Source organism: Bidens hawaiensis, unplaced genomic scaffold (genome assembly GCF_021521415.1).
Source record: "Bidens hawaiensis isolate Kalapana, Puna unplaced genomic scaffold, B.hawaiensis_p1.1 tig00031508_1, whole genome shotgun sequence".
Taxonomy (NCBI): Eukaryota; Viridiplantae; Streptophyta; class Magnoliopsida; order Asterales; family Asteraceae; genus Bidens; species Bidens hawaiensis.
In genome coordinates this window covers 9,502-153,680 of record NW_027495324.1, presented here as the reverse complement: position 1 = coordinate 153,680, position 144,179 = coordinate 9,502, and the positions used below count along the sequence as shown (strand labels likewise).

At 38.7% G+C, this 144,179-nt stretch overlaps 6 protein-coding genes, 2 non-coding genes and 1 pseudogene across 9 annotated transcripts; 3 read left to right on the top strand and 6 right to left on the bottom strand.

Moving 5' to 3' along the window:
- Positions 1–44,566: 44,566 nt before the first annotated feature.
- LOC143582251 (11-beta-hydroxysteroid dehydrogenase A-like) lies at positions 44,567–46,870 on the bottom strand. Its single transcript, XM_077064862.1, has 6 exons — positions 46,585–46,870; positions 45,661–45,853; positions 45,498–45,583; positions 45,200–45,331; positions 44,942–45,106; positions 44,567–44,857 (listed from the first exon to the last, which is right to left on the bottom strand). The coding sequence occupies exons 1-6, from the start codon at positions 46,765–46,767 to the stop codon at positions 44,567–44,569; spliced, it is 1,050 nt and encodes a 349-aa protein (XP_076920977.1). The 5' UTR covers positions 46,768–46,870.
- A 5,975-nt stretch (positions 46,871–52,845) lies between these two features.
- LOC143582243 (heavy metal-associated isoprenylated plant protein 7-like) lies at positions 52,846–55,135 on the bottom strand. The gene is made up of 5 exons (XM_077064855.1): positions 55,009–55,135; positions 54,401–54,602; positions 54,141–54,331; positions 53,958–54,048; positions 52,846–53,603 (listed from the first exon to the last, which is right to left on the bottom strand). The coding sequence occupies exons 1-5, from the start codon at positions 55,015–55,017 to the stop codon at positions 53,077–53,079; spliced, it is 1,020 nt and encodes a 339-aa protein (XP_076920970.1). The 5' UTR covers positions 55,018–55,135; the 3' UTR covers positions 52,846–53,076.
- An 18,979-nt stretch (positions 55,136–74,114) lies between these two features.
- Positions 74,115–76,798, top strand: LOC143582250 (UDP-arabinopyranose mutase 1-like). Its single transcript, XM_077064861.1, has 3 exons — positions 74,115–74,784; positions 75,590–75,840; positions 76,076–76,798. Exons 1-3 carry the CDS (start codon positions 74,461–74,463, stop codon positions 76,596–76,598), a joined length of 1,098 nt encoding a protein of 365 aa, XP_076920976.1. The 5' UTR covers positions 74,115–74,460; the 3' UTR covers positions 76,599–76,798.
- Positions 76,799–80,101: 3,303 nt separating this feature from the next.
- Positions 80,102–82,608, bottom strand: LOC143582242 (gamma carbonic anhydrase-like 2, mitochondrial). The gene is made up of 2 exons (XM_077064854.1): positions 82,148–82,608; positions 80,102–80,637 (listed from the first exon to the last, which is right to left on the bottom strand). The coding sequence occupies exons 1-2, from the start codon at positions 82,542–82,544 to the stop codon at positions 80,261–80,263; spliced, it is 774 nt and encodes a 257-aa protein (XP_076920969.1). The 5' UTR covers positions 82,545–82,608; the 3' UTR covers positions 80,102–80,260.
- Positions 82,609–97,946: 15,338 nt separating this feature from the next.
- LOC143582240 (CBS domain-containing protein CBSCBSPB5-like) lies at positions 97,947–101,014 on the top strand. Its single transcript, XM_077064852.1, has 13 exons — positions 97,947–98,120; positions 98,714–98,846; positions 98,933–99,103; positions 99,183–99,261; positions 99,361–99,474; positions 99,578–99,644; positions 99,709–99,814; positions 99,901–99,959; positions 100,047–100,156; positions 100,221–100,354; positions 100,445–100,530; positions 100,608–100,697; positions 100,808–101,014. Exons 1-13 carry the CDS (start codon positions 98,046–98,048, stop codon positions 100,991–100,993), a joined length of 1,410 nt encoding a protein of 469 aa, XP_076920967.1. The 5' UTR covers positions 97,947–98,045; the 3' UTR covers positions 100,994–101,014.
- A 1,117-nt stretch (positions 101,015–102,131) lies between these two features.
- LOC143582241 (mediator of RNA polymerase II transcription subunit 30-like) lies at positions 102,132–103,591 on the bottom strand. The gene is made up of 3 exons (XM_077064853.1): positions 103,245–103,591; positions 102,496–102,579; positions 102,132–102,395 (listed from the first exon to the last, which is right to left on the bottom strand). Exons 1-3 carry the CDS (start codon positions 103,569–103,571, stop codon positions 102,297–102,299), a joined length of 510 nt encoding a protein of 169 aa, XP_076920968.1. The 5' UTR covers positions 103,572–103,591; the 3' UTR covers positions 102,132–102,296.
- A 3,713-nt stretch (positions 103,592–107,304) lies between these two features.
- On the bottom strand, positions 107,305–107,386 carry TRNAS-CGA (transfer RNA serine (anticodon CGA)). The gene has a single exon. It is a non-coding gene; the product is annotated as a tRNA-Ser (tRNA).
- Positions 107,387–108,056: 670 nt separating this feature from the next.
- Positions 108,057–108,138, bottom strand: TRNAS-UGA (transfer RNA serine (anticodon UGA)). The gene has a single exon. It is a non-coding gene; the product is annotated as a tRNA-Ser (tRNA).
- A 17,075-nt stretch (positions 108,139–125,213) lies between these two features.
- On the top strand, positions 125,214–127,234 carry LOC143582249 (shikimate O-hydroxycinnamoyltransferase-like; annotated as a pseudogene). Its single transcript, XR_013143946.1, has 2 exons — positions 125,214–125,832; positions 126,292–127,234. The product of XR_013143946.1 is annotated as a shikimate O-hydroxycinnamoyltransferase-like (transcript).
- Positions 127,235–144,179: the final 16,945 nt, after the last annotated feature.

Below are 144,179 nucleotides of genomic sequence, written 5' to 3'. Positions count from 1 at the left end.
CGGGCCTCAAGTCGCGCCTGGACTTCAACCTCGAGGGCCTTGAATGCCTTCTCCTTCTCGGCTGCGGCAGCGGCTAACTGCCGGTTCTCCTCCCGAAGAGCCCGCGCTTCAGATACATCTTTGGCGCGAGCTGCTTTTAACTTGTCGTTTTCACGACAAAGCAGCTCGACGCGGGGCTGCGTTCGGGCCTGGAGAACCCGAAGCTCATTGGTTAGCCTACCCTCTTGGTAGCTAGCCATGGCTTCCCCCAACGCACCATGAGGAGCAGCGTGGCGAGCCCAGTCCACGCACTCCACAGGGGTGCGAAGGGTTGTTCCTCGGCGTATGTTCCATCTTGGAACATACACTTCATTGGAATCCGACACTGCAAAAGAAACAAAGGCAGTTAGGAAAAGATGACAAAATATACAAAGAAAAAAGAACCCTACGTACCTGTAGGGTCAATAACAGGCCGATAGCCGCCAAACCCATCACCTGAACCTAAAGGAAATCCATCCAACAGGTCAGGCAGACGGGAAGGTGGCGTAGATCGGCGGGGAGCCCGGCGCGTACCTGATGGTCCGGCCGTCGGTGCCGGTGGCGCAGGTATAGTGGCAGCCGCCGTGGTAGCCATTGTTGGCGCCGTCTCCTCAGCAACAGTAACCGCCGGCTCCGTGAAAGATGCTGTAAAAATTGCACTCACGGCCGGCGGAGACACCTTCTCAGCTGGAACAGCCTCAGGAAGGCTGGAACCAGCGGAAGCAAGCGTAGACGCCTGGGTCGACGCCTCGGGAAGGCTGACCGAGCCTACCGTCATTGGCGGGGGAATACTTACTCCAACTCCACCCTGGAATGCGTCAACATCCACACCTGCACAAGCAAAAGTGTTAGAAAAATTTATTTGAAACAACAAATCTAGACAAGAATTATGGGGGTACTTACGGGGTTTCTTGAGCTTGAACGCACGGACGAGCGGGGGCGAACCCGATGGAGCCGGCCTCTTGACACCGGTAACCGTCGTCGTCGCTGCCTCCCCGGAGGTAACACCTGCAGCCTCCGGAGCGGTGGTCTCCTCACCACCGGGCTTCCCCGCCACCTCTGCATTATCTGACTCCGAGTCAGATAGGACTACCGGGTCGGCCGTAGAGGCCACCTTCTCCTTGCCTTTCCCGACGGCAGCCTTTTTCTTCCGCACCAGTGGAGGACCTTCTGCGGATTCCTCAGAAGAAGAAATGTCATGAACTCCAGCAGCAGGCACAGCATTGAGAGGTTCAGGGTAGAAGATAGGCTTACCTGGCCGTCGGTGGCTCAGGATCTCTTGGCCTGGCGGGTAAACCTCCACGAACCGACCCGCAGTCTGCTCTAAGATGGGCAACTCGTTCTCGTCCAGAGCACGAGTACCCATCCGCGCAGGACCATCTTCCTCCCGCGGATTCAGGAGCGACTGAAGATCGTTACCCTCTGAAATCAACAAGAAAGTTAGAAAAAATCGTAGTCAGCAAAAAAGAAACAAGACATACCATAAGGGGTAGAGTTCGAACCATATTCAAGGACGATCGGAACCTTATCCGCATTCGCCGCCTTCCACACCCGGCTCATCCCCAGCATCACCATCGCCGACTCCGGAAAACGGAAAACCGGGGACTGGACCCGGGATATCTTCGCGAACCATTCCGCCTCCTCGTAGTTGATGGCGGGAAGGTTCGGAAGCGGCTGGCCATTCTTGAACTTCATGGCAATGGGGATGGCTCGAGCGGATATAAAGAAGAACTCTCTTCTCCATGAGCGAAGACTCCGCTCGGTGGTACAAATCTTTAAACCCTTGATACGGGTTGTAAGAGTGTACCACCCTTGGATGCACCTCCAAGTATAGAAGGTCATCAGGCGGTCAACAAGGGGCTCAAGGCCCAGTATCCGGCACACCCACTCAAAGTGCCGGACCTTGGCAATGGCCATGGGGTGCACCTCTGTCAGGTGCACACCGTGCCTCTCTAGGACACGGTACACAAACTTTGTCAACGGAAACCTAAGGTTCCCGTAGACAAAGAATGCAGCATAAACCCCGATCTTGCCACTAGGGGCATCGTACACAGTATGGTGGGGCTCAGGAAACTCAGGCTCGAGAGACTCGAGCATGAACTTCCTGACGATATACTGGTACAGCTCGACAGGAAGATAACACTGGCATTCGCCAGCAGTCTTCTGATCATCAGCATCGTGAGAAGACATGGTGGAAGAAAGAAGAGATTTCAGAGCAATGCTTTACTGAAAAAGAGAAATTCGCCGGAAATTACTGGAAAAGAAGAGATGAAAGTGGAAAGTGTGAATTGCAAATAACCTTCTCCCCCTTTATATAGCAATCGCAATTAATGCGATGAATTTAATACGGAAGAGAGAGAAATCAAAGGTGCAATGAAACTATGACGCGTGGCAAAAGCAAACTGGCAACAGCTGTCAAAAAGGACGTGTGCCAGAGATTTCGCGGCTACGCGCCCGAAATCCCGTGCCCACGCGCCTGAAAAAGCAACTGGAATGACCACATAATGTCATGTCGCCATAACTTCTGGCACGTCCTGACACAGTCAGAAGAAACCGTCGCACGACGTTTGAGGTATTGGGTTGTTATCCATCCAACTCTTCAAATTTCAAAATTTAAAAATTTGAAGACTAAGGTTCAAAAAAGTAAGCGGGAAAATACCCCTTACCTTGGCAAACAAGTAACCATAAGCCGGGTGTGGGTACAGTGTAAAGGCAAAACCCTTCACATACCTAACACCCGCAGGGAATTGAAGCCAAAATATTTGGCAACCAAGTAACCATAAGACGGGTGCGGGTACAGTGTAAAGGCAAAACCCTTCACATACCTAGCACCCGCAGGGAATGGACGCCAGGAATACCTTGGAAGTAAAGTAACCGTAAGACGGACGCAGGTACAGTGTAAAGGCAAAACCCTTCACATACCTAGCACCCGCTGAGAATTGAAACCAGGAAGGATCTTCTGGGCAATGCTTGTGAAAACGGAAATAATATCCCCGCATTGCGGGAACATCGAGTACTACGTTGTTTGAGGCTCCAAGATGGAATTGGTGGTTTAAACATAATTGATCACTATGTTCAAAAACTACCAGAACCACAGGGAGAATCCGCACAACTAAGACTCAATGCTCCTGACTTGCGAGGAGGTTACAGACCTACCCGCATCATACCCAAAGACCAAGCAGGAAACTCGGGAATTTCTGCAAGTGACAAGGACTTCCGCGGGAAGAACCCCCATGGAAAACCTTACAAAAACCCCTTTTCAAAACCCTTTGCTTAAGTCCAAAAATTCACCTCACTTTATTAGACATTCGTGAGAAGAACATTGGACTGGGGGGACTTGAAGAGGTAGGTCCCAGCAGGGCTCAGTTGGTCCCGCATGACTCACCTTGAACAGGGATGTCTGCGCAAAGACCATCTACTCCCGCAGGACCCACCATGCTCAGAGAAGCCTACGCGCAGTATGCAAGCTGCATACGCAGGGAAAAGCCTCCCAATGGTAAAGTAACCCGCCTGTTCCCGCAGTTGCGGATACAAGCCATCAGGGAAGGCTACCCGCACAGCATAGCTACACGCATAAGGCTTAACACTTACAAATATTCAGTGTCACCTGAAAGAATGAGCAAAGGCGGGAGGGGGAAAACTCCCGCCAAAATGGGCCAGTCCGTATGATGGAGGATCTTTTGCGTGATACCTGACGAGGTAAAGACAAAAGATCTGACCAAGAATGCGACAGCTCACTGACAGCAGCGTGGCAGACAGCACGCCACAGCACTGTGACCAATAGCCGCCGCCTGCCCACCAACTCCTGCCAGACCACGTGCCTAGCCTGCAGTTGGTAGAAGACGAAGAGTGCACGGCACGCCTGCTCTGTGTCAGCCGCTACCTATCCACCACTCACAGGTAGGGCACGTGCATAGGTTACAGTTGGTAGCGTGTTGGGCCGGCTAAACCCCTTGGAAACCCACCTTCGGCTATAAAAGACAGCAAATGGTATTATCATTTCATCATCTACTATCTCGTATAACTTACTTGATAACTGCTCTAATAGTATTCATATACTTTTATATTCAAAGAGCAATATAGACTGATTCTCACGCCGGAGGGTGGTCACAAGGAGGAACCCCCCCCCTTCTCAGTGACGAGCTTACGGTGTCTGTTTTGCAGGTTCCCTGAAGTACAACTTACTCTGCTGGACCTAACCTTCGTGGGAAACATTACTTAGCCCCCAGATTACCTATAATCTGCCCGGGGTCACTTAGTGTTTCTTCAGTTGATTTAGATAAAAGTGTCAACTTGAAAAGAGTCAAGACTTTCGAAACATGAAGACATTGGAACAATTAAACTATGTTTAGTGGTTTAACTAGTTGTTTAGTTAAAATGACACATAGACATCATGTGAACAAAATTTAATTCACAAAAACTCATTTTAAATAAAGTGTAATGGTTTTAATAATCGCAATTATTACTCAATCATTTTTTTATTAAGTAATAACTTATTATTCAATAAACAAATTAATTCACTGAAGCTAATTTTTTAAAAGTGTAGCAGTTTTAATAATTGTAATTATTACTCAATCGTTTTTTATTTAGTTAATATTATATTATTTAATATAAAATAATCAAATAATAAAACCACAGGATAAATTACTAAAATATTTTATTGAAAAGAAAGCTACAAGCGCATATAAATTTTATTAAAAAACATGATACTAGAAATAAAAAGAAAAAAATGACAAAGGATATTTGAAATAATAAACACATACCCAAAACTTTTGGTGTTTTGAACATTCTCTACGCAAATAAATAAACATAATAATAATATACCAAAATGTATAGAACTTTTTAAAAAAAATATCTATAAGCGGATCCTCATATGCGTCGAGCTAAGCTCATATGAAGAAACACTAACCGGACCCCTGACAGATTACTGGTAACCTGGGGGTTGGATAGCTGTTTCCCACGAGGGGTTAGACCCTTGGAAGATGGTTCTTCTGATAACCTGCAAAACAGACACCGTGAGCTCGTCACTGAGAAGGGGGGGTTCCTCCTTGTGACCACCCTCCGGCGTGAGAATCAGACTAGATTGCTCTTTAAATATAAAAGTATATTAAGAGATTGCTAGAGCAGATATCAGGTATATTCTGATGATATAAGATAATGTAATGTAATAATGTGTTGAGATGATCATACCATTTGGGGTATTTATAGCCGAAGGTAGGTTTCCAATGAGGTATGGCCGGCTGCTACAGTGTTCCTGTTCATCAACAGTAGCCTACGCACGTGCCCTGCTGGTAGTTGGTGGGTAGGCAGCGGCTGATAGTGACCAGGCCTGCTGTGTACTATTCCCTTTCCACCAACTGCCGGCTACGCACGTGGTATGACAGTAGTTGGTGAGTAGGCAGCGGCTAATAGTGATACAGTACAGGAGCATGCTGCTCGCCATACTGTATCAGTGAGCTGTCGCATCTCTGATCAGATCTTTCGCCCATACCTCGTCAGGTACAGTAAAAGATCCTTCAGTATACGGACTGGCTTATTTGGGCGGGAGTATTCCCCCTCCCGCCTCTGTGCGGGATTGCTCCCGGCTTGGCTCATTCCTTCAGGTGACACTGAATGATCGAGAGCTAAGTGCCTTGTGCGTGTAGCCATGCTGCGCGGGTGGCCTTCCCTAATGGCTTGTATCCGAGGCTGCGGGGACAGGCGGAGTCCTTCACCATTGGGAGGCATTTCCTGCGGGACCAGCTTGCGTACTGCGCGTAAGGACGTCACGTCTCTGAGCATGGTTGGTTCTGCGGATCCAGTTGGTCTCTGCGCAGACTTCCCTGTTTAAGGTGAGTCTTGCGGGTCCAACTGGGCTCTGCTGGGACCTACCTCTTCACTCATACTAACATTAATTCTTCGTAACTCGTCCACCATTCGAGACTTTTTACAATCGTCACTTCTTTTATTTTTTTCATGTTTATTCTTATAAGAAGTTGGTATTGTTTGTCCAGCTGAAGGTTGTGGTTAGGTATGGAGCATCGATTGAGATGAGAAGTTGGGTCTTGGGTATGCATTGAGAAGATAAGAAGTCGGGTCTTGGTTGTGGGGTTATGGGTAGAGGTCTCGGTTGTGGGGTTAGGCGTGGAGGTCGGTACACGATTTCGTTCGTGCTATTAAGTAGTACGGGTGGTTGGGATCATTCGTCTCACGTATGTTTACGCGTGTTTGGGCGAAAGCATTATCATGGTGATAGTTTGGTTGTTTGGGTTCATGATTGCAAGAGAGAGATGTAGAGAATATATTGGGTATTTTTTGGGGTAATGAAAATAGTTAAAACTATCCATCTATACAATGCAAAAATTATAATTTAACTTTTGTATTCTTGATTTTGGATTTCAAATATTCTTGAGTTTAAAATTTTATTTTCTTTGTATTCCACCAGTTTGAATAGAAATGTGGAAATGACGAAGAAATTTTATTTAACCAATATCACAATTATTTGTAATGATTTTGGCTATGACTTGGCAACCAACTCGTCATTTTGGAGCCCCATTCTTACACCACTACGTCTAGTCTTGATATTATGTGGATTTTTGTCTATCAAACTATTCAACACTACAACTTTATGAGGCTAAGTACTATGGGATTTAAATTACATAAGGCTTATTTAACTCTACCCAATTATGACTGCGTGTTAGTCGTACAACAATCAAAACATAATATAATTTCTTAATTAATGGATTAAGTTATTTTGACAAATAAATTTTAAAAACCTACTTTATGAACCCGTATGTCGTCTATTTATGCTTTCTAAACTTGCTACCTTCTCTCCGCACAAATCTACTATTCACTTTACTACATGTCACACACAAAGAAAACAATAAAAAATGAAACTCGACGAGCAAAAAGTAAATACCTAGTTACAAAAAGAACAATGGTCCCAACGATAAATTGATAATGACGAAAGATAAACAATAAAATGGTTTAAGCTTATAATAGTGTTAAAATAAAAAACAAGACATGTATAACAATGAATAACAACAGCAAAAATATCAGTGACAACAATTAGATTTTTGGGAAAATTTCAAACAAATAATTTCAACTAAATAATTCAATTTCTTATTTTACTATGTTCAACTTTATATACCCCTCTATCCATAGAGTACATTGAATGTTCAAAAATAACTATAACAAAGTTTCTCATATTCGTATTAAATGCTACTATATGAGGAATGTTTTTATGTTGTGCCAACGATTTAACAACTAACTTTGTATCTCAAAAATGTTTCAGCTTATGCTCCTACCTATTGTCTGGATATACCAAGAAAGATGTACGGTCTAATGAGACAACTATGAAATATTTACTCATGAGTGGGACAAGCTTTTCTGTTCTGGTCCATGGTTACATAATCTATAACATAATTTGAATATCAGAATTTCAAGTTAGCTTACGTTCTTCCCTTGCTCTTAATTCGATGTTGATCTTCTTTTCGATTTGATGCTTGAAGGATGCTTTAAATTAACAAAGATCTTCTATGTAAGGGGCGGATGTAGCTTTAAGGCAGGGGTAGCGCCCACTACCCTTTAACTTTTATGACGAAGTGGATTTTTTAATTTGTTTATGTATTACGTTACCAGTGAAATTATATTACGCTACGCGTCGAAAAAAATTTCAAAGTCCAGGATAATAAGAAGCTTACTATTCAACCCAAATTAAAAATAAAATAAACAAGCCCACCAATCACTTTCTACCTCTTCTCCCTTCCGGCGATTTGTGGGAAGCACTCCCCCCTCCAAAGCGCCAAAATTACCCCATGGGGCGGTGTTTCCGGCGCTTTAGGGCCCCTTGAGGGTGAGAAGCGCTCCACTACGTATGGTTTAAGCTATAGCAACCTGATAATTGCGACTTATATCTAATAAAATTTCTCTTTAGAAAAACATATCGATGATTAATATATCTTTTATAATTAAATTTATAGAGATAGTTTCAAACTTATATTGAGCAGTAATAAACAAATATAAATACTGTTAAACAATAGGGACAAAAATTCTATAACATTGCAAATAAATAAAAGTATCTGATTCATTATTATAGGGCAATCACTTTTACCCGAAACCAGACTCGAGAAAACCTAAACTCGAACCCAAAATAATCCGACCCGAAAACCTAAACACGTGAAAAGGCCAACCCGAACCGAAGTAGGTTGAGTCTATTCTTGGGTCTGATTTTTAGGTTTCGGGCCAACCCGAATAAAGTCATAAACTATTTATTTAAAAATATATTATTATTATTATTATTATTATTATTATTATTGTTTATATAATTTTCTATTTATGATTTATAACGACCTTCATCGAAGAATATATTACTTTACCGGGTTATGTATATTTATCACTTGATTATTTTTGTAAATAATAAAGAAGAATATGTTCTTCTAGTTTTCGTTTTGTATATTTTCTTTACTTTTCTTAGATACCCGAAGCCTTATTAACCCAATATGAAAAAACTGTGAGAGATTTGAGTTGGGTTTCGAGTCTAAAATTAAAACTTTAAAAACCCGAATAACCGAATCTGAAAATTCCGAAACCTGAAAAACACACCCAAAGGGGTTGTATACCTTTGTTTGTTTGTTTGTATATATTTATACTAGCTTCAGAACTCGTGTGATGCACGGAAAACTGAGAAGAAATACAATTAAACTTAAAAATTAAATGATTAAATTAGAAAAAAAAAACTTATATTTTATCAAAATTAAATAGTTTAATAAGTTCATATTGTAACATTTCGGATTTTCATTCTCATATTCTTGTAATTAAACCCGACCCATTTAAGGGTTCTGGTCACTCATTTAATAAAACCGACATATTCATTGAGTATTTTTTTTGTCTTAGTTTTATTATTTAATATTTTAAGTATTCAACTTACAAGAACTTGACAATTTCCATCCAAACTCAAACTATAACCCATTCTCGTTCCCATCTATAAACTCCAGGGGCCTAACCTGTAAGTTCTTATATTAAAATAATATATTATAACCTAAACCATCACCTGGTCCGACCAGTCAACCCAAACCCGACCCGGCGCACCCAGCATCTTAAAAATCACCATTTCCCGCTCGTTTTTGACCGATTATCTTAGGAAATTAGCATATTCCATCGAATAAACACGTAACCGACACTCAATTTTAGTAAGCGCGTGTTAATTAGTCCGTATTGTGAGCAATTAATCTTATTAAGCCCGAACAAACCCTAACTCGTGATCTTATATAATCCCCTCGTAATAACTCAATTAAACTTGCAGAAACCACCTCCTCTTCGTCGCGGCCCTTTCCCCCATAACCAATTCAGTTAACACTAGCACCCCGTCACTCAAATCTCTCATCTTCTGGCCGCAACCTGTCGGATCTGTTACACCATCTTACTGGCTGTTTTAATTCGGTTAAGAGGTATGGTTAGAATCGCTATATGTCATAGATCAATAGCCCTAACTTGTTTGATTGAACATGAACCAAATTATCCAATTGAATAATCTAGGGTTCATGTCCTTTTAAACATGTGTTTATATTTTTTTGGACCTGCAATAATTAACAATTGGCCATGATGGCTCTGTTGGTTAGTACTCTGGTTAACACAGGTTAGGTCTCGGGTTCGAACATGACCCAGCTCGGTTTTGGGTTTTGTTTTGTTTTTAGTTCTTTCTTTTATTATTAACTCCATTTAAGGTTTTTGTTCCTTTTAATATTTAATAAATCCCTACACAAATTATCATTTAAATATTATACACCGACACTTTGAGTCGTTTTCCCGTCATCCTAAAACCCGGTTTTCTTTTATTGTTTACAAAATATATTAAGTAATAAATGATATCTTCCTTAAAGCCGAACTTAAATTGTTCATAATCAATCTCCTTTTAAAACTCCATGTTAATTTATATAATATTTATCTTATTTAAAATAATTAATGTTGATTAAATACTAGTGTTAATTAAAACATTAATAAAATACAACGACAATACGATGATGATAATAAGACTAATTACACATTAATAACCTCGTCGAGACCCAAGATCCGTCATATTATTTTATATTTTATATTTAACTCACTTATTCATTAATAATTAGGAATATTTGTCGGTGAACCTCGAGGAGCTTAACCGTTTTCCATCCTAGCCTCTTATTTATTTATCTCGTCCTCGTTTACCGTACTTAATAAGGTAAGTAAATTCACATCTCCCTTTTTTACTGCTTTACAATTTTGGGGGCGTTATGCGTTCACAATTAAATTATTGTTTTCACTACGATTCCACTATATGCGTAATTGAAATTGCTCGATTAGTTGATATGTGCAAATGTGACTATGTGTTTACTTTATGTTGGTTGGTATCCTCATCCTCATCCTCATTAGTATGATCATACATCGTCGAATTAGCTCGTTATCAAAATGATTCGAGTGAAAAGACAACTTTTATTTATTGTTATACTAGTTGTAGTGATTTACAATTATCGCACGGAATTGTCATTGTATTATTATATATACTCAAAATCGTGGTCTACTTGCTCAACTTTATGTTGACAAAATATATATTTTCACGCATGACGCAGCTAGCTTTATTGGATGAATCGAGTATTGGAAGTTAGATGAGACCTTATGTTGCTTGATGAATGAAGAACATTTTCTTTTTGTTTTCAAGTTATTTATTGTAACGTTATTTTTAAGACAATGTTTGTGCTTTTAAAATTGATATATGAATGAATAATTTAGATATTGACACGTGTATTTTACCTAGTGTCTTATGAGCTATGATACAATCAATGTCGCGCCTTGGCATGTTCCGCCGTAGGTTGGGGTGTGACAGATTGGTATCAGAGCCGAAGGCTATAAGATAGGTGGTTAGATGTAACGACCTAGTAGCATGCTTTGGGTCCCTATACATGTTCCTATACGTGCATCCTACTTGTTTAAATTTTTGTACATAGCTTAGCATATTTATATTGTTCATCATATACAATTGTACACAAAAGAACACACCTAATCCGAGGCTATGCCTCATTCTCAAAATTGTTTACAAAACTTTAGGACGATTTTTTTTATCGGGAAAATCCTTAGGAAATCCCACCTTTTTGCTCCCCTCTCCTTGAGAATGATTCGTGGGACGGATATGTAGTAACTGGAAGAGGGACACACTTGTTTACCGAACCCTTGACACCAAGGCTTGCGAGCCTAAGGAAGTGCAATACGCATAAATCTCAATCAACCGCGAGACCTGGTTGCCTTCCTGGAGTGTTCGGTAAGGGTGTGGAACTTATTAGGCCAAAGCATATCACACCAAATGTACCCGAATCTACCACCCTCATTGTATCAACGTGGTCATGTGACGATCACATCCTTAAATTTATAACCGAATTCACGGTGATTTCATGGCTAAACTCGGTTTTTCCGTATTGTGTTTTGTTGATCGGATGGATAAAGTATGTTCAATGGGGTGGTTCCCGAACTACTTCAATCATCTACCGTAACACCCCCTCATATTCGATTTTCGATTGTTTTTGTTTATTTGGTGTTCGATATTTTTCATTTGTTGAAAGGACTCATGGTGGTTCATGAAGCCCTAACCGACAAATGAACCCATGAATTTTAATTCAAGTTATGTTGTTATATTATTTATATTTTTTTTAAAGATGATAAAATGTTATATAATTAAGTCTCATAAGTAATGAAAATTCTCAAACACAATCCCAACCTCAATGCACGATTACTATATTTTGTCAATTAATTATACTTACAACATTCAACGAATCTTACGAATTTTACATTTTTTTACCCCTGCAGTATGTCTTCTCGCCTCATCAATCGTGGCCGTCGCATCGGCAACTCTGGTCGCCACATGTCGTCCCGCATTACTAAGGGCATCGTGGAAGCCCTCCCAACGATCATCTCCCAATTGCAAACTGTGAATGCTTCTTCATCATCCACAAATGCTTACTTCCTTAAACAATTCAAGAGTGCCAACCCGCCCGAATACTTTGGTATCGACGGTGCTACCGTTCTCCTGCAATGGTTCGAAGAAATGGAGAGCATATTTCTCCATTGTGAGTCCCGAGGACAAGAAAACCACTTACGCCTCGAGTATGCTTAAGAAGAATGCCCTCAATTGGTGGAACGATGAGAAGCGCACGCTTGGCGCTGAGGTTACCATGGCCTTGCCATGGGACGACCTCAAGAAACTCATGCTCAAGAAGAAGTGCCCGAAACATGAGCTTCGGAGGTTGGAAGAATAGTTTTGGAACTTGAAACAAGAAAGTGGAAATGACACCGTCTACAACGATCGTTTCCATGAACTAAGTCTTCTCATTCCCCATATGGTCACTCCACTTGAACGTGCAATCGACAAGTACATCTCGGGTTTGCCTATGCAAATTCAAGACTCTGTTCTAAGTCGTGACCCTCAAACCCTCCATGATGCCATCACCTTAGCCGGTACCCTCACCGAGAACCACGTTAAGGCCGGGACCTTGACGCGGAAGAATTCTAAGAAGCCCAATGATAAGCCCACACCTGAGCCCACTAAAGAGTCTAAGCCCGAATCCTATAAGCCCGAGTCCTCCAAGAATAACAACCACAACAACTCATCCCACTACCGCAACAACAAGAGAAAAACCAACTCCCAAAATTACGTGTTAGCCCAACCACAAGCCCAACAAGCCCCTCCAAGCAAAAATCCCTACACCGGCCCACACCCGTTTTGCAACACTTGCCAACGCCACCACCCGACCCAAGCCACATGTCGGGTATGCACCAATTGCCACCGATTTGGCCACCTTACCCAATATTGTCGAGAAGAACCCCGTGTGCAAGCCGCTCCACCGCGGTTCGCACCATCAAACCAACCCAACCGAGCCATCCCTCGTGCTCCAACCATTAACCCCGCTAGGGCTTGCTACAATTGCGGTGACCCAAATCACCTTCGCAACGCGTGTCCTCGACTCGCCCAAGTTAACCAAGCCTATGTTGCACCACAACCTTACTACACCTCCCAAGCCTATCAAGTGAAAGCTTATCAACCCCAAGTACCCCAACTCATGGCTCCTCTACCTCTTCAAGCTCAACCCATGGTCATGCAAGCCTATCAAGCTCCAACCCCTCAAGCTTCAAATTCTCAAATCCAAGCACCTCAAAGAACTCAAGGACAAGCTTTCACCATCAATGCTCATCAAGCCCGAAAATCGATTGATGTGGTGAACGGTATGTTCCCAGTTAATAAGCACCATGCTTCGGTATTATTTGATTCGGGAGCCGATAGAAGCTTTATTTCCTTTGATTTTGAATACATACTTGACGTGCCCGTAGTAAATTATCTAAGCCCTTCACGGTAGAGATAGCAAACGGTAGTTCTATCACTATTGACTCAATCATTCGAAATTGCACGATTACTCTCAATAGGCAAAAGTTCTCTATCGACCTTATCCCTATGCAAATGGGTAGCTTCGATGTTATCGTTGGTATGGATTGGCTCTCTCTCCACCGTGCCGAAATTGTATGTTTCGAGAAACTCATTCGAATCCCTATCGATAGAGGTGTGATTCTAAACGTCCGCGGTGAAGGACCCTTCTCAAAGCTAAACCTCATGTCGTGTCTCGAAGCCCAACGTTACCTACGCAATAAGTATGTCGCCTTTTTAGCCCATGTCATCACAAAATCCGATGAAGAAAAGAAGCTTTCCGACATCCTGATTGTCCGAGACTTCCCTGAAGTCTTTCCTGACGACGTTTCCGAACTCCCTCCCATTCGTCAAGTGGAGTTCCGTATTGATCTTGTACCCGGAGCAAATCCCGTAGCCAAAGCACCATACCATTTTGCACCTTCCGAGATGTAAGAACTCTCTAACCAAATCCAAGAACTCACGGAAAAGGGTTTTATTCGCCCGAGTTCGTCTCCATGGGCCGCACCCGTCTTGTTTGTTAAGAAGAAAGACGACACTCTTCGTATGTGTATCAATTATCGTGAGCTCAACAAGCTTACAATCAAGAATTGTTATCCCCTTCCGCGTATTGATGATCTTTTCGATCAACACCAAGGAGCCGCATGTTTCTCTAAGATTGATCTCCGTTCGGGTTATCACCAACTCCGTGTCCACGAAGATGACATACCCAAGACTGCCTTCCGTACCCGTTATGGCCACTTTGAGTTCCGAATTATGCCTTTTGGGTTGACTAATGCTCCTGCCATTTTCATGGATCTTATGAATCGCGTTTGTAAAGTCGTGATTGTTTTCATCGACGATATCTTGATATACTCTAAATCCGAGACCAAGCACAAAGACCATTTGCGAGCCATTCTTGACTTGTTACGAAAAGAACAACTTTATGCTGAGTTCTCCAAATAATTTTGGCTAAAGCAAGTTCAATTCTTGGGCCACATCGTTAACGACAAGGGAATTCACATTGATCCTGCTAAAATTGAGGGCGTTAAAAATTGAGCGACCCCGTCCTCTCCAACGGAGGTTCGTTCATTTCTTGTTTTAGCGGGGTATTAACGTCGTTTTATCCGCAACTTTTCGAAGATTGCTTCACCCCTTACCGCACTAACCCACAAAGGGAAAGTTTACGAATGGGAATCTGATCAAGAGGAAGCGTTTCAAACTCTTAAGGACATGCTTTGCAATGCTCCAATCCTTGCTCTTCCCGAGGGCAACGACGATTTTGTTGTCTTTTGTGACGCTTCTATTCAAGGTCTTGGTTGTGTTCTTATGCAACGAGACAAGGTCATTGCTTACGCTTTGCGTCAACTCAAGGTGCACGAAAAAAATTACACGACGCACGACCTCGAACTTGGTGCGGTCGTGTTTGCCTTGAAAATTTGGAGACACTACCTTTACGACACGAAATGTTTGGTATTCACCGACCATAAAAGTTTACAACACATTTTCGACCAAAAGGACCTCAATATGAGACAAAGACCATGGGTCGAATTGTTAAGCGATTATGATTGCGAAATTTGCTACCACCCAGGGAAAGCGAATGTCGTGGCCGATGCTCTTAGTCGTAAAAGTCATGTTAAATCCGTATTGCTCCATTGTGTCACCATCCAATCTGAACTCCAATACCGCATCTTCTATGTCACACCCCGACCAAAGGCGGCGGAACATGCCGGGGTGCAACGTGATTGGACAAATGCACAAGACGCTATTTAAAGTGACAATATTTATTCAACTCATTTTAGTTCAACAAATCAACAAACAACACATCTCATTCACACAACCAAGTTAAATACAGGTAGCAAATATATTGTTCGTTTTACTAATATCCTAATAGTCTTGGTAACGTTTTCGTCAAGTCCTCGAGTCAACAATAGTCAAACCTGTAACATTTCATAAAATAAAGTTTGTCAACACAATGGTTGGTGAGCAATTCATAAGTTTGAGCAACAATAGTATATAGTATGAAAAGCCACAAAACTAGTATACAAAACAATAAATAAGAGCTATAAACCTGGATAAAATAGTTATCGCTAAACAAGTTAGCGACACCTAGCTATTGGCAATTAGTCTAGGATTTTATTGACAATTGCTAATAAGCTTACATTAGCACCACCTAACTACAATGGGTTGCCAAGTAGTCTAGGATTTTATAGTTGTCGTTAATTGCATTACGTTAACGACACCTTGCCATTGCTAAATGGTATAGGATTTATAGTTCCACCATCCAAAAGCTGTAAACACATAGGCAAATAAGCATAGAACACCAAATCGAGCAATTATTCAAGTCAAGTATACAATCATGTTTGTGGGTTTAAGACTCAAGTAAATAAAGCATTTAGTTTGATAAGTATGAAATGTCACCCCAAAACGAAAGATGGAAAAAGGGGTATGTAAGTACTCACCTTGAAATAATAAAGTTAACGAGAAATTTAAGGATGCGGTTAAGCGAGCTGACTGGTCAGAAAATAAATAAACCTGAAACTTTGAGGGAATAATATACAAATAAAAACGAGAACGTAGCTGCTGGAAACAGGTCTAACGGATGTCTAGAACTTAAGTTATGAAATAAACAATATTTAAGCGAGCTGGTACTGTTCAGAATCCAAACTGCGAGTCTGGAGTCGGGTTCTGACCACTACACTCAAGATATTATGACGAACATAAAAGTCTTCTGATCCGAAAGCTAGTTCTAACCAGAAGATAGAGTATTCGAATTATTCCAAAATTGACTAAAATGCCCCTTAACGGGCCGGAATCGATTTGACCACCGAAAGCTCCAACTTAACAGATTTTGATTTAAGGCTTACGTTTATCATGTAAAAAATGTACATCTTTTATGTAAACAACTTTACCTAAAAGATGGTGTCGATAAGTTATGTTCGTTATTTATATATTTACGATATATACATACATATATATATATATATATATATATATAGATTAAATTAGTTTAACGAGTCGAGCCGAGAAAACAGGTTATAACGGTGTTCGGTTTTAATACGAAAAAGTTTATTTATATTTAATATTAATTTTTATAAGTTTTATAACCTTTAAAATATTTACAAAAAGAAATAGTCGAATAGCTCGAAACCATAACAAACGAACTCTGATTTAGGCAAATAAGATATCCACGCGATCGTCTCATTGAACTACACTATCTGTACCTGTTTTCGTCACTGGAAAACACCTTTACCGTCGCCGGAAAACCAAACAGTCAGCAGGAAAACTGACCCGACAGCCGGAATACGAACCCTTTCTTGTTTTGCTTATAACTTGGTCATACGAACTCGAAATCAAGCAAATAATATATCCACGCGACCGCGTCGCTGAGAGTTACCGCCCTGAACCAGCGCTGTAGCCTGCATCCACCGAAACTGTTGCCGGAAAAACGAGGGAAAGGGAATGAGAGGGTGCCGGAGGTGATGGGGTTACCGGAGAAGGAGAGTGGTGGTGTCGGAGGTCGGTGGTGGTGCTTTGGGACTCGCCGGAGCCAATTCCGGTCGCCGGAAAACGGCACCGAAAAATAAGAGAAAGAGATGGGGGCTAGGGTTTGGTTTAGGTTTATATATATATATATTAGCGAATTTACCTAAAGGACCCTAGACCTTTATTAATTGTTTAAAACTTGAATGGAATATATGAACTCTTAACAAAAATGACCATTCCAATCCTTACGGTTTGTTAACGATCCTCTAGAAGACAAACTAACGAACTTCACGCTTATCGATCAATACGATATAACTATTTATTAACCAAATGAAATGCTAAAATCGCTTAGTCGGGTTTATAAATACGGATATGGATTCGAATGCAAATACAATTTATTAAAATAAAATGCGAAAAATTGAAATGTTACAGTATCCCCAACTTTTTAGAATTTTCGTCCCGAAATTAAAATAAACTTAAGGAAAAAGTTATTATTAACGAATATTGTCTTTAGCAAGATAATTTCATGAACAAATTTTAAGCAAAAGAATAACGTCAAATCCTAGCATGACTCGAAAAACGCTACAAATGAGAAACATGATAAAGGCACTTATATATAGGATGTACAATCGGCGTATCCCCCATGCCCTTATCATAACTTGCATTTCTACCGTTTTTTTTGCTATCATCCTCGGACCTGAGTTATCGCACACAAGTGTACTTACTATGGCTTCCATACGGGGATTTCGATAATTATGTGTGCACCCATAATTATTTAGATCGTCGTATGGTCCACAGGGTTCGTCCATTGTGTGGCTTAAGAGGCATATTTATATGAAATATTATTTGTTGAATTTTACCAATATTGACAAAACAATATTAACGGTTGAAAATTTCGGGATTGACTTTTTAATAAGTAGGAAAAAGGGAATACTTAAATGAAACATTTAAAATCTTAAAGTATAACCAAGGTTAAAATAACTATTTTGGTTTAAATAAGTGAAGATGTTCGCATAAATAAAAATTCCGGGTAGACAATTACGAGACGAGAATGTTGGGTTTCTATGGAATTTACAAACTTAGTTAACCGATTAACTAGTTATAATATATGCGGAAACGTGATAGACAAACTAAACATATGAACAACCTAGTTTATTCATTTCAAGATTACCAATAATCTATTTACTAGAAACCCGAAGCAAGGATCACATGATACGGGAACAACTAAACTATCAAAGCATATAAACACTTACAATCTTAACCCTTTAAGAGTTTAGTAGGTGGTTGAAGAAGATGATGATGAATGCAAGACTTTCAAAGGAAAACTCTCAAACCGAATATACCCCGAGCCTCCAACACGCACCGAGCTATGCTAGGGAGCTTGAACACGAAAAACCCGAGCCTTTTTTCTTCTTCCTTTTGGCCGTGAGGTTGAGAGAAAGAAAGAAAAAGGTTTTTTTGTTTTTCAAAAGGTTACTTAAAAGATGTAAACACTTGATCATTATTTATCCTCACATGCAAACACCATCACATGGGTTTATACAAGACAACACTCCATCTTTTGCATGTTGACATTTTGACCAAATTGGTGGGGTGTGGGGCCCACCCAAAACCGGCCCCAACATTATTTTTTTTTTTTTTTTTTTATTTTATTTTATATATTTTATACTTTATAAAATATATAAACACCCCATCTTTTATAAACCATTTTATAAAAGAATACATAGTTAAATAATTATTCCAATAATAATTATTTGAATAAATAAATTAACCAATTAATTATTTAATACTTTCAAGTAATTATTCAGAAACCCGTTTTTTCTGAATGTGTCGTGTTCTGTATTTGTCTTATAGATCTTATCTTAACAAATACATAATTGGTGTGTGTCTAACTCGTTATTGGGTATGACCCGACTTGGATCAAACATAACTAGCCACATTAACTTAATTATGTGTCTCGGGCATACGATATTCCAACAATCTCCCACTTGCATGAGACTCATAGGAAGTTAATGCTAATGGTGAATACCGCCTAACAACAGGTCACCACCCCTAGTATGTTTGACTAAGTGCCATTCAATAACATCATCCCCTTCAAGTCCATACTTGATATGATATAGGTAAGTCTTATCATTACATCCCTTTGTTACTAGATGTCCTGTCAAATCGAAGAGACATAGATTGATCATTCTCTCATTGATTTAACTTAACAGGCCTTAGACATCTAAACTCTCAACACATAAGAGGAACAAATCCCATCTTGACTGCATACATCCTTGTTGACATCTCGTATGATATCTGAGCTCTTTCTTTTATGTCATCGTGTTACCGAAAAACAAAGAAGAGAGTCAAGTTATCAGACTTGATGAAAAGTCAGATCCAATATGCATCTCAGGTCAAAGGACACAATGATACTCGCCTTTACTCAAGGATTACTTATGATCAGTTGCACTAACTCCATGCAGTGATCCTCGAGAGCGGATCATGTCCAATATTTGTATCCCACAAATATCTATGAACCTTGGTGGCAAACCTATGCCTTATATTCATCACATGAATATCAACCAATCCGGGTTCATAATAGTCTTACCTTCATACTTGTTCCCACAAGCATGATCGACTACGGACGTTTAGAACAACATAAGTCATTCATGGATTAAACATGCAAAAATAGAACATAACTCATTTAATAATTAAAACTTAATTAATTTCATGAGATACCCATTACATTCGTTCTTAAACAAACACTAAACACGGATTAAATCCACTCACTAGAATACCGAAGTCCTAATGCACAAACATGACCCTCATGCTTTGGCCTATCGAGGAGCTTCGTGAGTGGGTCCGCAATATTTTGATCGGTATGAACTTTATGAATACATATTTTTCTCTTTTCAACTTCATCCCTTATGTAGTTGAATCTGCGCTCAATGTGCCTCGTTTTCTGATGAGCACGAGGCTCCTTGATCTGTGCAATAGCACCCTCATTGTCACAGAATATCTCTAGGGGCTCCTGAATGGAAGAGATAATCCCTAGATCCATGATGAACTTTTTCATCCATGCAGCCTCTTGGGCTGCCATTGAAGCGGCGATGTACTCAGATTCTGTAGTGGATAACGCGACAACATCCTGCTTCGAACTCTTCCAAGAGACAGCGCCTCCATTTAAGATGAAAACATATCCCGACTGTGACCGAGAATCATCTCGGTCAGTTTGGAAACTCGCATCCACGTAACCCTTTACGACGAGTTCCTCCTCACCAGACCCATATATTAAAAACATATCCTTAGTCCTTCTAAGGTATTTTAATATATTCTTGACAGCCATCCAATGACTGTCACCTGGGTTGTGCTGGTATCTACTTGTTATGCTTAAAGCATACGAGACATCCGGTCTAGTGCATATCATTGCATACATAATAGATCCTATTGCCGAAGCATAAGGAACATGCTTCATCCTATCCTGCTCTTCCTTAGAGCTAGGACTTTGGGATGAGCTTAATACGGTTCCTCTAGGAATAGGCACCAAACCTTTCTTAGAGTTTTCCATCCTAAACCTCTTTAGGATTTTATCAATGTACGCACTTTGATTGAGTCCGATCAATTTCCTTTGTCTATCCCTATAGACTTTTATTCCTAAGATATATGTCGCTTCTCCAAGATCCTTAATTGAGAAACGACTACTTAACCACGTTTTAACGTTTTCCATACTTGGTATATCATTTCCAAATAAAAGTATATCATCGACATACAAAATAAGGAAAATGATTATACTCCCACTAGCCCATTTATACACACATGCCTCATCACCGTTTTGGACGAAACCAAACGCTTTGATTTCTTCATTAAAACGATGATTCCACATCCGTGATGCTTGTTTCAATCCGTAGATTGATTTCCTTAACTTACAAACTTTATCAGGATTAGATGGATCGACAAAACCTTCAGGCTGAACCATATGGACATCTTCCTCAAGATATCCATTTAGAAAAGCGGTCTTGACATCCATTTGCCATATCTCATAATCAAAATGAGCTGCAATGGCAAACAATATCCTGATCGACTTAAGCATCGCGACTGGCGAGAAGGTTTCATCATAATCAATCCCTTGAGTTTGCGTGAAACCTTTTGCGACAAGTCGAGCTTTGTAAGTATCTAAATTTCCATGCATATCGGTCTTCTTTTTGAAGACCCACTTACATCCAACCAGTTTGGAGTTAAGTGGACGATCAACCAATTCCCAAACTTGGTTATCGTGCATGGATTGCATCTCGGCGCTCATGGCTTCAAGCCATTTGTCACAATCAGGTTGTGACATAGCATCTTTGTAGGAGATCGGTTCATCCGAATCAATCAAGTAGCAATCATCCACAAGAAATCCATATCTCTTGGGAGGTTGACTAACCCTACTAGATCTGCGAGCAACGTGCGTATGATCAACCATTTGATCATCTTCAACATCCTCGTGTTGAAAGCTAGTATCGACCAACTGTGTATCATCCAGTGATTCTTGAACCTCTTCAAGTTCCACTCTCTTTTCACTAGGTCCTTCCATAAGGAACCTAGTTTCTAAGAAGTATCCTTTGCGTGAAACAAACACTCTTTGTTCACTAGGATCATAGAATATATATCCTATATCATCCTTTGGGTATCCTATGAAGACACACCTGATGGATCGAGCCTCAAGCTTATTTGGGGTGTCACGTTTAACATAAACTATGCATCCCCATATCCTTAAATATGAAAAGGATGGAACCTTTCCATGCCACACTTCATAGGGTATTCGATCCACCTTTTTGGTCGGGGCCATATTCAAAATACGAGCCGCTGTGAGTAGCGCATATCCCCAAAATGATGGCGGTAGTGAGCTTCGTGCCATCATTGATCGAACCATGTCCAACATTGTTCGATTCCTCCTCTCGGATACTCCGTTATGTTGAGGAGTTCCAGGAGGAGTGAGCTGTGAAATAATTCCACAATCTCTAAGATGACTTTGAAAGGTATCACTTAGGTATTCGCCTCCTCTATCGGAGCGGAGTACCTTGATTGTTCGGTTGAGCTGATTTTGCACTTCATTTTGAAATTCTTTGAACATTTCAAAGGCTTCATGTTTGTGTTTCATTAGATAAACATACCCATATCGACTAAAATCGTCGGTAAAGGTAATGAAGTACCTTTCACTATTCCTACTAGTTGGCTTGAAAGGTCCGCATACATCCGTATGTATGATACCTAACAAATCCTTAGCCCTTTCATTTGTACCTTTGAAAGGCTCTTTGGTCATCTTGCCTTGAATACAAGATTCACACTCATCAAACGAACCTAACTCGTTTGTTTTCAAAAGACCATTCTTTTGGAGAGTGTTTATACGATTCTTGTTTATGTGTCCAAGGCGACAATGCCAAATGTAGGAATCACTCAAACCCTTTTTGAGTCTTTTAGTAGAAGTTTGATATAATGAGCTATTTGAGGTATTATCATGAACCAATTCATAAATACCGTTGTTTGGTACAGCTTTAAAATAAAAGATACCATTAGATGACACATGCATTTCCGATCCTACAAATTTAAAGTCAAAGTTACATTGTCTAAGAAGGTGCACAGAAATAATGTTCCTAGTCAAACTAGGAGCATACAAAACATTTTTTAAAACAACTTCCAAACCACTTGGAAGTGATAAAGTGAAGTCTCCTCTAGCGACCACGTGTACTCTTGCACCGTTGCCCATGAAAAGATTCACTTCGCCCTTCTTCAAGTCTTCATTCCTTTTGAACCCCTGCAACCAATTGCAAATATGAGTTCCACATCCGGTATCCAATACCCATGTGTTAGAAGAAATAAGATTTAGCTCAACATTAATCATAAAGACATTACCCGAGGTATGCGCCGCATTCCTCTTGTCTTTTAGCTCTTTTAGGTAGACCGGGCAATTGCGTTTCCAGTGTCCGGTCTCCCCACAACCAAAACAAGGATCATCCTTATGACCCTTTGGTTCCACAACCTTTTGTTTCTTTGCCATAACCGGTGATTTGCCCTTACCCTTAAGATGCATAGGGGGACCCTTCCTTTTAGCTACCTTAGCCTTAAGATTGGGTTGAGATCGATTCTTGGATCTACCTTCATTGATTGCAAACACGGGTAAAACCCTTTTGCCCATGCTCGCCTCGGCTGTTTTAAGCATTGAGTGAAGTTCTCCAATGGTTTTGTCCCACCCGTTCATGTTATAATTTAACACGAAAGTGTCGAACCTTTTCGACAAAGAGTTAAGGATCAAATCCGTTGCTAACTCATTTGAGATGGGACAATTGAGCTTAGTGAGCCGATCAATATAACTTTTCATCTTAAGTACATAAGATGAAACTGGTTGACTATCATCCATTCTACATGCATGTAAGGCTCGAACCGTTTCGAACCTTTCCACTCTCGATTGCTTAAGGAACATTTCCTTAAGTTGAGTAATCATGTCGTACGCATTATGGTTTTCGAAATCCTTTTGGATTTCGGGAACCATAGTCGCCAACATGAGGCATGATACTTGAATGGAATCTTCCGTGAGTTTGACCCAATTCATGTATTCGACCTCAGTTCCCTCTTCCGGTTCTTCGGGGATAGGTGTTTCCAAAACATGATATAATTTTTCTTGTTTTAGAACAATCCTTAAATTTCGGAACCAATCCGAAAAGTTATTGTGGTTAAGACGGTCTTTAGCGAGAATAGATCGGAGAGATACGTTTTGGACGTTAGGGATTATGTTGTCGTCGACGTGTGCGGCCATCTGCAGAATTTTAATTAAGTTCATTTTAGTGTTTTACCTTTTAATTATTAATACCCTTTTTATATATGCAAATATAATTAATAATTAAAATCTAGAATCCAACGATAAACCCGACTCCGGTTAGGTGACCTTTTTCCCATTGTCGGTTTATCAAGGTAGTTATTCATAACAATTGCAAACCCTTTTGCAACTTCTAGAATTTATGGGACCGGTTCGAAATCATATTTCGTGTTGGCATGTTTATCCCATCAACACCTATTAGACCCCATGCTTGGGTGACCCTCTTCACATGGTTCTAATTTAAGTCGTCCTACTTGTATCAACTTGTAATATTAACATACAAACGGTTAGGTGACCTTTTTCCCATTTTATGCCAATATTACCTCAACATGTTAATTTACTCTATGCGGTTAGGTGACCTTTTTCCCACTAAGAGCTTATTAATATGTTAAGTGTTATACAAAAGGATGGTGTTCAACTTATTATCCTTAAATTTAAAAAGGGATTTTTAGTTTTAATAATTCTAGTTGTAAAACTTTAAATCATGTTCTAACATGCATTTAGTAACATGATATTTTGAAACCATTTTCAAAATTCTAATTTATAATAAAGCCATTTTATTATGGGCGTGAGACGGCTAGTTAATAAATCCATTTTATTAAACTATGTGTCACGTAATTACCGATAATTATTAGAACCCGTTTTATGCTTTGTTAATTAATTCTATGTGACGGAGTTGATATCCTAATATCTAACAACCACACAATCAAACAATCAATTAACAAGCATACACAATTATACTAGACACGAGCCACTAAGTTAGACCACACTTGTTAGCCGAAACAAGTGTGTGTCTTAGGTCCGATCCTAAGGGACACATGACACATGGATGTTGTAGCTCCCACTCGATCCCGCATCCAAATGCTTCGAGCATCTTCTTCAACCTTGTTGTGATCCATTGGGCTTGAACTTGGGCCTTAGCTTCCATAAGCTTCCACTTGGGCTCAATTGGTGGGCTTAGGTCCTTTTGGGCTTGAATCCCTTAATGGGCTTGTGAAACCCATTATGACCATACCCGGCCCAATTAGGCCCAAACTTCCAACTTTGCAATCTTCTTTAATTTTACAAAATTAAATGTCCTAATACATTTTTTCTATAAAATAAAGATATTACAAATTACCTATTTATTACATGCCCATATGAATAAATAATTACAAAATAGCCCCTAATTAATTATTACAAACCGATACTTTGAATAATAAATTACAATCACAACCATCAATCACAAACAAAACATCCATTTGGTCTACGGCTCGGTCTAGTACTAACAAACATAACCCGATATGTCATAGGAACCCGTTCCAAAACCCCTTGCCTTTATCGGGCCTAGCCCAACCCATTTGGGCTTGACCCAATACCAAGATTATGGGCTTCGGCCCAATCAAAACTGCATGGGCTCGGCCCAAACAAAATTGCATGGGCTCGGCCCAAATGAAACTTATGGGCCCGGCCCAATATAAAAACCCATGGGCTCGGCCCAAAAATTTTTATAAAACCGGTTAGCCCAATAACCCTTTTTCAAGTGGGCTTCGGCCCAAATTCACCCGAATTGGGCTTCGGCCCATTTGCTCGGTTTTTTTTTTTTTTTTTTTTTTTTTTTGAACTAAGCCAAAAACAATAACAAGATTAAATACAAAAATATCATGCATGTTAATTTTTGTATAAATCTTTCAAGGGGAAAATAAAAAACCGAGAACCCGAAGCTTAGTTTCCCGTATCCCGGCTCTTGATGCCATTTGTTGGGTTTCTATGGAATTTACAAACTTAGTTAACCGATTAACTAGTTATAATATATGCGGAAACGTGATAGACAAACTAAACATATGAACAACCTAGTTTATTCATTTCAAGATTACCAATAATCTATTTACTAGAAACCCGAAGCAAGGATCACATGATACGGGAACAACTAAACTATCAAAGCATATAAACACTTACAATCTTAACCCTTTAAGAGTTTAGTAGGTGGTTGAAGAAGATGATGATGAATGCAAGACTTTCAAAGGAAAACTCTCAAACCGAATATACCCCGAGCCTCCAACACGCACCGAGCTATGCTAGGGAGCTTGAACACGAAAAACCCGAGCCTTTTTTCTTCTTCCTTTTGGCCGTGAGGTTGAGAGAAAGAAAGAAAAAGGTTTTTTTGTTTTTCAAAAGGTTACTTAAAAGATGTAAACACTTGATCATTATTTATCCTCACATGCAAACACCATCACATGGGTTTATACAAGACAACACTCCATCTTTTGCATGTTGACATTTTGACCAAATTGGTGGGGTGTGGGGCCCACCCAAAACCGGCCCCAACATTATTTTTTTTTTTTTTTTTTTTTATTTTATTTTATATATTTTATACTTTATAAAATATATAAACACCCCATCTTTTATAAACCATTTTATAAAAGAATACATAGTTAAATAATTATTCCAATAATAATTATTTGAATAAATAAATTAACCAATTAATTATTTAATACTTTCAAGTAATTATTCAGAAACCCGTTTTTTCTGAATGTGTCGTGTTCTGTATTTGTCTTATAGATCTTATCTTAACAAATACATAATTGGTGTGTGTCTAACTCGTTATTGGGTATGACCCGACTTGGATCAAACATAACTAGCCACATTAACTTAATTATGTGTCTCGGGCATACGATATTCCAACAGAGAATTGAAGTCAGATGTCCTCAGTATGAAGGAATAAGTGAATCATTAAAATCCATGGTTTAAAGTCGGGCCACTAAATTAGTATAAGATCTGATGAGTGAAATTTTACTAATAAGAACTCTGATAGATGTAAGTGTGAAATCCAATAAGTGAAATAAGGATCCAAAGAGTGAAAAATGAGAAGACTGAAAGGTGAGTACATGAGGTCGAGGGAAACAATGTTACAATTAGTAATAGCGTACAATGAGTTTCATATGTGGGCAAACTTGAGGTTATAAGTATTTAGGATAGGATTACTTGAAATGTAACAATATGAGAAATGAGAAATGAGGTGAGTTTCTTTGGGGTGACGCATACGTGTAACCATATAAATAAAATAGTATTTAGTTAACAACCAAAACAATCGATGAAATGTGATAAAACGTGAATATGGCCACTATTGTGAAACCATTTATATAATCGTCATTATAATATCGGTTTCTAATAGCGCCAAAACTTGTAGACAGTCACACATAGGCTGTTAATAGATTAGATGAAATGTTATAGATTAGTGTATAGAATCATGTTTACATAAATGCTCAAACATGAACAACATAGTTATGAAAGTATCATTCAAAAGATAAACGGAAGTATCACACAAATAGGTATTGAATAGTTGAATTTGGTCATGAATAATCAAGACACAAAAATGAAATCTCATGTGCATAATATTGTCATCAAAACATCTCATCAAATGAAAGTAAAATCGCAAAAATTGTGGAACTCGAATTTAATGTTGAAATATGTAAATCGCGTAGAGTATAATAGACTAAAATTGAAAACGAGGTCTTACGTAAGGCCATTTTATTGTTTCTAAGAAATGTACAAAATAACAAGGCATCGGAGTAGCGCGTAGCTAGAGAAACATTTAAATCTTTACCAAATATGAATCTTGTAAGCCAATTTGTTAAGGGAATGTGCATACATAAAGCGGTTGTGATGAAAAGTATTTATAAAATAATGCTTGCGATAATAAGATGTAATAGTTTGTGTAAATCGTTATTGAACAAAAACTTGCGTAACAATATAAAATATTTATAAGCGCGTCCCAAAAGATTTGCAAAGTCATGGTCATTGAGTTTATGCAAGATTGTGAAAAGTTGTAATTTACTATTGAATAAATCTCGAATTCGACATTCAAAATGAAACCTTATATTTATATAGTTATTAAGAGATTTATCACTTTAGGTGACAATATTTAAAACCTTGAAAACACGCAATTAGCCGTTTAATATTTTATTTGAAGACAAATCCTCATAATAGAATTTTTGTTGCCATGACAATCTTAGATTTTTGGAAAGATGTTTTATAAGCTTTGGAAAATTTGTAAAATCGTTAGTCTTGAAAGAGCTTATAATCTATATGTGATTATTTGAACACATGAGATTGTTATAAATACACTAGTTGTTTATACATACATAATTTTTTTTTATTACTATTATTTTTGGAAAATGAAGCCTGCGTGTGTATGGAGAGGTTTCAGGCTTCGAATGATGAATGGTTTGGAAATTTGGTGTAGAGTGAATGTGTTTTCGGTTGGCTTGCGTAGTTGGGTTTTCTTGAGTTGAATCAATGGGGTTTGTTGAGTTTAGGTCTTTTGAGTGGGTTAGGTTTAGATGACTCGTGTGGGTAGCGGTTGGGCTATTTAGGTGCGGTTTTGTTAATTTGAGCTCGAGTTAAGTTGATGGGTTTGATAATTTGATCTTGGCTTAGTTTGGGTTGTTATTTTGATTTCAAACTCTATGATTGGATGAAAGCGGTGTGGCGATATGGTTTTGGTGAATTGACATAGCATGGGTCGAAGAATTTGAGTCATAGTGGGGTAAGCTTTGTTGTATAATTCGTGGGTGTGTTTGTCGGTGTCTGCAAAGTATTTGGATAGTGAATGAGATAGGTTCTTATAGTGAAAGAGTGTCGGTATTTAGGGCTTGTTATTGGGTTGATTTTGTACATCTTGGATTTACATGGGGTTTGGGTAGGCGAGGATATAACGTCGAGGTGTTAGGTTTCATTCATATTGAGGAAAGATTTGAGTGATCGGGAAACTTTGAAGTGGAAGGATAGTTTGATTGAAGGCAGTAGTTTGGGGTGGAATACGGGTGTTTGTGAACTTGTGGTTGTGTTTAGGGAGTTTTGACTAATGATAGGTATTAAATTGGAAATATCATAATCTATAACTAAGGTTTAAATATCCATGAAAATTATGTTAATTAAGATTACAAGTTATTATGTATAATATATAATATTGAGATTTAAGCTCGTGAAACACAACAAGTTTTATTGCTAAAAGTTTTCCACCAAAATGAGGGTTGTTACAATACTTCGGGTCGGCTTAAGTTGTAAAGTAATTTATGAGAAAATTTTGGAAGTAAACCAACCGTGTAACGTAAGTCGTTCTTGAAATGCTTAAAATTTAAATAGTGGGAGATATCATGGAAAAACTAAGGTGATATGATTTGCATTTTATGGTTTATTGTAAAAATAAAACCGATTGTCATGGGGAGTAAAAATTTTTATAACGATTAAAATACAACTTTTTTTTTTTTGCTTATGAGGAAATTAAAATAGGTAGATTAAATGTCATAATTGACTAGGAGGTACCCGTATGAATGATGAATGGAAATTTTCTTGCTAAGTTCGTTATCAAATACCGTGTAATGAAAATATAATGGTAAGTTAAAATGACCGGCGTTGTAACTCGAGAAAATCCCAAGTAAACGATTTGTAAACTTGAATAACAATTTATTTCAGAAGGTAAAGTTATCAGATACTTATTTTGAAAATGTTTTCATGGCTGTAACCACTTATGCACCCGAACTCGTTTAAAAGATTACTAAAATGCCCCTAAGTGAAAGCCCGTACTTTCAGCCAATTTGCAGCAGCCATAAAATTTTTATAAAAGATCCAAATAATTTAAACCTTAAGTCCATGACGAAGGTTGTCGAAAGACGAATTCGTTGATATATAGAACGTCGAAAAACTCATTCGTTTGGACCTCCAAACAGCCATTTTCGTAACAGTGCGCAGACCTGCGTAGCTGTAAATATTTACGTTTTTCTCATATTTCGGAGGTCCAAATCAAAAACTTTTCTGCACGAAAGTTGATCACAACACACTAATTTTATAAACTGGAGATTTTCGGAATTTTTCAGCAACAAAAGATATTTTTAACGATCGCGAACCTATTGGGGCAGATTTGAAAGTTTAACCATATCGAGCCTCAAAGTTTATACAACAGGGGATTTACTTGAAAATTTGAGGTAAAATTTATCGTAAGACCTTTTTAATATGAAATAAGTATTTGGTTTATAAATAATCTAAATAAGATAGATGGCATATTAAAAAATCATTATGAGTAGAGCAAAACATATATATACATGTATTTTTTAACTTATATTGAAGAGATCATAATGAACGAAATTTGTAATAAAAATCATTGTGAAATCAAAATGAGAAAATTGGTGTAAAACTTTACCATACAAAATCAAGATATAAAAGAATTGTTCACGGTAAAAATAACATATATAAGTGAGGTCTTATGATAAGAACTTATAACAAAATACGGAAAATAGTTTAAATTCTTGAAATGTAATAATAACGTTTTAAGATTTAAAGGCGGAAAAATCATGCATGAACCACCATGACTTGATATTCCGACACTAAAAAAAAAACCTTTTTAAAAAAAAAAAACTATGTTGGAGTCTAAACATGTGTCCGAATCACCGTGACTTTTGCATGTTTTCGACTCAAATAACAATGATAACACAATAAATCGAGATACAACGTCATGTCAAAACGCTAGAACACGAAATCACCGTAATTCTATTGTCTTGACACCGAAAAATTTGGATGGCGACCGGAACGCTCGCATTCGACAACTTAAAGTGGTCATCTCATATGAGACAATCTTTAAGGAGATTTGAAACAACGGGATCCAAGTTAAGCTCGTGATCCATAAAACACAATAAAAACTAATGTTTTCGCGGTAAGATAAGGATATCTTACGTTGTTATGAAAATGCATGTATGTGTAAATGTAAAATCTAAACAAAAACAAGGTAAGGATACCTTAGATTATTATGAAAATACAAGTATATATATATATAAATTTTATCAAAGGAAGGTAAGGATACCTTAGTATGTTTCGAGTATTTGTGTATATATACAATTTGATGAAAGTATATAAATAAACAAGTGCATTGAACAATTAAGTAGGGTAAACATGTATAGGCAAACACGTATAAGGACCCTAAAGTAAAGACTATACTAGGTCGTTACGTCTAACCACCTATCTTATAGTCTTGTGGCTATGATACCAATCTGTCACACCCCGACCAAAGGCGGCGGAACATGCCGGGGTGCAACGTGATTGGACAAATGCACAAGACACTATTTAAAGTGACAATATTTATTCAACTCATTTTAGTTCAACAAATCAATAAACAACACATCTCATTCACACAACCAAGTTAAATACATGTAGCAAATATATTGTTCGTTTTACTAATATCCTAATAGTCTTGGTAACGTTTTCGTCAAGTCCTCGAGTCAACAATAGTCAAACCTGTAACATTTCATAAAATAAAGTTTGTCAACACAAAGGTTGGTGAGCAATTCATAAGTTTGAGCAACAATAGTATATAGTATGAAAAGCCACAAAACTAGTATACAAAACAATAAATAAGAGCTATAAACCTGGATAAAATAGTTATCGCTAAACAAGTTAGCGACACCTAGCTATTGGCAATTAGTCTAGGATTTTATTGACAATTGCTAATAAGCTTACATTAGCACCACCTAACTACAAGGGGTTGCCAAGTAGTCTAGGATTTTATAGTTATCGTTAATTGCATTACGTTAACGACACCTTGCCATTGCCAAATGGTATAGGATTTATAGTTCCACCATCCAAAAGTTGTAAACACATAGGCAAATAAACATAGAACACCAAATCGAGCAATTATTCAAGTCAAGTATACAATCACGTTTGTGGATTTGTAAGGCCCCGTTACCGGTAGCCCTACTTTCGTGTTGGATTTACTCATAAACGCAGTTCTAAATATCAGAGTTAATTAAAACATTCGCGGAACATTAAAAACATTCAAACCATTACATTCCATAACCATAATTATGGTCTTATCGAGCATTCATGGTCATTTAAAAACAAAACATAGTCTTTTAAAATAAAACATCATAGCAAAATCTTCAGATGCCAGCTTCGTCCAACTATGCCATGTGTCCTCCTCAAGCTACCTGCCTCATTCTACTCACCTGCGTGCATACTAAAAGTCAGCTACGCTGAGTGAGTTCTAGTTAATCACATAATCATACAATACCTTCTTACATCTCATACTTAACCTCTTAACTTTCTTTCATACACACATAAGTGCATATACTTTCATTCTTACTTCCATACTTTCTTTACATACATAATCACACGTTTTAAAGAGCCTTTCGCCCTATAACCTCACAGATATTATAAGGGTCTGGTCCCTAACATCACAGATATTATAAGGGTCTGGTCCCTAACATCACAAATATTATAAGGGTCTGGTCCCTAACATCACAGATATTATAAGGGTCTGGTCCCTAACATCACAGATATTATAAGGGTCTGGTCCCTAACATCACAGATATTATTAGGGTCTGGTCCCTTTATTTCGTGTAACTGTACCATAACTATTCATACATGCTTTCCTTGACAATACGTGCAATCTCCGAAGAGCGTTCACGTACCATCATCATAACATACATACATTATGCATACATAATATATTCATACATACATCATATCTCTCATCATACTTATCAATCATATCTTAACTACCACCTGACGGTTCATGCAATATCCAAAGATCGTTCACGCACCGTCAAGCAATCATCATACGTAAATCATACAAGGCATACACTTATCACTTAAGATAAGTGTATTCACTATCACATCGAGTATGCACACAGCCCCGAAAACATAACAAGGAAGTTGGGCTAGAAACTCACCTGAATCCTGTTACGCTCTCCGTTAATCGTTATTCCCTTATTGATTTGTGCACGGCTAACTGTATAATATTTACATGTATCAATTAACTACTACTACTCATGTTGTATTTCTATCTTTATATAACCCACAACGAACGGGGGTCCGGGAGCAGCACCCCTGGCAGCGGGGTCTAGGGGCGGCAGCCCCTAGCAGGGTCCAAGGGGCAGAGCCCCTGGCTGGGGTCGAGCTGCCAGGTCAGCTTGGAAAAAATTTATTTCCATTAACTGTCGTAACACATTTTCTATTAACATTTGAATCGTTAATTAATTTGCTACTTAAAAGTTCAAGGGCCTAATTGTAATTAAAACATTCTTTTCTAAGTCTAGGGACTGTTCTGTCATTCTTTCAAAGTTCTGATTCGTTAAGATGCTCTTTAGCGAATTGGTGTTCATTCGTTACTTCTGTCCTTCATAACGAACTGGCTAATCTGTTACCTCATAACGAATTGGCCTTTTTAGCGAATTGGACCCTCATAGCGAACCAGTCCTCATAACGAATCAAACCTTATAACGAACTGGTCGACATACGAATTGGACTTAACGAACTGAAGCTAGTTCTTCAGTCTTTCCTTAACAAATTAGTACACGAATCAAAGCGAATTAGTACACGAATCAAAGCTAGTTCGTTATATTCTCTTAGACGAATCAGCTAGCGAATCGCTTCTAATTCGTCAATTACACCCTGGCGAACTAGGGTTAGGTCAGGGATGTCAGAACATTCCCTGACACCCGTAACCTCGTATTAACTTTTCCGGCGCCGCCATTGCCGGAAGGCCGCCGGAAAAGCGCGAACTCACCGGAAAAACGAGTTTTAACTCGTTTTTCGCCGTTTTTCGTCGTTTTTCGCCCCGTTCGATCCAGATCTGAGCTAGGGTGATCGCTAAGCTCATCATAGGTTCGTTTTATACCCGATTCCACCCGGATCTCGTGATTTAAGCGGTTAAACGGTGTCGGCTCGTCGTTTCGCAACTATATCTAACGGGTTAAGCTCATACAATATAATACTATCATTACCTCAGGTCGGTTCTCGGTTTCCTTCTTGATATCGGTTTAGAGAGAGAGAGAACTAGAGAGAGAATCTTAGTGTGTGTTTTGGATGGTGTAAGGGATATGTGTAAATGAATTAAATGGAGGATTAAGGGTATATATATTTTTGATCATGGGATTAAGCCCATGGTCTTTCCTTCATTCCTCCATAACCCAAGTCCATAACTCATATCCATTTACCCAACACAAGTCCATCTCGTATCCTATTCAACTAAACCGATAACGACCCGTTATAAAATAAACGAACTTTATTTTATTAATATAACCGAAAGTAGGATGTTACACTCAAGTAAATAAAGCATTTAGTTTGATAAGTATGAAATGTCACCCCAAAACGAAAGATGGAAAAAGGGGTATGAAAGTACTCACTTTGAAATAATAAAGTTAACGAGAAATTTAAGGATGCGGTTAAGCGAGCTGACTGGTCAGAAAATAAATAAACCTGAAACTTTGAGGGAATAATATACAAATAAAAACGAGAACGTAGCCGTTGGAAACAGGTCTAACGGATGTCTAGAACTTAAGTTATGAAATAAACAATATTTAAGCGAGCTGGTACTGTTCAGAATCCAAACTGCGAGTCTGGAGTCGGGTTCTGACCACTACACTTAAGATATTATGACGAACATAAAAGTCTTCTGATCTGAAAGCTAGTTCTAACCAGAAGATAGATTATTCGAATTATTCCAAAATTGACTAAAATGCCCCTTAACGGGCCGGGATCGATGGATCGATTTGACCACCGAAAGCTCCAACTTAACAGATTTTGATTTAAGGCTTATGTTTATCATGTGAAAAATGTACATCTTTTATGTAAACAACTTTACCCAAAAGATGGTGTCGGGTGTTTAAATAAGTTATGTTCGTTATTTATATATTTACGATATATACATACATATATATATAGATTAAATTAGTTTAACGAGTCGAGCCGAGAAAACAGGTTATAACGGTGTTCGGTTTTAATACGAAAAAGTTTATTTATATTTAATATTAATTTTTATAAGTTTTATAACCTTTAAAATATTTACAAAAAGAAATAGTCGAATAGCTCGAAACCATAACAAACGAACTCTGATTTAGGCAAATAAGATATCCACGCGATCGTCTCATTGAACTACACTATCTGTACCTGTTTTCGTCACTGGAAAACACCTTTACCGTCACCGGAAAACCAAACAGTTAGCAGGAAAACTGACCCGACAGCCGGAATACGAACCCTTTCTTGTTTTGCTCATAACTTGGTCATACGAACTCGAAATCAAACAAATAATACATCCACGTGACCGCGTCGCTGAGAGTTACCGCCCTGAACCAGCGCTGTAGCCTGCCGCCACCGAAATTGTTGCCGGAAAAACGAGGGAAAGGGAATGAGAGGGTGCCGGAGGTGATGGGGTTACCGAAGAAGGAGAGTGGTGGTGTCTGAGGTCGGTGGTGGTGCTTTGGGACTCGCCGGAGCCAATTCCAGTCGCCGGAAAACGGCACCGGAAAATAAGAGAAAGAGATGGGGGCTAGGGTTTGGTTTAGGTTTATATATATATATATATTAGCGAATTTACCTAAAGGACCCTAGACCTTTATTAATTGTTTAAAACTTGAATGGAATATATGAACTCTTAACAAAAATGACCATTCCAATCCTTACGGTTTGTTAACGATCCTCTAGAAGACAAACTAACGAACTTCACGCTTATCGATCAGTACGATATAACTATTTATTAACCAAATGAAATGCTAAAATCGCTTAGTTGGGTTTATAAATACGGATATGGATTCGAATGAAAATACAATTTATTAAAATAAAATGCGAAAAATCGAAATGTTACATTCTACGCACAACACGTCTCCGTCACCGAGGGTAACTTACACGACGAGATGTCGTGTAGGGCCGAACTCCAACTTGAAACCAAACGTAATGGCTTACTCTATTATTTGGACCGTTTATGGGTTCCCGATCGTGACGCTCTTCGCATGTTCATCCTCGATGAAGCTCATAAGTCACGATACTCTATCCATCCCAGTGCGGATAAAATGTATGCCGATCTTCGTACCATGTTTTGGTGGCCGGGAATGAAGAAAGATATTGCGGTGTATGTATCTAAATGCCTCACTTGTTCTAAGGTTAAAGCCGAGCATCAAAAGCCGTTTGTTGAGACGGGAAGACGGGAGAGTGTTGAGATGGAAACAAACAGTGTTCACTAGCTTCTCTCTCAAACTCTCCCTTCCTAGAGCTGCTTTAGAGCGAAGAGGTTTGCTCGAGCAACCTCCGATCCCCGCTTGGAAATGAGAAGACATAGCCTTGGATTTTGTTACTAAAGTCCCCACTACTCAAAGCCGCAATGATAGTATTTGGGTGATTGTCGATCGTTTGACCAAGTCAGCTAATTTCTTGCCGTTCCGAGAAAAATCCTCCGTAAGCGAATTAGCCCGACTCTATGTCAAGAACATCATTTGCCACCATGGAACGCCGTTGACCATTATCTCCGATCGTGATGGGCGGTTTACCTCTCATTTTTGGAAATCGTTGCAAACAGCCTTGGGTACTCGTATTGAACTAAGCACCGCTTATCACCCGCAAACCGATGGTCAATCCGAGAGAACAATTCAAACTCTCGAAGATATGCTTCGCTCTTGCGTACTAGATTTTGGTGGAAATTGGGATACTCACTTACCACTTGTAGAGTTTTCTTACAATAATAATTTTCACACTAGTATTGGCATGGCCCCCTTTAAAGCTCTCTACGGCCGAAAATGTCGTTCCCCGATTAGTTGGAACGAGGTTGGTGAATCGCAAATCACCGGTCCCGAGCTTGTTCAAGAAACTTCCGATCGAATCGCTCTTATTCGTCAAAACCTTCTTGCCGCTCATAGCCGTCAAAATAGCTACGCCGATAAGCGTGGTAAACCTCTCGAGTTCAATGTTGGTGATCGAGTTCTCCTCAAAGTATCTCCTTGGAAAGGGGTAGTTCGTTTTGGCAAAAGTAACAAATTATCTCCTCGTTTTGTTGGCCCGTTTGAGATCGTTGAAAGGGTTGGTAAAGTTGTGTATCGTTTCAATCTCCCCGAAAAACTTTCAATGTTCATCCAACTTTTCATGTCTCCAACCTCAAGAAGTGCTTAGCCAAGGGGAATCTCCACATACCCCTAATTGAAGTACAAGTTGATGAATCTATGCGTGCTATCTAGAAACCCGTTGAAATCGTGGATAATATGGACAAAGAGACCAAGCGTAGTCTTATTCCGCTTGTCAAAGTTCGATGGGAATCTAAACGTGGTCCCGAGTTCACTTGGGAACGTAAAGACCAAATGGAGTCCAAGTACCCGCACCTCTTCGTTACGGCTTAATTCCTAATTTCGGGACGAAATTTCCTAAAGTAGTGAATACTGTAACATTTCAGGTTTTCATTCTCATATTCTTGTAATTAAACCCGACCCATTTAAGGGTTCGGGTCACTCATTTAATAAAACCGACACATTTATTGAGTATTTTTTTTGTCTTAGTTTTATTATTTAATATTTTAAGTATTCGACTTACAAGAACTTGACAATTTCCATCCAAACTCAAACTATAACCAATTATCGTTCCCATCTATAAACTCCAGGGGCCTAACCTGTAAGTAATATATTATAACCTAAACCATCACCTGGTCCGACCAGTCAACCCAAATCTAACCCGGCGCACCCAACATCTTCAAAATCATCATTTCCCGCTTGTTCTTGACCGATTATCTTAGGAAATTAGCATATTCCATCGAATAAACGCGTAACCGACACTCAATTTTAGTAAACGCATGTTAATTAGTCCGTATTGTGAGCAATTAATTTTATTAAGCCCGAACAAACCCTAACTCGTGATCTTATATAACCCCTCGTAATAACTCAATTAAACTTGCAGAAACCACCTCCTCTCCGTCGCGACCCTTTCCCCTATAACCAATTCAGTTAACACTAGCACCCCGTCACTCAAATCTCTCCTCTTTTGGCCGCAACCTGTCGGATCAGTTACACCATCTTACTGGCTGTTTTAATTTGATTAAGAGGTATGGTTGTAACATCCGGCCCCTCGCACCACCAATATTGTCCGCTCTGCCCACGAAGAGCTCACGGATTTGTTTTTGGTTGCCCAAAACGCGTTGGTGATGTTAAGAGGCAGGACATTACTTATGAACCAAGGATCTCTCTTGTCCACGGTCGATGTGAGATAGCCTAAGACTGGGACGATGTTGTGTTTGTCAAGGGTGTTACAAACAACCCCCCTTTGGACTCATCGTCCTCGATGAGGCGTGTCCCAACATCCCGAATGATATAAGAGTGGATCTGATACCACCTGTAACATCGGGCCCCTCGCACCACCAATATTGTCCGCTCTGCCCACGAAGTGCTCACGGATTTGTTTTTTGTTGCCCAAAACGCGTTGGTGATTGAAGAGGCAAGACATTTACTTATGAACCAAGGATCTCTCTTGTCCACGGCCGATGTGGGATAGCCTAAGATTGGGACGATGTTGTGTTTGCCAAGTGTGTTACAAACAACCCCCCTTTAGACTCATCGTCCTCGATGACGCATGTCCCATCATCCCGAACGGCACAAGAGTGGATTTGTCATAGATCAATAGCCCTAAACTTGTTTGATCGAACATGAACCAGATTATACAATTGGATAATCTAGGGTTCATGTCCTTTTAAACATGTGTTTATATTTTTTTGGACCTGCAATAGTTAACAACTGGCCATGATGGCTCAGTTGGTTAGTCCTCTAGTTATCACAGGCTGGGTCTCGGGTTTGAACCCGACCCAGCCCGGTTTTGGGTTTTGTCTTGTTTTTAGTTCTTTCTTTTATTATTAACTCTATTTAATGTTTTTGTTTCTTTTAATATTTAATAAATCCCTACACAAATTATCATTTAAATATTATACACCGACATTTTGAGTCGTTTTCCCGTCATCCTAAAACCCGGTTTTCTTTTATTGTTTACAAAATATATTAAGTAATAAATGATATCTTCCTTAAAGCCGAACTTAAATTGTTCATAATCAATCTCCTTTTAAAACTCCATGTTAATTTATATAATATTTATCTTATTTAAAATAATTAATGTTGATTAAATACTAGTGTTAATTAAAACGTTAATAAAATACAACGACAATACGATGATGATAATAAGACTAATTACACATTAATAACCTCGTCGAGACCCAATATCCGTCATATTATTTTATCTTTTATATTTAACTCACTTATTCATTAATAATTAGGAATATTTGTCGGTGAACCTCGAGGAGCTTAACCGTTTTCCATCCTAGCCTCTTCTTTATTTATCTCGTCCTCGTTTACTGTACTTAATAAGTTAAGTAAATTCACATCCCCCTTTTTTACTGATTTACAATTTTGGGGGCGTTATGCGTTCACAATTAAATTATTGTTTTCACTACGATTCCACTATATGCGTAATTGAAATTGCTCGATTAGTTGATATGTGCAAATATGACTATGTGTTTACTTTATGTTGGTTGGTATCCTTATCCTCATCCTCATTAGTATGATCATACGCCGTCGAATTAGCTCGTTATCAAAATAATTCGAGTGAAAAGACAACTTTTATTTATTGTTATACTAGTTGTAGTGATTTACAATTATCGCACAGAATTGTCATTTTATTATTATATATACTCAAAATCGTGGTTTACTTGCTCAACTTTATGTTGACAAATATATATTTTCATGCATGGCGCAGGTGGCTTTATCGGATGAATCGAGTACTGGAAATTAGATAGGACCTTAGGTTGCTTGATGAATGAAGAACATTTTCTTTTTGTTTTAAGTTATTTATTAATGACTTGTAACGTTATTGTTAAGACAATGTTTGTGCTTTTAAAAATTGATATATGAATGAATAATTTAGATATTGACACGTTTATTTTACCTAGTGTCTTCTGAGTTATGATACAATCAATGTCGCGCCCTGACATGTTCCGCCATAGGTTGGGGTGTGACACATATTATATTTTATAATGTAATATTCATACGAATACGTGGTGCATTATCACACAATTTAATCATAATAATGAAAAAGATGCACCTAGTGATTTTATAAGTATGTTTATAATTTTTTAATGAAATATCGAATTTTAACCGAAAATAATAAGATATTTCATTATAAATGAAATAAAAAAAGATTATCATATATAAAATTAGCATGACTAGACTTGAAAGAGAGGGATGGGAATTCAATTGATCCATGGACGTTGAATGAATACGTGAGAATAAAATTGTTATTCTTTCGTAACTTCTTATTGTTTGCATCTTTTAAACCTATATATATCGTTCATTAAGTTTTACCACATTCATCTCCAATTGAAAAGTGTTATAAAGTGATTTAATAAAAAAAGGTAAATATGAATTCATTAAAGATATAAGTATTTTTATTATACTGACATAAACACCTTAATATTTTAATCTTTATAATTTAAATAAGGGATAACTTCATAAAATAGTAATAAACTTTGAAAGTTGTTCCAATCAGGTCACTGATAAAAACATTTATTCCAATCAGGTCATTGAACTTTCATTTTTGTTCCAATCATAAATATTTTACCTGGATAGCAGGTAATCTAGTTTTTTTCAATGTTTTTACTTTGCATAATAACTTTTATAGGTCGTGAAAATTAGTAAAAATGCGAAATATAATTTTAAAATTCCGAAAATTTGAAAAAAAAATTCGGAAAATTGAAATAAATTGCAAAAAATGAAAAAAAAAATGTAAATATGTTCAATTTCTTTTTAAAAAAAAAATTACAATAAATTACAATCCTTTTAGTTATATTGTTAATGGGTTGGGTGGAAAGGGGTCATGGGTCGAAGCGGGTCAATTAAAAAAATGGTTGTTTTGGTTCAGGTCGGAACGGGTTAGGGTCAGCAGGTTCGAGTTAGAACTGGTCAAGGTCAGAATGGGTTAAAACGGGTTTCGCGTCAGTTTTTTTTGAACCAACGAATCAGCGCGTTTTAAACACGTTTCAGCTCGTTTTCACAGCAAAAACTTGTTTAAGCGATTTTTTTAGTTCGTTTCAGCACCTAACAGCTCGTTTAAGCGATTTTTCATTTCGTTTCAGCATCTAATTGGTCGTTTAAGCGTTTTTCCAGTTCGTTTCAGCACGTAACAGCTCATTAAAGCAAATTTTCAGTTCGTTCCAGCACCTAACAACTTGTTTAAGCGATTTTTCAGTTTGTTTCAGCACTTAACATCTTGTTTCAGCACGTTTTAACCAAAATGGGTTGTTTTGGTTCGGTCGGAACGGGTTAGGGTCAACCGGTTCGGGTCAGAACGGGTCCGGGCCGGTATGGGTCCAGGTCGGAAATGTCAAAACGGGTTTCAGGTCGGTTCGTGTGCATATGGAAGAGTTGAAAACCAGTAGCAAATGTGCGTATGATCATCTTATGGAACATTTACCTGCTATCCAGGTAAAATATCTAGGATTGGAACAAAAATGAAAGTTTAATGACCTGATTCGAACAAAATTTTTTATGAGTGACCCGATTGGAACAACTTTCATAGTTGGTTTCTAATCTCTTTAAAGAATTAGTTATATGATTAAATGATTTATTGATACATTATATTACACTAACATAAATAAGTTTCACTAAATTTAGGAAAGTAGTTTAGACTAGAAATTTTGACCCAAAATAAATATTTAAAACATGTGTCCCGTTATTTTAAAACGACTCGGGTGAGACAGTTAGGGGGTGTTTGGCTAAGCCTTTTCTTTTTGCTTTTTCGCGCTTGGAGGGTTAAAATGTCCAAAATACAATTCCAAAAGCTTCAAATTAAAGCTTTTTTGCTTTTTGGAGAGACATTTTGAATATTTTACCCCTCAAAAACAAAAAAACAAAAACAAAAAGCTCAGCCAAACACCCTCTTAATTAAATTAAGGGGGTGTTTGGCCTAGCTTTTTTAGCAAGGCTTATAGCTTTTTTAGCTTTTTTTATAAAATAAGCTTAATTTGGTGTTTGGCTTAGCTTTTTAAGCTTATGCTTATTAGCTTATATAAGCTTATTTGAGGCTTATTTGAAGATGGTTTTTTAGCTTATTTAATATAAGCTTATTTGTTTAAAGGTGTAAATTACTCATTTGTCCTTAAATGATGGTAGATTAGCAATTATTACTCTAACAAATTAAATAATGTTTGATTTAACAACTTATTAAGACACATAATTAACTTGTAGAATATAAGCTATATATATATATAGACTACATAAACGGGCCCTAATAAAGAAATGTTAGGCCGACCCAAAGACCTACTGTGTCTTCAATCTTCATTAAACCCAAAGCATGTCTTCAAGTAAACCAGGCTCAAACCAAGCCCAAGCGTCCACAATTCCAATAGTCAGGATTCAATTGATGTTTAAGTTTTCAACCTGTAATTACTAATTGCAGTTGTGATGTGTGTTTTCTGTCATATTTGATATACATGTAAAAATCATATAGAAACCTATTTTGGGCCCAGTAGTAAACCATATGAATCCATCACAATCGAAGTTTTATATAATTTACTATAAAACGATTACAATAAAGTGGCAGGCAAACGGGCAACAAGCTGCGCCGCAACCCCCTTTTGAACAGCAAAGCCAATCCTGCTAAAAACGAAGCTTTGGGACCTAGAAGCTGAAGAGGTTCCGTGTACGACGCGCTGAACCCTACTCAAAAATTTCACAGCCTCTGGAGCCAGAAAACCAAATGTATCAAATGCAAATGGTAGAAAGACATGTTGATTATCTAAACAAGCTTTCTCGTGTTTAACAACTTTGCCCGATTCAGCCTTCAATGCAGCCTGACCCACAACAAACCCACGGTCCCTGAGCCCAACAAGAGGAGACACTCCTGTAAGATCCACACAGGCGTGTTTCCCCCCTGCCCACCCGAACACAAGAATATCAGCTGGTCGTAAAGTAGACCTCCCTTCAAGAGGATCCGTGAGAAAGTTAACAGGGGCCTCATTTTTAGCAGAAACCATCATTGTATGGATTTGATAGATAAAACAGCTATTTTAAACATCAATTACCAAAGGTTACAGTCCACCATTCATGTCCTGTACTCTTGCTTTATGAAATCTGCATATAAACTAAAAAGTTTTGTGATCTGATTTAACTGTGTTAGGATGGGAGTTCCGTCATTTGTACCAAATGCTTCAAAAATGGAGCTTATGGAAACAACAAATCTGTTGATGATTACACTTTTGTTGAACACGCTTCCAACAATGGGGGCCGTGTTGCCACATGGACCGAAGCCGAAACATTAGTGCTTTTAGAATGTGTGTTAAAGCATGGAGTTGACTGGGATCTTGTAGTCCAAAATGTCCAAACGAAGAGTAAACTAGAGTGTATTTCAGAACTTATGCAATTACCTTTCCGGCAACTTATGCTGGGACCCACATATAATAAATGCACAAACAACAAGAAACAAGGCTTTCCAGCATCTAAAAAAGATACCAAAAGTCAAAATCTTGAAATTGAAAGCAAATGCCAACCAATTGGTGATGCTGATGCTGATGCTGATGCTGATGTGGATACCGAAGGCCCGCCTGCAAAGAGAATATGCATTGCACTGAATTCAGTTTCCAGCAACCGAAAAACCGAAGTGATTAAAGCAAAAGATGGCCAAATTTGCCAGCTTGAAAGTCAGAAACGTTTTCCTGATGTCGGTAATTCACTTATGCAGCAGGTATCCATCATTGTGATTAATATTAAGTATGAAAGCGGATAATCCATTGCTTAAAACATTTGATATGATTCTTTTCCTTTTCGTATATTATTATTAGGTTGCTCACATTTCTGCTGTGATTGGTCAACAAGTTACAGCTTCTGCAGCTGAGGCTGCTCTTTGTGATGAAAATGAAATTCCAGAAGAATTATTTGATAATGAAGAAAAAGAAAATGGTTCAATCCCGTTATCTTTACAAGTGAGGGCTACATGTGCAACGGCTCTCGGTGCTGCAGCTGCACACGCCAAGTTATTAGCAGTCCAAGAAGATAAAGAAATTGAACGTCTAGTCTCGTCTATAGTAAACACGCAGGTGCGTACTCTATTCCCAAATCAACTCGTTTTTAGCTAAACGGGGTGTAAATGTGATATTTGGAATTATATTTTGTGGGCATTGTGGTTTGTTTGTTTGTTTATTGACATGGATTTTGATATTATGTTAAAATAGTTGAAGAAACTGGAATATAAGATGGGGTTATTGAACGAGGCGGAGGTGATAATGGAAAAGGAGTTTAATAAGATGGTTGAAGTTGAAGAGTTGGTGATGACGGAGCGATTGGATGTTGTTGAGAAGGTTATTGATGGCAGGTTAACTAGATGGAGGGATAAGACATTGGTGAAGTCTCAAGCAGAGATTGTATACTCTAAATCAATATCAAGTTTTGGTTAGTTGCTTCTGTTTCTCTTATTTTTTTCTAACTATTTGTTTTGTAAGAAAATGTAGCATTAGTAGGTTATATTTGAACATGGGTCAAGATCCGTAAGCTAATTTGAATCATGGGTCTTGGGGGACCTTGTTACTACATATTCTTTTTGACATTTATATGGGTTTTAGTTGATAGAAAGAACTGGTTTAGTAAATGAGTCAAAGCATGACCTGCATATTTTCTTCGGGTCGATGCCATAAACTGAAACCTGCACACGTACTTAAAATAGTTTTTGTGTGGATGTATTTAGTGTTCATTTGCGAATACGAGTGATACCGAGTGACTCGGTACAACACATTCAACTGCAGTTTGTGGCGGTGTATATTTGGTTCACACATTTCTTAGATGCAACACATTATATATGCATTTGATTTATTACAAGGTAAATTATTCAAGTGGCTCATACACATAGTGATATAGAAGTTGGAATAAAGTTACAGCCAAAATATTTTTTAAGAACACACAGGATCTTTATTTATACAAAGAACCGAACTGGATAAACCACACACGACTATATAACAACCTAAACAAAAACGAATCGCAAATCACAACCTAAACAAAAACGAATCGTAAATCACGTTAGTCCGACTTCATCCCAGAAGAGTGAATACTTGTTGGGTATAGAACGCTCTGACCTCCAACCATCTCCATAATCCTCTTCCCTAAAGTATCATAGCTAGAACCACCAACTGTTGTCATGTTCATCAACCGGTTCATCCACTCCACCGCCTCGGGCCACAACACCATCCACACATATGTCATCTTCATCCACCACGGTTCCGTCACATATCGCTCCCCTCTAAGCACTTGCTTCAATATCGCCCTTGCAGTTCCTTCCACTTTCGCCACGGGAAACAGGTTTACTTGCATCTGATTATTATTTTTTGAACAATCAGTCGGTAAAATTAACAAGTGTATTATTACTCGTATTATATATCAACAAAGGTAGCTTACATCTCGAGCAACATGATCAACTACCATCTTGCCATGGTGTGAAAGGAATTTGCCTTGTGTCATTTCAGATTCTATGAACCCGGGTGTCACGATGGTTATTTTGACATTCGACCCGAGTTCAACCCTCATTGTTTCATAAAACTGTGCTAACGCTGCTTTGCTCGCCTAAATCACCATACCATATTAACGATTATAATTTATAAATAAAAACATATGCGCCTCTACCGAATCTGTAATAAGCAAATAAGAGAAGATTACACTGTAGATACTCATCCTCGGAGCGGGAATCCATGAAGCTGCAGAGGATAGCCCGATGATTCCGCCTCCACTATTTCTGAGATACGGAGCTGCAAATTTTGTAGTGTATACCGAGCCCCAGAAATTTATATCCTGTTAAAAAACTCTTCAAATATTGCCTGGACGAAAAAGAAATGTTCTAACAGACGATAAACTAACTAACACCTTAATTAACTGTATTTACACTCAGTCTTTCAACTTATTAGATCTACACTATCATTTCAGTCCCTGTACTTAATATGCTGGAGCCTATATTTACCATAACGGGTCGTGACTTCGTGATATCATCTGCTTCTTCTAAGATACAGACTTGAGAGATTCCAGCGTTATTCACCAAATGATCCACTGTATATAGTTTACTCATACGGTTAGATCTTGGAAGAACAAAATTAATTAAACGCAAAAAGATGCAGTCAAATTACATCGATGAAAGTGATGAACGGTTAGATCAACCATTCGTTTACAGTCATGAGCGTCGGAGACATCAGAACGGATGACTATAACATCAGGCGATCCGATTTGCAGGCATCGATCAGCAACTTGTTGGAGACGATCCTCTCTACGGGCGGATAAAGCCAAGCATGCTCCTCTGCTAGCGTATTCGTACGCGAGATGCTGTGTCATACAGTTTCAATTTCTCGATTCAGTTACTTCACAATACAAAACTCAATATCTATATATGATAATTAACGAATAATACACAATTAGAATAAACTAACTTTTATAATAATCAAGAAAATACAACTCAAAAAACCTGATTACAATAACTCTCAAAATGGGATTACTTCATCATCATCATCATCATCGTACTCAGTATATCCCAACAATAGCAATGCTATGGTAGGGTCTGAGGAGGGTAAGATGTAGACAGCCTTACCTCTATCCCATAGGGATAGAGAGGCTGCTTCCGGTGAGACCCCCGGCTCGATAGTAGTTTTGAATCAAGCCTTGGACATAAGACACATAACACTCAATCATCGGGACACCGGCAGATTGGTGCATGTGCCCTTGTCTTTCGGCTATCAACGCCACCACATGATGCCTGATTAACCTTCCGCCACTTTTAACGTTATTTTCACGTGATTAGTAAAATAACGTCAAAATTAGTGCAATTTTACTTTTGCCCACCCAAGGGTTCACACATATATACATTATATGTGCGCACCGCAAGCAGGGCGTCAAAATGGGATTACTTAGGCCCCTTAAATACATTGTTAACTAAAACTCTGAAAAGCCCTTAAAACTCTAATTAGCCAACTAAAACTGTAATCTAATTACAATATTTAAATGATATACCATAAACTGACTGTTAATTATGATAAAAAAAATGAAGTTAAAAGTACCACCTCTCCGATGCCGGAGGAGGCGCCGGTGATGAGGACGACTTTGCCGAATACGTCTTCGGAGAAAACGGTGCGGAAAATGCGTAGGCAGAATTTGAAGAAGATCCATGAAGGGAGGAAGAAGAGCATGGTGAAGAAGGTGAAAGGAGGTGCTACTAGATTCAAGAAACTGTTAATCAAATCCATGGCTAGCTAGCTACTGTGTGTGTGATTCTGGAGAGTGTAAATGTTAATGAAGATGATACTTAGGTGGAGGTGGTCATCATAGTATTGCATGGAGATACCTGGGAGTGCCAGGTGTATCATTTATTTTCTTCAAAGCGGTGATGCTAAACACATTTTGTATTTTTTTATTTTCTTTAAATATTATGTTTTAACATTTCTTTATTTGTATTCTGCGCCAGGAATATGCGTCCGGGATTGAGTTTGAAAAATGTTTATTGGCTTATTGTTGTTTTAAAAAGCCAATAAGTTAAAATGTGTTTGACAATCAAAAAATCTTTTTTATTTTAGATTTTTAAAAATGGTTAAAAAACAGTTTTCCAAAAGCCACAAATACTGGCTTTTCAAAATGATTTAAAAAAAAAACAATAAGCCGATAAGCATTTTTCGAACTTAATCCCTACGTACCAAGTATGTTCATGATCCAAAGTATATATCATTACTCACGGTTAATCAATGCCTTGTTAACTAGTGTAAACGGTAAAATCACAATTGTTGCCAGACATGTGGCGGAGCTTAAGTCGGAAAACTAGTGGAAGCTGGATTTGAAATGAAAACCTCTACTAAAGGATTCAAACACTTACCCCTACTCGACATCTTAAAGATTCCATACTAATTTATTCACACCATAAACACTAAACATGTATAACAAATTGTTCAATAACACAGGCCTTGAACACATTGCATGTAAAGCAATAATGATGTAAACAAATTTGCATTCATTCGAAAGTTACGGATTGCAAAGTTACAAATTGAGTCTATAGAACGAGTCCAGTTTGAACACCTTGACTAGTTCATTAACAAAGGAAATACGGCTCTGCTTAAAATATGAGAATTTGGGTTTCCACTACTTCGTATTCGGAAATCCAAGTTCGTTATTGAATTTGCTTATGTGACACGATTTGTGATTATACATAGGTGTATTGGCAAGTATTGACATGATGTATTGAACTACACATTCCGACACACTGGAAAACTGGATGCTACACATTGAATTGAATGTGATTATTTGATGCACCGAGTTATGTCTAGTGAATGCGATTCACTGAAAGGCGTCTAGTCATTTTAAAAAACGCAATGTGACTTGAGAACCAGGCTCACTATGGGCTACTGAGATATCCAATAGTGCTATAACGTTTCCCTAATAAAATTGAAGAGGCCCAAATTTAAATGAAAATATGAAATTGATCCATTTGCAAAAATTCACTTGTCAAAGTCAGCAGGGCAAACTCGAACTTAAGAATATCAAAGGCACCTTGACTCAACTCGAAGTACTCCATGAATAATATGGTATAGAATAGAATGGTCGAACGTAATTCGTTTGTTTGATGTATGATTTATAAAGCCATTTTTTTTTTGTATGAGAATATTCCAAACTATTTATAAATAGCATAGACAATTACAGACTAACGGCAGATAGACGGGCAACAAGCTGCGCTGCTACCCCTTTCTAAATAGCAAACCCTACCCTACTAAACACAACGTTCCCCTTAGCATGAGCGGAGTTACTGCTGACCACCTGCTGAACCCGCTTACCGCGTCAGGGCCGAGAGTGCCAAAGGTGTCAAAAGCCAATTGAAGGTACACAAACAATCAGACAACATAGGAGAGTTACATGGAAATTAGTCACAACATATGTTGACTGCCTTATCCATACAAATCGAAGAAGGCGAGGCATGGGACCTAAGAAGATGAAGAACCAAAGATGAACCATAAATAAACTCCAATGGATAAGAATCAGACACATAAGACGCATTTGATGACGTACCTATGCTACAAATCAGGGTTGACGATGTAAATCTGGCTCGATCTTATTGAATCGGTAAATATAAAATTCAACGGTTTTAGTAAAAATATAGATAAAGATGGTCATTATTAAATTGTTCTTAGAAAACGAGTAAATATGATATTTTTACAGGTTTATATAAGTAGATATTATATTTTTAATTCGCGTCAAGTATGTATATTATAGTTCACAAGTTTGTGGACGAATATTTAAATTTTCTTAAATGTTAAATAGAAAAAAAATATATAAAGTTTGAATTGAAATATGATAAATCTTATAGACTAAGAATGAAAATATTACTAATCTAAAAAGTAACACGTGAATGGATAAGAGAGGCACGCGATGGCCGCAAAATCACACATGGCTTCAAATTATGGGCCATTTATTTTTCATTAGATGTTTTTATACTGTCTAGAATAATTACTATAATGCATTTTCAGTATTCAGGAATTACGATTTTTGCCACTTCTATACCAAAATCCATGTTGGTTATACTGATATCAAAATGAGTGGTGCACTCTCTTGAAACATGCCTAGCCTGAAACACAATACGCTGTTAGTCTCGTTACATTGGGAACCTAAGGATTTTCACCACGACAGTCGACAAACCTTTGAAATAATCAAAGTTGTCCAAGTGACTGTATACTTATTTTTGTTATAATTTTATTCTTTCAAATTTTATAATTGTTGTATTTGATTTAAGTTGAGTCGCCATATAGGACGGTTTCATCCAACATATTTATTATAATAAAAGTTGAATGGAAACAAATGTATAAAAAGAAAAACTGATGGGTTATATAAAAGGTGTCGATTCTATTTTCTTATACATTTGATCTTCTTGCTTCTTATGAGTTGTCTCCTTTTACGATTTTACTGATATTGGCCTTGCAAAATAAAATAAAATGAAGATTCGATGTCGATACGCATATCTTTAATATTTGAGATGCATAGCTGATACTAATTTTCGACGAATCTCATAAATTGAGATAATCCATTTTTCGGGTTGCACAATGATGTATCATTTCTTAATTAACAGCCGATTATTAGCATGCTAGTACGCGGTGTGAACAACTGAACATGTATCTTATGAAGTATTTCGGGTGTTTGCAAGTGAAGGCGGAGCATTAAAACACCATATGACAAAAACCTGTCCATTAAATTTTCTTGTGAAAGTGAGAACTTGTAGTCAAGGTTTATTGGACTATTAAATATCGTTGAACGACAAAGAAGTGTGTCATATAGCTTAAACTACCAGAAAAACTCAAAAGGATTTATAACACGTTAAACATGTCTCACTCTAAGAAATGACTAATCAATGAAACGACACATGCGTTTATTGGATGATACCAGCTAATACAAGTTAAACTACACAGATAAACAACTATGTGACAAAGTTAAAGTTGGAATGGAAACACTGGAAGGATATTTGGTGTCGTGTGAAGAGTTTCAAGATTTGTAAAAGTGATAAATCAAGTTAAATATTTATATAGATCTTTTTTTTTCCCATAAAAAGGTTAGAAATCAAACACAAATACTTAGACCACCGGTTGTTGGCTAACAAACGCTTGATAGAGAGAAAAGAGACGGGGTCCATCTCAAAATAACCATCCACACATTTTTTTAAGGAAAATTGAATTTTAATAATCCCAACTTAACACAGTTAGCCGATAATAATTTTAACTTTGAAAATAGCCGTCACTGGTCCTAACTTTCACACTATCTATTTTTATTGGACATCCGTTTAAAAAAAGTTAACAACGCTAAGTTTTTTCCAAATTTTAAATTGATATTTTAAGGCTTTTGATCGGAATGAGAATACGAATCGATTAATGTAAAAGCTTAACTTGAACGTGGCTAGTCAAAAACCTCATAACATACGAGGCAGTAACGCAACGCTTTAACCAGCACATGCTAGTTAGCTGACGACACACAACGTAGCTTTGTTATTGCATATAACCTAAAAATATTCATGTACTACCAGTAACTGATAATTCATAATACTTACAAGTAAGAAATTATAAGAATTTAAAACCAAATTATGTCATACTTAAGGTTTTGCTCATTAAATTCTCCAAGAAGAATCTTACACTGATATCTTTTTATAAAACTAATCTGAGTTTCTAAGATGATTGATTAGTAAACTGCATAAAATATGACAGAGAGATTTAATCTAACTTTTATACACAAGTGCATTAAATGAGTGTATTTGAAATAGTGATAATTAAATGTAAATTTTAGAAATGAAATATTGAAAGGAGTTGCATGCATGTGAGTAGTACACAATGGTGAGGACTTAAAGTCAGAATAGCAGACACCACCAATTGTTTATACTTAACTCGACTGTTCATTCCGAATAATAGTATACAACTACCAATTTTTATATATTACAATCAATCAAATTCACATCTTAGATTCCATTTTTGTACCCTTGTCGCCTTTTAATATTATCCTAAAAAAATACGTAGTGGTAAACTTTTCATTTTGAACCATTTGTAAATTAGAAAAAAGGATCAATAACTAAATATAAAACTCTATTTTATCTTTACCAACCTTGTTTCTATTAAACTTCCCATTAGCTTAGCACTAACCATCAACAATATCACACACATTCACACTATCAACAATTTTCTTACTCGACCACCAATACGTACTTACACGTTAGTCTTCATTGATCACATATTTCTTGCTGGCCACACAAGCTTCTACCGATCAACTTTGCTATCACTATCGACGATCATTATTGCTGATATTCTTCAACACCAATCATAAACTTAATTACGTTGGCTTTATATGAACCCTATGAACATAGGATCTTCAACTGATTGAATTCCGTCCATCAATATGTAAATACTTTTACACCCAACCATCGTATGATGTGTTTATCAACTAGATCCCAGTCTTATTCTTAAAAAGAGAATCTATTTAGTCATCATGGGTTAAGTCGATTTTTTTTTTGGTTACCCTAACTAAGAACCTCGTTGAATGACTATGGCATATATGTTAAAGGATAACCTTAACCACTTGGAATAGTATGGTGTCCTTTTATGAAATCTTAATTTATTGGTTTATATAGTCAAAATCCAATTTCTATCCCTTTACTAGTAAAATAATTTAGATATATTACTTCTGTTGCATTCTTGTTTCTCTGTAAGATACAAATCTAGCGGCACTGGTTAATCGTAGCATCAAGACAACAAATATTTGTTTTTTGGTATTACTTTAATAAAAGGGATTATGATAATTAAAATGACCCAGACTTAATAACGGAGCGAACTTTTAATTAACGATTTAATTACTTACTATATTTATGCATATATATTTAGCAAGCAGATCGTTACATGAACTCATGTGTTCTCATGAACAGTTACTGAAATATATAAATTCCATGGAGTTTATAATTCAAGGCTAAAGTGTTACATAATGAATATGTAATTGGTATTTAAATTCTTGGTATAACCATATGCTTATTATGATGTAGAAACCAATTGACGTAAACGGGTCCAAAAACTCACGAGCTATATGAGTTTATATTATATGAACAAAACTATGATTTAAAATACATACAAAAATATATATTATTAGGCTATGTAAACCAGCTAAGTCGAGTTCAATAGCTTAACCTATGACATGTCCATGTTTTTTTATCATATTTTTAAGTCCAATCTCGGCATGTGAGAAACTTTTTGCTCAAGCTCGCATCAATTCATGGTTTTAATCTAACTGATTGCAAATAACTTACTGAGAGTTTGGCTCGTTTACACCCCTAATGGTTATACATGAGTTAACAAATTAATAAATGCTAAGGTTGTGTGTTTTGGTTTGACTGGCAACGGTACTGCTACGTAGACAGTGGACTTTAAGTCTTTAACTAGCCCACCCTTTAACAAACGCGTTGTGAGTTAGCTAGGTTTAACTAGATTTTTTTTACAAAAATTTGATTTGTAATTACGGGGGAGAAGCCACGCTTTTGAGCCCTTTGGGTGCCATCAAGATAACGGGAAGATGGCCATGGCGCAAGCTATGTCGTGGTTTAACAAGCTGGTGAGGTGGCAATGATGCCTTCCACAATACACAGTTTAAACAAGTTGAGCCCATGCGGTGTTTTGAGTCTAAGAAATCTAACGAATGGAAAGTAGTGGAAAATTAAATTCGATAACGACATAACATCAATAACTAGATTAAATCAAGAAGACATAAAGTAAAAACCTGAAATTTATTTATAATTATTTATATATGATATATATGACATTATAAGTTTATAACTTCCCCATTATTATTTTATACTATTTTTTTGTCTCGACCACCATTACTAATATAAAATTTCAAAATAAAAAGAAAAAGAAAAAGAAAAGAAAAAAGTACAAAAGGCCTCACAAAATTTTACAATTTTCACAAGGCCAACCAACAGAGACAAAAGACACATGAAGGCCACGACAATCACATCCCATGTGGTTTGTTCCCATTATACCCCTCAGCAGTCAACATTTTTACATAACAGAACATGCATTGGGGTTCTCATCACTGAACATTTGCGGTGCTGGTGGGTACCCATACGCCGCTTCTGCGGTGGCGTATCTCGCGGGGTAAAATTGGTAATTCGCCCCTGGATGGTAATAGTAAATCTCATTCTTCCGTAAATCCACCACCTTCATTTCCTCACCACCACCACCGTCACCACCCGCCGGACCACCGTCCGCCGCCACCTCACCGCCGTCGCCGGAACTTTTCTCCTCCACCTTATCTTTTTCCTTGTCTTTCTCTTTCTTTTCCCCCTCGCCGGAACCTTCGCCGGCGCCGCCGTCTCCGGCGTCGGCTTTTTTCTCCTCCTTTGTTTCTCCTCCGGCGTCTTTTTTCTCTTTTTTTTCTTCTTCTTTTTTAGGCTCGGGGTCTTGTTTTATGACGACGGCGTGTTTTCCGGTACGGCGGTGAATGTGTTCCACCAGCTCCGGCGCCGCAAACGTGCCTTTAACGGAAACTTGTGAGTTTTTTAGATCCGGTTCTACACTTTCCACACCTATACATCAAGCACCCACAAAAATCCAAACTTAAATATTAAAAATTAAAAACCTTAAATGTTACAAATTATTATTATTCGGTAGTTGGGATATTCTAGTTCTAGGAATATTTTAACCTATAGTAGATGTATAATATAATGTATTGTTATTCACTTATTTATTTGTTCATAACATTCATAATAATGTTATTATGAAGTTGATTTGAAAGATGAAAAAGTAGATGACGAATATTGTAACAATTCAAAAATAAAAGTCAAACAATATTCTCAACCGGTCAAAAATGGTCCAAACAGAATTAACTTACTTTTAATTAATAAAATGAATTGCTTTAAAAGCAAGAAATGATCACACACCTTTCATTCTGAGAATCCGTTTTCTAATAACTTGAGCACAAGCATCACAATGCATGTTAACCTTCAGTGTCACAGTAATCACCTGAGGAGGCTGTTGAACATTACAAATCACATGACCAACAATATTTAATCAACGAAATGTTAAATGTTAATTAAGTAACTATTTAATTATAGTTAATTAACCTCTTCTTTCTTGTCTTCTGGTTTAGGTGGTTCTTTTGGTTCTTCGGCCGGTGGCTTTGGCACCGGAGAAAGAAGCTCAACTTTCCGGTGACTCTTTTTTTGGACTCTTTCAAGAACCTTAACTGGATCTGCTTTTTCACCTTTTACTACCACTTTATGGGTTTTACAGTCCGTCTGAATATCCTCCACTCCTAAATTAATTAATCAATTTAATCTTTAAACTAATCAAGAAACTAAACTAATTAAAGTAATTAGCAAACCATCAAAGCCTCTGAGGCACCGGCGGACTTTTCTAGCACAGCCTTCACAATGCATGAACACTCTCAATACAATCTCCTGCGGCGGCGGAGGTGGCGGCGGCGCCGCGTCTTTTGCTTCCTCAGCCGCCGGCTTCTCGTCAACTTTTGCGGCTTCTGCTTCTTCTTCCACTGGCTTATTCTCCTCCGGCGGCTTCTCTACTTGCTGAAAAATCAAGAAATAAACAGCACCCACATCAAAACTTGCATAAAAGGTTAAAAATATTCAATCTTTAACATCAAAAACTTAACATGAGATGAAAAAGATTCAATCTTTTTTTAACAAAAACTTAATAAAAGATTAAAAAAGCTTCAATCTTTTTCATCAAATTAATGCTTGAAAAAGATTCAATTTTTTTTAACAAAAACTTAATAAAAGATTAAAAAGCTTCAATCCTTTTCATCAAATTAAAGCTTGAAAAGGATGAAAAAGATTCAATCTTTTTTAACAAAAACTTAAGAGATGATGACAAGATTCAATATTTTTCATCAAAAACTTAAGAAAAGATGAAAATATTCAATCTTTTTTAGCAAAAAACTATAGAAAAAGATGAAAAGATTGAATCTTTTACCTCTCCCATTATGAATAATCAAAAACAAGAACAGGGTTTAGTGATATAGGGTTTAATAATAATATTGGGTTCTGAAGCAGAGGATATAAAAGTATAAGATTCACAGAGAGAGAGAGAGAGAGAGTGATTGTGTGAGAGTCAGTGTAGTTATGAGAGGAGATTAAAAGAGGGGTGGAGATGAGTTATAATAATAATAATCGTGAACATAAGAAGGTGATGATGATGAGGACCATCAGATCCAAGGAGCACTCATTTCCGTCATCACCAACTAACGTGGCAGTGTGACACTTGCCACGTGAAACCCCTGTTGAAACACGACGTCGTTTTGTGAGGGGTTCAATGTTCACTTTGGAAAATATTTGGGTACTTCTCCTTTGCAGTTTTGGTACACATGGTCCACCCGCATACCACTTTCGATACCGTCTCATTCCAGTAGTAGTAGTAGATTCAAATAGTCAATCTTTTGAGTTTACCTTGGTGCTACTGTTTTACTATTTACGGTTTACCGTGACTATGAGTGATGCAATGTGTTATTTAGTAGCCATAGTTATGGGGTGATAACATTAAGAATAATATATGGTGTCCTTTTCGTATATAATATTTTTTTTCTGGTTAAAGATTAGATGGAAGTACCTTGTGACTAGAGTAGAGTTTGACCGGAGACTAGAGACCGGAGAGGGCTATGCCACAAGATTTTTATATTTTATTAACGAAATAGCAAAACTGGTCCTTTATGTTTACATGTTTTTTCAATGTTCGTTATTTGGAAAACTTAATGATTAAAATCATATTATATGTTTCAAAAATGTATCACGTTACGTCATTTTACACTAACGTAGTTAAATTTTTCTGTTAAATCTGGTCATGTGCGAAACACGTAAGGGTATATAAGTCATTTCACCATTTTATTTAAAGAATATCTAAATACATTTAAAAATATATAAACTCTCTCCCTCCCTCCCCGATTCGTTTCCAAATATTGTATTATCATCTCTCAAGAAAACCCTAAATCTTCAATCTGCAGAAGAAACTCTTGGTTCCTCAAACACAATTTCCATTTCCCAAATTAGTGGTCGCCGTAACCCAGCCCCCTCATCGAAATCCAGATCCATCAATATTTTTAGTTGCTGGAACTGAGGGGTGGGTTTCTTCAAATCCTGGATTTTACTCGAATTAGCAGTTGTAGATGATGTTTCTAGGTTCGATTAGAGGTCAAAATATACAGGATGAGTTTACTCGAAGCATCACTCCAAAACCTCAATTGATTTCACACCCGGCATGGAAAACGGCGCGATTCCGGCAGCTCCGATCGGTGGAAACCTCAAGCCTGTTACAAGTTATTCTCACTCAATTGTATTCATCTTGGAAATTTTGATCTTTCGCTAATTGTTGTTTTGATTATCATCCCCTGCTCACGAATTCATATGCTGTTGTTTATCAACCTGCCGAGGTATAATTATGGCATTTGGTTGGTGGTTTATTAACCTGCTGTTGTTTACTTGTTTTGGCAATTCACTATCCCTGGATTTGTTTTCTTTGGCAGATTATTTCCTGACCAAGCCTGTGTTTTTTGAACTGTGAGGGTATTAAAATGGTGGGGAGAGATGAACTGGAGTGGGAAATTACATATTCACCCTCACGTGGGGGTCATGTGATCAGATTTAACAAGATAATTTAACTGAGTTAGTGTAAAAGGACGTAACGTGATAAAAATTTAAAACATAATATGATTTCAGTCATTAAGTTTTCCAAAGGACGAACAATGAACAAACATGCAAACATAAAGTACCAGTTTTACTATTTTATCTATTTTATTTCAAAATAACAAAAATAGTAGTGATGATTACTTCAGTAACAGTTGTTAGTGGTATTTTAAAGTAATAAAATCTAGTGTCATATTAACATGTGAGGAAAACGTTAAAAAAAATAAGTAAAAAACCACCACTTCATTTCATTGTTGACACTCATGTCACATTAGAGTTACTGTAATCTTTTTCATAAACAAATATTAAAGATTATATATAGATTGAATAGTAATTTCTTATATTTAACAACTCATTAGTTCTCTCTTATAATCTTTTATGATCGATAAAGAAAATTGTTTAAAAGAATGGGATAGAGTGGGTATTGGGGCATTTTAAAAGTTAAAACATAAACTATTTATCATGAACGACTAATTATTACACTAATTTTTTTGTCTACTATGGAACTTAATTCCCTCACAATTTAAGACTGAGACGATCATCTTAACAAACACGTTGATATCAGTTGACTGCATGGCCCTTTCCTTAAAACATAAGCTACTATTTGCTTTCAAAAATTAAGAATGATGTAATGGTAGAAATGACCACACTTCCACACCCCATGCTACGGATGATCAATTTTATAGCATCGGTACCGCCTTGAACCGGAACCAACCAAACACAATCGATGTTGGTATTCGTTTTTAATGCTTGGTTTCGGTTACAACGTTTTTACTGGTATTGATACTAAACCAATAAAATCAGTACAATAGTCAGTTTTTACTTTCACTTGTTTTCCGTATCGGTGTTTTTGGTATGTGAGGGATCTAATCCGCTTCCATCATCTTATTAAAGTCATCATATGCATATAAAAGTTAATATTACTGGTTTTATATATTCAAAGATAATATTTTATTAATATGCTACATAACTACAATAAAGTTAAAAATTAATACATTTGAAAAAAATTATCAAAATATTATCGCATCAAGGTGTTTATGAAACATATATATTATTGTCTAAACCGGACCCCGATTACTTGCTTAACAAACTTCCTTTTCGAAACAACAAGATATTAATGTGTTTATATTTAGAAAGTACAATCATGTTTTAATTGAAGTCCGGTCATAACATTAAACACGTATCTCTTAACCAAAATAAAGCCACTTATTGACATCCCCAATGGCCTTCTTTACAACTATCACATTTAATGTACCATATCTCAATACAAAAAAAGACATAAAGAAATTCAAGTTAGACACGATACGAAAAAACCTTTCACACATGAAACGGGTTAGGTTAAAACTATGATGATGAGAACATTACACGAGGACGGATAGAATGGTCGTTAGAAGTTAAAGTTACCGTAGTCTTCATGGTTTTGTCTACACCATTAGTATCATGAGTTTGATCAAACAATTTCTCCATGATTGAAAATTGCATTTGAAATCACCCTTGGCTTTTTGTATTTTATTGTACAGTCCAACGACGTCGTCTTATAAATTATCACAAAAACTTGCAAAGTTCATGTCCTTCTTTTGCTTTACTTCTTCTATTTCTCTTCTGCTTTTATTTATAATAATTACAACATAATTATGTTTGTATTTCTATTTGTTGATTACTTAATTATAAAGGTTTATCAACGTGATTCATGCATCATTATAAATACTTAATAATATTCATAAAATATGGTACATATGCTTTGAGGTGCACAAATCAGCTCTCTTTGCATACGCTATAATGTTTTTAAGTTGATTATTTATGGATTTTAATCCTTACAACTTACAAGTGCTACAAAAATTTATAAACAATAGCATATCTTTTTGTTAATACTTATATATATTGTTTTTATTAATATATAAGATGAGATGCAATCAAAAGAGCTTTTAAGAAAACATTTCCCCCCTAAAGAATGGTTAGTCATGAGCTTACCTTTTGTTTTCACAAAATCACAATTGGGTATAAAGCCAAAATCATTGTCATGGTTTGGTGAAATGAATTAAACAAAGACCAAGTAATCTATAATTCTTATATTCAGTTTCTTTATAGAAATCTCATTGAAAATTATTTGATGACTTATAAAAGTTTAATAAAGAATTTTTATTTTTAATTTATGGAAGTTAAGAAATGAACCCCACATAAGTTGGGGACCATTTGACAATAAAGTGTTAGGTTTACTACATACCAACCAAAGCACCATTGAGTTACTGCTTAGTACTCACCATCATCATCATAAATTCATATTATCAATTTATCATGATTAAAGTTTTAACTTATTCTTACCAACCAATCTCTTTTAAGGATTTTGTACCTTTTTCCAAGTTGTTGTAGCAGAGCTTTCAAAATTCAATGTAAAAAACTCCTTTTGCCTTTTATCAAATTTGATCAATTTTTATTTACCGACCTAATTCATCACCATGATGAATGCATGATGTGAGGATGATCAAGTGACAACCATAATTAACATTATAATTTTAGTTATTAGATTATATCTTTTACGGATAACCAATGTAATTATAAATTTCTCACATTATATTATACGTCTTTAACAATTCTCTCCTCTTTGTCTGCTTGATGACTAATTTATATATATATATATCATTAAAATACGATGGCAACGATCTGATTTCACTAAGTGGCAGCCCACCTAGGTTGCAATGTTGGACCACAATCAAGTTGAACGATGCTCACCACTATACGGCGATTCCTAACACAACAAGCTGACATAGTACTTGGGAAAGGTTTTTGCCTTCATTAGGAGATCATGGGTTCAACCTAGACGATAGGTATATTGTAACAATTTCATTAAAAAAAAGAAAAGAAGATTACGTGTGAAATAATAGAACACTATATCAAACGGAAATCACATTAAATGAAATAATATACTAATGGGTGGATGTTAATAGAAAACGATATAAAATAACTATTAAAAATGTACTCGAGGTATTAATTAATCAATACAAAATGTTAGTTATAACAATGTTATAAGGTTGTGCATTCTAGGTGGCAAAGATGGGGGGCAATGGGGGCGATTTTTCCAAGGCAACCACCCCCCCTCCCCGCGACAAAAGGGGTGATACGGGGGAGTGGGGAGGGGGGATAGGTTTTCGTCAACAATTCTAAAGTATATAATAATAATAATTTGAATTTTTGACCGTTGAATAGTCATATCAATTAAAAAAATTTAAAACTTATTATAAATATCAAACAAATTTAACCATTTTCAACAATACATATACAAACTCAAATATATATATCAAACCAATTCAACCATTTTTACCATTTCATTTCATACTTATCAAAATGGAAACCCCAAACTCTTCTGACATTTGGGATCAACTAATTGAGGATACTCAGAAAATTCATCAAATGCACCAAAAAGCGTGGGAGGAGGGGGAAGAGGTCATGAGCACAATGCGGATCGTCGCCAATAATATAGCGTCTGGCTCTACTAGTTCTTCGTTGCAACGTAGTCGATCGTATATCCTTTGAGATCGTCTTGATGCGAATGATCGTTTGATGAAGGGCTACTTCAATGACAAACCTAGATTTGACGATGTTATGTTTGAACTTCTTTTTCGGATGTCTAGACGTTTATTTTTGCGCATCACGGGAGTATACGTATTTTCAACAAAACCTGACGCAAGAAGATATTTAGGATTCACCGCAATCCAAAAGTGTACTTCGGCTATACGCATCCTCGCATACAGCACCACGACCGGCATCAACGATGAGTATTTAAATATGGCTGAGAAAACGACACGAGACGCGTTGGAGAATTTTTGCATCGGTAAAATTTAGATTGTTTAAACGTATTGTGTTAAATTGTTTATATTAATTATTGTTTAATTTAAATATTTATTCCTATAGGAATAATACAGTTATACGTTGGTCGTTATATGTGGATTCCAACTTCAAACGACCTAACTCGCATATAGGATGTACATGAAAGCAAACATTTTTTTCCAAGCATGATTGGGAGTATGGATTGCATGCATTGGGAGTGAGCTAACTATCCAACCGCATGGTGAGGTCAATACACTCGTGGTGACCCTGGACTCATGGAGTACCAATGGTTAGTCTTCAAGCCATTTGTTCACACGACCTTTGGATTTGGTCGGCTTACTTCGGCTCCGTCGGTTCCAGCAACGACATAAACGTTCTCAACGTGTCGCCCGTGCTAGAGCATTAGACAGCCGTAGCATACCGGTCATACCGTTTTATGCCAACGGTACATACTATCGTCACATATACTATTTGGGAGATGGGATATATCCGGAGTACTCGATAATCGTCAAAACGTTTCAAGACCCGATCGAAGAAAAATAGAATACTTTAAAAACGTTCGCATTATGTGAAAAACCCATGTTGTGTATGGTCGATAGCAAAAATGAGCGATGCCATGCATACGTGTATCATATTGCATAATATGATTTTAGAAGACAAGGGCAAAGCAATATGCCAATACTATGTACCAGGGATCGTTCCAGAACAATTCCCTAAACCGAAAAACAACTAACGCGAAACATTCACGAGCTCACATCAAATGTGATACATAACCAACTTAAGGCGGATTTGGTTCAACACATTTGGGATAATCGTCCCGTTGAAGACGAAGACGATGAGGACGGGGACAAAGACGAGGATGAGGACGTGGAAGAAGACGAAGACGACGAATAAATTGTTAATTTTATATGTATTTTTATTTTATTTTTTGGTGTTTTTTTTATTTTGATTATAATTTAGTTTTATTTTATATAATTAATTTAATAAATTTTAATAACTTAATGGTTTTTGTATATGTTTAATTTAATTATAAAAAAGTAATTAAAAAAGGTGACGTGGCAATGAGGGCTACACCACCATTACAGCCCAAAAACAAAACTTACTATTTGCTGACTGGGCGCCACGTGTCGCAATCCGCCCAAATTTGTAGCCCCTCCACAGTCTCCACTACATATAGCCTAAGACCATGCGTAGTTGATGGAAATCCTATGGGGGCCTTATGTATAACAAACCACAAAATAAATTAAAGGATAAAGTAAGGAAATGGAAGGAGAAAATTCCATCCCACATCGGTGGAGGAAAGAAAAGGAGAAGCTTCCATCATGGTATAAATATGAGTATAAGTCATTGTCCCACATCGCTAGATTACAAAACCAGTGAGTTCTTTATAAGAAAGAAAACTCATATGTTAATATTCTTATAAGACAAATCACACCCAGTGGTCCTAGCGGATGGTGCGAAGCACCAGAACGCGCACGCGCACTCGCATGGGCATGAAAGTAGCACATCGCGTATCGTGACTTAGAAGTTACGCAGACGAGACACGTCGCCTGCCACGTAGCATGCCTAGGGCTGACTCGGCGACACTACTAGGATCTTTGCTTAAGAACCATCGCGTATCGCGACGGGGTCCAAAATCAGCTATAAATAGGTTGAGATGAGACGTTCATTCTTCGTCCAAAAATTTTCATTCTCTCTGAACTTCCTTATATATTAATAATATAGTATAATACCCGAGTGATCGTAGCGATATCCTATCCGATTGAAAGAAACTTATATACGCGAATCCAAAAGCTCTGCCTATTATGGTAAGACATTGTGCCATCGTGTAAAGTTTATAATCTCGTGATTATCGTTATGATTATTGGTTTATACTAATCTAGATATACTACATTGTGTTTAACCTAGGTGATTAATACCAAGGGGCGTTCTTTAATTTTAAACTTGCAAGGTGAGACATTCGAGTTTTTGTACCACTCACATTTACGTGAGACAACTGATTTTCTGACAATGTCACGATAATTTCAAAACCTATAAAACTCATGACACATGGTCTAAATGTTTTAATTATATTTTTAGAAGTATTTTAAATACATTACAGTGATTAAGTCTCTGTAGACTTACGGGATGGTTACTACTGGTATTGTGGGGTTTTGTATACAAGGCTTGCCTACTAGGCTATTACACGTTACTTATTGGACAAGTGTTAGCCAATGAGTAATATGACCACAATCATAGATACGGTCGAGTGACAAGTACCTTTCAGTAATTTTAAGTAGGCAGATGTAAAAACATCTTAATGTTGTAAATGTAAAATGTGTCATTTACAAATGAATGTACTCACCAGTAGTTCTTGCTGATCAAATATTTTAAACATGTTTCGGGTGACTTGTTAGAGACAAAATGAATGATGCCTGCGGGTTTTCAGCTTAAATAAGTGGCTTGTCACCAGAATAAAGAAACGTGTTTTGTAAATCAGGGTTTATCCCTATAAAGTTTATGTTTGTATCAAAATGGGTTAAATTCCCAGTTTATAATAATAAACATGGTGCTTTTATAAATCTGATCATTTTTCCTAACTACGGTTCTGATAAAATATTCCGCTGCAAAATAATTTAATAAACACCGATACCACCAACCAATGTTCACGGCTTCCCACCCAGGGTATAGGGGTCGGGGCTGTGACATTATGCGTTATGTGACATGACGTCACGACATCGTAGGGAGTTTATGGTTAAAATAGGTGTAGTAGATGGAGCATGTTCAAATAATTACCTTATTATTATATTTTATTAAAAAAAAACAAAAAACAAACTCATCAATCACCGCCCACCCATTTTCTCCTACCTGCGCTATGTAGGAAACAACCACCCCCTCCATATCGCCCAGGGGCCGGTGTTCCGACACTATAAAGCTCCATGGGTGGGGATGGCGCTCCACTACAGATGGTCAAAGGGTGGTGAGAGTCACTTCACCACCACCCCTCTCCCGATTCATTACCTGGATGGTTGGATGGTGTTCTCACTCCATCCCCAACCAAAATCCAACTTTCATCCGGATAATTCTTCCACTCTTCTTTGTTCCTTCTTCAAATTGGCGTGAAGTCCCCGATAATCCTACCTGCTTTTCGGTATCACAGGAGGTGGGCTGGTGTCCCCGCTCATACCAATCAGTATTGACTTCCATGTTTCCGTCCACTCCCACCACCGTAAGGTATAACATGGTATGAAATAGGGTTGTTCAGTATTCGAATCGGATTCGACTCGCATTCGAATTTGATGGTTCGAATTCGATTTTCAATCATTCGAATTCGATTGTAGAAATCGAATTTTGAATCGAATATGAATTTATGATTTTAAATTCTATTCGACTCAAAATTCGAATTCAAATTATACATTTTATTTTTGTTATATATATATACATACTTATAAATCTTTTGAGTTATAGAGATTAAAAATTGAAGTTTATCACTTTGAGCAATAATTAATGTAATTGGACATTACCATTTTGAATATTTAATATGTGATAACTTTAATTGATTTATTTATTTTGTGTGTTTGTACTTTTTGTTGTTAAAAAACTCAAATTTGTAGTGGTTTTGAAACTGAAATAGATTTTTTTAAATGAATTCGAATCGATTCGAATTTGAACTTCATTCTCGAATCGAATTAGCTTTTATGAATTCGAATCAAACTTGTCGAATCGAATCGAATTTGTCGAATCTATTTCTAATTCGAATCGAGCTTCAAAATTTTAAAATTCGAATAATTCAATTAAAAAAGATTTAAATATTCAAAATATGATTTATTGAACACCCTTAGTATAAAATGCCTAAAACCATAGCCTCTTTGAAAATATTAAAGGTAGGAGTTCTACCAATTTTAGTTATCAATTATTACTATTCTTTTGATAAGCAATTGTCAGTAGAATCTATAAATTCAAGAGTTTAATAATACGTATTATAATGAAAGAAATTTCTTGAAGAATCCAACAATGTTTACACTCATTAACAATCCAACAATTTAAGGGTCAAACGTTAAGGAATAAGATCATACTTAGATGCTATATAGAGAACAAGGAGATGATATATATAGTACATAGACTATAGAGTACACATGAGTTAATTACTTGTAAATTGAAACTTGAATTAGGCAAAAAAAAAAAGAGTTATTAACATTAGATGTGGCTAACCCACCTTTTTTACAATATCTTTCAATATACCATCACTTATACAAACAAAAACAAGCATATCTAGTAATAATCTAATTCCTAACTGAGCTATTGATAAAGTCTAAAAGGATGAGATTCAAACAAAACTCAATTTATAATTCTATAAAAATGACCTTGTTTATGTGTGTATAAAAATGACCTTTTAATTTTTAAGATGTAATGTTTATGTGTATATTCTAGAAATTAAGGGCGTGCACGAGACCCAGAAAAACCGTCTTGAAAACCAACAACCGAAATAACAAAAACGAGAAAACCAAACCTAGTTAGAAACAGATGGTTTGGTTTTGATTTATAGTAAAAACTGATATATCGGTTTTAGTTTGGTGTTATGTGAAAAAAAAAACCAAAACTAATATAAAAAACCGATTTGTTGAATTACTTATTTGTTGGATCGTTTATGTTTCATAAAATTTGAAAGTTTATCTTATTTTTAGCGTTAATCGGTTATGCTTTGTTAGTTTGGATGAGATTAAATTATTTATATGTAAGTATCTTCTATTAGCTCTTAATATTTAGCCAAAATGTATGATATCCTATTAATTATTATTTTTTTTTAAATATTATGCCCAATTTGAAAATATCATGGGTCAAATTTATTGGCCCGACAATTATTAGCCTATTAGCAAAATTGAAAAAACCGAACCTAAAACCCGAAAATCAAAAAAACTAAAACCGAACGATTCTGAAAATCAAAAAACCAAAACTTTGGTTTCGGTTCGATTTTCACCCAAAACCGCATCGCTTACACCCCTACTAAAAGTATCAAAAACAATTTTTGATGCCTCCAACATTGTTTTGCAGATCTCCATAATCTCATCTTATTTTCTCGGCTACACAGAAACACTTAAGTTAATTTGACGCGAAATTTTGATTATTAGTGTGACACATGTAACTAATAATGCTCTGATATATTTATTGATATAGCACGTGTTCAAAATATTTTGATCACAAAATTCTAGTATAATCCAAAACTGTTACAAATCACAATGATTTAACACAAAGTCCATATGTGTTAAACTAAGAGATTTCGTACGTTTAATTTTGAGAATTTGTTTATTTAAATAAGTAAGACTATGCGTTGGGTTTAACTAAAAAGCGCATAACGCCATGCCATGTCATTGTCACGTAGTCAATGGGGTTTAACTAATATACTCTTTAACAAGTTCGTTATGGTTTAACTAAAAAAAACAAAAGAAGAAAATAAATGTGATGGGTTGGCTCGGGATGATTCCCATCTCATGGATACAATTTGAGCGTTGATGGGTTGACACCGGTGGGTTTAACGCCCAACTTTCCGAGGCTCGTTGCAGTGTTGAGCATTAAAGGATCTGACGTGGCTACTACGATCAGCGTAATAATACATGATACAGTAAAATATATCAGTTACAAATAGTGATTGAGCATGAGCCATGAATTATGAATACATAATAGGGACAACTTTAAGTCGGTCGCATATTGTTGGGCCTTTAATTAGTGGGCCAACATTTATCCTGTGTACTGTAGAGAGATGACTTAACTGTGGGCCACTGGGCCATTCATCGCAAAAAAAAAATATATATATAAATCATAACTTCATTTGTAAGAATAATGATGGCCGAATTACCAAGTAAAAGCTAAATCAATTCAACCAAAAGTGTATCATTATGTGTTTGCATTTCTGTGGTTCCAATGATCAAAAACTTAGGTTGCTTTAGAATTATTTTTATTATTTAACAAATTTTAACTAAAAAACGAAGCATGTCTTCAACATTATGTTGGTATAGTATGTAAAAATTTGGTTTAAAATAAATAAATAAATAAATTATAAATTGAAAAGGTCTAAATAAAGGACTTTGAAGGTGACACAAAAATGTTGGAAAAAAGACGAACATTATATGTGGTTTAAAGGAAAAATAAAAAAGAACATGATCGGTGACCTAAAATGTAACCAGTGGAGCCAATGAAATGAATGAATATAAAAGCTTCCACTTGTAATCCCGTTATTTTAGTCCATTTTTTTATTGATTATTATTATTATTATTATTATTATATATATTGTATCTAAATATTCTTTTACTAATTTTAATATTATCAAATGATAAAAGTAAACGAGAAAAGAGATGTTTCATGGTCAATTTTAACCGATCTTAACTTCTAACATGACTTTTATAAAAAAAAAATTAATTAACTACTAAAACATATTATTAGTGCAGTATTTATCTATATTTATTGTAAAAGGTATTATGTTGGCTTGTTAATTATCTCCTTGTGCTCTATACTATGATACATCAATAAAGCATGATCTTCTATGCAACTACACATAAAATAACACAATATGAGTGTTTAGGATAGAGTTTATCTGATTTAACTATTATCATTGTCATCAGGTATTTCATTCTAGTGATCGTTTGTCTATTCGTTCTGCCTACACAAACACTCCTCTCTTCATGGATCGTTATTTCTTTAACTTGTTTTATATTCTTAATGAGTGGTGTCATTGCATGTTATAGATATACTCGGGTTGTTGCTTGTTTTGCAATATCATAAATGCCCTCAATTTATAGGATCCTTTTTATTACAGTTTTTCTTACTTTGAGTCGCTTGATGTACAATATCAGTATGTCCTATTGTTGGGTTCAGTGTCACTTGTTAATTGTTATTACTCGTTTGAACCATTGACACCGTTTGATTAGATCACTGCTTTTGACCGTGTGTTTTGACATTTGCCTTGTTTTTGGACTTATGTCTTCACCCTAACACTCTTTTATATAGTGTCGTTTGATCCATGCCTTATCACTCAAAACAAAACCTTGCTTGCGGTTTGTGGCTCAACCTCGACTTGGTCTTGTTGTTGTCCCAAGCTTGTTGACAAATGTTATTATTTTCGTTGTTTTATTCACAACTTTGTCTGCTACACACTATGAGCTACTTCTAGAAAAGTATGACAACAAATTACCATCATATTATCAACAAATTTTATTCCTAGTATAACCCTTCGAGAACCTCTTCCTCGAACTATAGTATGTATAAGAAAATGATTCTTTATATCATTATCTAGTTATGCATATTTATTCTAATTATATGTTTATCCTTCTTTTGTCATTGCACTTTACAAATAGTTCAATAACAACGCATTTTTCCTATGGGTTAACAAAACAATATTGTTTACTGCATGTTATTAATTTACACTATCAATGCAATGATGAATTTGAATCCTAAATCAAGACTTCAAGAGCATACATAAAGGAGAATCATAAAAATCATGAGTTTATAATCTGAGTCAGATATAACAAAATTAAGAAAACTTACAAACTTCCAATAGCATATATTAGAAACAGGCCCGTCTTCAAGAACCGTGAAAAATTTTGGGCCGAAAACGAAAACAAAATTTGGACCTTAACTTAATTGAGTAATTAGGTTAATAATTTTTTTTTTCAACAAAAAAATTATAATTTAAAAAAATATATAAAAACTCAGGCCTATCAGAGTGTCGAGCCAGGATCGATTGACCACCGGCCCTGCCTCATAGCCAGCCTTGATTAGAAATAGAGAGGTCATAGATCTAGTTAATCAAACTCCCGGACATTCTCATAAATGCTAACTTATTTCATCAAAGAACAGACACAAACTTATTTCATCAAAGAACAGACACAAACTTATTTCATCAAAGAACAGACACAATCGTTTGCCGGTCTATAATTTAAAAAGAAATATAGAAGGACTTACTTATAACCAAGAGAATAAAAACTAGTTTTTTATGATATAATTTGAATAAAAAGTGAAATATCATTAAGATGTTTTCAATTAGAAGCCTTATACTAATTTATTATTAAAATTATTTTTTTGTAACTAGGCGTTTTTCTCTTATATCCTTTCTCTGTCAATGTCTCATTGAGATGAAAGAATGGATGTATATAATATATTTTATCGTTAAGTTGATTTTTTTTTGTTTATCAATTCTAAATGAGATCAGACAAATCACTTATTTAATATTCAATGACACAAGCTATATATATATTAAAAAATAATAATAGTTCTTATTATGCAAACATATTTAAAATAAAATTATATAAAAGACATTGAATTGGTCACAATAGTGTTCAAAAAATAAAGGATATATACGGTGTTGCATAAATAAGATGACAGGAAAATGATTGGGGCATAAAATGAATCAAGTGGACCATGTGAGTAGACTAGCGACCCACTTGTTACCCAATTATTTTATTCCTTCTGTTTTTAACTCGATCTCTTTTAAGAATCCATGGGATCAAGATTCAGTGACATGTTTCACCATCAACATTATCCATCTTATCAAATTATTATCATTCATCACACATGTATATTACCATTTTGATTTTTGATCTCTAGGTTTTAGAAATTATACCTTTGAACTATATGGTATTTTCGAGCGTATAACATTTGTATATTGAGACCAACCGACATTAAGTTTTTGTTATATTATTGTTAACATTTATAAACGCTCTTACTATTATAATTATAAATAGTGTAAGCCAACCCGTCTTTATATTCCTTAGGTCACCGTGCTCCTGTGACCTATCAACTCTCTCAGTGTTAGCAATCTCTTGTTAGCACACCCTTAGCGTCGTCATATCTTGTTAGTCCCCTTAATTCTACACTAACAAGCATATTTTTAGTGTCTGATTGTTTTGCCTTCAACACATCTTGATTTCAATCAAAATGTAAAATTAACTTCTAATTATCCATAAAATAAACCGTAAATTATCAATAGTTTCTAAATGACTATACAAAATGGTTTGAAATGACTAGATGCAATCACACGTCATAAATATCAATATATGCCTTTCAAGTTTCAACAAAGAGGTTTGCATTCATTAGCTCCACACTACTCTCATGTGAAATCTTAGTTCAGAAACAAGATTTTGCGACGAGGCTGGCAATGGTTTGTGCATATCTAAAGTTTGAACAATGCCAACCTCACCGACATATTTAGTAGTAATATTATACTTTGGCCAACATACTTATTTTTGGCTTTTATACTTTGACCATCAAGCTTTTGTTTTTGATACTTTGGCTATCGAACTTTCAACTTGTTGCCAAAAGCCGCCAAACTTGTTTTTGTCATACATATTTTGGCCATCTAACTTTTGCCTTTTGTACTTAATACTTTGACCACCAAACTTCAACTTTTGTCACATAATACTTCTCTTCTGTTGTACCAGAACCAATATTGACTGAGTTTCTACCACAACACCACATTTGAAAGCAGCTTGAGAGAGAGAGAGAGAGAGTTTGAATCATTTCGGGAGGTAACCGGCGAGGGGGTTAGGGTTACTTCGCTAATCAAATTCGAACCATCACAACTCTTGGGTTTTTTAGCTCGTTCTAGATTATTATGAAAATATCTTCCAATTTTTATGACAAAGCTTCTTTTTTTTATAATTCATGAACAGAGTGCATACCAAAGAAAAAGTTAAAAACTTGTTTTAGTTTTATTGTGTAAAACCAATTGGCAACCAAAGACTAATTGGTTACAGCCTCATGACTTTCCTTATGATAGGTTGTGGGTTTAAGTCTCTAATGGAGCATTTTGTTCTGGGTTGAGCCAGGGTTTGCCCAATTGTGGGTTTTTTTCTACCTTGTGAGTGGGTGTGGTCAGCATGTTTTGTAGTTCGGGCGAAAGAATGATTCATTTGCCTAGATGATTACAAGTGTTCAGCTCTTTAAGGGGAAAAAACCCCAATCGTCACATATAAATAATTTCAGACTTAGCATGTGAATTAAAAACACCCTAAAAGGTAATTAGTTGCAGGCTTATCAATGCGTGCTCTAATTTTTTAGTTGTTTAACCTATACAGATTAATTATTTAGCGAGTTAAAAAAAAAATCCACGTGAATTCTAATAAAGGGGTGTATGATCATTAATTGGGCCGATACGAGGAGAAAATGCTTGTAGCTGGCCCAACTTTTATAAACTAGTTGGAATGTCAACGCAAGAAAATAAGCTGATTTATTTTGGCCCAACAAAGCTTCTGTGGTTAGGGCCGTCCAAACCGCTCGACGCTCGCTCGAAAATTGCTCGGAAAATGCTCGCTCGTTTTTTCACTCGATTGAAAACGAGCCGCTCTGCTCGGTTCGGTTTGTAAACGAGCCAAGCAACGAGCAAGGATATGTTCGGTTCGGATCGGCTCGAATATTTTTAATTTATTTTATGTATAATTATATATGAACAAATATATATAAATATATAGACAAAACACATAAATATAAGCTTACAATTATTTTTAGCCCTTACAATTTTTCATATTCCGTTAATTTTATAGTTTTATTTGTTCAATTCAAGTTTTTACAAAACTAAAAGTTTGTTTACATGATCATTATATCTCATTCTAAACTTATTTATAATAAAAAAATTACAATATATTACATGTTTGTCTAAAAACTACTAATTTATTTATAAAATATATTATTTACAACATTTAAATTTGTTTCTTATTGAATTTTTCAAAGTGAAAAATAAATAAATAATGCTCGAAATCGCTCGATGTTCGATCAAAAAATGCTCGATTCGATTTTGGCTCGTTTCGGTTTTCGCTCGGTTCAAATTTCAGCTGCTCGGTTCGGTTCGGTTGTAAATGAGCCAAGCAACGAGCAACCCTTCGCTCGGTTCGGCTCGGCTCGTGAACAGCCCTATCTGTGGTGCATGGAACAGGGTTCGGGCCTAAACAGAGCCTCTCTGGAAACCGGATCGGATCGGATTTCCCAAACCAGTTTCCAAGTATATAACCCAAATCGATTTCAAACCGGTGAATCGGATTAGACAGGAACTAATTCAAGATTCAGTTTTGGAAACCAGTTTCGAATCTTGAACAAGTTAAAATGTGTGCCTCTACTTCTATGGTTGATGTTATTAGCATCATGCATATACCTTTTGCATATGACACTTTTAGTTTCCTCGCTCCTAAAGCTGCTATGAGTCCAAAAGATCATGCATAGAAATGTCATGACTTCAAGATCTATCAGTGTAGTGTTTAAAAGATTTGGTTTTGTAATTCAAAAGGGGATAGCGACACCGTTTGTTGTAGGTTTTCCTTATGTTTCTATGTAAAAAAAAAGTAAATGGTCGGTAATGTACCTTACAGGATTTAAACTCTCAATCTCTTATGTAGAGTTTGGGGAAATTATATATCATTGAGAAAATCCTTAATTGAAGCTCCATCACCATTAAGTTACTGGCTACCTTCCAAGTTGCTAATAATGTCCTAATTGCCACTAATGACCAAGTTGCAACTTGCAACTAAGCAGTTACTGCTGAACACGCTTGATGCTAATGCGCCAAATCGCTGGTGATCTCAATTACGATCAATGACCAATAACAACTAACTACTATGGGGAGTCCCAACTGACAATCACATTTATGCAACTTTTCAATAACTATGCAAATTAAAAGTAAATTCCAACGGGCTCTACCTTGTAGAACCCACTTGGGCAACAATTAAACCCATCAAGGGGACAATGCCCTCATCAAACTCCAAGGTTCAAGGGGTTTCGCCCCATACATATTTCCATGTGGGCGAAAGCATAATGGTATTGAACGAGTATGTATTTTATACCTTCTAACTCGTATCAACACGACATTCATATATTATGTCTAACATTGAAACGTTAGATTTTGAAAGTAAGTTTTTGTTCTGTCTTGATTGATTAACTTCATATGACACCCAAAAGATAGGCATCAACTATAGCTCGACTAAAGTTGGTTAGGACTTATTAAAGGCAACAAACGAACATATAATTTAAAGTGACATATTATGCCTAAAATATGACTGTAAAACGTTAAGCTAATATAACTATAACAAACATTAGATGTTTTCTGACACTATAAAAAACAACAATGTGTATGTACATTATGTATCATATACGTGCCTTAGATGAGGACAATATCACGATTCAACACATTAGCATGCACAACCAGCTGACTAAGCATGTGAATTTACACTCTTTGTTGTTATAGCAATTGTTAGATCTTTTGCGTGTAAACGTTATCAATAGTACCCCTATTTATGAGCTCAACTCATCATTTGAAAAGCAAGTAGTCATATGGAACAGTATAGTGAAATATAATTCTCATTTAATGGACAAAAGTACCACTTAATGAGTAGTATGAACAAAGAGCTCACTCAAAGGTTTTTGGTTACACTTTGGTCATATTTGCTTCCAACTAAGGGGGTTAAAGTAACTTTGACAACATCTTTTTAAGCAAATACATTGAGTATAAATCAAAAAGAGGTGCATAAAGTGAAACCTAACTTAACGTCGTAAAACAAGATTTAGAGTTATAGCGACCCACCTTTATTGGTCACATGCCCCATGTTATTAATTTGCACCATACCCTAAGCAAAGTAAGTAACTCCTTCCTGAATTAACTCCTTTTATAACGTGACCCTCACGCAATTACTCCATCAATTTAACCATTCATATATCCTTGAAAATTACAACCATTTAATACAAAAATAATAAACAAGTACACATTTATACACTACTCATTAAAACTTTTAATCTAAACGCGTCATTCCATGTTACATGGTTTTACAAAAACTCTAAAGTCGACATCAAATTTAGGACAAATTTACTGTAATTTATATTTTATAGTTAATATATGACAAAGGTACATTTTTAGATTATTTTAAGGAAACGTGAAAACAAGTTAACGAAGTGTATATGCTTTATTTTATTCGTCTATCTTAGACATACAGTTAATGATTTAACGTAAAATAATAATATATAATAATAGTACATTTTATTATTTTCAATTACTTTTGAGAAAATATGAAACAAGTTAAAGAAGTCTATATGCTTAGTTTATTTGTCCATATTACGACCCAATATGTTAATTAATAAAAATAAAACATGTTAGTTCAAAATCAAAGAGATGACTTAATGAAATTGTTACAATTTACTCATATTTTTAACTATAGAATTAACCACTTAACTTTGGGTTTTGTCACATTGTTGTGAAAATGTTTATAATTGTTTAGATATATAATAATAGTACATTTTATCTAAAATTGTTTAAATAAAAAGACTCGCATGAAACAGTTTTAAAACTTGATTATCATTTAGAAAGTTGACTTTCTTTTTTTGCTATTACTTCATATATCAGGTTATATATGGAAAGAAAAATATGTATCACCAAAGCGCAATCAATTTCATGAATATTCCTCAGTCATTCCGTTTAAACATTTATTAAAGAATTTCACAATAATCAAACAATATTGAAATTTGATTGATTTTTATAGTTTAAACCAAACTTCAATAAATCTATTGTAAAATGTTAAATGACAACTTTTTAAAACAATAGTTATAATGAAAGCAATAGCTAAATCAACATGTAATTAACTAATTTTTCTACAATAAGGTCCTTATTTAATAAATAACATAAAACTCAAAACAAGAACGTGAACAACAACGTTAAGAGGCAAGCACATTCTTCACATCACTCATAATTTATTTATATATTATCTCAACTGCTTTCTCATTTTTATTCCACAGCTGTCACAAAAACTAAAAATAAATAAACAAATTAAACAGCTTTTCACCACCCTTGATAACGTGGTCACACCCTCATCCCATGTGACTTAAACCTTATATATAACACCACAACACCATAACACTTCCATCACAACTCAACACAACACGTCTCTCTTGTCACCTTCAATACCTCAATCTCTCCGCTATGTCTGTTCCGGCCACCACCGTCGTACCACCTTTAGTCGATGACCTCGACATTGTCATTCCGACTATTCGGAACCTTGATTTTCTTGAGCAGTGGAGGGCATTCTTCCAGCCTTACCATTTGATCATTGTGCAAGATGGAGATCCCACCAAGACTATTAGAGTTCCCGAAGGGTTTGATTACGAGTTGTATAACCGTAATGATATTAATCGAATCTTGGGCCCGAAAGCTAGCTGCATTTCGTTCAAGGATTCTGCTTGCCGGTGCTTCGGTTTTCTTGTTTCAAAGAAGAAGTATATCTTCACCATTGATGATGACTGCTTTGTAAGTCTTTATTCTTTCTCTTAGTATTAGGGGTGTGAAAAAAAACCGAAAACCGAACCGTATATGTAATGGAAAAAATAAACCGAATTTCAAAATTTGTTTTTGGTTTGGTTATTATGCGTAGCAGAATTGTGATGTTGGTTTTCGGATCCCATATACAAAATTCTGAATTTGGTTAAACTAAATAAATAACTGTATTTTTAAAATTTATATTTATTTTTTATGTAACTAGGATCCAACCCAATTGAGCCCAAATACTAAATCATCTATTACATATTTGATAAACATGAAGCAAAACTATGCAAAAATGTTATTCGGTTTAAATTCGGATCTGTTCATATATTTTAATTATGGACAAAAAAAAATAACTCAACCCAAACGACTACTCGGGTGAGATAGCCCATTTGGTCTATAAAACCCAGATATGTTGTCCACACACATGGCCAGCTGGTGGGTTGACTAACCCAGACGACTGGTCTGGGCACTTAATTTCCGAGGCACAAATTTTTTTTTATATATTTTTATAAAAAATTTATATAAAATATGTATAAATCTTAATCCTCTTATTAGATACTGGGCCCAATCTTTTTTACCCATAACCCATTTGAGGTATTGGGCCTATGACCTTTTATTTTGTTACTTGTTAGCACATATGGGTCTTTTTATTTCGACTCAGCCGAGACATTTAAATTCTCCTAGATTATCCACACAACCAACGTTCATACCTTGCAATGGTTTTCGTGTGTAAAAATTTGCTTCTTAATGAACCGGAATTCGAATTGATTTGATTGTAATTATGTAAAAGGTGGCTAAGGATCCATCAGGACAAGAGATCAATGCGTTGGCTCAGCATATTAATAATCTGCTGACACCCGCAACACCTTTCTTCTTCAACACTTTGTATGATCCATACAGAGAAGGTGCTGATTTCGTGAGAGGGTACCCCTTCAGTTTAAGAGAAGGTGTGACCACTGCGATTTCTCATGGGCTTTGGCTTAACATCCCGGATTATGATGCGCCTACTCAGCTTGTCAAACCGCTTGAACGTAACTCCAGGTCTGTCAACACTCAACATTTCAATTATAAACGGGTTGTGTTCAGGTCGATATGTTTATATAAATGACATCTGCTCAGGTCAACAAGTTGTGTTTGGGTCGACATGCTTAGTTAAACATGTCGTGTTCAGCTTGATCTGTTTAACCTGTTTAGTCAAACGGGTTGACTAACTAACCCATGTAACCCATGTTTACAGCTCATTAACTCAATTAACACGTTTTACAACTTGATGCAGGTATGTAGATGCTGTAATGACCATCCCAAAGGGAACTTTGTTCCCAATGTGCGGGATGAACCTCGGGTTCCACAGGGAACTGATCGGGCCCGCCATGTACTTTGGACTCATGGGTGATGGTCAACCCATCGGTCGCTACGACGACATGTGGGCCGGTTGGTGTGCTAAGGTGATATGTGACCATTTAGCCCTCGGGGTGAAAACCGGGCTGCCATACATTTGGCATAGCAAAGCTAGCAACCCATTTGTTAACTTGAAGAAAGAGTACAAGGGTATCTACTGGCAAGAAGATATCATCCCATTTTTCCAATCTGTGGTTCTACCTAAAGAATGCACAAGCCCACAACAATGTTATCTTGAACTCTCTAAGCTTGTGAAGGAGAAGCTTGGACCGATTGACCCGTATTTTGAGAAGCTTGCAGGTGAGATGGTTACATGGATTGATGCGTGGAACGAGCTCAACCCGTCTGCTGAAGGAACCGTGGTCAAGAAAGCAGAGGTTGCAGCGCCGAAAAAGAAGTGAAGTTATGCGAATTGGTTCGGTTTTGCCATAAGTAATTTTTTATATTTGGTTTTATTGCTATAAGTTGATGTGTTTTTAGTATTGGAATAATGTTTCTTTAGAAACTGTTTGTTCTACAGGCATGTGTTAAGGTATTAAGGAGTTGTAACTTATTTTTCTTTGTAATTCCCTTATAATTGAATCCATTATTTTAGTATTTTAATTATGACTGCATTTTCTAGAGATGTATAGTTTTCGAAACAGCCTGACGGGTATTCGGGTATGTATAGTTTTCAATTGCCTTAAAGACCGAAACACATACAACCGTTTACCACACATTCCTGCAAAATAACAAATATTACTGTTGCACTACATGATTAGGAAAGGAGATGTGTTATTGGTGATGATTTAACATGGAGTGAATAAGGCGTGCCTTGGGGTAGCATAAAGCGTTAAGGCAAGTGATGAGAGATTGAGAGGTCCGGGTCATCAACAGACGACAAAGATAGAACATAGATGAGATTGAACAAGATATTACAAGTCATGACTCATGATCAAAGATTGATTGATAACAAAAATGTGTGGGCCTTACATAAATGTGTCATCTTATTGGACTCAGGGATGATGGGTTTGTTGTGGGTCAGGTGCGTTGTAGACAGAATTAGACAAAATTGTTAAACACGAGAAAATTTGTTTGGAAAGTCAAACATCTTGTTCAAAATGATGTACATGTGTTTCCTATCAATCCATCTAACATCACTTATCCTCTTTCCTAGTTATATAGATTTTATTCGATGCTGACTTAGGGGTGTTGACTTTTCTTCCCATATGATGTTCTAGTGTAGATAAAGATAGACGGTGGATATTCATGGAGATATATAAAACCAACCAATCATAGCACACGCCCTTAAATCATTCATGCAGTGGAACCTGTTATTGGTAACACGTTGATGAGCCCGAGTTGTTGGCAGCGTTTTGCTGATGAATGAAGTGCCAAACAGAGGGGTACCGAACGGTGTCCCCAACACCATGAAAGAGTTTAAAAACATGAATAATATTCAGATGTTCAAAAATACAACACCGCCAAAATCACTTAAACCATTCAGTTAGTGGAACCCGAGTTGTTGCCGGCGTTTTGCTGATGGATAGAGTGCCAAACCGAGGGGTACCTAGAGGTGCACAAAATCGGGTATTGTTAAAAACCGGAACCGGTTCGTAACCGGTTTTTTCACACCGGGTAGAAAATGGGACCGGTTCCAGTCAGGAACCGGGACCGGGTATTACGTAAAAACCGGTTCCGCCGGTTTTTTTTTTTGAAATTCAAATAATAGAGCCGTTAGGAACCAGTTCCAACGGCTATATAGCCGTTTTTGACCGTTGGAACCGGTTTTTTTACTATATAAAGCTTACCAACATACTATAAATAGCAATGTGTTGTGTGGTGTTAGTTAAACCACTTTCAAAACTATAAAACACACTCTAAATCACAATTAAGGTTAAACCGAACTAATGACGACATTGTTATGGTGATCGAAACAACACGATGCCCCGATGTTTGGGTTCATTACGATTTGTGTGTCATGACCGACGCACAAGAGATGGCTCAGTGCAAGTATTGCTCGAAGTTTCTTAAAGCGGGGTCGAACTCGACCTTACGAAAGCATACGAATAAGTATTGTCGTGAGAAAAGAAGTTTGGATGCCAAGAAAGTGGAAGTGGGAGAGTCGTCCGGCTCTACAACTCAAGCATCTACCGCCGGGGAGAACGCTTAATCGTTGTAGAACGCCGGATTAAAACGACGGACGTTGTTTTTTAGTTTAAGTTGTTATGTTTAGTATCGTTTATGTTTTAATAATGTTTGTAATAGTTCTTGTTTAAATAAATAAAATGTTCGTCGTTATTAAAAAAGTAACAAAAAGTTAATCATGACTAATAAGAAATGAACCGATACTAGTAATAAACAAAACAAAAGTAGTTATTAAACAAATCAAAACTAAATATTAGTTGAACTTTGATCGTGTTACAAATGATTTTACTAAAACAAATAAAAATTACAACTCTTCTTCGTCTTCACCCTCGTTTTCTTCACCACCCGAATTATCGGAAGAAAGCCCGTCCTCCGCCTCCTCATCATGAATAGGACGCTCTATTCTTCAAAGTTTGGCTTGTGTTGTACACGATCCACCGCGTCCAAATGGTCCTTTAGGCAAATGCAAACCTCTAGAGACTCGGGTGTTAATTTTGTCTTCGCATTGATAATACCCTCCCACTAAGAGAAAAAACCGATTCGGAAGCAACTCCCACAACTTGATACATTGACGTCTTAAGGTAGTACGACTTACATGTGTGTATCGCGGTTGTAGAGTTGCTCGAATCAACGACGTCAAATCCGGGTCGTCAAAGTGGTTAAACGGCAAACCTCGTTGAATAACGAACTTTGCCATTCTATCTTGAACTTGATTCGTGTTGTAACGAAATAGTGTGCCATCTTTACCCAAGTCAACTTGATCGGTTCCGCCAATGCCTTTCAAGGCCTTGCAATATGGTTTCTAGATGTGTTTTCTCAAAGTTGAGTTTGAATCGTGCTTTAATTGTATTCCACATAGTTTGCAACGAGCCTTTTGATCACCATCGACATTGACAACCAAATCTCAATTCTTCCATATGTCTTGGTTGCGGTTATGGGTGACGACCGCAAGAACTTGTGAGTCATCTATAGCATGAACATGTTCAATAAAAACACTCTTCTTAGCCTTGTTAGTTTTTTTTTTGGTGGGTGCCATAATAATATTGAGTCGGATGGTCGGGTTTGCTAAAAGAAAAGTATTTTAGTTTGTTTTTGAGTTTGGTGGTGAAACAATTGGTGGAAAACAAGTTATATATAGGTTTCGGGCATCAAAAACCGGTTCCAACGGCTATATTACCGTTGGAACCGGTTACGACGGCTATTATTTTCTCAAAAACCGGTTCCGACAGTAATATAGCCGTTGGAACCGGTTACAACGGCTATAATCCTCTCAAAAACCGGTTCCAACGGCTATATTACCGTTGGAACCGGTTCCAACGTCTAGTTTGACCTGCAGCTGACTTTTTTAAAAAAAACCGCCGGAACCGGTTATTTCGGGTAGAAACCGAACCGGATACAATTTGGAACCGGATAGGAACCGATTGGAAATATAATAAGTGGAACCGGGTATGGATTTCGGGTACAAAAATACCTAAACCGGGTATTAGGTCAATCGGGTACGAACTGGAACCGGTTCCGGATCGCTTCCGGAACCGGTTTTTTTTGTGCACGTCTAGGGGTACCCGAACGGTGCCCCAAACACCATGAAAGAGTGTAAAAATATGAATAATATTTAGATATTCAAAGACAAAACACTGCCAACATCACGTCAGCAACACAAACATATATCAGAGTTCCTAAACAAGTCCAACGAGCGGGAACCCGGTCACCAGTTCAACTACCATTTGCCAAAAACCGGCATGTCCAATAAGTGGCGGTTCAAATAGAACAAGGCGTCTAGTCTAGTTTTAACAACATTGGCCCAAACAGTTTAGTTAATCTTTGAATCAAGATACAAAAACAAGCAGACCGTGCCCTCTCAAAGTTACTTATTTCTTCCATTTCGGGAAAAGCTGATACACGGAAAACAAATCAAAACAACAGATAATTATTTTATTCAAATTGAAATTCCATGAGCCTTCATCATCTTCTCGACCTCCAAATACACAGTTGAGTAAGGCAAATACTCGTTGAAATACTCTTTGCTCAGGTCGTTAATGGCAACTGCAAGCTTCGGGATTTCTAGGGTTTCTTCATGAGTAAGTTTTCTCACAAACCGAGCCGGATTACCAGCCCATAATTCCCCACTTGGAATCCTTCTTCCTGGAGGCAATACAGACCCGGCTTCAAGTATTGAATGAGTTTCAACCAAAGACCCTTCCATCAGTATTGAATGTTGACCGATTATGCACTCTGGCTCGATCGTGCATGACCTCAGCAGGCAGTAGGCTCCAACTGTCACGAACCGTTCGATCATCGTCTCTGCTGGTAAACCTGTAGAACAAACCACAAAGGCAACCTTTTATGAAATAAGGATAGGATAATAATTATAACCTATAAACTAAATTGCACTTTTACAAAGAGCATGTACATTTACTCTCTAAAACTAAGAGTGTGCACGGGACAGTTTGGTTCCCTTTTAAGCCCCAACCAGAATCGTCAGTTAAGGGATTTGGAAAAGCAAAACAAATGTGGTTGCTATCTTATTTTATTTCCCAACTTTGTGTCAATTAACAAAAAAAAAATGTGGACTGTTTGAGATCCAAAATACAATGTGGTTAACTCTCAACTGATGAAGACTAGAGTATATGCAGGCACGTAGCTTGTACGCTAGATTGGTAGATAGTTCAATTCAAATTTTGATATGCATCTTTTCTATTTTGGAAACTTAGCCAATGAGCCTAAAGTGCTAAATCACAAGTGACATACAATGAGTTATAATGGTCGTGTGGCCCTGTAGTGTGAATCCCTAATACAAAAAAGTTTATTGAAAAAACTGAGACGTCCCCTGCACTTGAGCTCATTGACTAGACACTTCCGAACAGAAAAGATAAATACCAAAAGTTGAGTTGAACTTGTCAACACATGCTAGCATACAAGCTGTGCGTATGATCTTGTCCTATCACCAGAAAACTCACCATGTTCTATATTAAATCTTAGATTAGTTTAGCCAACTTAACTTGCAACACTTTCTACATCTATTTAAATGTCTGCTCAATATCAAAAGTCAGAATCCCAATTCCCACATAAGAAAAGATTAGCTACTCAACTTAAATGGCTCCTACAAGCGTGTTAAAAATCATTTTGCAGATTAGTTAGAACATATTTGCTAAAAAAACCTTCACCCAACAGTGTTAGTGTGTTACTTAATACTTAGACTTAGCATCTCTAATATTGAGCAACTTCACTTTTCTTATTTCCTGACCTGGCAATCCTTAGTGTGTTTCAGGTGTGTTGGAATACAAATAGACCAAAATAACAAGTGGGATATAATATGTAGAGAATGCAAAATGGACATGCCATTTGAAGTTTCACGCCTATTATATCTAAGTATTACCACCAAAGACGAAAGGGGCCCTAATCTTGATAGCAAGTTAAATGATTATTAAACTTTACTGATCAATATACTTTCTTGACATCATAACCGTAAAAAAAACAAACAAAGATAAGTTCTTTATCCCTTGCACGTATCAAAAGTGAAATGTCTATAGACAGACTTGGAAACAATATATCTTAATACCATCTTAAATGTATATCTCCAAACTCATCAACGATTACACTAAAAAAAACTCCATAAAACAGTAAATAAATCTGAATAACAGTAAACACGAATCAGCCTAATACCAAACCTTCCCAAATTATAAAACCCTAATTCACTAAACTCACGTAATTCCTCTAGGTAATCAATCAATAAACCCTAATATTATATAGTTCCAAATTCAATAGATCCACCATAACATATTGAAACCCTAAATATTAGCATAAGCTCAATAATAAACAAAACCTGTAGGAGACGACCAGGCGGCATGAACAACAGACTTCTCCTGAACATTAGAACAAAACCCAATAGTAATCTTATTCAAATCTCCACGCAGCACGGCACCATTCCAAACAGAAGATCCATCGAGAACGTTGACCTGTCCAGCCAACACAACATTGGGTGCCACGTAAGCGTCCACGGCGATCTTCGGAAGCCACTGACCTAACGGAATGATCTGCCGTTGGCCTCTGTAGTCCCACTTAACTCGATCTGGTGATTCGGTTATCTGCTGAGCCGGTGGCGGTGATGGTTCGGATGCCTTGACGGCTGATGAGGTGGCGACGGCGCGGCTGATGACGTGGCGGTAGGAGGTGAGTGCGGTTGTTAGGGTTTTTCTTGTGAGACGATTTAGCGAAGCCATTTCACGATCGGCGTTTGATGAAGATGAAATGAGTGACGCCGTGAGGGTTGTTTTTCTTTCGTTTGCTTTTTTTTACAATTGTGAACCCTGGGTGTTTAAAACTATTGCAAATAAGCCCTATAAGAAGATTTTGTTGCTCAACACTCTGGTACCGAGTTTCTTTAACGCTTTGTACCCGAGTTCTTACAATTTTACTATTTCACTTAAACGAGTATCAATGTTCTTTTGTAGAATCAAAATTATTCTTGTATAATTACAATTTCACTATTGCAATTAAGTCCTATAAGAAAATTGTATTGCCTAACACAATCTTTCTGGGTTTCATTTAAAAAGAAAATTAAAAAATATTATCTTGTATTTCCCAGTTTAATGGTAAGGAATGGAAAAGAATAGTAAGGTATTGTTTGGAATAAGGACATAATTGTCACACCCGGCCCTAAACGGCGGAAACAGCCGGGCGCGCGCGAGTGGGGATTGATAGTCAAGCACGGGTCATTGCAAACATTCAAGAAAAATAAAATTTCCATTGCGCATGAAATGTCTAGTACAAAATACATTACATTGTTTAGAATTACATAAAAACATCCAAGTATGAAAATCATTGAAGATTTCCGCGCCATATCCCCTCGCACGGCGGGGACAACCGCGCGTGTGGAAGGGATAGAACTAAAATCTTCCAAAAAGCTAATTTTAGAGATGTTCTGCGTGAAGTGCTCTATGTGTGACTCCTTGCGCTACCTAGCTATCTCCTGAAAGACACGTAAAAACATTTGAATCAGTATAAACTGAGTGAGTTCACAAGTTTTGGTGACTTGATAAATTGTATTGCAACATAATCTTTGATAAAGCCATATTGAAACATATTTCTGATAACATTGTTTAACATATGCTTGATAGAACCGTCCCGCGGGTCACGCGCAGACATTCCGGAAAACCGTGGCGCTGCCACTACAACAATTTAGATATACCGTCCCGCGGGTTACGCGCGGACGTTGTGCCGGAAAACAAGGCGCTCGTCTTTGTAAGAGGTGCGACCTCTACGAGCGGGCTCAAACCCATAGTACTACCCCGTGACATACTAGGCACTCGTCTTTGCAAGGGGTGCGACCCCTACGAGTGGGTTGATCAAACACAGTAGTCCCTACCCTTAGAGTTCCAATGGTAAAGTGATCACTTACTCGTATCTTGCGCACTCACATCGAAAACCAAGATAAACATAGATAACCGTTTGCATTGCTTGTAAATATACCACGATAAAACATAATTTAAACACGTGTCCCTCGCCCCGAAAACAGTTTTAAAAACAGTGAAAATAGGGGCTGTGAGACTCACCTGTGATTCTTGCTAAGTATGGTTTAGATTAAACGAGATTCGGGTTCCTTGGTGTTAGCCTTGAAATTGGGAGTCTAGAATATGATTAAATAACAAGAAATATGTATATTAAGATCAAGAAATCGAAGAATATAAGGGCTGGTTAGAAAAGTAATCTCAAGACTAAGGTTTCGGCTTACCTAGTGATGGAAACGGAAATGGAAACGGATGCTCGGGAGAGAATTACAGATTTAAGAGAGTTTGGGGTGTGTTTGTGTGATGTTTTATTCAAGGATTGATACATATTTATAGGCAAATTCAAGGGAACAAAATCCCTTGATTTAGGAGATTAAAATCTTATCATATCTAGGTGTAATGATGTCAAAGTATGGGATTTATTATTATTTATTCAGGGATGGGGGTGATAGTCCTAGGGAGTGGTTAGAAAGATTCCGGTTGATTTTTGACAGGACATGCAGGACTGTGGTTGGTGGGAGTAGGTACGGCTGACAGCTGACATTTCGTGTTACAGTATACTTTTCCTGGTACTGTTGTCAGTGTGTAGTCAAAAGGTAAAAATATCTGAAACACGTTACTGGTCCCCTCTGGGCGGGGGAAATCCCCTTACATTTGAGAAATAGACTTAAGTGTTTTGTGCGTGTAGCCTTGCGCGTCTAGCCTTCTGCGTGTAGGCTGTTTCTTTGCTGCGGGTAGGTGCGTAACCTTCTCGCAGTCAGGGACGTTGAGTTTCATTTGTAGATTTTCCATGAGGTCTTGGTATTTCAACATAGTGATCAGTTATGTTGAAGTCAATTCCATCCTGGAGCTTCAGACAAACTAGCTCTCAATGTTCCCGCCATGCGGGGAGGTTAGCCCCATTTCCGCACGCGCATAAATGATTTGGGATGCACCCGCCTTAGCATCAAGTAGGGCGGTCAATCCATTAGACAACATAAAGTTAAGTTATATGAAAACATAAAGCCAAAACATCTGCGCATGGCGCATATAACATATGCCCGCGCTGATCCTAACATGGCGCGCTTGCGCAGGGCGCATATAACATGCACGCGCTGATTCTAACATGGCGCACTCGCGCAGGGCGCATATAACATGCACGCGCTGATTCTGACATGGCGCGCTCGCGCAGGGCGCATATAACATGCACGCGCTGATTCTGACATGGCGCGCTCGCGCAGGGCGCATATTACATAATTACCTAATAATTAGGTTGATTACTTGGTTTATGGGATTGGGAAATTACCGGGTGTCACATTCTCCCCCCGATAGAAGAATTTCGTCCCAAAATTTAGGAGGCGTTGCCGACAGGAGCTATGCTTTGAAAGAGGTGTGGATACTTCTTGCGCATTTGGTCTTCTCTTTCCCAAGTGAATTCAGGCCCACGCCTTGAGTTCCATTGAACCTTCACTAACTTGATCCGGCTCCTTCGCAACTTTTGCTCTTTCCAATCGGTTACTGCTATAGGCTCTTCTACGAAGTGTAGTTGTTTGTCGATATGAATCTCGTCCAACGGTAAGATTAACGTTTCATCGGATAAGCACTTCTTGAGGTTGGATACATGAAACGTGTCATGAACTCCACTGAGTTCGGCGGGTAATTGGAGCTTATAAGCAACTGGACCGATCCTTTCCAGGATCTCAAATGGTCCGATGTATCGCGGATTCAACTTTCCTCGCTTGCCGAAACGGGGGACTCCTTTCCATGGAGAGACTTTCAAAAGCACTTTATCCCCTACTTGAAATTCCAATGGTTTTCTTCTTACATCAGCATAGCTTTTCTGTCTGTCACGCGCTGCCTTAAGGCGATCCCGTATCTGGAAAATTTTGTCCGTTGTTTCTTGGATCAATTCTGGACCAGTCATTTGCTTGTCACCTACTTCAGCCCAACACAGCGGGGACCTACACTTGCGCCCATACAGGGCTTCAAACGGCGCAGCCTTGAGGCTTGTGTGATAACTGTTATTGTACGAAAATTCAACCAATGGGAGATGAGCATCCCAGCTACCTCCGAAATCGATTGCGCACGCGCGCAACATATCTTCTAATGTCTGAATTGTTCGCTCGCTTTGTCCATCCGTTTGGGGATGATAAGCCGTACTCATGTCAAGACGAGTACCTAAAGCCCCTTGTAACGATCTCCAAAATCTTGAGGTGAACCGACTATCTCTATCAGAAATGATGGACACCGGGACTCCATGTTTTGAAACTACTTCTCGAATATACAATCGGGCTAACTTTTCCATCTTATCGGTTTCCTTGATCGGCAGGAAGTGTGCTGACTTAGTTAGCCGGTCTACAATAACCCAAATCGTGTTGTAACCCCCGGGTGTCCTTGGCAGTTTGGTAATGAAGTCCATGGAGATTTGTTCCCACTTCCACATGGGGATTTCTGGCTGTTGAAGCAACCCCGATGGTTTCTGGTACTCAGCCTTCACCTTTGAACACGTCAGGCACTTACTGACATACGTCGCGATGGCGCCCTTAAGATTGGGCCACCAGTACAGTGCTTTAACATCTTGATACATCTTGTCTGCGCCAGGATGTACTGAATACCGCGTTTTGTGAGCTTCGTTTAACACTTGCTCGCGCAATCCTCCCTTGAGAGGGACCCATAAGCGGTTAGCAAAATATCTAGTGTCATTCTCCTTGAGTTCCAAATCCTTAACCATACCCGCAAGGGATTCGTTCTTGACAAACTCTGATTTCAAGGCTTCTTGTTGAGCTTCTCGGATGCGGGTAGTGAGATCTGCGCGAATGGTCAATCTTAGAGCCTTAACTCGTAGCGTCCTTGATCGCTCTTTCCTACTTAGAGCGTCTGCTACCACATTCGCCTTTCCAGGATGATACTTTATTTCACAATCATAATCATTCAATAACTCAACCCATCTTCGTTGCCTCATGTTTAAATCTTTCTGATCAAATATGTGTTGAAGGCTCTTGTGATCCGTAAAAATCAAACACTTTGTACCATAAAGGTAATGGCGCCAAATCTTTAGCGCGAAAACAACTGCTCCAAGTTCCAGATCGTGCGTGGTATAGTTCCTTTCATTGGCCTTGAGCTGACGAGAGGCATACGCTATGACTTTGTTTCTCTGCATAAGGACACATCCGAGTCCTTGATGTGATGCGTCGCAGTAGACGACGATGTCATCCGTCCCCTCGGGCAGAGACAAAATTGGCGCACTACATAACTTTTGCTTTAATATTTGAAACGCTGCTTCCTGGTTTTCGCCCCAATCAAACTTCTTATCTTTCTGGGTTAGCGCGGTCAGAGGTAAAGCTATCTTGGAGAAGTTCTCAATGAAGCGTCGATAGTAGCCAGCCAGTCCTAGGAATTGCCTCACCTCAGTTGGTGTTTTTGGCGCTTCCCAATTTTCGATGGCTTTGACCTTGGAGGAGTCGACGTGTATTCCTTTCTCGTTTACAACGTGACCGAGAAAGTGAACTTCTCTGAGCCAAAACTCACATTTAGAAAACTTTGCATACAGCTTTTCTTTCTTCAGTAATTCCAAAATTAATCTCAGGTGTTGTTCATGCTCAGCTTTGGTTCGGGAGTAAATCAGAATATCATCTATAAACACAATCACAAACTTATCCAAGTATGGTTTGCACACACGGTTCATCAGATCCATGAATACAGCCGGCGCATTAGTTAGCCCGAAAGGCATCACTAAGAACTCATAATGGCCGTATCTAGTTCGGAAGGCTGTCTTCGGCACGTCTTCCTCATGGACCCTAAGTTGGTGGTATCCTGACCGTAGATCTATCTTCGAATAATAACTGGATCCCTGCAACTGATCAAATAAGTCATCAATCCTCGGTAAGGGGTACCGATTCTTGACTGTCAGCTTGTTCAGTTCTCTGTAGTCAATACACATTCTGAAGGAACCATCATTCTTCTTTACAAAAAGTACTGGAGCTCCCCAAGGTGAAAAGCTTGGGCGTATGAAACCCTTATCCAATAGTTCCTGCAACTGATTGGATAGCTCTTGCATCTCAGATGGAGCTAGTCGATAGGGTGCTCGAGCTACTGGCGCAGCTCCTGGGACCAAGTCGATTCGAAACTCGACTTGTCGCGGCTGTGGTAATCCGGGCAAATCTTCAGGAAAAACTTCTGGGAATTCGCGCACCACTGGTAAGTCTTCAACCTTTCGCTCATCCCCTTTCTTCTCTACTACGTGCGCCAGGAAGGCGTAGCATCCTTTCCTCAGGTACTTGCGCGCCTTTAGACACGAAATGAGTTTTGTCGCAACTCCTCTTCTTTCCCCTTGAATTACTAAGATTTCTCCGCTCAACAGTGGGACCCGAACCTGTTTCTCATGGCAAATAACTTCCGCGTGGTTTTCGACTAACCAATCCATACCTACCACAATGTCAAAACTTCCCAAGTCTATTGGCAATAAGTTAATATTGAATCCGTGACCTCCCATGACCAATACACATTGCTCAGTCCTCTCGTTCGCGCATAACTGCCTACCATTGGCTAGTTCTATAGTATAAGGCGTGTCTAGCCTACTGGTTGCTAGGCCTAGGGAGTTTTTAAACTCAGTGGATATAAAACTTAGGTCAGCGCCAGTATCAAATAAGACAGATGCAAAATGGTCGTTAAGTAGAAACGTACCGGTTACCACATTCGGTTCTTCTTTGGCTTCGCCGCGCCGATCACAAAGGCTCTCCCGCGAGCTTGGTTTCTCTTCTGCGGGCAATCCCGACTGAAATGACCTGGCTTCCCGCATGCATAGCAGTTGTCGCTTCCCCCAGTTTCTTGGGTACGGCAATTCATCGTCTTGTGCCCTGGCTTGTTACATTTGGCGCATACAAGGCTTGCGCATTCACCCTCGTGGTGGTACTTGCATCTGCTGCACCATGGGTGAGGCCCGTTGTACACTTTTCGTGGTGGCTCCAAGGCTTGTATCGCGTAAGCCCTTGCGCTCTCCTGTTTCTTGAATGGTGGCTGCTTGGAGTCGGACCCTCGGTGGTGAGAGTTCCATTTCCTCTTGGGGTCAGAGATTCGCTGCTCGTTCCCGCGCGAGGTCAACGTGCCCGCACGGACCGTATCTCTGGTAAGAGAGATGGCCCGCGCTACTGCCTCATCAAAGGTTGGAGGCGCTGCGGCATTGAGCGGAATTCTGATAACATGAGGTAACCCAAAGATATACCTCTCTATCTTCTTTTCCTCCGTGTTTGCCATATCTGGCACCATCTGGCAAAGTTCATTGAATCGGTTGTTGTAGGCGTCGATATCAGTTCCTACCATGGTGTGGTTCCAAAATTCCTGCTGCAGACTCTGAATTTCGGCGCGAGAGCAGAACTTTTTCATCATCATCTCCTTCAGCTCCTCCCAGGTCTTGTGGAGAGCAACATCTCGCCCTAATGTTTTCATTTGAAGCTTCCACCAAGACGAGGCTGCTTCTTGAAACATGCAGGTCGCGTAGAGGACCTTTTGATTTTCACTACATCTGCTAATGGAGAGAACTGTCTCCATCTTGTCGATCCAGTTGTAGAGCCCAATGGCCCCTTCGGTGCCCTTGAATGGCCAAGGCTTACAGGCCATGAACGTCTTATAGGAGCATCCTTTGTCCAAAGCTCCTGATTCGGGTTCTGGGATTTCGGTCTCCTGACGACCCTGACTTGATTCGGCCTTGCTGGCCTCATGTGTCGCGATCGCCTGCGCGATTATTTCTGCGAGTTCCTCGGGTGTCATGGTAATTCCCTTGGCTCTGGTTGGAGGCATTCTCGCTTTTCTTAAAAAGAGAATAAAAAATATATCAAACTTAGCGCATGTACTCAGAGCACATATTGTTCTCATCCTTAATGTTCACTAGACATTGTGTGACCCGTGTTCCTAAGTGTGCGTGTGGTTTCTTTTGAAATTATTTTCTTTGAAAAATATTTCATGCGATTCCCTTACGGTTATAGTCTAGGTTAAAACTTCTTTCCTAGTTCGCTATAACCAGCGCTCTGATACCAATCTGTCACACCCGGCCCTAAACGGCGGAAACAGCCGGGCGCGCGCGAGTGGGGATTGATAGTCAAGCACGGGTCATTGCAAACATTCAAGAAAAATAAAATTTCCATTGCGCATGAAATGTCTAGTACAAAATAAATTACATTGTTTAGAATTACATAAAAACATCCAAGTATGAAAATCATTGAAGATTTCCGCGCCATATCCCCTCGCACGGCGGGGACAACCGCGCGTGTGGAAGGGATAGAACTAAAATCTTCCAAAAAGCTAATTTTAGAGATGTTCTGCGTGAAGTGCTCTATGTGTGACTCCTTGCGCTACCTAGCTATCTCCTGAAAGACACGTAAAAACATTTGAGTCAGTATAAACTGAGTGAGTTCACAAGTTTTGGTGACTTGATAAATTGTATTGCAACATAATCTTTGATAAAGCCATATTGAAACATATTTCTGATAACATTGTTTAACATATGCTGACGTATTTTCTAACATTTTGCAGGTAATCAAGAATAGGGATTGAAGAACGAAGTGCTCATGAATCCGATGGCTCAGTTATTTTTGTAAACTTAAATATTAATGAATGGTGGTTTTGTAAAGTATAAACAAGTAAAACTTGAATGAGACTTTTGTCTCATCATTTTGTATTGTAAATATTTATAACTTTAAATCCACATGTTTTATAAAGTCTTCCGCATTAATCCGTAACTCTGATTTATTTACAAATGTGGTACCAACTATCGATCTCACTCCTAGGCCTAAGATGGGGGTGTGACATCCGGTAAAAACAAAAGACCACCATCACCGATAGTCGCGTTCAATGAAAACATAAACACCACTTTTAAAGGAACAAAATGAGGCTCAAACGAACAAATGAAACTATAACGAGTAAATAAATAGTATAATTAGGACTCCTTTCATTAAAAAAACTACGAGTCCTTGATAGCCTCGATCAGTGAACACAAAAACCCACCAATCGCTGATGCCTAGCCTTTTTAGTAAGAACATAACCAACCAATCGCTGGTGGGCACATCACACCACGCTTGGTCATGACCTCCAGCCACGATGGGCCAGAACTAAGTACGTCCGAGTGAGACTGACCATGTGTATGTCTATGGTACCTAAGTTATGTCGAAACGCTGCGGTGTTTTGCTGAGGTGACCTAGTGTAGAGACTCGAGTTTATAATGATGTTGTTTTAACTTGATTATTCCTAAGCCACGATGGGCCGGACCTAAGTTATGTCTCGAGGGGTAATCAAGTAAAGGAAAATACTTTTCGTGTCAGCATATTCACCAGCAATCATTGCTGACGTATTTTCTAACATTTTGCAGGTAATCAAGAATAGGGATTGAAGAACGAAGTGCTCATGAATCCGATGGCTCAGTTATTTTTGTAAACTTAAATATTAAAGAATGGTGGTTTTGTAAAGTATAAACAAGTAAAACTTGAATGAGACTTTTGTCTCATCTTTTTTGTATTGTAAATATTTATAACTTTAAATCCACATGTTTTATAAAGTCTTCCGCATTAACCCGTAACTCTGATTTATTTACAAATGTGGTACCAACTATCGATCGCACTCCTAGGCCTAAGATGGGGGTGTGACATCCGGTAAAAACAAAAGACCACCATCACCGATAGTCGCGTTCAATGAAAACATAAACACCACTTTTAAAGGAACAAAATGAGGCTCAAACGAACAAATGAAACTATAACGAGTAAATAAATAGTATAATTAGGACTCCCCTCATTAAAAAAACCTACAAGTCCTTGACAGCCTCGATCAGTGAACACAAAAACCCACCAATCGCTGATGCCTAGCCTTTTTAGTAAGAACATAAGCAACACTTCTGAAACAAAAAAATGGAAACCAAACGAATAAAAGGAAGCCACAAGTAAAAGAGGATTAGAATGAGGGACTTACCTTCTTAATCATCCCACGAGTGTCTGATATTCCTGTTTAGTGAAAACAAAAGGACCACAAGACACTACTAGCCCCGTTTGGTAAAATCAGATGTTATCGTTTTCAAACGAACAAATGAAAGCTCAAACGAACAAATGAAAACCACGACGAGTAAAAAGAAGAGTAAAATAAGAAACTCACCTCCTTAATCAAACTACGAGTCCTTGATAGCCTTGTTCATTAAAAGGACACTACTAGCCCCGTTCGGTAAAATAAGATGTTATCGTTTTCAAACGAACAAATGAAAGCTCAAACGAACAAATGAAAACCACGACGAGTAAAAAGAAGAGTAAAATAAGAAACTCACCTCCTTAATCAAACTACGAGTCCTTGATAGTCTCGTTCATTAAAAACCAATGCCCACAAGTCGCCGACAATCTTGTTCGATTACAGCAAAATCGACATTTTTCAAACGAATAAACGGAAGCCAAGCGAACAAATGGAAACCACAAGAAGTAAAAGAAGACTATAATGAGGGATTGGCCTACTTAATCATCCTACATCATCCTACGAGTGTCTGCTAGTCCCGATCAGTGAAAACAAGACCATTAATCATTGCTTGCCATGTTCAATAAAATTGGAGGAGACATTTTTTCAACCAATTAAATGAATACCACCAATGAGCAAAAGAAAAGTATAATGGGAAACTCACATCCTTAATCAAACTATGAGTCCTCCTTAGCCTCGTTTATTGAAAACAAAAACTCACAAGTTGTTGATAGCCTCGTCCAGTGAAAACAGATGCGACACTTTATAGACGAACAAGTGGAAGCCAAACGAACAAATGGAATCTCCAACAAGTAAAAAAGAATACTAGAATGAGGGACACACCTCCTTAATCATCCCATTAGTATATGATAGTCACGTTCAGTTAAAATGCAAGAACGCCAGTCACTTCTATCCTCGTTGAGTAAAATAAGAGGTGACACTTTTCAAACGAACATTTGGAACTCCAAACGAACAAATGAAATGCACAACGAATAAAAGAGGAGTAGAACGAGAAACTCATTTTTTTAATCAAACTATGAGTCCATGATAACGTCAGTCTATGAAAACAAAAGCCCACAAGTCGCTACTAGCCTTGTGAGGTGAAAACATAAGCGAAACTTTCAAACAAATAAAGGGAAGCTAATCGAACAACTATAAACCACTGCAAGTAAAAAAAGACTAGAATAAGGGAAACCATCCTTGATCATCATATGAGTGTATGATAGTTCCGTTTATTGAAAACAAAAGACCATTGATCACTCTAGCCTCTTTCAATAAAATAAGAGGTGACACTTTTCAAACGAACAAATTGAAGCCCAAATGAACAATAAGAACCACAATGAATAAAAGGATAGTAGAATGAGAATCTCAACTTCTTAATCAAACTACGAGTCCTGATAGCGTCGTTCAGTGGGAACAAAAGCCTACAAGTCACTGCTAGCCTGGTTCGGTGAAAACAAAAGTGACACATTTCAAATGAATAAATGGAAGCCAAACAAACAAATGGAAGCTTAATGAACAAATGGAAACCACAACAAGTAAAAAAGACTATAATAAGGGACTCACCCTCTTAATCATCCTACAAGTGTCTGATAGTCCCGTTTATTGAAAACAAAAGACCATTAGTCACTACTAGCCCCCGTTTAGTAAAATGGAGATGATATTTTTCAAACGAACAAATGAAACCCAAACGAACAAATGAAAACCAAAATGAGTTAAAGAAGAGTAGAATAAGAAACTCAGTTCTTTAATCAAACTACGAGACCTTGATAGCCTCGTTCAGTGTCAACCAAAGCCCACAAGTCGTTGATAGCCTCGTCAAGTGAAAATATAAGGGACAATTTTCAAACAAACAAACAAATGGAACCTAAACGAACAAATATAAACCACAAAAAGTAAAATAAGACTAGAATGAGAGACTCACCTCCTTAATCATCCCACAAGTGTCTAATATAATTTCGTTTAGTGAAAACAAAAGACCCCGTTCACTACTAGCCTTGTTGAATAAAATCAGAGGTCCAATTTTCTAGTGAACAAATGTAAGCCTGGACGAACACATGAAAATGATAATGTGCATAAAAGCATAGTAGAATAAGAAACTCACCCCAATCTACAAGTGATGTAACACAAAGTGTACACCTTTTAGTATCAAATTATCCTCTTATTTTGGTAAAACTCCATGCAAATTCGTTGTATTCGGTACTTCTTTGATTTATTTATGAATTTGCAGGCCCGGGCGCCCGCCCGACGAATAAACAATGAAAAGATGGCGTTTTTCGGACCAAAATCAAGAATCTGCCAAAAGTGCATGATCATGCTAAGAAAGTGCATAACCATGCAGAGAGCAGGTGCATGACCATGCTAAGGAAATGTATGGCCATGCTGAGCAACTGCACCATCATGCACTTTATGGGTATGATGGTGTACCTTTATCGGAACCCGTGCACATCTGATAACGTGCCAAAGTGCATGACCATGCTAGGAAAGTGCATGACCATGCTCTGAAATGACACCATCATGCGCCTTATGTGCATGACGGTGCCACTTTATTGGAACCCGTGCACATCTACTATCGTGCCAAAAGTGAAACTGCACCATCATGCACTTTCAAGGGCACGAGCCCGTGCACTATCCGATGCCGAGGACAAGACACATTAATTTTGAAAGTGCGCTAGCTAGTGCCGGAAATGCACGACCATGGACTTTTTGTGCATGACCGTGCACTTTTTTGGAACCTGCAACTCTGAGCCGCCGATTTGACTTACCCAAAATAGTGCACGACCATGCACTTTTTGTGCATGACCGTGCACTTTGTCCAGAAGCTTATAAACACTTAATTTCACTTCATTTTGGTGTGTGGAGTCTTTGGGATTCTCTCTCAACCAAGTGCAACAATTTTAGGGGATTCTTGGAGGCTTCCACCAAACAAGATTCATCATTCCATCCTTCAATCCTTGTTTGATCTTAGTTTGCATTCCTTTGTTCCTGAACATGTTTTGTAAGCTTATTTCTAGTTTGATTATAGTTGTATTAAGCCTTATGGGCTAATTACTTTTGCTATCTAGACAATGTTGAAGCTCTTGCTAATGTGATATATTATCTATGCATGATTTTGGTAAAGTGGTTTTCTTTCAAGAATATGGTTGAGTTTATAAGTTGATATTGATGATGTTCATGCTTGTTATAGTTACTTAACCTTGTTAGTTTTGCAAATGTTTAGGCATTCATGTTGGAAAACTATGTTCTAGATGTTTGTTTGTAAACTTTGAATGTTCATGAAATCTTTGTTTACATTACTAAGTTAGGAATGACTAGTAAAAATTAATTTGGTTATATAATTATTGATGAGTATCAAACCGTACACTTAATATTGGAAAATTGATGAGTGTTGTTATGATTCTTGACTTGGTGATGACTTGCTAGTTAAAGTTTCATAAGTTTATATTAATTTCATGAATTTGGCTTCTTTAGTGTAATCTTAGGTGGTTAGAATGTTGTTCATACTAGCTTTCCTTTGATTATGAGACTTTGTTGTTTTGACAAACAAGTTAGTCTATATTTATCTCTTGATTGAAAACTCATCATGATGATTATTTGTTAGTATTAGGTTGCTTTATTGAAATCTAGTATTTGTATTTAGATTCATGATGTTTTGCCATATCATTGTTATTTTGTCATGTTAGTAGAGTGGAATCTTGTCTAGGTAGTTTGTTGGATTAATTGTTTTTCTTGTATTTTTACTTGCTTTGTTTTCATTGTTTGCTAGTTTAATTACTAAAATATTCAAATCAAGATTTATTTGTTCGGTTGGTCATTTACAAAGATTTAGTACTAGAAAGTTGCCGTGTCCATGGATTGATACTCGGTTCTTACCGACACTTTATTACAAACGATAAGTACACTTGCCTTTCGTGTGTGGTTTAGTTGTAGGTGAAAACCTATTTTAAAACCCGATTTGTGTGGAACTTTTATTTAAATTTTTATATATATATTCACACACATCAACAAGTCTCTGCTAGCCTCGTCCAGTTAAAACAAAAACGACATTTTTCAAACGAACAAACTGAAGCCAAACAAACAAATGGAAACCACACAAAGTAAAAGAACGCCAAAATTAGGGATTGACCTTCTTAATCATCAAACTAGTGTCTGATAGTCACGTTTAGTGAAAACAAAATACCACCAGTCACTGCTAACCTCGTTCAGTAAAATTAGAGGTGACACTTTTTAAATGAACAAATGGAAGTCCAAACCAACAAATAAAAACAACAATATGTATAGGAGAGTAGAGTGAGAAAGTGAAAATCATCCTCTTAATCGAACTACGAGCCTTTGATAGCCTCGTTCAGTGGAAACCAAAGCCCACAAGTCAACGCTAGGCTCGTTCAGTTAAAGTAAAATCGACATTTTTTAAACGAACAAACGGAAGCCAAACGAACAAATGGAAACCACAAGAAGTAAAAGAATACTTGAATGAGGGGCTGACCTCCTTAATCATCCTACGAGTGTTTGATAGTCCAGATAAGTGAAAACAAGATCACTAGTCACTGCTTGCCCCATTTAGTAAAATTGGAGGAGACACTTTTTCAACGAAATAATGGAAGTCCAAACGAACAAATGAAAACCATGAATAAAAGCATAGTATAATGGAAAACTCACCTCATTAATATAACTACGAGTCCTTGATGGCTTCTTTAGTGAAAACAAATGCCACAAGTCGATGCTAGGCTTGTCAAGTGAAAATAGAAACGAGACTTTTTAAACGAACAAACGAAAGCCAAATGAACATATGGCAATCCCATCAAGTAAAAGAAGACTACAATGAATGACTTACCTCCTTAATCATCCTATTAGTGTCTGATAGTCCCATTATGTGAAAACCAAAGACCACCAGCCACTACTAGCCCCGTTTAATAAAATTAGAGGTAACACTTTTCAAACGAACAAAAAGAAGAGTATAATGGGATACTCACCTTCTTAATCAGACCATGAGTTATTGATAGCCTTGTTCAGTAAAAAACAAATACCGTAAGTAGCTACTAACATCTTCCAGTGAAAACAGAAGTGGCGTTTTTTAAACAAACAAACAAAACCAAACGAACAAATAAAAACCACAAGTAAAAGAAAACTAGAATGAATGAGTTCAGTTATTTCGGTTTTTTGGATTGTTTGTTTTTTTTCTCACTCCACTTTCTATAAGGGGGTGTTTGGGATTGCTTATTTTCACCAACTTATAACTTATAAACTTTTGGAAAAGTAATAAGGTGTTTGGGATTGCTTATATTGTGAGAGGAAAAGTTCCATAAGTTACATTTTTGTAACTTATTAACTTAATGGAAAATTATAAGGACCCAAAGGCTTTTTTAGTAAAGCTTATAGTTTTTTTTAGCTTTTTTTATAAAATAAGCTTAATTTGGTGTTTGGTTTAGCTTTTTTAGCTTAGGCTTATAAGTTTATATAAGCTAATTTGAAGAAGCTAATTTGAAGATGGGTTTTTAGCTTATTTGTTTAAGGGTGTAAATTACTCATTTGCCTTCAAATGGTGATGGATTGATAATATTGAAGTAACTTATTACTATAACAAATAAAAAATGATGGATTTAACAACTTATTAAGATGTATAATCAACTTGTAGAATATAAGCTAATCCAAACATTTAAAAAAAGCTTATCAAATGATATAAAATAAGCTATAAGCTTAAAACAGATATAAGCATAAGCACAAAAATATAAGCCATGCCAAGCTCACTTTGCCTGACTAATTTTGTTTTAAATTTTAGAAGGCAGTCATTTCCCCAATTCGAATAATAAGAATCTTCCCGCGGTAAAGAATTCGCCAAATCAAATTCCCACCGAAATCAATCAAACTCGTTCATTCATCTTTTACAATCACAACTAGGGTTCCTCGCGCTAAATCACTGCTTCCATTAATCATTGGCTTTAAATATTGGAATTGATTCATACACTCCACTCCAAATACTTGATCAACTGGTTCTTCTCCAAGAAGCACTACTTCTTCATCTAGAAAAAAACCTTCTGAAAATGGCCCCACTGATTCTACTCGAAGATCTCTTCCCGCTAATCGTCCAATGTAAGTTTGTTCGATTAATGTGTACTTCACAATTTCATCAACGAATTGATTATTATAGAACAAAACTTCATTAGGTTGACAGGAGAACGCACTGTGAACCGATTGCGTCTCTCCAAAGCTTTAACTGCGCCGGAATCGACCACGGTTGTTGAAGCGTGTAGGCGAATGACTGCTACGAAAGCTGATGCTCTGTTGCTTACGGACTCGAATGCGTTACTGTCTGGCATATTAACAGATAAGGTTTTATGTTACTTTTCACAGTGCTAACGTTTTAGGAGGGGTTAGCCTCAATCGAATTAACCAATCGGTTTTCAGTTAATTGGTTCGGTTAGTTTTTCAGTTTTCGGTTTGGTTTGGATTGGTTCATTTCGATTAATAATCAAAATTGAACTTGTGCTTAAATTTTTATTTAGAATTAATTACATGAAATAGATACATAAATACATGAAATGGAATGGAGGCATAACTGCATGAAATGGTGGTAAAAACATGAAACGGAGGCATAAAAGCTATACATATATGAAAATATGAATGGTTCGGTTCAGTTAATTTCGGTTAACCGAGGGTGCAAATTATAATCGGTAATCGTTTTTGGATTAAATTGTTTTTTAGTTTGGTTAACAATTGGTTATTGCTCTCCTAATTTTCAAATTCTTCAAATATTTTGACCGAAATTTGACTGGTACCGCTTTTAGGGCAATTAGGTGAAATGGAGTCGGTAGCCCTCCGATTTCTGATTAATCGGCACCTAATCGCGGTTTTCACAACACTGACTTTTTAAAATAATTTGTTTTATCGTAACTTTTATTAACTAGATTTCTACATAATTGTAGGATATTGCAACAAGAGTTGTGGCTCGTGAGCTTGATCTTGAAACCACTCCCGTCTCAGCTGTGATGACAAGGAATCCAGTTTTTGTAGTTTCAGATACGCTTGCAGTAGAAGCCTTACAGAAAATGGTGCAAGGTAGGAACATCCAATGACAACTTTTGACGTGCCACAATTCACAAAGAAATGTACTTGATATAATTATCAAAATGTTTCTCTTGCAGGAAAATTTAGACACTTGCCTGTTGTAGAAAATGGAGGGGTTGTTTCTATTCTTGATATTTCAAAATGCTTGAATGATGCGATCGCGCGTATGGAGAAGGCTGCTGAAAAGGGGAAAGCTATTGCAGCTGCGGTTGAAGGTGTTGAGAAGCATTGGGGAACCTCGGTTTCTGGTTGGTTAATAATATCTATTATAAGTTATTTGTTAATAGATTCCAGGTCTTGATTATATGTTATTTACTTGTTTAACAGGTTCCACCACATTCATTGAAACACTTCGAGAGCGACTGTTCAAGCCTTCTCTATCAACCATAATATCAGGAAATCCAAAGTAGGTAATATGTTTTACTTTAATAAATAAAAAAAAACATTTCTTGACGAATTGCACATGATAACGAATTACTTAGACCTCAAATTGTTATTTTCATAGGCTTGTAACTGTTTCACCATCAGACACGGTGCTAATGGCAACAAAAACCATGCTCGAATGTCACACAAGCTCCGCCATTATAACAGTCGATAGCAAACCGCGTGGAATTTTGACGTTAGTATTTTCAAATTTGTATTTTATATATGTATATATATCGAACAAGTCATGTGGTTTTCAGCTAATGGTATCATAAAAATGTGATTTTAATGTATAATAGGTCAAAGGATATCTTGAATAGAGTTATAGCACTGGGTCTTCGTCCTGAATTAACCTTAGTGGAAAAGGTTTGTGTATTTTAATTATATGTTTATTAGTGAAATAATTTTTAATTAGTTACGTATTATTTAGGTGATGACCCCAAATCCTGAATGTGCTAGCATTGATACACCAATCGTTGAGGCTCTGCAAACTATGAATAAAGGAAAGTTTTTACATCTTCCTGTTGTTGATAAAGGTAAATATTACATCATATTAATCTTTTGAATAATTTATATTTATGTGCCTGATTTAATTCAGTTCATTTGGTGTCTTCTTATGCAGATGGAATTATTCTTGCAGTTACTGATGTACTTCAGATCATTCATGCAGCTGTAGCCTCAGTACTGCACTTCTTAAACTGGCCAGGTTTGGATTGAAACGGATCAGGTTAAAATCTGATTATTGTTCATTATTTATGCATGAATTAGGTTGGAAGTACTACAATGATTGATAATGATGCTGCAAATTCAATGATGCAAAACTTTTGGGATTCTGCCATGTCAGCACCACCTGCGGACGATGATAGTGAAACCAAAAGGTATGATCACTGTGATTTTGACATTTTTGTTGGTTAAACCTAAATAGAAATGATGATTTTGCAGTGAGGGTTCTTTCAAGATTGCTTCTGAAAATGGGACAGATATTGGAAAAGCTGTTTATCCCTCACCTTCGTTACCTAATACGTTTAATTTCAAGATTCAAGATAGAAAGGGCCGGATGCATAGATTTATGTGTGGTATGTTTTTTTCTTTCATTACTTTAAATATTATTATGATAAAATTTGATATTACAGATGTTAATTTACTTGATTTTGTCATTGTGTTAGAAACTCATAGCTTGGCGGATCTAATAACCGCCATACTTCAAAGAGTAGGTGGTGAGATTGACCGCAACAACCTCCCGCAGATTCTGGTATCTCTCGTCATCTAAGTAGTGAAAAAGTTTACTGAATGTTGACTGACTTTTGACTTTTGGTGTTAACATTGTAGTATGAAGATGAAGATAAGGATATGGTGATGCTTGCAACAGATAGTGATCTTATTGCAGCTGTGGAACATGCTAGATCAGCTGGTTGGAAGGTATGAACATACACTTTTGAGTAAAATTAGTTTTTTGCCCATGATTATTGGTTTTGTTTCATGGTATCTGTATGTATTAGTTGATACAAATTTTTTCATAATATAAACAGGGATTAAAGTTGCAGCTGGATTACTCTGGGATGCCTAAAATCCGAAAGGGTTCATCAGGTGGTGGTGGTGGTTTGGAGCATGCTTATGCAGATGCATGGGCTTCGGCTTACAGTTCGGTTGCAGCCGGGGCTGCATTGGTGGCTGGTTTAGGTGTATTAGCATTCTTGAGAAGAGCTGGCAATTGATACTTGTTTGTTATTTTCCATTGTTTTCTTCTGAAAAACATTACAAGGGTGACTCCAGGTTTTGATGTCGTAAAATACGCTTATTTTGGTGGCGACACGTGTAAAAACGAGACTCGGGTGCTCTCTATTTGAGAGTTTGATATTCAAGTCAATCATATATAGGATGAAATTTTATAACTGGGAGAATACTCTTTGTGAAAGCAACATTTTTGTTTTTATAGGCATTGAATCCTTCACAAGAGAAGAATAGCGTTTCTATAGTTAGGTTTTTTTCCAAAATTTTCTCTTTTTGTGTTTCTAACCCGACCCTTTAGAAGAATCGGGTCATGATAAGTAACAACCCATTTTGAGAGAATTGTGATGTTGGTAGGTTGAAAGTACAGTTCTTTCATAACTAGTTTAGGAATCGGAATAGGTTTGTAACTAGCGATTGGAACCGATTTGCCAAAAACCGGTTAAAAACAAACCTAACCTGCCAAAATTCGGAACTGCTTTCAAAATAAGCAGGTCTTTTTCTACTTGGATACAGGTTTGGAATTGGAACTGGTTTTGAAAAAAACAGTGTTTGACTTTTCTTGACCTTAACTTGTTTAGAAAAAATACCTGGTTTGTAGATCTCTATCATGTGTGGCTTTTGTTTAGAGTTTTAGGCCCTAATTTGAAAAGAACTCAAATCTTGAAAGGGCTATTTTAAAAAAAAATAAAATTATAACAATTTCATGAAAATGTTGTAAAAGAAACATCCAACAAAAGACCCTTAAAAAGTAAATAGCCTTTTAAAATAATGTGTGATGCTGTGATTAGTAGCGGAAAAGGATCAACACCCAGTTCAGAATTCAATCTCCGCAAAAAAAACTAATGAACTTATGGTTGGTTGCAGAGCTTTGCCTGAAGCTGCAGCATTAAGAAAAGAACTGAGCCAGACTAAACAAGAAGGCCGTCTTATTACAAAATGACTTGGCTCGGTTAGCCTCATCGTGAAAGAAGCTCACACATATGTGAAAGGTGCAGTTTCATGGTTAATGACAGCTTGCAGAATTGTGCGCAAATGAATCTGCCATTGTTGACAAGATCCATAATTAACAATTACTAATTTACCAATCGTTTCTCCTGGTTGTAAACTAAATAATTGGAACCAGATCAATCAAGTAACAGTAAAACTGTCTATAGATATCCGATCTAAACTTTCGCACCAATTTACACATAAAATTTGTCAACAAATTCAACTACAAACATCATTTAAAGTTCATACACTGTTACAAAAAAAAAACCTATATCATCTTCATCAAACTTACAGTTACCTTCATCCAGAAACCGGACTTTGCCAACTTGCAATGTCAGTAATGAGCTCTCGGAACTGATCAATGAGATTCTTCAAATGCTTGTTTTTATTTTCAAGCTCCTACAAAGCAGATAACAGATAACACACATATTAACATTAACCTGCAACATAATATACAAAATTACTAATTAAAAACAGAGACAATAAGAATAAAATATACCTTTCTTAAAGCAGAAGCCTGATCTTCCAGCTTCTCAACATCCAATTCATCAGTTGACATTGGATCAACATCATAAGCCTTAGCCTTCACAAGTGAAAATTAGGTTTAACAAAGCTTGTAAAGAATCACATCAATAGTTAAGGGCGTGCATGAAACCAAATAAAACCGAACCGAAACAAAAACCGACTGTTTGGTTTTATGTTTTTGTAAAACCGAACTTTACTATTTGATATTGGTTTTGCATGTAATAAAAACCAAAAAAAAAAAAAACGAATCAAATTCTTAGACTTTCATTTTTTATTACAATTAATTTATATGAATTTAAATGCAGGGGTGTATCGTTTTGATTTACAAGAGCTCGAGCTAGGCTAGTTTTGAGCTCTTATTCTAAAGCTTGAGCTCGGGTCGTGAGTTCATTTTGCAAGCTCAAGCTTAGCTCGTTTATTAGTTATAAACTAATACATATATGTTTTTAAATATTTTTGTATATTTTATGAAAAACCTTAAACAAGCCTAAGCTCAGCTCGAGCTCATGTAGCACCACCTTAAAAAAGCCAAAGCTCGACTGTGAAGTGTGAACTTTAATACATTCAAAACAGGTAAAACTTAAAAATACATAAAGTACGTTAAGGCTCCTCGAGCCTAAACAAGCTTTCCTCACAAGGCGATAACAAAACAGCTTTATTTGAGGTTTGAAGTTGAAAAAACTCGGCTGGTTTATTATTTATTAATAATAATAATCAAAGTACCTTTCTAGAATTGGGAATAGCGGCTAGAACGGTACGGAGAGCTGCGACGGATGACTTGTATCGGAGACGAGCTTCATCTAGGGCGCCTCCGCCCATCTCGAAGTGATGTGTGGTGTCGGATGAGGTGGCGTCGTGAGCATTATTGGGATGTGGAGAAGAAGAAGAAGAAGATGAGGACCATAGGTTAGGGTTAGAGAGTTCGTCGTTTAAAGAAGATAAGATCTGAAATGCAGATTCTATTGTGTCTTCCAGGTACTTCTGCCCTTCCATTGCTAACTCTTGTGTTGATTTCTGACTGCTCATCGATGTGCTGCTGCTTTCTTCCATATGTTGATGATGATGATTTGAATGAGAGTGAGTGATGGGAATTGGGAACCCTAATAAATATATAAAAATAAATAAATAAAGAGGAATTTATTATAAATTAATACAAAAATATATAAATAATTTCGTTGACAGCAGGGTTCGAACCTGCGCGGCCGAAGCCCAACAGATTTCAACTCTGACTACTTAACCACTAGGACATATCGACTTCTGTTTTCTAACACTAGATTTTGTTTTAGTATAGGTAATGAATTTAAAAATTTAGAAACAACGTAAATGAGTAAAGGGTTATAGTAATATAGTGTTGATTGACAAGATTTCTTTGTAATGTTATACTCGTTTTTAATAGTAACAGTTCCTGCTAAAATTAGTGTTTTTTATGAACTTATAAGACATGTTTCATGCTCAACAACATTACAATAATAATAATAATGATAATGGTGTATGTGTGTCCTAACATCGAACCGTACTCGATCTAACTAAGGCATATGAAAGGTCGTGGTCGTTGCGTGCTATATATCTAGCATATTTGGTCTGAACCTTCATGTATCGGACCACTTCGGTTTTGGCCTACGTATGCATGTCCTCGTTGTGGCTTCTTAGCTAAAGGGACGGACATATGCTTTGATCTCAAAAGGCTCAGATCGACCGATCCAAAAAGATCGTGTGCAGTGCCCTCGATTGTTCGGGGGCTGAAGAGATATGGTCCTGGATTCAATTCGGATTCGGGTCCAAACCTAAAAACAGCGAAGGCGACGTAAAGGGAAAAACACCAAAGAAGGAATACACCCAGCGTACACTTATACGAATACCTCCAAGAAGCCACACGGAGGGAGGTACAATTGAGACCACCGCTGGTACCAAAGTTGGTGCAAGAAAAAACACCAACAGGGTAGCATCACTTATACAACATGAACATGCAAAACCGTTGTTAGGAGGATGATAGTATTGAGTAGTAGGCCTTACGCAAAACGATAGCCATGATCTCCACTATGACAGTTGTAGAGGAGACGTCATATATCCCCTTGATAAGTGGTCCAATTAGTGGCGGACCTAGAAATATTTGTCATGGAGGCGGAAATTTTTAGCGGTTATTTCGTTATCATTATGTTAATAACTTTTTACGGTCTAGTTCAGTTTTGTTCAAGTCTAGTGACTCTAGTCATATTAAAAAAATAGATAACTAAACTAAATTCCATATAATGAACAAAAATACGTAAAAAATTATTACAAATATATAACCAATAGTGGAATAAAAAATTTTCAACGTACAGACCGGTCATAGTATAATAATATGTATTTAGCGATATAAAATAGATAAAAACTAAACTTTTAACATTAAATTAAATAGCTAGATAAGTACAAATAAATAAAGGAAAGATGAAACCAAATCAAAATATAAGATTATCATAAGTTTTTGTTATTATGATTAAAATAATAATGGAAATAGTATATTCTCAAATCAAATAATATGAAAAAAAGTAAGATAATATCCGGTAATAAACCTCAATAAAAAAACTAGATATAAACAAAAGAGTAAAGTGAAAAGCAAAAAACTTAAATTCACTATGCAATATATAAATATATGTTTAATGATATTTTATTTTAATAATTAAAACGGTAGATGAAGTAAATACTCGTAGTAACTAGAGTAAAAAATAAATAAATTATATAGTAGTACTTTTCAATAGACTAGCCCTATGTGTGAAAAAAACAACCACCTATTATTTCTCATCTCCTATACGCTATGCTCCTATTCTACTATTCTAGAGTTGCAGCGCCATAAGACACCACTATTTTACCGAAATCTTTTTTTTCTGATCAGGTAGCAATTGTTTTCTTTCTTCTCAACGATTCTAAAATTTTAAAGGGGGCGATTGCAAATTTTAACCCGGGGGGGGGGGGGAGGGGGGGCTCGAGATTTTCACAAATATGTAACGCTAGAAGTAGAAAAATTAAGGTGGACGGCTGCCCCTTCCTTTGGTACTAGGTCCACCTCTGGGCCCCTCTACCTTTGGGTCCAACAATAATCTTTCTACCGTATCTTTGTGATTTACACACTTGTATGTACAAAGAGACCATCATGAATGGAATGATGACACTTTTCAGAGCTGGAATCGTCTCTCATTTCCAACCAGCACCACATGATATTTTTCTCTACATCTTTGTGTTTACAAATTTTAGCATATGGGTCACTGTATTACCTAGCCATGAATTCATCAGGTGAGTGGCCCCAATTCCCAAGTGGTATACGGAAGCATAATAACTTCTTTGGTACAAATTTCCTTAAACGTTGGTGTTCTTCTTGATGAGATATATAGTATCTTGTAAACTCAGGTGGTTGCTCAAGGGTCGGCCGTTACGTCTCCCTTATTAAGTGGCACTGGTTTCGTCCTATGATGGATTCATCAAGGGAGTGGCTCCAATTCTTGAGTAGTACGGGAAAATGCAAGAGCTTCTATTGTACAAAATTTCTTAATCATTAAAGCTCTTAGGGATGAGATGTCAGCACAATTTGTGTAAATGCGAGCTTGAAATTTTTGTCATGTCAGAATAACTCATAAACATCATATAAAATGTGTATAACTTGTTGGTTAAGCTCCTTTGCAAGTATGCAAGTAAATCAAGAATCTAATTGCATGTGCCCTGTCCTTTAAGGATTTTTGACAAAATTTGATCGGCCTATATTGGGATTATGTACAAAATTATGGTATGACCAACACAATTCGATGATAACCAGTTTAAACACCATTCAAACTTAAAGAGTTCAGATCAAAAGATAAATTGCAAAAATGTTTTTTTAGTGGTGTATTTGTGTTAAAAATAACTAAAAATGCCAAATCTCATGAATTGGTTAATCTAATTGGCTAAACATCAATTTTCAAATCACCAATTGTACTTCGACAAAGACGAACGTTAGTTTTCAAGGCTCACATCCACTGTTGCATGATTAAACATGGCCAAAAGAATGAAACACACACACACACACACACACACGTGCGCGCTAACTGAGTTAGGCTCGGTTTGTTAGGTATTCAACTAAATTGAAAAGGAATCCCATGTTATAAAGACTTTAAGCTAAAGTCATTAAATAGTCCAAAGGCTAAGCATATTTACAATTTACCATGTTTCTAGATTTATTCATAACTTAAAATCTTGGTAACTTGATTTGTGGGCTGAATCTTTTGACTTCACATTGAGGTCTATGAACCTCACATACTTGATTGATGGCTTTGACCTTCACAGTTGATATCAATAAACCTCACACATCCAACTAAAGCATAGTGAGTAGTGTATTGTTTCAAAGTCAAGAATTAATGCAATTCTCACACTCTAACCAGATTGTTTGATGTAGTTCATCAGTTACATGCACTTTGGTGTTTGGTTAAGAATAAAGCTGGTTAGATGAAGAGCGCGCAACTAATGTGACCAAATTTACATTACCATGTCTCCAAGGGTAGCATCATATGGCTAGGCATAAAAAAAGGTGCGTAGTAGTGTTAGTCGGTGTGCTGAAATTTTGGATTCTTTATTATCTATATATGGGATTTGGCTATGATATTTTTAAGTGTCGCATTATGTGCTCATCTAACAATGCTAGTTTGTATCGCATTATGTGCTCATTTAACAATGCTAGTAACCTTACTTTGTAGATGTAACTTATTGGGACATCTAAATCATGTAAAGTTGTAAACATGTAATTCTCTACAATCAAAAAACAAAAAGGGGGAAAGTACGTCGACAGCAGGATTCGAACCTGCGCAGGCAAAGCCCAACAGATTTCGAGTCTGTCTCCTTAACCACTCGGACATATCGACTTTTGTTTGTCATAGCCAACTGTTTACTTATGGGTCAACTAATCAGTTTGTTGCAAACACTGAATCTCTTGAATTGAAATGTTTTAAACAGATTTACTAATAAAAACTGGTAAATTAACTATTGACTGGAAAACTATTTCATATACTCAGATGCTCAGTCCTGGGTCATTTGGTTGGTGCTACAAATCGTTTATAGATCTGTTCACCATTAACAAGCTTGAATCGTTTTCGACGAATTATAGTTCTCTAATCAACAAAAGATTCACATTTTAGTTGGAGTTTATTCTTTTCTAGTTAATTCACGTAATCATATGATATGAGTCAGTTCTAGACGATTTAGAATACTTGATCGATCAATTAGTAGTCTATGTAGTTTATCAAAAACTGATCGTTGATATTCTAATAAAAAAATCTTTTAACAAAAATTAAGAAAACAGTAAAGTATGTTAAAACTCAAATTAGAACATGGTTCTTCTCATTTTCTAAATCTTGACAAGGAAGGATTTACTTAAAAGATATAAAAGACGCAATCTAGTTGCCTCACACGCCTATCAAGTATTTATTCGCCAAGCCATTAAAATGAACCTATCAGTACTTCTGGTTTAAACATGTTAATTAATAAGCAAAACAAAGAAAAATAAAGAAAAATAAAAAAAAATAAAAAAAAGAACGTCGACAGCAGGGTTCGAACCTGCGCGGGCGAAGCCCAACAGATTTCAAGTCTGTCTCCTTAACCACTCGGACATATCGACCTATATGACTTTAATGACATAGCATTCTAATTTCTGAATCATTGAAACATAAATTCAACCTCTAAGGAAGTTTATGAATATATTCTCTGTGTATTAAACGTGTATGTTCGGTAATTTATTTGTGGGTTACATTCACATTTATCTATATCTGTCTTTTTAATAAGTTAATTAACTAACTGTAATAACAATGATTGTGGGTGGGGGTTAACGACGAATGTTGGTAATCTAACAAACCAAGGGGTAAATTGACAATTTAATAGACTGAGGGATGCAACGTGTAGAGGAAAATTTTAAAATATTTGATTGCTAAATTGAGTTCGCTCTTCCACCTAATGAGCACAACTTGTACTTAACTCTTTCATATATAATGCAAGCACAAAACATAAAGATAGCTTCTACAAACACATAAAATAATTCAAGGCTTCATTAGTGAAATGGAAAGAATCAAAATGGAGAAGTTGTTGAGCCTTGGTTTTTCAACTTAGCCACACGGTTGAAAATAACAAACTATTAATTGTAAGTTTTGTGTTTTAACCGCGTTATTGATATAACCATGAATCGTGTTGTCTCGCTTTTATATTAAAGTGTTTTGAGTGTGTGAAATCAATGATTGAATAGGATAAAAAGTTCAGCAACAATGGGCATGAATCTTCTATGAAAAAAGTTGTAAGTTCATGTGTTAAATAGACCAAACAACCTAGCTCATCTGGAAATCTATGTTGAGGCTATTTGCTATTGGATAGAAGATAAATGACTATCCTTAACAATTATATAATATGAAAAGCTCACATACACAAAGATTTTTTGTTGCAATCGGGAATAGAATTCCTTTATATAAGACAATAACCATGATTTGATTGAAACGTTGTACCTTTTCATGAAAGATAACACCATGTTGCATTTATAACTCAGTTGTATCTGTAAAAAACCTCAATATAAGTTTATACTACTCCGTAATAACCAAATGCTACCACTTCAAATATGTACCACTATACTAGGTTGCTACTATCTGTAGTTAATGCTGCTAAATAGCTATTTGCCACCGAAGACGAATATGTCTCTACCTAGTTGCAACTTATCTTAATTCACTAATGATTAGTAACGTGTGTGAAGAAACACTAAGTGAACCCTGGACAGATTATAGATAATCTGGACAGATTATAGATAATCTGGGGGTTAAGTAATGTTTCCCACGGATAAGATCTAACTGAGAAGGCTGTTCTTCAGGAGACCTGCAAAACAAACACCGTAAGCTCGTCACTGAGAAGGGGGGGGGGGGGTTCCTCCTTGTGACCACCCTCCGGCGTGAGAATCAGACTAGATTGCTCTCGATATAAGTGTATATTAAGAGATTGCTAGATAACTGGGTAGCAGATGATCTTACCATTCCAAGATGTTGGAGTATTTATAGCCGAAGGTAGGTTAGAAGGTATAGCCGGCTGAATAGTATTCCTGTTCTACCAACAGTGGACTATGCACAGGCCATACTGGTTGGTGGATAGGTTACGGCCAACAGTAACTATGTCGGCTGCACTATTCCTCCAACTGTAGATTATGCACGTCCTACCTACTGTTGATTATACGCAGGCCATGCTGGTTGGTGAATAGGTTACGGCCCACAGTAACACTATTTCACCAACTGTAGGCTGCGCATGCCCTGCAGTAAGGGTTGGTGAGTAGGCAGCGGCTAATAGTGACAAACAGTACTAGAGGGTGCTCCTCCTCGTACTGTTGTCGGTGAGCTGTCACCCTGTGATTGGCTCATGGGCTGTTCTGGTCAGATTGTCTGTCCTATCCATACCTTGGTAGGTATAGTACAGAAGATCTTTCAGAATCATACGGACTGGCTCATTTTGGCGGGATTGTTCCCGTCTTGCTCATTCCTTCATGTGACTACTGAAGTATCTATTGTCTTGTGCGTGTAGCCCTGCTGTCTGCGGGTAGCCTTCCCTGATGGCTTGTATCCGCAACTGCGGGAACAGGCGGGGTACTTCACCATTGGGAGGCTTTCCCTGCGTGTACAGCTTGCGTACTGCGCGTAAGGTTCTCTGAGCATGGTGGGTCATGCGGAAGCAGATGGCCTTTGCGCAGACGTCCCTGTTCAAGGTGAGTCTTGCGGGACCAACTGGGCTCTGCTGGGACCTACCTCTTCAAGTCCCCCTAGTCCAATGTTCTTCTCATGAATGTTTAATAAAGTGAGGTGAACTTTTGGACTTTGAGCAAGAGGTTTTGAAAAGGCTTTTTAGTTTTAAGGTTCTCCGTGGGGATTCTTCCCGCGGGTTTCCTAGTGTCACTTGCAAAAATTCCCGATTTTTTTGCTTGATCTTTGGGTATGATGCGGGTAGGTATGTAACCTTCTCGCAAGGCAGGAGCGTTGAGTCTCACTTGTATATAGTCTCCATGAGGTTCTGGTGGTTTTCAACATAGTGATCAATTATGCTAAGACCACCAATTCCATTACGGAGTTTCAAACAATATAATTCTCGACGTTCCCGTTATGCGGGGATGTTATTCCTCTATCCGCAAGCATTGCCTAGAAGATCCTTCTTGGTTTCAATTCTCTGCGGGTGCTAGGTATGTGAAGGGTTTTGCCTTAACACTGTACCCGCACCTGTCTTATAGTTACTTGGTTGCCAAGGTATTCTTGGCTTCAATTCCCTGCGGGTGCTAGGTATGTGAAGGGTTTTGCCTTAACACTGTACCCGCACCTGTCTTATAGTTACTTGGTTGCCAAGGTATTCTTGGCTTCAATTCCCTGCGGGTGCTAGGTATGTGAAGGGTTTTGCCTTAACACTGTACCCGCACCCGGCTTATGGTTACTTGTTTGCCAAGGTAAGGGGTGTTTTCCCGCTTACTTTTGAATCTTTTTTGAATTTTGAATTTCAAAATTCGAAGAGTTGGTAGAAAGATAGGAACAGTCCAAACGTCTGAAACGTCGTGCGACGGTTTCTTCTGACTGTGTCAGGACGTGCAGGAAGTTATGGTGACGTGACATTATATGGTCATTCCAGTCTCTTTTTCAGGCGCGTGGGCGCGATTTTTCGGGCGCGTGGCCGCGAAATTGCTGGCACACGTCCTGTCAACAGCTGTTGCCAGCCTGCTTTATGCCACGTGTCATAGTTTCATTGCACCTTCGATTTCTCTCTCCTCCGCATTAAATTCATCGCATTAATTGCGATTAGTATATAAAGGGGGAGAGGGCTGTTTGCAATCCACACTTTCACCATTCTCTTCTTCTTCTTTAGCGATTTCCGGCAAATACTCCCCTTTTCAGGCTAGCATTTTCCCGAAATCGCTTTCTTTTTTCTGCACAATGTCTTCTCGTGATCTTGAGTCTTCGGCCGATGACAAGAGTACTGCTGGTGAGTGCCAGTGTGCTCTGCCCGGCGATCAGTACCGGTATGTTGTTAGGAAGTTCATGCTCGATCCTCTCGAGCCTGAGTTTCCTGAACCCCATCAGACCGTGTACGATGCCCCCAGTGGCAAGATCGGGGTATATGCTGCATTCTTTGTTTATGGGAACCTTAGGTTCCCATTGACAAAGTTTGTTTACCGTGTCCTCGAAAGGCATGGTGTTCATCTGACCGAGCTGCACCCAATGGCGATCGCGAAGATTCGCCACTTCGAGTGGGTGTGCCGGATATTGGGTGTTGAGCCCTACGTGGACCGCCTGATGACCTTCTATACTTGGAGGTGCATCCAGGGGTGGTACACCCTGACAACCCGAATCAAGGGTTTGAAGATTTGCGCGACAGAGCGCAGTCTCCGATCGTGGAAGCGGGAGTTCTTCTACATTTCTGCTCGCGCCGTCCCCATTGCCATGAAGTTTAAAAATGGCCAAGCCATTCCGAGCCACCACGCCACAAACTACCAGGAGGCGGAATGGTTTGCAAAGATATCCCTGGTCCAATCTCCGGTTTTCCGGTTTCCGGAGTCCGGGATGGTGATGCTGGGGATGAGCCGAGTGTGGAAAGAGGCTGACGCGCAAAAGGTTCCAATCGTCCTCGAATACGGTTCGAACTCTATCCCTTACGGTATGCTCCGTTTCTCTTTGCTTATACGAGTTTATCTTCTAACTGTTTATTTTCTTTCAGAGGGGAACAACTTGGAGTCGCTCCTGTACCCGCGAGAAGCTGACGGTCCCGCGCGGATGGGTACTCGTGCTCTAGACGAGAACGAGTTGCCCATCCTGGAACAAATGGCGGACCGGTTTGTGGAGGTCTATCCGCCGGGCCAAGAGATCCTGAGCCACCGGCGGCCAGGTAAGGCGATATTCTATCCTCAACCCCTCAATGCTGTACCCGCTGCTGGAATTCCTTACATCCTATCTTCTTCTGAGGAATCCGCAGATGGTCCTCCGCTAGTGCGGAAGAGGAAGGCTGCCGGCGGGAAAGGGAAGGAGAAGGTGGCCTCCACAGCCGATCCGGTGCTTCTATCTGACACCGAGTCAGATAATGAAGAGGTGGCGGGGAACCCCGGTGGTGAGAAGACCACTGCTCCGGAGGCTACGACTGTTACCTCCGGAGAACCGACGACGACGGTGACCGGCATCAAGAGACCGGCTCCATCGGGTTCATCCCCGCCCGTCCGTACGTTCAGGCTCAAGAAAACCCGTAAGTATAAACATTCTTTTTGTAGATTTATCATACTTCATAAATTTATTAACACTTGTCTTCTTTCTGCAGGCGTGGATGTTGACGCATTCCAGGGTGGAGCGCAGGGGAGTACCTCTCCGCCAATGACGGTAGGCTCGGTCAGCCTACCTGAGGCGTCGACCCAGGCACCTTCGCCTGCTTCCGCTGGTCCAGTTGCTCAATCCTTTGAGCCAACTGTTCCAGCCGAGATGACGTCACCGCCGGCGGTGAGTGCAATTTTTACAGCATCGTTCACCGAGCCGGCGGTTACTGTTGCTGCTGACTCTTCGGCGGCGTCCGCGGCGGACACCATGCCTCCGCCATCGACTGCGGCGGAAACCATACCGCCTCCGCCATCGGCCTCGACGGCTGGACCTTCAGGTACGCGCGGGGCTTCTCGCCGATCTTTGTTACCTTCCCATCTGCCTGACCTTTTGGATGGATTTCCCTTAGGTTCAGGTGATGGGTTCGGTGGCTATCGGCCTGTGATCGACCCTACAGGTGCGTAGGGTTCTTTTGTCCTTTATGTAATTTTTATCATCTTTTCCTAACTGCTTTGTTTCTTTTGCAGTGTCGGATTCCAATGAAGTGTATGTTCCAAGATGGAACATACGCCGAGGAACAACCCTTCGCACACCTGTGGAGTGCGTGGACTGGGCTCGCCACGCTGCTCCCCATGGTGCGTTGGGGGAAGCCATGGTTAGCTACCAGGAGGGTAGGCTAACCAACGAGCTTCGGGTTCTCCTGGCCCGGATGCAGCCACGCGTCGAGCTGCTTTGTCGTGAAAACGACAAGTTGAAAGCAGCTCGCGTTAAAGAAGTATCTCAGGCGCGTGCTCTCCGGGAGGAGAACCAAAAACTGACCGCAGTATCTGCGGAGAAGGAGAAGGCCTTCAAGGCCCTCGAGGTTGAGGTTCAAGCGCGACTCGAGGCCCGCTCCAAGGCTGCCCAAGCTGTTAACGAACAGCTTCGGCTAGCTAAGGAGACTGCGAGGAACGCGACCGAGAGGGCCACCAAGGCTGAAGCTGTTGCTGAGCCTCTCCGCCTGGAGAATGAAGAACTTAAAGCTAAGTTAGAGGCTCTTCAACAGGCTCATGATGCCTTGGCTATGGAGGATGCGAAGAAGCTTCAAGAGATCCTGGACCAGAGGGGTGTGCTTGCGCATACCGAACGGAAGCTTAAGGACGTTGAAGAGGCCGCTGCAAAGGATGTGCTTCTCGCCAATCTTAATAAGAACGAAGCTGAACGCGCCTGCACCCAAGCTCTGGCTGCCAAGGAATGGCTTCTTCGAGAAGCGTTGCCTCAGGTATTTTAGCTTTATGTCGTCACGCTTTCCTTTGTAGAATAGTTCTTTTACTTGTGCATTTTTTGTAGGTTGTGCATCGGGTCTTTTCAGAGACATCTTACGACGATGCTATGAGCGCAGCCCTCAACGCTTCTCATGAGGATGGGGAACGGACCGGCTTCCTGCTTGGTCTAGGGTTTGCTGAGAAAGGCGTCCCGCCTTCCAACTTCCCTTTGTATAACGCGGATACCGAAACTATTTATGACCAAGCAGTGAACCAGTATGCTGCCTTCCCGCATCCGGTGGTGGAGAAGGTAAATGAAATTGCTGCTGCTGATGATGGGCTTGCTGTCCTTAGAGCTTTCCTTGAACCGTCACCCTCTGCTGATGGTGCGGGTCCAAGTGGGAGTGGTCCTGAAGCATGATCCAAAAGATCCCTTTCCGCCACTAGCGTAGATATTTGCTCTTGTACTTCTTTTGTATGCGGGTATATACCCAGCAATGTTTGTAATATTCAAGTTGATGAAATAAAGAATGTGTCCTTTTCTTTGTTTATTTTACGCATGTTTACACTTAGCAATTTCTTTAGTACTTAGATAAGTTAACTTTTTGACATGGTAAATTATAAGTTTATTTTTGCTTCCTCTTTCATGATTGTGCGGGTGGGACCGTCACTTGCACTTAGTAGGATGGCTAAACTTACATTTATCCTGCGTGGAAGTTTTCCTTATCTTTTCCTTGAAATTTTCTAAGTGTTAAGAATAAGTTAACCTTTGAACGTGGTAGATGATAGGTTGAAGTTTTGCTTCCTTGTTTGTGATTGTGCGGGTAAGACCGTCACTTGCACTTACAAGGATGGCTAAACTTTACTTACATCTGACCTGCGTGTAGGTTTTCCTTAGAACTTTTTAACATTTTTAGCGTTGTGTTTATGCGGGTTTTGCCGCCTTCCACACGCAATTACTTACTTCTTCACGCATTGGTGCGGTGAATACCGGCACATGGGAAGTTCATAAGTTAAAGGTTAGGCTATCAACACATTGTGTAAGGAGAATCATTTCCATTAGAAGTGGCTCTAGGCCTTTTCTTTACAAGTTTGGAATTGATCTACATATAACATTTGCGTAATTGAGCTCCATTCCATGTTCTTGGGATAGGAGTGTCATCGAGCCTTTCAAGCCGGTATGCGCCTTTTCCCAGGACTTCTTTGATAATGTATGGCCCTTCCCAGACTGGGGCCAGCTTTCCTGGGCGCTCTTGGTTTGAAGCCTCGTTGTTACGCAGTATGTAGTCTCCTTCATTGAAGTTGCAGAGTTTTACCCGCGTGTTGTAGTACTTTTGCATTTGTCGTTTGTAATTTTCTTCACGCACTGCGGCTAAGTCTCTGCGTTCCTCGGTTAGCATAAGGTCTAACCGTCTTTCCGCATCATTGTCCTCTGGCTGGATCAAGACCCTTGGTGAGGGTAAACCAATTTCGACTGGGATCATGGCTTCAGTGCCATAAGTGAGACTGAACGGGGTTTCCCCCGTACTGGCCTTTTTCAGCGTTCTGTTTGCCCAAAGGACGTGCGGGAGCTCGTCCACCCAGCCGGATATGTGTTTCAAGAGTCTTTTCTTTATGCCATCGACGATGCTCTTGTTTGCTCTTTCCACCTCACCATTACCTTGCGGGTGTGCCACTGAGGTAAAGGTGTGGGTGATTTGAAGTTCTTTCAGCCACTGCTGTAGCTTCTTGTCAGCAAAGTTGGTGCCGCTATCGCTCACCAGATTCTGTGGAAGTCCAAAACGACAGATAATAAATTCCCAAATAAATTTTTTAATATGTTTTGCGGTTGTTTGGGCTAAAGGTTTTGCTTCTATCCACTTGGTGAAGTAATCGATGGCTACCACTAGGAACTGAACATTTCCTGCTGCTGTGGGAAATGGGCCTGTCACATCGATGGCCCACTTCTGAAATGGCCACGAAGAAGTGACTGGAACAAGTTCGTTCTTCGGGCGATGCGTGTTGGGTGCGTAAAGCTGGCAAGACCTGCATTTTCTAGTGTATGCCAGTGCATCCATATGCATCCTCGGCCAAAAGTATCCCGCATTGTTCAGCTTAGCCACAACAGCGCGGGGACCTGCGTGAACTCCACAGATGCCCTCGTGTACTTCCCTTAGGAGGTAGTCAGCATCTTGGTTGTCCACGCATCTTAAAAGTGGGCCAAGAAAGTTACGTCTGTAAAGGTTGTCATTGATGAGTTGATAATTTAGTGCTTTACAGCGTAGTTTTCTTGCCTGTGTTTTTGATTCTGGTAGTGTTCCTGCTGCAAGGTAATTTATTATTGGTGTCATCCATGTTTCTGTACCGGTTTGGATGACACAAATTTCCTTGTGCGGGACTGATGGTGATTCGAGGAGTTCAATGCGGATGTCCTTTCCCAAGTGGGTGAAGGCCAGTGATGCAAGCTTGCTTAACGCATCCGCAGATTTGTTTTCGCTGCGCTTAACGTGTATGACTTTACAATCATTAAAATCACGCATAAGGGTTTTTGCCTGGGCGAGGTACAGGGCCATTATGTCGTTCACAGCCGTGTACGTCCCATTTATTTGGTTGGCCACCAGCATGGAATCCACGTGGGCTTCCAAGTTTTTCACTCCCATTTTACGCGCAATTCTCAATCCGGCCAAGAATGCTTCGTATTCGGCTTCGTTATTCGTACTTGGGAAATCCAACCGAATAGCGTAAGTATATTCTTGGCCCGCTGGGTTGGTTAATTTTAACCCTGCGCCTGAACCCTCGTTGTTGGCTGCTCCATCAGTATAGAGTTGCCAGATATCGTTGATGTCCTGTGCTGGGGAGGGTTGAGCCTCCTCCTGGCACTCTTTCTCCCGCGTAGCGGGGACTTCTGCAATAAAATCGGCCAGGACCTGGCCTTTTATGGCTGGTCTTGGCTTGTACTTAATTGCATATTCTCCCAATTCAATTGCCCATTTGGCTAGACGTCCCGATAATTCGGGTTTGCCTAGAACGTTTGAGAGTTTGAAGTTGGTGAGAATGGTGATTGGGTGGCCCTGGAAATATCGTCTTAACCTGCGTGAAGCGTGTATAAGTGCTAAGACTAATTTTTCGAGGGTAGAGTACCGGGTTTCTACGTCTGTTAGTACACGGCTAACATAATAGATTGGCATCTGGATGCCTTTTCGTTCTGTTAGCAGTACTGCCCCGGTTGCTCTATCTGTTCCGGAAATGTATAGGATTAACTCCTCTCCCGCTTGTGGTGCTGTAAGTGTTGGGAGTTCGATCAGGCGTGACCGAATCTCCTGAAAAGCTGCTTCCGCTTCTGGTGTCCAGCGGAAGTGCGTTTTCTTTAAGCAGTTTCTTAATGTTGACACGAAAGGAAACGACTTATCTGCATGGTTTGCCAAAAAGCGATTAAGTGCGACTAGTCGTCCATTCAGTGTCTGAGCCTGTTTGATGGTGGTAGGTGATTCCATTTTAACAATGGCTTCGACCTTTTCAGGGTTCGCTCTGAAGCCATCTTTAGTAACAATGACTCCCAAGAACTTCCCTTCTTCCATCCCAAATGAACACTTGCTCGGGTTGAGCTTCATGTTTATCTTTCTGAGCGTGTTGAAAGTTTCTTCAATGTCTTTCAACATCCCTTCTGGCTCGGGGCTTTTGATGACCAAATCATCCATATAGACTTCCAAGTTTCTCCCGATTTGGGCATGAAACTCTTTGTCCATCAGGCGTTGGTACGTGGACCCTGCATTCTTAAGTCCGAAGGGCATCATTTTATAACAAAATGTACCATCGGGCGTCCGAAACGCGGTTTTGTCCTGGTCATCTAAGGCCATGTGGATTTGATGGTACCCCTTATACGCATCCAAGAAGCATTTAAGGCGAAATGGTGCCAACGAATCCACCTTAAGATCAATTTCTGGTAACGGATAACAATCTTTGGGGCATGCTTTGTTCAAATCTTTGAAATCTATGCACATGCGCCATTGTTTGTCATTCTTCGGTACCATTACGGGATTTGCAACCCATGTTTGATATCTACTAACGCGTATGATGCCTGCGTCAAGGAGTTCCTTGACTTGGGTTCTACACGCGTTAGTTTGTTCAGGCCCCATTACTCTGCGCTTTTGTACGACTGGCGTAACTGCCGGATCGCACTTGAGCTTATGCTCCGCCTTACTTCGGGGTACACCAGTCATGTTAGCTGGTGTCCACGCAAAGATGTCAGCGTTTTTCTGCAGTAGGCGTTTGAGTAAGGTGCGGGTGGGATCAACAATTGTTGGTCCAATGGTAACGGCCTGGTCGGGGTATTTGCCATTGAAGGCCCATTTTTCCGGTTCGGTGATGGTTGGTTTAGCCATCTTTGATTGGGGTTTAGATGAGACAGATGCGATGCATACCTGGGGAATGCCAGTGATCATCGCCACACCCTCAGCTGTTGGCCATCCCATCATGCCGTGGACTGAAGATACCACGGCGTTGAATCTTGCCATCCCGTCTCTCCCGAAGAGGATGTCGTACGTGTGGTGTGGCTTCCTCATCACGACAAAGTCCACATCCTCTGTGCGGGAGTGTTTTCCATCTGTAAGAGTGACGGGGAAAGATAGGATACCCAGGGGGGTTTCTGTACTGCCGTCAAACCCTTCCATTGAAGCGTAGACCGTTTCCAGCGTTCTTTGTCTTCATCATCCAGCTTGTCAAAGAACTGCCTGTACATCACCGTCGACGAAGCGCCGTTGTCAACAAGAGTGCGGGAAGTGATGTAATGCCCCAGCTGGCTTTTGATGACGATGGGGCCTTCTTTGCTGGGGCCTCCTGGCACTCGCGGGAAGCGCACCTCGGCTTCCTTCCACGCGCATGGTTCTGTCGCTCGTCTTTTTCTTCCTCCGACCTTGCAATGAACCATGTTGATGCTGATGTCGACGGGCTTTCGTCCGTTACCTCTGTACCGGTTGTCACTCCTTCCTCCCTTCCTGATTGATGCCACGAGATGTGCAAGTCTTCCATCCTTGACAAATGCTTCAACGATGTCTTTCAAGGATGTGCACTCTTCAGTACCATGACCCTTTGTCCCGTGGAAATCACAGGACTTGCTTTGATCCGCATTAGGTTTCTGCCGGATCAATGGGGCTTTTGGCCATGGCAATTTTTCCGTGGCAAATATCTCCGTGACGCTCTTGGTGAGTGGCGTCCACCGGTTTTTTCGGTTTGAAGGGTGTGTGTTGTCCCTTCCGCCAACAAGAGGGCGAGAGCTGGATGAGGTGTCAAAGTTTACCCTTGACTGCCAAATACCTAGCCGCCTCTTTTTGTTCTGCCGGGCGATCCTAACGTTGTTCTCCCTTGTCCTCTGCGTGTAGAGGTGTGTACTCTGGGGAAGATCCCTTCCCAGTTGCTTTTCCGTCTCGGCAAAGCGCTTTGCCGCTGTCATGATGGCATCCCAAGTTGATGGCATGCCATCCTTACCCGTCAATGTGCGGATAAGTTCTGGGTATTCGGCGCCTTGGATGAAGGCGGCGCGAACCAGATCCTCACTTATGTTGCCGAGACTTAGCTTTTTGGAGTTGAAGCGGGTGATGAAGTCTAGTAAAGATTCATCCTCCTCTCTCACGCAGTTGAGGATCGTCCACTGCTCTTCAGTGTACTTCCTCTGTTGGCTAAAGTGCTGGCTGAACTTGTTCTGAAAGTCCGCCCAGTCATATATGTGGTGGATCGGTAAACGATCGAACCATGCCCTGGCCGCTCCGACCAGAGTCATCTGGAACATGTCGCACCACGTGGGTTCCGTCCAGTTGCTGACGGTAGCCCCCGCAATGAACCTGTTCAAATGGTCGTCTGGGTCGGATAGACCATCATAAGTGCCAATGTTGGACATCTGTTTGGCACTTCTCGGGGCGATTGCTTCCGCAATGTCCCTTGCCAATTTCGACTTTCCTGCATTTGTAGCAGTTGGTCTAAAGGTTTTGGAGAAGTCACGCGGGTTTCTCTCCGCGATTGGTTTAAAAGCTTCCCCAAAATTCCTTTTTGGTTGGACGTCCGTTTCCTTACGCTTCCCTTTCGCCTTATGGCGAGGGTTCGCGTCGGTATCGGACTCCAACTCGTCTGAGTACTCGCAGTCACTGCTCATATTGAGGTGTTGGCGAGTACTGCCGAATTCGTCAGCCTGTTGAGCTGAACGCAAGCGTTCATCCAATTCGGCTTGGAATTCTCTTTGCCGTGCTTCGGCCCACGCCTTCACTTGATCTAGTGTTTGGCGAGGGGCCCTTGTTCGTTTTTCCAACTGGGTGTCGGTGAACCCCAGTGGAATATTTACTGCACTTGCTCCGGCCTTGGTGGTCGGAGTAGTGTTCGTAAGGATTGTATAACCGCCGGTGTTCCCCCCAGTTGCTGGGGTTGTTACCGGGGTTTCTTGGTAGGTTACTGGCCTTTGGACCGGAGTAACGTTAACCATTTCTTCAGAAATTGTGAAAAAACTAAAATAGTTCTAGCTTTTATGCACGGATGGCGCCAATGAAGAAACACTAAGTGAACCCTGGACAGATTATAGATAATCTGGACAGATTATAGATAATCTGGGGGTTAAGTAATGTTTCCCACGGATAAGATCTAACTGAGAAGGCTGTTCTTCAGGAGACCTGCAAAACAAACACCGTAAGCTCGTCACTGAGAAGGGGGGGGTTCCTCCTTGTGACCACCCTCCGGCGTGAGAATCAGACTAGATTGCTCTCGATATAAGTGTATATTAAGAGATTGCTAGATAACTGGGTAGCAGATGATCTTACCATTCCAAGATGTTGGAGTATTTATAGCCGAATGTAGGTTAGAAGGTATAGCCGGCTGAATAGTATTCCTGTTCTACCAACAGTGGACTATGCACAGGCCATACTGGTTGGTGGATAGGTTACGGCCAACAGTAACTATGTCGGCTGCACTATTCCTCCAACTGTAGATTATGCACGTCCTACCTACTGTGGATTATACGCAGGCCATGCTGGTTGGTGAATAGGTTACGGCCCACAGTAACACTATTTCACCAACTGTAGGCTGCGCATGCCCTGCAGTAAGGGTTGGTGATAGGGATGGCAACGGGGCGGTTTCGGGGCGGGGAATGCCAATCCCATACCCGCCCCGGTTTATAAAACTCATTACCAAAACCGTCTAAAAACCCGCGGGGACTAAACGGGGAATCCCCATCGGGGATTCGGGGAAAACCGCGGGTATTCGGGGAACCCGTCTAGCATAAATGGTTTTTAAACGGGCTAAATTCCCCGTGGGGATCCCCATTTAACCGTCGGGTTCACCGTTTAAAACCCGATTGTAAGAAAATGATACAAAATTACAATACAATATTAATACACAAAAAGTTCAATATCCAAACACATTACACATACAAAAGACATTATTAATACATAAAAATGTTTATTTCTCCCATCACAACGGAAATTAACTTCATGATTGATCCTTCTTACACGTCCATACCGCACCCATTCAACCATTCAAACACTTGTCACGCCGGATTGCTATGATAATCAAACATTAACATATTAATTGGAAACTATATAAGAATCAATGTTAAACCATATTAAAATGTAAACGATAAACCATATATATATGTATTACCTCAATACCATCGTCACAATCATATTCAATAGTTTGGCAATATGCCTCGGATTCTTCTGAACAAGTTGCTATATTCATATCACAAAAGTCAAAAGTTTATATAGTAGCTAAGTTAAAAATAAAAAATAAAATGTTCTTTTATTGCGGGTATATTGGGAAAATAAATAATAAATAATATATTATATATAAATATAAAAATTATATTTAATTAAACGGGTTTTAAACGGGTATACGGGGCGGGTATACGGGGCGGGTACAGGCTATACCATACCCGCCCCGAACCCGATTAACTTAAACGGGGAAAACCCGAACCCGGACCCGTCCCCGATTAAGTGTCCCCGAACCCGCCCCGTTCGGGGCGGGTTTCGGTTTTCCCCATCGGGTTTGGGTTTTTTTGCCATCCCTAGTTGGTGAGTAGGCAGCGGCTAATAGTGACAAACAGTACTAGAGGGTGCTCCTCCTCGTACTGTTGTCGGTGAGCTGTCACCCTGTGATTGGCTCATGGGCTGTTCTGGTCAGATTGTCTGTCCTATCCATACCTTGGTAGGTATAGTACAGAAGATCTTTCAGAATCATACGGACTGGCTCATTTTGGCGGGATTGTTCCCGTCTTGCTCATTCCTTCATGTGACTACTGAAGTATCTATTGTCTTGTGCGTGTAGCCCTGCTGTCTGCGGGTAGCCTTCCCTGATGGCTTGTATCCGCAACTGCGGGAACAGGCGGGGTACTTCACCATTGGGAGGCTTTCCCTGCGTGTACAGCTTGCGTACTGCGCGTAAGGTTCTCTGAGCATGGTGGGTCCTGCGGAAGCAGATGGCCTTTGCGCAGACGTCCCTGTTCAAGGTGAGTCTTGCGGGACCAACTGGGCTCTGCTGGGACCTACCTCTTCAGTGTGTTAATAACACGTCAAAGATACTATGCTGCTCTGCCCGGGGAGTTGCCCCTTGAGGTTACACTTTCTAACTTGTATAAACATTTATTTCAATTGTTGATATGGTCTTAAAACAGATAACAAAAAATAATTACATTAAAATAAAATCACATAAATAATTAAAGATATGACTATCTGTAATCATATATGATATAGTGTATGGTTTACTTCTAACACCATCTTTTTATTTGCGGTACTCGTTGCAATCGTTAATATGTTGGAAATCTTCCTGAAAGTGACCGAAGAATAATTCATATGGAATTGGAAATACAAAATTGAAGATTGGTCTCGTAACACTTGAAAAATACCAGATCAAATGATTTCAGAGTCCATTTTCCTTTTGACCATTTATCAGCTTTCTTGAAGACAAATTCATTTTTTCCTATTACATCTTTAAACACAATCATGGCAACTAAAAAAGCTATAAAACATGATTTAAACTGCACTGATTACTCATTTGTGTACAAAACATGACTAGTGTATATATCTTTTCTTTCCAAAAACAGATTTTTTTACAACTGTTTTAGGAAACAAGGATAACATTAGGGCCACCCACCATGATTACAAGTTTACAACTAAAACACTATGGTGTCAAAAAGCATAAGTCAAAGTCTGTGGGTGCTTGGACAGTTGGACCTACATGGGTGACACATATTTCCATTTACATTATTATAATATAAGTCTATAAATGAGAGTTGGTGAAGTGTTTGGACGTTTTCTTTCACCAACTCTCCTTACCCACCAATATCACCTTCCTTATCCTAATCATTTTTTCACCAACAAACAACTTTCTAACATATTATTTTCTTTACGAAATCAATTTTAGGAATAGAATTGTGATCACTAGGACCGTCTCGTGGGTAAGCTAAATGAGGCAATGGTTTTAGGCCTTCAGATTTATAGGGCCTCCATCTTATTTAAGAGTTATGTATTATGAGATTTTGAAGGTAGAGTTCTTTTAGAATTAGTAACTCAATGATGAGTCACAAGCTAAGAATGATTGTTTCATATCTATTATCACGGCATATCATCCATATTCTATAATTCTCGTATACTCTCTAGCGCTATACACATAAAGAAAAGAAAATAAAAAAACCTCAACATTTTAGTTAGTTTTATGCATCCGAGGACGTTGAGCCGGCCCTGGTGATCACAATATACATATTTTTTACTTATTTTTTCTTGAATGTGAAACATAAAACAATATTTTAACTGTCATGTGATTACGTTCCCGTGCAATGTTTCCGGTATCCAACTGTCACTGGTTGGCATGGTCTGACCAGATGACACAATACGTAATTTTAATAAATATTTAAACATTACAGATATTATAAATAATGTATTTATCTTCAATTAAAGTTGAATGTTTATACAAATTCGTTGTTATTCTAGTTATATTAAACGATTTAAAAAATGTTGTTTTGTTGACATAGAAAAGGAAAAACAATAAAATAATGAAGACACCTTATAAGATAAAGTAGATTAAATGAATTTGAAATGTATAATTTTATGTTAAGAATTGAATATTTATACTCCTGTAATAGAGTTGACAAAAACTCTTTTATAAGGCTTAAGGTTTGTGAACCTCTCATACGAAAATATATATTGTATAATTTCACTTAACCTACTCGTAATACACTTCATATAAACATAAGTTGCCTTCTAGTTCAATGATATTGAGGTGATAGTTAATGCTTGGAATCTTAAGATCTCAATTCTCAAGTTAGAAACCTGACCTAAAAGGGCTTTTCTATAGTGATGAGTTTCTTTCTTGATGGTGTACTTGAGTGAGTCAGACCTAGAACATTAAAACCAGTATAAACTATTCGTCTCATGAAGACTTTCACGTATATTAGGAATGGTTTCAAACGTTCCTCAAAAACAAAAATAACCATAGTTGATAATTTGATGTATTACCAATTTTTTTTAATTAGAAAGGCATAATATTGTGAATGACACCATGGCTAACTAACTTACATAGCACGCTACATGGTATATATTCTTGATTTTACGCGTGATGAGCACCAGAAATCATGAACGCTCAAAGAAATCACTTTTCATTTATTTGTAATAGATTCTTATAAAGAATATATTAATTTCAGCATCATCATCCTTTACAAATTAAAAGATATGTTACCCTTCCTGTGGCTCAAAACTTAATTCAACTTATTAATAAAATTAGCTTGAATCATCTCACATTCCTAACCAAATAATCAAATCATTTGTGACAAAACCGATCGATTACTGAAATTCAAAAGAGAGCCAAACCAATCTACATCCTCCTTAACTTGTCACACCTAAATTATTTGTTTCTTTGTATGGGTTTTTATAAAACCCACATGTACATAACTCATCCAGTCGATCAGAACAGCATCGATCATCAATTTAGCGTATATATATGAAGCACACAAATAAAACATATAATAAGTCGTTTCAAGACAAACCATCGAAAATCGATTTTTTAAATGTAATCGTTCAACTCTCTCTATCATAGACTTAAAATATATAGCCAAAATTTCACTAACTATTTGGTAATTGTTTTACTTTCAAGCTTTTGTTTATCTTAAGTTGAAGTCTTCATATTATATTTCTTATTGACTAATTCGCCATTAGTCAAAATTAATACTTTGATTAGGTCATCCACCATTAGCAGCAAAGCGGTAGGTGAAACCAATTTAAAAAATAAAACATAAGAAAAATGAGTTGCATTATAAAACCAACTCACAACACGCTTCACACCAAATAAACACCAACTTGCATACATACATTATTCTCGTAACACATTTCATAACTTTGTTAACGTACACAACGAGATCATGAAGATCGAGGTAAGAGAATCGACAATGGTGAGGCCAGCTGAGAGACACCAACAATAAACCTATGGAACTCGAATGTGGACCTAGTGGTCCCGAATTTTCACACGCCTAGTGTGTATTTCTATAGGCCGAATGGTGCGACTGACTTCCTTGATCCGAAGGTGATGAAGGAGGCGTTGAGTAGGGCGTTGGTTCCGTTTTACCCGATGGGAGGCCGGTTGAAGAGAGACGAGGATGGTCGGATTGAGATCGAGTGTCGAGGACAAGGTGTGTTGTTTGTGGAGGCCGAGTCTGATGGTGTGGTCGATGATTTTGGTGACTTTGCGCCCACGTTGGAGCTACGGAAACTCATACCCGCGGTTGATTATTCGCAAGGGATTGAATCGTATCCGTTGCTGGTGTTGCAGGTATTACAACTTTAACGACATGTACATGAATGATTGGTGATTATGTATTATCAGTATCACATGAAACTTATTTTAAAGAAAAAACTTAATCGAAACATGGATGATAAATACTGCGTCGCCATGGTATATTCGGAATTTTATAAAACAAAATATTAAAAGTTATAAATAAAACCAAAATTAAAGCTTGTAGTGTGACACCTTTTAACTTAGGCAATAGATATTTAAAAAATGAAAAAAAATTGGATTTTAAATGGTTAATTTTATTAAAATAACTTAAGTCATATTGTAAATTGTTGAAGGGCTATATAATAAAAATAAGAAAAGATGAATTTAAATAAACCCAAACTACTGCGGTCCCACATAACGATTTAGCTGTTGAGAGTGTCCTTAAGTTAAGTTAGCGTATAGTAAGTCATGTTTAACAACTTTATATATATGATTTGGTATCTTTAAATGCAGGTGACTTACTTCAAATGTGGTGGGGTGTCATTAGGAGTCGGTATGCAGCGTGATGGCACATCTGGGTTGCACTTTATCAACACCTGGTCAGACATGGCTCGTGGGTTAGACCTCACCATCCCACCCTTCATTGACCGAACCCTTTTACGTGCCCATGACCCACCCCAGCCCGCCTTTGACCACATCGAGTACCAGCCCGCCCCATCAATGAAAACTGCACCCGAAACCACAACGGTTCCTGAAACCGCAGTCTCTATTTTCAAGTTAACACGAGACCAACTCAATGCTCTAAAAGCCAAGTCAAAGGAAGCTGGCAACACAATTGCTTACAGCTCGTATGAGATGCTCTCGGGCCATGTTTGGAGGTGCATGTGTAAAGCTCGTGGTCTGCCGGATGATCAGGACACGAAGCTTTACATCGCGACTGACGGGCGGGCCCGTCTCCACCCGTCACTCCCTCCCGGCTACTTTGGGAATGTAATATTCACTACCACCCCAATTGCAGTAGCTGGGGACCTCCAGTCAAAGCCTACCTGGTATGCTGCGGGGAAAATTCACGACGTGTTGGCAAGGATGGATAATGATTATTTAAGATCCGCACTAGACTACTTAGAACTGCAGCCCGATCTAAAGGCGCTTGTTCGCGGGGCCCACACATTTAAGTGTCTGAATCTTGGGATAACTAGCTGGGCTAGACTCCCGATTCATGATGCAGACTTTGGATGGGGCCGGCCCATATTTATGGGGCCCGGTGGGATTGCTTATGAAGGGTTGAGTTTTGTGTTACCGAGCCCGGTTAATGATGGGAACTTGTCAATTGCCATTTCATTGCAAGCTGAACATATGAAGCTGTTCAGCAAGTTCCTTTATGACATTTGAAATGATAGTTTTTGATCATAGCAATATATACCCATTATTCATAAAACATGTCTTTGAAATACAAATTGTTGTATGTCAATGGAGGCTGAAACAGTTTTCCATAGGCTAATCGGTTTTCTTAGTTTATATGAAATGTCATTTAATTGACAACAACAAATTTGAAATTTGGCATTCGACAAAACCAATAAAATAAATTGACGTGCGTAAGTGTGAGCTATCTTGGAAAGAGAGCGGTTCATTCGTTAAACAACCCTATTTTGTTAGGGTGTGTGGACATGATATGTGGTAATTAATACCACTACCACACAGAAAATTACTCATCGGATGTCGAATCAGTGGTGTTCTATAAATATATGGTTGTGGTAGAACATATATTTTTAATATGGTTTTTAAAGTGTCAGAAGTCATCGACGCCAAGTTAGCGATCAGGTAATGGTCGTATCAAAGTAAAACGACTTAAATCACTAATAATGATAGTTGGAATGAGAAATAACGACAAAGCAAATTACCCAAATCTTGACATGGGGAGGTAGTGATCATAAATGACAATATACAAATGAGTTTGCAATTGGAACGAGCACAATCTAAATCCTTTAATGTGGATGGATTGGACGGTAACTACCATGATTAGACATTAGTTTGTCGAGTAATCATAATTTTAAAATCTCACCTTACGAAACCAGATTGATACAAAATTTTGCGTGAATACTCAGAATCATGAAATATGACTCGCATAAAAAAGATGTGTCTATTTGGACCTAGACAACGAGCCCCCCAAATGTCACAATGACTATTGTTTAAAGAAAAAGTACCACGAACTACAAGCGAATAAGAGAATAATCTACTAGATCTTTGTTGGTTATTTTAGTGCTATTAGATTAATGTTTTGATCGATGAAATAAAATTTAGAGATTAAACAAGTTAAGTGACGCTAGAGTGCGAACTCGATTTAATTCTAATTGTTATTTGGGCTTTATAATAACATTGGGTTTATTATTTAAACACTTGGGCTTAAGTGTAAGATTGTTTGGGCTTAATTGGAGAGGCCTTGTTGTTTTAATAAAAAACAACGGATCAACTGGTTTTAGATACATCTGGCTGATGGTTTTCCCTGGCCCAGAGGTGCAAAATAAACCCGGTTTTGGACCCGACCCGATGGTTCCTACCTGAAACCGGACCCTACCTGCGTGTACGAACCGAGCTTTGGGTTTCCCTCCGAAACTGTACCTGGACCCGGAACCGACTTAGGCCCGGTGGAACCGGTTCCGCCAATACCCGACTATACCTGGAACCGGTTCCTACCCGGTTTCGGTTCCTAAAAATACCCGATTTGTGCACCGCCCTGGTCCCTGACATCTTTTCCTCAATCGTATAGAAGAAAAGGAACGACGGTTAGATCTTTCCTTTGAAGAACATTCACAAAAACAATCAAAATCCAGTTTCATATAAATCATAGCAATTAACCCACATATAGGTTTATCTTATAGAAATTACACGATTCAGAGAATGATTCAAATTGGAATTTCTTCATGTACAGTCACATACAAGATTACGAGGTTTGCTTATTTGTTTAATTAATTGATTTTAAGTTATAGAGCACACATATATACTACTCCGTAACAATTTTAATATATAAACAGAAGATATGAAAAGGTAATCTGAAGAATTTGCCCTTTCAAAGTCGAATGGTGAAGAGGTAGGTCCCAGCAGAGCCCAGTTGGACCCGCAAGACTCACCTTGAAGAGGGACGTCTGCGCAAAAACCAACTGGATCCGCAGGACCAACCATGCTCAGAGACGTGACGTCCTTACGCGCAGTACGCAAGCTGTTCCCGCAGGAAATGCCTCCCGATGGTGAAGGACTCCGCCTGTTCCCGCAGCTTCGGATACAAGCCATCAGGGAAGGCCACCCGCGCAGCAAGGCTACACGCACAAGGCACTTAGCTCTCAATCACTCAGTGTCACCTGAAGGAATGAGCGAAGCCGGGAACAATCCCGCACAAGGGCGGGAGGGGGAATACTCCCGCCCAAGTAAGCCAGTCCGTACGATACGGGAAGATCTTCTGTACTGTACCTGACGAGGTATGGGAAAAAGATCTGACTAAAGATACGACAGCTTATTGACAACAGTATGGCGAGCAGCACGCTCCTGTACTGTATGTCACTATTAGCCGCTGCCTACTCACCAACTACTGCCATACCACGTGCATAGCCGGCAGTTGGTGGAAAAGGAATAGTACACAGCAGGCCTGGTCACTATCAGCCGCTGCCTACCCACCAACTACCAGCAGGGCACGTGCGTAGGCCACTGTTGGTGGAACAGGAACACTGTTGCAGCCGGCCACACCTCCTTGGAAACCTACCTTCGGCTATAAATACCACAAATGGTATGACCATCTCATCTTATCTTGTATCATCATATTATACCTGATATCTGCTCTAGCAATCTCTTAATATACATTTATATTTAAAGAGCAATCTAGTCTGATTCTCACGCCGGAGGGTGGTCACAAGGAGGAACCCCCCCCCATTCTCAGTGACAAGCTCACGGTGTCTGTTTTGCAGGTTATCAGAAGAACCATCTTCTCCGGGTCTAACCCCTCGTGGGAAACATCTATCTAACCCCCAGGTTACCAGTAACCTGCCCGGGGTCCGGTTAGTGTTTCTTCATTGGCGCCATCCGTGCATAAAGCTAGAACATTTTTCTCCAGTTTTTTCAAACTTCTAAGATGGTTAAAGAAACTCTGGTAACCACAACCCCAGCTACTGGGGGGAATACCGGCAACACAGTTTTTACAAACACTACCCCGGCTACCCAAGCCGGGGCAAGTGAAGTAAATTTTACAAACACTACCCCAGTTACCCAAGCTGGGGCAAGTGCAGTAAATAATCGCCCACTGGGATCCACCGATACCCAGTTTGAAAAACGAACAAGACTCCCCCGCCAAACTCTCGATGAAGTTAAGGCATGGGCGGAGGCACGTCAAAAGGAATTCCAAGCTGAGTTGGACGAACGCTTGCGTTCCGTCCAACAGGCCGACGAATTCGAAGAATACTTGGACAATGACTCGGAGGAATCCGACTCCGACGCGAACCCTCGCCATAGGGCAAAAGGGAAGCGTAAGGAAACGGACTCCCAACCGAGAAGGCATTTTGGACAAGCCTTCAAACCAAAAAGCACAGGTGGAAGTCCACGAGACTTCTCCAAAACATTCAGACCAAACGTTGCAAATGCGGGAACGTCCAAATTTGCAAGGGACATTGCAGAAGCAATCGCCCCAAAAAGTGCCAAACAAATGTCCAGCATAGGCACATATGATGGTATATCTGACCCAGATGATCATTTGAACAGATTCATAGCGGGGGCAACCGTCAGTAGTTGGACGGAACCTACGTGGTGTTACATGTTCCAAATGACGCTTGTTGGGGCTGCTAGAGCATGGTTCGATCGTCTACCGGTCAACCACATCTACGACTGGGCAGACTTCCAGCAGAAGTTTAGCCAACACTTTAGCCAGCAAAGAAAGTATACCGAGGAGCAATGGACAATCCTCAAGTGCATTCGAGAAAAAGACGAATCTTTGCTAGACTTCATCACTCGCTTCAATTCGAAGAAGCTAAGTCTGGGGCACATTAGCGAAGATCTTGTTCGCGCTGCCTTTATTCAGGGCGCGAACGACCCAGAGCTCATCCGCACCTTAACGGGTAAAGATGGCATGCCATCCACATGGGATGCCATCATGACAGCAGCTAAACGCTTTGCGGAAACGGAGAAGCAACTGGGTAGAGATCTCCCACAGAGCACAAACCTCTACACCCAGAAAACAAGAGAAGACAACGTCCTTACCGCCCGATTAAACAAAAAGCGGAAGCTAGGCATTTGGCAGTCAAGGGTAAACTTTGACACCTCATCCGGCTTGCAGCATCGGTTAGGCGGAAGGGATAACGTACAGTCAAACAAGAACAGATGGACGCCGCTCACCAAAAGCGTCACCGAGATATTCGCTACTGAGGAGCTCCCATGGCCAAAGCCTCAAATAATCCGACATCGTCACAATGCTGATCGGAGCAAATACTGTGACTTTCACAGGACAAAAGGCCACAACACCGAAGAATGCATAGACGTAAAGGACATGGTCGAAGCATTTGTCAGAGATGGGACGCTCGCGCACCTCGTGGCGCAATGAACGCTGAGCAGGCTGATGCGTGTAGAACCCCAGCTGGGAAAACACGAATAAAATTCCAGCTTCAATGTGGAGACTACATGCTGCGTAAAGAACGAGATCCCGAACCAGGTGCGTATCGGCTCGATGGCACTCCCATCCCAACAACATGGAAGGGAGCTCATTTACACAGTTTGCATGTAAATCAATTCCAAATTTGTAAAGAAAAGGCCAAGAGCCACTTCTAATGGAAATGATTCTCCTTAAAACATCGACTCTGAGGATTTTACATTTATACTTTTATGAGCTATCAACACGGATATGCCGGTTTTCACCGCATAATTACGTGGAAAATCGTTGCATGGGGAAGGCGGCAAAACCCGCATAAACCCAAAAAACGACAAACCTTCACGCAGGTCAGTTGAAGGGGAAAAGTTCAGTTATCCCACTAAATGAAAGTGCCGGTCTATCCGCATGAATCATAAGAGGAAACTGAACACTAACCTATTAACAACCGTGCGTCGAACGGTTAATTTATTCAACACTAATATGCCGGTTTTCACCGCATAATTACGTGGAAAGTCGTTGCATGGGGAAGGCGGCAAAACCCGCATAAACCCAAAAAACGACAAACCTTCACGCAGGTCAGTTGAAGGGGAAAAGTTCAGTTATCCCACTAAATGAAAGTGCCGGTCTATCCGCATGAATCATAAGAGGAAACTGAACACTAACCTATTAACAACCGCGCGTCGAACGGTTAATTTATTCAACACTAATATGCCGGTTTTCACCGCATAATTACGTGGAAAGTCGTTGCATGGGGAAGGCGGCAAAACCCGCATAAACCCAAAAAACGACAAATCTTCACGCAGGTCAGTTGAAGGGGAAAAGTTCAGTTATCCCACTAAATGAAAGTGCCGGTCTATCCGCATGAACATGAGAGGATACTGAACACTAACCTATTAACAACCGCGCGTCGAACGGTTATTCAAAACAGAATTTCTAACAAAAGGATGAGGAAAACCTACACGCAGGTCAGATATAGGTAAAGTTTGGCCATCCTACTAAGTGCAAGTGACGGTCCTACCCGCACAATCACGAAAGAGGAAGCAAAACTTCACACCTATTATCTACCACGTTCAAAGGTTAACTTATCCTCAGAAAAGGATGAGGAAAACCTACACGCAGGTCAGATATGGGTAAAGTTTAGCCATCCTACTAAGTGCAAGTGACGGTCCTACCCGCACAATCACGAAAGAGGAAGCAAAACTTCACACCTATTATCTACCACGTTCAAAGGTTAACTTATCCTCAAAAGATGAGGAAAACATACACGCAGGTCAGATATAGGTAAAGTTTAGCCATCCTACTAAGTGCAAGTGACGGTCATACCCGCACAATCACGAAAGAGGAAGCAAAACTTCACACCTATTATCTACCACGTTCGAAGGTTAACTTATCCTCAAAAGATGAGGAAAACCTACACGCAGGTCAGATGGTAAAGTTTAGCCATCCTACTAAGTGCAAGTGACGGTCCTACCCGTGCAATCACGAAAGAGGAAGCAAAACTTCACACCTATCTACCACGTTCAAAGGTTAACTTATTCTAAACACTTGGAAAATTGCTAATTTAAACAGAAGTATGCAAGTCATACAACGTTTACAAAGCAAGGAACCCAACGAAAGTAGCGGTCTTACCCGCACAAAGATTTATATTTCATAAATATTCATTACAAGAATGGCCGGGTAACTACCCGCCTACAAGAAAATAAATCTATACAAGCTAAATCTATCCTAGCAATGGGAAGGGATCTTCAGGATCAGGCTTCAGGGCCACTTCCACTTGGACCAGCACCATCAGTAGATCGTGGCAGTTCAAGGAAAGCTTTAAGGATAGCTAACCCATCATCAGCAGCAGCAACTTGATTCACCTTCTCCACCACCGGATGCGGGAAGGCGGCGTACTGATTCACTGCTTGGTCGTAAACAGCTTCAGTATCAACATTGTACAAAGGGAAGTTGGAAGGCGGGATGCCTTTCTCAACGAACCCTAGACCAAGCAGGAAGCCGACCTTTTCCCCATCCTCGTGAGAAGCGTTGAGAGCTGCGCTCATAGCATCATCATAAGAGGTCTCTGAGAAGACCCGATGCACAACCTACAAGAAAATATACAAGTGTCACAACCTTTTCTATTTACAAAGAAAAGCGTAAAGACAAGAAAAGCATACCTGAGACAACGCTTCTCGAAGAAGCCATTCCTTGGCAACCAGAGCTTCTTGGAGGGCAGCTTGAGCTTCGTTACGGGCGCGTTCGGCTTCACTCTTGTTGAGGTTGGCAAGCAACACTTCTTTAGCCGCAGCCTCTTCGACGCCCTTTAGCTTCCGCTCAGTATGGTCAAGCACCCCCCTCTGGTCCAAGATCTCCTGGAGCTTTTTGGCGTCTTCCATCGCCAAGGCATCATGAGCCTGCTGGAGAGCCTCTAATTTGGCTTTAAGCTCTTCATTCTCCACGCGTAGAGGCTCAGCAACAGCTTCAGCCTTGGTGGCCCTCTCGGTTGCGTTCCTTGCAGTTTCCTTAGCCAGCCGAAGCTGTTCATTAACAGCTTGGGCAGCCTTGGAACGGGCCTCATGTCGAGCCTGAACTTCAACCTCGAGGGCCTTGAAGGCCTTCTCCTTCTCCGCAGCCACTGCGGTAAGTTTTTGGTTCTCCTCCCGGACAGCCCGCGCCTGAGCTACTTCTTTAACGCGAGCTGCTTTTAACTTGTCGTTTTCACGACAAAGCAGCTCGACGCGCGGTTGCATCCGGGCCAGGAGAACCCGAAGCTCATTGCTAAGCCTACCCTCCTGGTAGCTAGCCATGGCTTCCCCCAACGCACCACTAGGAGCAGCGTGACGAGCCCACTCCACGCACTCCACAGGGGTGCGAAGGGTTGTTCCTCGGCGAACGTTCCATCGTGGAACATACACTTCATTGGAATCCGACACTGCAAAAAACATAAAGCAGTTAGGAAAAGATGATAAAGAAAATATATATATAAAATGGGCCAAAAGAACCCTACGCACCTGTAGGGTCAATTACAGGCCGATAGCCGCCGAACCCATCACCTGAACCCAACGGAAATCCATCCAAGAGGTCAGGCAGATGGGAAGGTGACAGAGATTGGCGAGAAGCCCCATGCGTACCTGATGGATCGGCCGTCGTTGCCGATGGCGGGGGCATGGTAGCAGCCGCCGCGGTCGCCGCCGCGGAATCCGCAGCAATAGTAACCGCCGGCTCGGTGAAGGATGCTGTAAAAATCGCACTCACAGCCGGCGGTGACGTCATCTCAGCTGGAACAGTCGGCTCAAAGGAGTGAGCAACTGAACCAGCGGAAGCAGGCGCAGGCGCCTGGGTCGACGCCTCAGGTAGGCTGACCAAGCCTACCGTCATTGGCGGAGAGGTACTCCTCTGCGCTCTACCCTGGAATGCGTCAACATCCACGCCTGCGTAAAGAAGATAAGTGTTAACGATATTAAACTATGAAGCTAAAGACAAAGGAAATTTGTACTTACGGGTTTTCTTGAGCCTGAAAGTACGGACGGGCGGGGATGAACCCGATGGAGCCGGCCTCTTCACGCCGGTCACCGTTGTCATCCTGGGCTCTTCGGTGACAGTTGTCACAGCCTCCGGAATGGTGATCTTATCACCACCGAGATTCCCCGCCACCTCTCGGTCTCCGAATCAGACCGAGGCGCTGGATCGGCAGTGGAGGCCACCTTCTCCTTCCCCTTCCCGCCGGCAGCCTTCTTCTTCCGCACCAACGGAGGACCATCTGCGGATTCCTCATCAGAACATACGATTAGAGGAATTCCAGCAGAGGTTTCAACATTGAGGGGTCGAGGGTCGAATAGCGCCTTACCTGGCCGACGGGCGCTAAGGATCTCATGGCCTAGCGGATAGACCTCCACGAACCGATCCGCCGTTTGTTCTAGGATGGGCAAATCGTTCTCGTCTAGAGCGCGAGTACCCATCCGAGCGGGACCGTCAGCCTCCCGCGGGTTCAGGAGCGACTGCAAGTCGTTCCCCTCTGAAATACACAGGAAAGAAGTTAGAAGAAATTCAAAATCAACAAAAAGAAACAAAGCATACCGTAAGGAACAGAGTTCGAACCGTATTCGAGGACGATTGGGATCTTATGCGCATCCGCAGCCTTCCACACCCGGCTCATCCCCAACATCACCATCCCGGACTCCGCAAACCGGTAAACCGGAGATTGGACTCGGGATATCTTCGAAAACCATTCCGCCTCCTCGTAGTTGGAGGCGTGAAGGCTGGGAAGTACTTGCCCATTCTTAAACTTCATGGCAAGGGGGATGGCGCGAGCGGAGATGTAGAAGAACTCATGCTTCCACGCGCGAAGACTGCGCTCGGTAGCGCAAATCTTCAAACCCTTGATCCGGGTTATCAACGTGTACCACCCCTGGATGCACCTCCAAGTGTAGAAGGTCATCAGGCGGTCAACATAGGGCTCAATGCCCAAAATCCGGCACACCCACTCGAAGTGGCGAATCTTGGCGATCGCCATGGGGTGTAACTCGGTCAAATGAACACCGTGCCTCTCAAGGACACGGTAAACAAACTTTGTCAATGGGAACCTAAGATTCCCATAAACAAAGAATGCAGCATAAACCCCGATCTTGCCTCTGGGGGCATCGTACACCGTCTGGTGGGGTTCAGGAAACTCAGGCTCGAGAGACTCGAGCATGAACTTCCTGACGACGTACCGATACAGATCGCCAGGCAGAGCACACTGGCACTCGCCAGCAGTACTCTTGTCATCGGCTGTAGATTCGAGATCACGAGACATCTTATAAAAGAAGAAGAAAACGATTTCGGGAGAATGCTTGCCTGAAAAGGTGAGTATTCGCCGGAAATCGTAAAGAAGATGAAGAGAATAGTGAAAGTGTGGATTACAAAGAACCCTCTCCCCCTTTATATACTAATCGCAATTAATGCGATGAAATTAATGCGGAAGAGAGAGAGAACGAAGGTGCAATGAAACTATGATACGTGGCAAAAAGCAAGCTGGCAACAGCTGTTGACAGAACGCATACCATTAATTTCGCGGCCACGCGCCCGAAAAATCGCGCCCACGCGCCTGAAAAAGCGTCTGGAATGACCATGTACTGTCACGTCACCATAACTTCCTGCACGTCCTGACACAGTCAGAAGAAACCGTCGCACGACGTTTTAGAGGTTTGGACTGTTCTTATCTTTCCACCAACTCTTCGAATTTCAAAATTCAAAATTCAAAAAAGTAAGCGGGAAAATACCTCTTACCTTGGCAAACAAGTAACCGTAAGACGGATGTGGGTACAGTGTTAAGGCAAAACCCTTCACATACCTAGCACCCGCAGGGAATTGAAGCCAAGTAAACCTTGGCAAACAAATAACCGTAAGACGGATGCGGGTACAGTGTTAAGGCAAAACCCTTCACATACCTAGCACCCGCATGGAATTGAAGCCAAGTAAACCTTGGCAAACAAATAACCGTAAGACGGATGCGGGTACAGTGTTAAGGCAAAACCCTTCACATACCTAGCACCCGCAGGGAATTGAAGCCAAGAAAACCTTGGCAAACAAGTAACCGTAAGACGGATGCGGGTACAGTGTTAAGGCAAAACCCTTCACATACCTAGCACCCGCAGGGAATTGAAGCCAAGAAAACCTTGGCAAACAAGTAACCGTAAGACGGATGCGGGTACAGTGTTAAGGCAAAACCCTTCACATACCTAGCACCCTCAGGGAATTGAAGCCAAGTATACCTCGGCAACCAAGTAACTATAAGACGGGTGCGGGTACAGTGTAAAGGCAAAACCCTTCACATACCTAGCACCCGCAGGGAATTGACGCCAGGAATACCTTGGAAGTAAAGTAACCGTAAGACGAGCGCGGGTACAGTGTTAAGGAAAAACCCTTCACATACCTAGCGCTCCGCTGGGAATTGAAACCAAGAAAGATCTTCTGGGCAATGCTTGCGGAAACGGAAATAACATCCCCGCATAGCGGGAACGTCGAGAACTACGTTGTTTGAAGCTCCAGGACGGAATTGGTGGTTTTAACATAATTGATCACTATGTTCAAAACTACCAAAACCTCATGGAGAATCCACACAAGTGGGACTCAACGCTCCTGACTTGCGAGGAGGTTACAGACCTACCCGCATCATAACCAAAGACCAAGCAGGAAACTCGGGAATTTCTGCAAGTGACAAGGACTTCCGCTGGAGGAATCCCCATGGAAAACCTTAAAAAACCCTTTTCAAAACCCTTTGCTTAAGTCCAAAAGTTCACCTCACTTTATTAAACACTCATGAGAAGAACATTGGACTGGGGGGACTTGAAGAGGTAGGTCCCAGCAGAGCCCAGTTGGACCCGCAAGACTCACCTTGAAGAGGGACGTCTGCGCAAAAACCAACTGGATCCGCAGGACCAACCATGCTCAGAGACGTGACGTTCTTACGCGCAGTACGCAAGCTGTTCCCGCAGGAAATGCCTCCCGATGGTGAAGGACTCCGCCTGTTCCCGCAGCTTCGGATACAAGCCATCAGGGAAGGCCACCCGCGCAGCAAGGCTACACGCACAAGGCACTTAGCTCTCAATCACTCAGTGTCACCTGAAGGAATGAGCGAAGCCGGGAACAATCCCGCACAAGGGCGGGAGGGGGAATACTCCCGCCCAAGTAAGCCAGTCCGTACGATACGGGAAGATCTTCTGTACTGTACCTGACGAGGTATGGGCAAAAGATCTGACTAAAGATACGACAGCTTATTGACAACAGTATGGCGAGCAGCATGCTCCTGTACTGTATGTCACTATTAGCCGCTGCCTACTCACCAACTACTGCCATACCACGTGCATAGCCGGCAGTTGGTGGAAAAGGAATAGTACACAGCAGGCCTGGTCACTATCAGCCGCTGCCTACCCACCAACTACCAGCAGGGCACGTGCGTAGGCCACTGTTGGTGGAACAGGAACACTGTTGCAGCCGCCACACCTCCTTGGAAACCTACATTCGGCTATAAATACCACAAATGGTATGACCATCTCATCTTATCTTGTATCATCATATTATACCTGATATCTGCTCTAGCAATCTCTTAATATACATTTATATTTAAAGAGCAATCTAGTCTGATTCTCACGCCGGAGGGTGGTCACAAGGAGGAACCCCCCCCCCCCTTCTCAGTGACAAGCTCACGGTGTCTGTTTTGCAGGTTATCAGAAGAACCATCTTCTCCGGGTCTAACCCCTCGTGGGAAACATCTATCTAACCCCCAGGTTACCAGTAACCTGCCCGGGGTCCGGTTAGTGTTTCTTCAAATGGTCAGACAAGAGTATCAAAAATTCAAAACACAAGAATCAAATATCAATAACTAGTTATGTAATAGATAAATTATATTTTGCTTTATTAGGGACTACGTTTTTTATTTGATGTAGTACTGAAAATATAGAGCATACTAATATAGAAAACACTGCCAAGTGCCAACAAAAACTTTCTTCAAACCGAGATAAGGCGAGGGTTTGCAGTCATTCAAGCATATGATGTCATATTGCTCGTAGTTCTGGATTCGAGAATGCAAGAGTCAACCATGCTGCTTAGACTACGTGTGTGGTCACGTGGAAGCTAAAACATAAAGGTCGTATTATTTGCACGCATTTTCCACACAGAACCACATGTGGGGGCATGGTTCCACCACGTGTAGAAACTGTCACGTCATATTTATTAAACAAAACTGATACTCTTTTTTATATCGAAGAGTTTGTACACTTATGAGAGCTTTTTAAAGCCATGTATAATATACGAGACAAAAAGTTATGGAAATAGTTATTTTTTTAAAAACTAGACGAGTGCTCGCGCGATGCAGCGGGAAACACATAATTTGGTAATCACGTAACAGATTTACGCCTATTTATTGTTCTATTTGAAACAGTGAAATCGTTTGTTGGTATATACAGACTAATCATTCTTATTTTAAACTCAATTTATTATCAAAATCAAAACCAAATCGTTGGTAATGATTCAGTTTGGTTGGTTTCAGTTTTCAACGGTTCGGTTTCAGTTTTCAACGATAATACCATTACTAACGATGTGGCTCACATTTTAATTCAAAACCATCAAAAGCGGACCACAAACACCTATACATAACATGTTATTTTTATAACTTAAACAAACTATGACAATATCATACTCAAATTAAAGAGAATAAATGTTCGTTTTTATAGTGTAATTCTTTTAGAAAAATATTAACGTATGAAAAAGTTATGATCATTTAAACATCGTGGGGGAAGTTGGGTTAAAAGTGAAATTAAAAAGAGTAGATATATAAAAGATAGAGGTTGAATTTGTAACTATTTTTTACATTTGCATAAAGTTAGTTAAAGCAGAGGGACTAAAATTATAACTATATTGGTAAAATAAGAAATACACGTGATATTTGTGTTTCAAATGACCACTTTGTCCCTCTTCAAACTTGTACCATATGCTTAAAGTATTGTAAAACCCTTAAAATTATCGTCTTAATTTATATTATATATAGTAAAGATATTTAAAGTCATGATAAAGGGTACTTTTAAAAGTGCCATTTTTGTTGGCTTTTTTGAACTCTTTATATATTCATAATTTATTTATACGACATTATTTATAATGCACACATAAAGCCAAGCATTTGTTTATATTTAAGTTGACTATCATGTGTATATTGTTGTGAGAAATTTTTTTGTTTTGTTTTTTGTAAGCATGAAAACTTTGTTATACCGTAACTTTTTTTGTGCTGGACGTTTGTGGTAGTTTCTTTTTCTTTTTTAATTATTTTTATGCTGTACGTTTATAGTGCATTTTTTGTGTTGGATTCTTGTTTGGATTTTGAAAAAACAAAAAGGGTGAGAGTGTGAGAGTTTGGTTATTAAGACCAAAATGTCTTTAGTTCAAACTTAAAAGAAGTCTCACATATCACTTCACCTCCATAATGTGAATTCATTTTACCCTACTTAAGCAAAATACGTTTTCTGTTTGATTCTTTCTCTATATTTCTAAGGGAATGAAATGATACATAACTTCAAACTTCATTTTCTCTTTTGTTTGATTCTTTCTGTATGGAAATGATACATTACTTCACACCTAATTTTCTCTTTAACTATTTTGCTCGCAAAAGAAAAGGAAAAGAGCAAAATACCTTGCTTCAAACTGTATTGGAATCCAAGGAAAAAAACCAATAAGTTTACTGTTTACGTGTTTTATTTATAAAAGAATTTTTTTAAAAAAGAGAGCCGGTGGTAGGAAGTGATAATAAATATTTTTTTTAAAGTTTAAATAATGTTTTCGATACCAAGAAAGCTTATTGGGTCGCCAATAATATAGATATAGCTAAATACACTTGTAACAAAATTTCAAAAGTGTTCCAATTAGGTCACTCAACTTTCAGAAGTGTTCAAATTAGGTCACTCAAATTTCATAATCTATTAAATTAAATGTTTAACATGTTTTTTTAACGTTTTATTTTTTGTTTCACATAGGAAATCTTTTTATCTTTTTTTTATGTTGACGTTGAGTGACGACATGAATTTTATTTTTTATTTTTGAATTTTAATATAATTAACGTTTTTTATTTTTTTTAAATATAACTACATATATTGCAAATTCCGACCCTCACATCTTATCCTCCATTTCTTTCTTAACAAACAAAAAAATCGGTGAGACTCGATTTGAAGATTTAGTGACCCGATTTGAGAAAAATATGCATGAGTGACCTAATTAAAACACTTTTAAAAGTTGGTTACTATTCTATGAGATATTCTCAAAAATTAAATACTGAAATGACATCACACATATTATCAGTTAATTTATTTAATCACATAATTTATGCATGCTCTATTTTATATATTATGGTAACTTGCAATAATTTTTAAGATACATCAATCAATCTGTTTTAAAATTTTCCTCAAACTTTTATTTACACCCATCATCATAAAATACATACATGAATATTTTATCAGCTACAAAAGTAGTGCAACTGATATAGTTATAAGCTGGATGACAATTTTTTTTAACGGCCAACTAAGTAACGCCGGGTATTCCGTATACGATCCCCATTGACTAAAGGTAGCCTGAGGCAGCCACTAGTCCGGACGGACGGAGCCCATAGCGGTCCACCTATTGAGGGATTCACCGGATAAAACCCGACCCCCACGCCCGTCAAATGGCACGACAGCGAGGAGCCGGTAAAACCAGGTGAGATCAGGACTCGAACCCTGACAAGCTAGGTCATCCCTCATATCTCCCATATAAATTGATGATAGTGAGGTTTGAACCCCCTACCTCTCACTAGTAAAGTGAGTGTTCTACCATAAGCTGGATGACAACTAACAAGTGAAAGTGAAAATGATGCTTATGTAAATAATTAAAAAATAATTAAACATAGATTCAAAATGCTTGAATAACAATTTGGTTATGAGAATGAATTAAAATTCTAAAACATCATTTAGTTATGCTAATATACCGAAAATCTTTATGATTCAATATCCATAGCAATTTATCGGAATACAAATCCCAATTTATCCAACAGATATTTTATACAACTATATAAAAGTATCAAACTATTATCCTTTATACTTCGTTGATTATAAACTTGACTGTGAAGATAAGGATGCACCCTTTTGTGTTAATTACACAATCCTTTTTTTATAACCTGATCATCCCTTCTCATCTTATATGCTGCGTGCTATTCTTCCCGATTCTCATTTCATTTTAAAAAAATTGTTGCTATTTCTTCTACTCATAATAAATAGAAAAAATATAATGTTTGAGCACAAACATTCATTTATTCTCGAACATCCATTAAATCTCATAGATTTGTGGTTGGAACAACTGCAACTTGAAAAAAAATATGAAGAAGACGAGGAAGAGGACGAGAATAAATCAATTGCAAGACAAAACTTTCGATGTACATGTTTCCGATGCGAAGAAGAAATCAATTGGTTTCATAGGTATTATTACACATGTTCTCAATGTAGTTATTCTATTCACAAATTTTAAGTGAGTGTGACGCATGTGGCAGGGAGCATAAAGGCACCTTCTATTATTGTCCCATGTGCCCCACCGTATTCATTCATAATCATTGTGCGAATCCAGGATATTACAAATAATTGTTTCTCCCATATTCATCCGCTTGATCTTTGCTATTCATTTCCGCAAGTGGATCAAGAATCCAAATTTTACCCACCATGTAGGGTATGTCTTCAACCATTTGAATTTGATAATCTTTGGATTTACAAATGTGAAAAATGTAGATACTATACTCATCTAAATTGTGCAACTTCAAGAAATGAGCCTTTCATGTCCATCCTGGCATCTCCAGGTAGATCTGCATAATATATTTAGAGTTGTTTTCATGTTAGTGGTGTAACGAGCCAAGCCTAACCCAAACTCAACCAAGATGGAGCTCAGCTCATTTAACTTACATAGAGCTTGAATTCAAGCTCCATTTTTAAAGCTCAAAGTCAACGCTCGATTAATTTTTCAAGCTGATCAAGCTCAGCTCAGAACAACTCTTCTTATTAATTGTTTTATATATATAACACATAAATTCTTATATAATAAATATATATTTTTTTGTTATTTTATCATAATTTTTTTTGTACAACAATTATAATTAAAGTATATATTTAATAAAAATTATAGAAATTATAGGTTCGTCTAGGCTCGCGAGTCGGCTTGAGCTCAGGCTCGTTTATTAAACAATCTTATTTTTAGGCTTGAGTTCGGACTTAAGCTCGTGTAAGCTCAACTCAATATGAGTTTTTTCGAGTAGGTTGCGATGGCTTGGCTCTTTTATGCCTTGAGTTTGTGGTTTTTCATTTAGTACTCAAATGTTGTTGTTTTTCATCAGGTGTAGGTAAAATCATAAAAAACTATAAAGATGCCGAACATCCTGACCTTGTTCACTCCCATTTCCTGATCCATCTTATAGCATACTAAGACAATTGTTTTTCAAGGAGAATGGATCACGTGTATTAGAAATTAATAGTGGTGCCAAAATACAGATTAGCCACCACCAACATCCATTAATTTTGTGGGATGCACGATGTAGTAGTGATATCACAAGCCCAAGCCCTGCCTATTCAAGAATAAAATCAATATCCTATCATGACCCAATGAAAAGAATTGAACTTTTATGCGATGCATGTGTTCGACCAATTATGAGTGGCCCAATATATGTGTGTGCCAATGAGGAAGAGCACTGCAACTTTGTTCTCCATGAGTGGTGCTCCCGACTACCTACTGAATTGAAAGACCACCCTAATCACCCACAACATACCTTTGTTCTCCATTCAAAAGGCCCCGATAGCTTCTATGGGGAGTATATGTGTTGTATTTGTTTTCTAGAATGCAATGGATTCGTCTATTGCTGTAAGGAATGCAATGACTACTATATTGATGTTAAATGTGCCTTCTTACCTAAAGAAATCACTCATGCTTCTCACCCAAAACACCTCCTTTTAAGAGGTTATAGGTACACATCTCATAATACTCCATGTAGTATTTGCGGTTTAGTATGTTGGAGGGATCAATTCAGTTGCCATAGTTGTGATTTTCAAATACACGCAGATTGTGCGTTGTTAATACCCGAGACAACTACAATCAAGTTAGACAAGCATCCTATGAAGTTGAGTTACTTTCCTATTGAGAACCATGAGAGTGAATACTTTTGTGAAGTTTGCGAGGAGGAACTTAATCCTGAAAATTCATTCTATAATTGCCGTGAGTGTATGCAATCTATGCATACAGAATGTCTCCATCAATATTTCGG

Excerpts from the sequence above, each read along its gene's own strand:
- LOC143582251 (XM_077064862.1), bottom strand. The coding sequence starts at position 46,767 with ATGGATTTGATTAACAGTTTCTTGAATCTAGTAGCACCTCCTTTCACC. Across the intron at positions 45,584-45,660 it reads CGTTCATCACTTTCATCGAT|TGGATCATTTGGTGAATAAC; the intron begins GTAATTTGACTG and ends AACTATATACAG. Across the intron at positions 45,332-45,497 it reads CGAAGTCACGACCCGTTATG|GATATAAATTTCTGGGGCTC; the intron begins GTAAATATAGGC and ends GTTTTTTAACAG.
- LOC143582243 (XM_077064855.1), bottom strand. Across the intron at positions 54,332-54,400 it reads GTGCCTCAGAGGCTTTGATG|GAGTGGAGGATATTCAGACG; the intron begins GTTTGCTAATTA and ends TAATTAATTTAG. Across the intron at positions 53,604-53,957 it reads ACGGATTCTCAGAATGAAAG|GTGTGGAAAGTGTAGAACCG; the intron begins GTGTGTGATCAT and ends CTTGATGTATAG.
- LOC143582250 (XM_077064861.1), top strand. The coding sequence starts at position 74,461 with ATGTCTGTTCCGGCCACCACCGTCGTACCACCTTTAGTCGATGACCTC. Across the intron at positions 74,785-75,589 it reads CCATTGATGATGACTGCTTT|GTGGCTAAGGATCCATCAGG; the intron begins GTAAGTCTTTAT and ends ATTATGTAAAAG. Across the intron at positions 75,841-76,075 it reads CCGCTTGAACGTAACTCCAG|GTATGTAGATGCTGTAATGA; the intron begins GTCTGTCAACAC and ends AACTTGATGCAG.
- LOC143582242 (XM_077064854.1), bottom strand. The coding sequence starts at position 82,544 with ATGGCTTCGCTAAATCGTCTCACAAGAAAAACCCTAACAACCGCACTC. Across the intron at positions 80,638-82,147 it reads CGCCTGGTCGTCTCCTACAG|GTTTACCAGCAGAGACGATG; the intron begins GTTTTGTTTATT and ends TTTGTTCTACAG.
- LOC143582240 (XM_077064852.1), top strand. The coding sequence starts at position 98,046 with ATGACTGCTACGAAAGCTGATGCTCTGTTGCTTACGGACTCGAATGCG. Across the intron at positions 99,104-99,182 it reads TTGGGGAACCTCGGTTTCTG|GTTCCACCACATTCATTGAA; the intron begins GTTGGTTAATAA and ends CTTGTTTAACAG. Across the intron at positions 99,815-99,900 it reads TCTTCCTGTTGTTGATAAAG|ATGGAATTATTCTTGCAGTT; the intron begins GTAAATATTACA and ends CTTCTTATGCAG.
- LOC143582241 (XM_077064853.1), bottom strand. The coding sequence starts at position 103,571 with ATGGAAGAAAGCAGCAGCACATCGATGAGCAGTCAGAAATCAACACAA. Across the intron at positions 102,580-103,244 it reads CTATTCCCAATTCTAGAAAG|GCTAAGGCTTATGATGTTGA; the intron begins GTACTTTGATTA and ends TCACTTGTGAAG. Across the intron at positions 102,396-102,495 it reads AGGCTTCTGCTTTAAGAAAG|GAGCTTGAAAATAAAAACAA; the intron begins GTATATTTTATT and ends TCTGCTTTGTAG.